Raw genomic sequence first — 121,896 nt, 5'->3', positions numbered from 1 at the left:
ACTCGGCGGAGGTCGGGGCGGGGGGAGAGCCTGGAGACCAAGAAGCACATGTGAGCACCTCTGGGGGCTCCTACGACCATCCTTCTCGCCACATAATGGCACCTCCAGAACAAGGCTCCTGGTTGGCTGATCTGAGACCACAGTCCTTCCACCCTTGGACGCCCTCTTATTAGGGTTACTGCTAGTCCCCAGGAGCTCCCTGGCCCAGGTGAGCGTTGAGCAAGAAGGCAGCGGAGGGTCAAGCGGGCCATCCAGATTGGTGATGTGCATCTGCCAGGGTAGCCCTTGGAAAGGCGGGCTGAGACAGGCCCCCTGGGTGCAGTGCCTAGAGAGGACACACGGGGGCAGCACAGGGCTGTGTTTCGGTGCCTTCTGCTCCCAGGGCAGCCATCCTGGAATCCCAGAAGAGTGTGGGGGGGGGGGGGGGCTTGCCACTCGCGGCCCAACCCCTTCTCCAGACACTTCCTCTGCAAAACACCTTGGGCTCGTAAGCAGCGTGGGGAAAGTGTCAAGTCTTCAAAAGGCGACAAAGAGAAGGGCAGATCTGAAAGGGCCCCTTGAAATCCTCCAGGCCCCCACCCTGCTCAGTAGCTGGGGAAACAGGCTCAGAGAAGTTAAGTCACTGGCTCAGTGTCATCCAGATCCCTAGCTCCCAGGTCTCTCTCTCTAGGCACTCATTGCCTGCCTCTTGGGGACATCACTCCACGGCTGGGGTATCTGAGGGTGGGGGAAGGAACAGCCTGTGTGCCCCCAGGATTTGCTGTCTGGGTGCGAGATGAAAACACACAAATGACTGCAGAGTCACGTAGAAAGTAATCAACACCACACAAGATGGGAGAGAGACTAAGAAGGGGAAGAGGCCTCAAGCAGGTCAGGAGGTGGGAGGCAGGAGGCAAGGTGGAATCCAGGAGGCCAGCATGGAGGAGGAGGTAACACTTGCCCTTGGCCCTGGGGTGGGATAAGAAGCTGGCTCAGTTGAACAGTGGGGAGGGTGGGCCCTCCTGGTGGTGCACTGGCTTGAGCAAAGGCACGGAGGCAGAAAACGTGGAGCAGAGGAGAAGCATGTGCTCTCTTAGGGGAAGAAGGAGATTAGAGGCCAGAGAAGTTCGCCTGCATCCTGAGGTCTTGTGCAGGCTGCCTGGGTTGCTGCCTTTAGAACTGGAGGCTGGCCTGGCCGTGGAATTTTCCTGAATTCCACTATGTTGAAAGTGTAGAAAACGGCAGTTCTGCAGATTATCTCACACGGAGGCGGGAGTAAACAAAAGATCTCCATGGTGACCGTGGCCCCTCATTTGGGACGTCCAGCTGCCCCTCGGAGACGTGGAGGGCAGCTGCCACTCCCCATTCCTCAACCACAGCTCCAACCCACAGCAGCAGCAGCAGCGGCTGGCCACGGGGGGCCACGGCGGGCCACAGGGGGCCCCTGAACAACCTCAGAACTGGCAGGATGGGACCAGCCCAGGATTCCCAGGCTCTGAGAAAGCCTCAGACGGTGAGACGGAAGGGCCCCTGGAGCAGCTGGTCCCACCTGTTCAACCTCCCAAAAAGTCAGGGGCTCCTCCTGAGGGTCAGCACACACGCAGCTCAGCTTCCTCCCATCCAGGTGGACACAGGACACAGAAGGGATGCAGTAAGAGGGCGGCAGAGGCCAGGATCGAGTCCCTGCCCAAGGGCCCCTGCAAGGCTGGGCACCGACGGGGTGCCGGGAGGTGGGGTGGGGTGCTGTCTGGGTCAGCTCTGCTGCTTCCACAAGAAAATGACCTTGAAGAGGCCACCTGGCTCTGACCTCGTCCCCAGTGCGTGTGTCGGCCTCCCAGCCCAGACTGTCCCAAAGGTACCAGCAGCCCCCTGATTTCACCTGAGGCTCTGCCTCCTTAGAAACTCAGAGACTTCAGGGACTCAGAGGTGAGAAGTGCGGGTGAAGACTCGGGCCCTGGAGATCAATAGCCCTGAGATCAAGGACTAACTCTGCTCCTTAGGGGCTGCGGGCCTGGGGCTCGTTGTTTGGCCCCTCTGAGCCTCAGTTCCCCCACCTGTGCAATGACAGAACCAGAAGAAAGATAGGACCTCTCTCCTAGGGTGGTGGTGAGGATCTAAGGCAACACGTGGAGCTGCACTGAGCCCGGGGCCTGGCGCTCAGCCTGTGCTCAGTAAACAGCTGGCACCCGTGTTACTGCTGTCACCACTTACGCCGTAGATACCTCTTATCCGGCCTCCCCACTGACAGATGCCTGCCTCCTCGTCCCCTAGGCACCCTTGCTGATGTTCCGGGCATGCTCAGTGCTCTCGGCCGTTCTGCAAAATGCCCTCCAGTCAATTCTGACTTTATTACAAGTCAGTTATGTTTGTTCCCAAGTCTTTCTTATGCCAGTTGTGCTTGATATTAGAAATATGTGATTTAATAAATATAGAAACCAGCAGTTCTCAAACTGTTAAGAATGAAGACTCCTTTACACTCTCAAAAATTACTGAAGATTCCCAAAGAGCTTTTGTTTAGGTGGTTCACATCTATCAGTATTTACTATATTAGAAATTAAAGCTGGAAGAATTTCAAAGCCCAAGCACGGTCCACCAGGCATCAGAGTGGGCCTCAGCCGCTGGACATGATCACTTGTACATCATGAGGGAATGAGGGGATAAAGGGCGAATGACGTCTTGGTATGGGCTTGCAGAGTCTTAGTTTTGACTGGTGGATCTCCCCAAAGGGCCTCGAGGGTCACCCGCATCCTTGGACCACACTTTGAGAACCACTGATGGAAACAAATGAAATACAGGTACAAAACATGAGCCAATCTCTAGCAACCAGGTCAGAAGCTTCGGAAAGTCCCAGCACACGAGGGGAATAACCACACATACGACGCAAGACTGTTTTCAGAGGCTTCGCGAGGGCCTTCCTGTTCTCAGCCCCCTTTAGAGAACCGAAACCGGAAACCAGCGCTGATGCATCGTGATGCAGTTTCAGCCATAAAGACGACCCCAAACTCCAATCTGCAGACTTACGTTTGGGCAAAAGGCTTTGGCCCTTTTATCAAAAGACAGACAAATTAGTGTACTTTAAATACTTTAAGGAAAAATAAAAGGTTTAAGAAATGTATGCGTGGTTCAGTAGGATTTACAGATGCTCTGAGAAGTCTGACCCAACCCAGCCCGTCCTCCCCAGCGTGGACACCAGCTGCACGCCTCAGCCTGGCCTCTGACCATGTGGCCTTTGGCCTTCCCGCCTCCCGCTTCACGCAGACTGGGCTCCACGAATACGTGGTGAAAGAACCAGTGAAAGAATGACTGAATGAGCAGACGATCAGCCCCCACCCACCCTAATGCCTGGCCCAGCGCCTCGTGCAAAGGAGACGTTCAGAAAACCCCGCTAAAAAAATTAAATTTTGACTCTTTGCAGACTTTCTAGCTGAGTGTGTTCCCTGGTGCCTCTGAGGCCCACAGGAGGGGCTGAGCCCAGGGTCAGACCATCCACTTCTGATGTGACTCTGAAGCCCCCCGCTACAGCCAGCCCGAGGTCCTGTGAGGTCAGCCTGGTCCTGGGAGTGGAAGGCTTAGCCGGCCAGGGCAGGGAGGACGCCTCTGGCAGCAGGACTCTCAGCTGCGAGACCTTTTTGGCAAAACAAAGCCACGTTTATTTCCCTTTGTTTTCCCTAGAAGCCCCAGTCACCACCTAGACCCCTGGATGGGCAGGTCTGCAGAAACCTCTGCCCCAGAAGACCCAGGAACTGCTGCCCCATCCTTAAGGGCATCTGAGATGAAAGCTGACAGGTGAAATGCAGACAGGCTGCTGGGGATGGGAGCCTGATGGGGGAGTGGGGGGGGGTGTACGCTGTAGCACCATGGTTAAAATCATTGACTATGAAGTTAAAAAGTGAAAAATCTGAGTTGACATTCTGCTCTTTCTGGAGATCGGAGCTGTGTGACCTCAGGCAGGTGTGTAGCCTCTCTGATCGTCACTTTATACTTCCGTGTACCATTGCCTCGTTAACTCCCAACACCCACTCATGAGGCCCACAGACCTGCAGATGTGGAAGGGACCCGCAGTGTCCCCAAGGTTATGGGGTGGACACAACCCAGGCCTTGAACCCAGCTCATCTGGGTCAAGGCCCAAGGCTCACCCCTTCCCCACACTGTCTTGGGGGAGCCGAGTTTGATGGGTGCAAGTCAGACTGTCCCTTTTAGGAGAAGACTGGTGAAGAAAGATGGCTCATGACTCCAGGAGAAGATGCTGGAAGCCTCCCCATCTCGATTCCCTACACCCAGCCTTTCTCTGCTCTGTGAGAAGGGACTTGTTCAGGGAGCTGAAGTGCTGGGTCCCCACTACCACCTCAACGTGAGGCCTTGGGAAAGTCGTGAGACTCAGAGAGGCCCAGGCTGCGGACTCACCTACTTCGAGATCTGACCGGGGCCTGATCTCAGAGGGGCTGCTCAGAGCACACAGAGCCGGGGGTGCCCCAGAAAGCCCCAGGAGCCCCAGCGGCCTCCGTGCTCCCTGTGCCACTGTACCCACGGGGTCCTCCACCGTGGGAAGGGAAGACCCCTTCCTACTCTCCTCTGTGCCCCAGACTCGGAGCTGGGCACCCACAGAGCAGGGCGGTCACACGGGATGGACCACCCTACTCCTTGCTTCGCCCCAAGCGTGCGGGTAATGAGCACAGGTGCAGTTTGGGCGGGTCCTGGGCCCCCGGCAGGAAGACTCGGACACTCCCAGGTGGCGGCCGAGGAGAAACTGTTCTTCCTCGGGGGCCTGCTGCAGTCACTGAGATGCCACCACTTTCGCCTCTGTGGCGTCCTCGTCACCTGCAGGCTTTCAGGACAGCAACCTGCAGGCCTAAGAGACCCAGGACTGCCCAGCCTCCGCCCTGCCACTCGGAACCTGAGCAGGGGCAGTTCTGCAAAGGATGGGAACCCCGAGGGGGAGGGACGGGAGGGCTAGGGACAAGGGCCAGGCTGACAGCACGGGGCTTCGGGAGCAGGGACAGGGTCGAGGTCGCGGAGTCAAGGCCAGCTCGGGGGCCATCAGGCACGAGCACGGAAAGTGAGGTTGGAGGTTGCCTTCCAAAGGCATCCCTGGAGCAGGGGGCCACGAGGCCACTGGCCCCCGAGACTCTCTCAGGGGCCCGCAAACATGCTAACCATGTTTGCTGTTTTCACAAGCTGCTCCCTTGGGAGCATAACTCACTCAGAAACAGCTGAACTGGAGAAACTCGAAACTGCCCATGTGGCTTCTGTGGGTCTCCTGAGGGAGAAAGAACCCTATCCGGGCCTGGGGCCACCACTTGGCTCACTCGGGAGAAGCATACAGAACAACAACTTGCCGTTCACCCCGTCCCCCTCACTCCAGTCACAGGGTCCTGCCTGGACAGGAAGATTCGCCACCTCAGAACAGACGTGTCGGGAAGCTCAGCCCTCTGCTAGGCACTCAGACCTGCGTGGGCCCCTCAGGGCACAGCCGAAAGGGACAGACCAGTGGGCACCCACTCCATCCTCTGACTGCCGACCAGCCTACTGGACCCACCCCCCTATTGCTGGCTGAATAACGGCTCCCAAAGGTGTCTGCGTTCTAATTACTGGAACCTATACATGTTACGTTATCTGGCAAAAGGGGCTTTGCAGATGTGACCTTGACGATCCTGCGTTAGCATCCTGTGGACCCAGAGGCATGGCAAGGGTCCTTGCAAGAGGCCAGAGGGGGAGAAGCAGAGAAGGTGACAAGACGAGGGAAACAGTGTCAGAGAGAGTCTCAAGGTGGAGGAAGGGGCCACATGCCAAGGAATGCAGGTGGCCTCTAGCAGCTGGAAAAGGTAAGGAAACGGATTCTCCCCAGAGCCTCCAGGAAGCGCCAGTCCTGCCCACCAACATCCTGACTTGAGCCCCGTGAGACTGAGCTTGGATGTCTGAGCCCCAGATCTGTGAGGTAATGGCCTTGTGGTGTTCGGTTCAAGCCACGCGGTCTGGTGTAACCTGCTGCCGCTAACATAGCTCTGCAGGCAGCCCTGCCAGGAGCAGCTCTGGGAAAGTGAGGTCTTGAGCCTAGAGTCTCAACAGGATCTGCCCACAGGGAGAGGATTCTGGAGCAACAGAAAAATACCCGCCCACACGCAAGGCCTCTCACGGCTGGACGAGGCCCAGCTTCCTCCTGCAGCGCGTGGCCTTTGCTTCAATTCCCAAACTGAGTCATCTGGCGAGAGGTCATTCCGAGGGGAGGTTTACACGAAGACGGAGGTTATCCTCGTCAGGACGTTCCCTGAGAGCTGGTTCCCGAGTCAGGGCGGGAGGTGGTCCCACAGCAGAGAGGGTTTTGGACAGGCCCCGGGGGAGGGAGTCGTGCCATCAGCCCTCCACCCACCCGTCTGTCCCGACCCCTGTCTCCCACCGGCCGCTTCTCCTCCCAGGCACAGCATCTTCCCTGCTGAGTGAAGCCGTCCCTGGTTTTGCCATCAGAGCTGGGGTCCTCCTCATTTCCAGGCCTGGACTCGCCAGCCCCTCTTCCCCCAGCACACAACCATGGGGGGCAGTGCTGGGGAGACACTCGCCCAGGGTGAGTCTTCCCAGAATTCGGGGACCAACCCAGGCTCCCCGCTGCCCCCAGGATGGCCCCGGCTTCCAGAGCCCCGAACTTGAGAGGACCTCATCTCTCAGGCTTGCCCTGGCTGCACTGGGGGCCTTGAGCGTCCAGTGACAGTGCCGTGCACCCAGTGACACCAGGGGTCTCAAACTCGCAGCCCCCAGGGGCCAGGCGGGCCCCGGGAATGAGGGCAGCAGCCTGCTGGGAGCAGCAGGTCCTGCGGTCACCCAACCATCAAATCTAAATGTCTGAGGATGTCGTTAGGCCCGTCTGTGGGTAGGGCTGGATGTCGCCGCCCTGACTCCCGCCCCTGGCTGGCCTCACCAGGGCGTCCGTGGTAACGTCTGATCTCTCCCGCCTGCTCTACTCTCTCGCACCGTCACCACATGCGGCGGGTCCCCTGCGTACCGGGTGCACATCACACGCAGGTGAGACACAGAACTGCTCCCGTGGTTCATTCACGCACAGTGGACGCGGTGGAAAACCTCCCACAAGTGCTCTGACGGCTCATGAGGAAGGGCATGCACCCCGGGTCCCAGTCACAGGGGCCCACATTTAATTATGTTCAATATTAATAAACGTACAGCACAACAGTGGTTCATTAACATACCTTACGCGACTAAGGGAGTACAATTTGATACAACCCGATGCACAGCTTTGGGGACACAAAGGAACTTCCAGACCGGGTCGTGAGAAATCCTCCATTTCACTTTCGTTCGGGATGACAGGCTCGAGGACCACGGCTCGAAAGGGCAGCTGTGCTGTCACCAAGAGTGGGGCCTCGAGTGAGAGAGAACAGAGGAAAGCAAAGGAACAGACAGACAGCCCTTTGGAGAAAGGCCCCTGGAGACACCGGGTCTGCACGGCGCTGATCGGCACCAAGGGATCGTCTATAAAAAGATTTGTATAGTAAACCAAATAATATTGGAAATAAGACTTTCAGTAGTACTTCTGTAAGAAGCAGAATTACGTTACATGTTGTTCACATGCACAGGGGTGCGTAAGAAAAGTCCTTGTAATTACAGTCGGGGCCGAAGAGCAAAAATCTGGGCTGAAAGTGACAAGCGAACTGCAAGAGAAATCAATCCATGAAGGGGTGTGTCCAGAGCGGAGAAAGCTGACCAGCAACAGAACTGAAGGGAGCCCACTCAGAAACGCACACACACACCCACGCACACCGCACCTGCACTGCAAATAAATACACACGCACATGCAAGTGACGTCCCCTACGGCACCTTGTGCTCAGGCCAGGTTTGCCTGCTGGCTGCTGCTCCGAGGGCCACCGGGAGAGAAATGGGGGCCTGTCCCTGAAAGCGGGTGTTCAGGCCCATGGCTCCTTCACAGCAGAAACAGCCCGGCCGTGCCATTCAGAGCCCTCCACACGCCTTCAAGTGGGCTGAGCATCCCATCTCCAACGGCACTAGGGCTGGACAGCTCAGCAAATCCTCACTCCCACGACTGGCGGCTGGGAGTGCGGGCATTTGCATTCTCTGACTGGTGTGCATCCGGGACCTCGACTTGGGGAGCTCTGATTCGCAGAAGCTTCCCTTGACGACCACGTGCAAGGCTTGGTTGGGGTCCCGCCTGGGGCTGTGCGCAAGGACTGTGTTCAATCTTTCCCATCACCTCCAAGTAACAGCAAGACCTTCAGCCCATCCAACAGTAAACCAGGATGCCAAGTGGCCCAGGAAGTTCTGTCAAGTACACAGCTCCCGGCATTCTCGTTCCAAATCCCAGCACAGCATGCCTGGCCCAGGCATAGCTCACGTGCTGTGCTTCCGAATCAGAAAAAAGCATCCTACAGTTCGTTGAGTGAGGAAGGACCTCTGTCCACACACGGCGGAGAATGTGCTAACAAGTTCACTTGGGAGGAAAGGCAGAGCAGCGGGGCCTGTCGCACCTGCAACTAAAACCTCAAACGGCTGCGGTTCTCTGAGGACCTCAGATGCACGGCGACGGCCAAGATGCCCAGATTTTCCATCAGTTCCTTCGAGGTGCTCAGTCTGGCATTAACAGCAAAACTTTCCCTTCCGATTTTAAACTGAAGTTATATTCCAATTAGAAACTGAAAAAAACCTTGAGAAAACATCTAAAGGGCCAGAAAAGAAAACTCCAGCCAGTGAAACGTAGAAAGTGGTTTGTTTTAAATGCGTTCGTTTTCTGTTAAACATAAGTGGAGTCCACAAGGCCAGAAGGGGAGGAGGTCCCAGACACAAATGTGCTACCAAAAATCGACTTTTGTCTTTTTTCTCGTCAACAGTGAAGTTAACAGGGTTGAAATCTGAAGAGACGGAAGGGCTGACGTTGGGGTAAAAGGGAAAAAAAAACGAGAGCCGCCATTCTCCGCCAAAATGAGGTCAGTGATCCAGACAGAGGGTTTCGAAGCTGAATGTATAGTGTACGTCTGGCCAGCCCCGGGGCGGGACCTCCACCCAGAACTGTCAAAGCCCAGACTCCACGCTTGCCTCCCGGCACCCAGCCCAGCGTCCGCCGGCCTCATCCCGGACCCCAGCCACTCTCGGAGCAGAAGGGGACCCTTTCCCAGGTGGAATTTCCAACAGCCTCCATCCGAGGCTCGGTGAAGGGTCCATCGCCGGGCTGTTTAACATCACAAAGGAAATTCTGAACTGGTTTCCATAAACGTGGGCCGGGGAAGGGTTTTCTCCAGGCTCTGAGCGAAAGGGTTCCCCACCAAGAGAGATTTTCAAAGCATGGAAATCATGGTGGCAGCGGGAACCCGGCGTCACGTCTTCTTCCACAGGAAGGCCTCGTCGGCGAGGACCTGCGCCAGCCGGGCGTTAAAAGGCCCGTAGAAGTCCCGCAGGAGCCTCTGTGTGACCGGCCACATGGGCCCCAGGTTCCGGTCCTCGGGACGCCGCGCGTTGGATGCGGGGCTCTTGGTCATCAAGGCCTCTTGTTTCTCACTTAAGGGCCCTGGAACACAAAGGAAAGAGCCTATGAGGCAGGAGGCAAAAGAAACTTTGAGAAAATCCCAGCCGTGCTTCCTGTTGAGACAGGAGTTTCCCGTAAGAATGTGTTTGGAGGTTCAAATTCTTTGGCTGGATCCATTTCTGAGTGGCTGAGGGTGGAAGGTGGAAATTCCAGTGTGAAAGAGCAGAGATTCTGTGGTCCGGTGTGTTACCCCACCCTTGGAAGCAAGGCTGGGGCTCTGGGGCGCAGTTTCATTTCCAACTGCCCGTCAACGGGACCCAGCCTGTCCTTGGGTAACTGGGCGACCTGCCACACACAGTCCCTGCACACAGCCTCTCCTGCTCACCAGCCACTGGAAGTCTGCCCCCACTGCTTCTACTTCAGGCCGATGCAAAGGGCCTCCTGATGGGCCCATATTTCAGCCTGTGTGTCGTGCTGTGAAGTGGCCATGGGGGAAGGGGAGAGACCACCTGTGCCCAGAGACCCCCCACTGGCTGAACCTCCACCTGCAGCAGGCATATCCACGGGGAGAGGCCGGGAACCAGCCAGCTCGTGCTGCCCCCCGAGGCTGCCACTTCCACCCTCAGCCCTCGGGACCGCAAGCCTCTCACTGGCTTAACCCCCGGGACCACTGCTCAGGCCTCTGTGCCCCGGGCCCTCGCGATCAGTCTGAAGTCCTGAGCCCATGCACAGAAAAACTACATCCCAGTGTCCTCGGGTTACGTGACAGGGAAGGAACAGAACTGGCCTTACTGTCCATCTTAGGGATTAAAGACAAGCTCATGAATGTGACAGAGTCTACAGGTGGCCAAATCAAAGAAAAATGGTTCTAGGCCTTACAAGGAAACAGTAATCACACTCCACCACGTTACAAGCTCTCCAAGAAAAGGAAAAAGAAAATCAAATGACAAAAGGGTCCCGAGTCCCAGTGGTGGGCAAACAGATTTCAGGAAAAGTTCAATTAACAAAATTCCCAGGCAAGCTCATGAGACAGGGCCGCAGGGGCTTCTGGGGAGGAATGTGCAGGGTGCCCCAGTCTCTCCAGCGGTCCTGGGTGCCGCCTACGGGGGAGCACCCTGCACCCATGGACACTCCTCCACCAGCCGTCACCGCGGCCAGCGACTTGGCCTGCTGCCACAAAGTGCCCCTTGCGACTCTGGCCGGGGGCAGGCTCCCCTCCCTAGAGGCCCAGGAGCCCAAACCCAGCCACATGGCTGTGCCTCCAGGGGTTCCCAGCAAAGCTGAGACGAGCATCGACCTGCCCATCCCCCCCGACCCCCAGGCCCGGAGGCCTCTGCGAGACGGTCCCAGGACCCCAGACACCCTGTCCATCCTTAAGGCGCAGCTCACACCCTCCCTTCCAGGATCGCTTCAGCGGCTGGGCCCCCAAGTCACGTGTACGGACCCACCGTGAGATCGCTAACCTCCCCCACGTCACTCTACCAGTTACTCGGTTATTCGAGCCTCGGCTTCCTCCTCTCCCTCCAGTGAGGGAGCTCCCAGACGAGAGGCCACCTCTTCCTCCCCAGAGACGGCTCCCCACACCACGCGCGAGGCCCCGTGTGCACGTGGTGTTTGACAAACAGGCACTAACTGGCCTCCCGGCTCAGCCCCGCCCTGCTCGGCTCAGGGGTCTGCGTGGGACGCGGCGAGCGCCTCACAGAGCCGGTGTCCTCGGAGCTCGCGCCCTGCTCCGTGGGCCTCCAGTGCGACATTCATACCGAGGCTGAGAAACTGGAAGACCCTGTGCATGGTGTGCTTGACGTTAGAGGCGTGGTCTTCCAGGCGGAGAATGAGGAACTGTTCTTTATTAAAGACCGTGAGCCAGTCCAGAAGGTACACGGCGTACAGCCCGACCTGCAGCCTCACCTAGGACCGAAGAAGGCAGGCGTTAGTTCAGGGGTAATTCCTCCGACACCGAAGGCGCTTTTCCAAACGTATTACACACGTCATTATAAACCAACAGTGAAGCGTTGTCCCAGCGAACAACTGCCTTCAGAAGTTGGATTTTTTTTTTTTTTTGCGGTATGCGGGCCTCTCACTGCTGTGGCCTCTCCCGTTGCGGAGCACAGGCTCCGGACGCGCAGGCTCAGCGGCCACGGCTCACGGGCCCAGCCGCTCCACGGCATGCGGGATCTTCCCGGACCGGGGCACGAACCCGCGTCCCCCGCATCGGCAGGCGGACTCTCAACCACTGCGCCACCAGGGAAGCCCCAGAGGTTGGATTTTAAACGCCACGTGTTCTTGCTTCTCCATGCTGGGTTTGGTGTCCCCCGCACAAAGGATTCCCACCTTCAGGGTCCCATGCCATCCTCAGGTCAACCCTGCAGGTAGCTCCACACCACTTCATAGTGAGGAGTGGGGAGAATGGAGAGGCCAAGGTCACACCCACCGATGGCGCGAAGGTTCTTTGCACATATCCCGGCTGCCTCAGCTCCTATGCCCAGCGCAGCACCGCCGTGAGAAACAGCGGCAAATGCTCCAGCAACAAGCCCCGAGAGGGAACAGCCAGACGCCTGGCGCCACACGGACGTCCCTGACCTTGAGTGTGTGAGTACACCCCAATATAAGCAGAGCTGTACGAAGCCATCCCTTTCTGCCTACGCGTCGGGGTCCGTCCTCCTCCTGTGCCTTGTCTCGTGCCAAGCTGCAAGCATGCGTGGTGAAGCACGAACCTGACCACAGAGAGGTCTGGCCCTTGTCCTCGGCTCCTGGAAGATGATCTCTAGGCCACCTGGAATGTCCTGCCTGGTAAGGGTATCTTGCTTGCCTCGGGGGGTCTGGCCACTGGACAGTCTAACAGTGTGAGTTATGATGCGGGCTCTGGGCCACGCAGTACCGGCCTGACCTCCAGGAGGGGCTGGACAGTAAAGGTCGGTCAGGCAGGTACTGCGTGAGGGAGCCTCAAGAAGTGCTTGGGACGCCAGAGGCTTGGGTGGGCTTCCCTGGACGGCAACACCCTGCGTGTATCATCGCATGCTTACGAGGCTGAGTTCAGTCTGTGACCCTTCCCTGCTGTAAACCGCAACCTCGAGTGTGACAGCCATCAGCGTGTCTTGTGATTCCTTCTAGTGAATTACTGAACCCGACAGTGGTTTGGGGGACTGCACCCAGCTTGCACATGGTGTCAGAAGGAAGAGCGTCTTGGGGACTGCCCCCTCTAACTTCAAAGTGGGCTCTAAACTCTTGGCAAGCTCCAAAAAGGAACAGGCCCCTCCCTTTCTGCTCTGAGGCCCCCCTTCTCCGGCGCTCCCACCCCTGCCCCTACCCACCACGTCCTCTGGGACCCGGCTCCGTGTCCTGCCTCTGGCTCTGCCTCGCTGTGGTCTTCCCAATTGCTTCTCATTTGCCCCCGTCTCGTCTCTGTTCAGGCCGCATCAGCGCCTGTCTGGCACTGTCACAGCCCCCTGACTGGCGCTCCCACCTCTAGTCTCTGAGCGTGAGCTTCCCACGCCAATGCCTGGCCTCGCCTGGCTCTCCACGTGGGGCAAGTCCCTGGTCTGACTGGACTCCTGGCCCACCCCCTCCCAGCGCCCAGTCTCAGTTCCTGCAGCCGACGCTTTCACATCCTACTTCCTCTCCTTCCCAGCTCGACCTTGAGCTCCTCCAGGGCGGGGACCAGGCTCTTCCATCATCCCAGCCGCAAGTGGCCTGCGCCCAGCCACTCACACTGAACGCGGTGGCAACAATAAGACGGTGAAAAATAGGTACAGACGCTAGTTTCATCTCTCCTAGTCTCACTCCATTTCATTGTTTTTCTAATTGTGTGGGAGGTGGTGGAGGAAGAAAAACAATGAGAGGGGAGAAGCTGTCTCCAAAATCCATCAGCTGCCTACAGCCCTCAGGTTGTCACTACCCTGGACACCAGCTCAGGAAAAGACGTCAAGCTGGGCCAGAGGTAAAGAGAAAGTGAGCGCGTGCCAGCCTCGGAAATAAATACCCGCGTCGCCTCCAACACAGACAGACCGCTGCGAGGACACCTCCTTGTTAAGCCCTCGAGAGCTGTTCGGCTCTTCGTCAGCCTCCCAGGCCGGCCCCTCCCAGGGAGGACCAGCCCGATGAGCTTTATATCTTCCGGGGAACCCGCCTTTGCTGCTCAGAACCTTCTAGAAGGAAAGGAGCTGGGAGTTTGCGGCAGGATGAGGGTGTTTTAAAGTAGCTGCCGAGGTCCCTGCACCTGTCCACGGGTGACAGTATTTCCCTGAAAGCGTGTCTGTGTCTTCGTGGGGAGAGCCCCCTCCACTGGCCCAGGCCTCCAGTAGCTGAGTCTTCTTTGCCAGGAGGGCTGGTCCGGCAGCGGAGGGGCCGTTGGGGGCAGGCAGGGAACAAACCTGGGGGCTCTTCAGGGGAAGAGAGGTGGGGAAGCCTCCCCTGGCCCCCTGAACACTCCATCCTCTGGCTCACTCCGACCCCCAGCCCCCTGACCAGTTAAGGGAAGCGCCGCTCACCTCGAGTGACAGTGTACAGTGTGCGCAGCGTAACTACTAACAGACCTAGGACAGGCCCACTCGACACTTTTTCCGCACCCTTCCCCAGTATCGGCCAGAGAATCAAAATGGAATGAACATAAAAAGGTTATTTAGGGGAAGTGCCCGATACATTTAAAATTTTAAAACACCAGAGCGGAGAGAAGCCTTTGAGGTTACCTGCTTCAGCCGCCTCTTGATGGAAAAAACAACCAAGGCCTAGGGAGTGCGGGGTCCTGCCTGCCCAGGGTCAGCGGAGAAGACCCTCCAGAGCCTAGTCCTGAAGCCAGGTACTTGCGCTTGGGGCCTGTCCCCCCCGTGCTGGGAAACAGCTGAGGAGCCAGTGCAGGGTCTCCCCTGACAGGCACATGCCAAACCTCTCTGGTCCCCATTAGGGATTTGGTTGGAACTCTCTACTCAGCCTCTCCACTAGTTTCACTAACTCCCCATTCATTCATTCTGCAAATAATCTAGTGCATCCTGCACGCCAGGTACCCTGCTAAGCAATGGAGAGACGTTGCTATGTAACAGATGTGGCCCCTGGCCACGTGGCGCTTGTAATCTAGTGGAGACAGAGCTAAAATGGTGAAGAAACAATTATCTATAATCGCCAGTTGTGACACATGCTGTGGGGAAATGAATAGTGTGGAGAGAGAGAGAACAGAAGGTCAGATTGAAGCCAGACCTGAAAGGTGAGGAGTCCTGCAAAAACCAGGAGAAGCATGTGCCGGGGAGGGGAGTGTGGAGGGCTCTGGAACCAGGCTTCTCCAGGCCAAGCACAAAACACACCCACCTGGAGGGCTGTTCAACAGACTGGACTGATGGGCCCACCCCCAAAGTTCCTGATTCTGGGGTCTGAGGCTCAACCTGAGACTTTGCATTTCTGGCAAGTTCCCGGGGGGACTGATTTTCTTGGTCCAGGGAGCACACCTTGCAAAGCCCTGCTCTGAGGCACGAGGACCTAGCAGGAGAGAGCGTGGCTGGAGAGCAGCAGTGGACAGGGAGGCAGGGGAGGTGGCCTGGAGGAGGTGGACAGGTGGGCGGGGCGGGCTCGTGCGCTCAGGGGCCACAGGAAGGCAGGGAAGATCTTAAGCGGGGTAGCGCCCCTCTCCACGTACATATGAAAAAGATGGGCCTCCCCGCACTGTGGTTGAGCTGGGATTCACAGCTGGAGGGAAATTGCTTCTCTCATCCCAGAAATGAAGATTCACCCCGAAGAGGAGGGTTTCCAACCGCTCTTGCCTTCCTGGCTCTTCCCACTATGCAGGAGCTCTCCAGGGACCGAAGGGCCACGGCGATCCGCATGACCTCACGGCCCCGCCATCGCCATCCTGTCACTGATCCTGCCCTGGGGTCTCATTCTGACCAGAGATGCCTCGTCATCCTCAGCAATTCATGGAATTGAATTAAAAAGTGCGTGTCTCCCGCCGGTTCAAACCCTCCTTTTTAGGAGCCAGCTAGGGAAGGTGGAAATGCCGTGAGCCTCATCAAAGGCCATGGGACCTGGGATTAAACCCTGAGCCTGCCCATCACAAGCTACGTGACTCTGGGTGGGAGAGTTAACCTCTGTGAGCCTCTGTGTCCTCATCTGTAAAATGGGCTTGGATTTCAGGGAAACGGAGAGGACTGAACAAGATGATGCCCTGCAAGGTGCCCCTCATCCTCTCTCTAGCAGGAAGGACAGAAGTTAATCACTGGGGACAACTCTAGACCCTGATCAGCCTGGAGACAGCACCAAAGGAGTCCACATGACAGACCTTGCTAAAACTAGCCCTTATTGACCACTGGCTCCCACATACATCTGTCTTCCCACAATTTGCCACCCTAGAAAGTCAAAGTCCTTTTCCTTTGTCTTGTCACTTCTCTACATATTCATGGTTCTCTTGTTAAGACGCTATATAAGCCCGAGTTCTAACCACCCGCCCGAGTTCTAACCACCCATCCGAGTTACTCATCACCGGGGCTCCCGTGGATATGTGCACGTGTGCATACGCATGTGTTAATAAACTTCTGTTTGCTTTTCTCTTGTTTATCTTCCATCAGTCTAATTTACAGGGCCCCGGTCAACGAACCTGAGATGGGTAGAGGAAAAGGATTATCTTCTCTCCCCCTACACGCGAATGAACTACCGCTCTCTAACCCTTACCACAGCCTAGTAAAGCAGTGCTATTACCCCATTTTATGATGAAGCAACTGAGTCTCAGAGAAGCTAAGACAACTGCCCAGAGTCAGCTGCCCGAGTGGGAACTGAACCCACACCACTCTGGCTCCAAAGGCCACTCCTTCTACCCCACACCCCCAGCCAGATTCTGTGTCGATCCTCTGTGTGCATCCTCCCTGCCAAACTATAAATTCCAGCGGGACAGCCTGGAATCCTACCTACGGCCTCTGTGCATCCTGCCAGATAAGATGGCCTAGATAATGAGGAAGAGGGGGTGAACCCTCTTGACTTTGAACCCCACCGCACCTGGGGGTTCCCAAGCCTCCACCTCAAGCAGATCTCACCACATGGCACGCTCAGCAGAGCAAGGCTGTGGACCACGCTCCGGGGCAGGTGACATATTAGCTTCGCTGAAGAAGGCTTACCCACTGCGGCAAACTTGCTGCAAAGGCACTTGGGACAACCCCGGGTGCTGTGCAGCAGAAAACCATCCCTTAGCTAAACCGTGCTGAATTCACCACTAACAGCTTCTTGTGCTTAAAAAAAAAAAAAAAAAAAAAAAAAAAACGGGCAAGAAACTTACAGCTATATTCCTGAAGACAAACAAGAACAAAGAAAAAAGGGATCAATGGAAAATATGTTTCCATTAAGACCCTGTCGGAGACACTGAAAGTCACTGGTGGGTAATTTTTTAAACCAACAAAACAATCCAGCATTGGAGAGAACGCTCTTAAGACAATCAGAGAGTTGGTCTGCCAATCCTAATTGCAGGGTGTGCTCTCCGGAGCCTCACTAAATAGTAATCTTCCTAAATGCGCCCTCATTCTTTCGCAGAGGGAGGAGAGAGCATTGTAACTGGGAGATCGGCGCGGGAGAAAGCAGGGAGCCAGCTGAAAGGTCCATCAGCTTCTACAGTTTTTACAGCCATGAATATTTGTTTTGCATTAGCCACCGCTCAAAGGCACAGGGAGAGGCATTTGCACATTAAAATGCTTCTCTGTTTATCTGCTAAAATCCCGACGCACAATGCCCTCGCATGATAACCGCCGAGCAGCCCCTCCGCGTACGCACAGGCATGGCGTTGTTAAGAGTGTTGTTGTAGACACAGGCGCGCAGTGAATAACCCAGCACGCAAGTTTCAAACAGCTGCAGCGCTTCTGTCACTTTCTCATGGAAGTCATCTGCAGATTTATTCGAACTTGCAAAGTAGAGATAGTCTGAATACAACCTGTGAATAAAACAGATGGGTATCTTTTACCACCGGGAATGTGAAATCTCGACGTCTGAGTGACAATGGAAATCTACAAGCAATTACATGACCTCATTTGGTTCATTAAAACACAACCATTCCTCTCGCCACCCCGCCCCCACGCCCCACCGCCCCGGCAGAGAGCCACTTCCTACCACCCTGGACACCCTCACCCTTCCCAGGGCCACCCGCTCTCCTGGCCCCAGACAAGCCACCCGTAGTCTCTGTGGTTTCTTTTTTTTTTTTTGGTTCTTTCTAGGCACCTCAGGCCGTGACTGTTTTCACAGTAACAGTGAACTTCGAAACACCAGATTACAAAGACCGTACAACAGCAGAGAGAGGCCGTGAAAATTTTATGTCCCCTCCGGTTCCTCTCTCCTCTGCTGGCGGCAGTAATATCGGAACAGCTGTCGCTCTCCCCGTATTACAATTCCGCGTGAAATTCCCAGCCCTTACCACAGACTCTGAACGTTAAAACAAAAATTATGAAACGTATCTTTCTAGGTTGATAGGGACCTATTTTTTAACATAGTGTAAAAATACCCCCATGTACGCATGCAGAGGCCTGTAGGCCTACATGTGTGTCCACACACATGGATCTGTTCACACAAACCCCACCGCACGTATGTAAAAGTCACCCCTTTGTTTCTGTCTTATGCCTTTTTCAATGCACACCCTCTAGGGCCCCCCACTGCTCTGCCCGACACCCTGTACTCACACTCAACCCCCAGCTGCCCAGAAACCAATGTTTTCACACAGGAGCAGACAGCGTCTCTCAGGTTCCTCTGAACATTCTTCCCAACATGGCCTTGAGTTTTAGACTTCCTTGTGGGTCTCTGTATCGCCAAATTTCAACAAGAATCCTGCTAGGTCCGTTTAGCCAACCCCGCCCCCTTACCCCTGCTGTTTCTTCTTAGTAACTTCCCGTCCACCAACCCACATCCTCCTCGGCTATAATTTCCCACTCTTCCTTGCATTTGGCGTTGGCCACAATCTCATTCCCCTACTGCAAGACCCGACCACAGTGGTCACTACACCTATCGCTACAGCCCTGAATAAACTCTGCCTTTTACCATTCTTTAACACGAGTCAGAATAATTTTCTTTCTTTCTTTCTTTTCCGCAAATCTTCTGAAAATATACTTTACTGGACTTTCAACATTACAGACAGATACTTTCTTTTACCATGGGATAATTCTTTTCTTATATCAAATAAACAATAAGTAAAACAAAACAAGTTACAGCACTGTAATGAGCACAGCTTTGTTTTAACATTTTTGGCCCCCGTTTCCCCTGTGGTCTAACTTTTGATGCCCAGGCCCGCTCTCTCTCCCGTACTCCAAGTCATAGCGGGGAGGCGGTGTCTAGCATTAAATTCGTCTGTAAAACAGGAGGACTAATTGTGCTTTCCTCGTGGCGTAGAAACAAGATAATCCATAGAAATCCCAGGGGTGACCCTCGTTATCAGCTGCTTATATATCCTTCCAGAAGTTTTCCGTGCACAACATATATCTGCATATTTTGTATTTTTTTAAAACATAGATGTATCAGGTCATATTGGATGGGATCAGTTAATGTATCTATTATTACAGCACTCCCCTATTTATTTAATTTGGGGGAATTTTGAACATCCGTAAAAGTAGATAAGATAGTACATACACAGCAGCCCAGTATAAACCTTATTCCATTGTCACCCAGTAATTTTTTCTTTCTTTTTTTTCGGAAGGGGGGCCACGCCACGTGGACTGCGGGATGTCAATTCCCTGACCAGAGATTGAACCCGGGCCACAGCAGTGAAAGCACCGAATCCTAACCACTAGACCACCAGGGAACTCCCCAGTCTTTTTTTTGCGGTACGCGGGCCTCTCACCGCTGTGGCCTCTCCCGTTGCGGAGCACAGGCTCCGGACGCGCAGGCTCAGCGGCCATGGCTTACGGGCCCAGCCGCTCCGCGGCATGTGGGATCTTCCCGGACCGGGGCACGAACCCGTGTCCCCTGCATCGGCAGGCGGACTCTCAACCACTGCGCCACCAGGGAAGCCCCCCACCCAGTCATTTTTTACATTAACAGAACTTCTGAGTTCTGTTGTGAGTTTCCTATGCCTTTTTCTCCTCTGTTTCTGCAGGCAGAGAGGGTAAGTCTTTATCTTTTTTTGCTTTTCAAAAGTCACCCCTTTGTTTCTGTCTTATGCCTTTTTCAATGCACACCCTCTAGGGCCCCCCACTGCTCTGCCCGACACCCTGTACTCACACTCAACCCCCAGCTGCCCAGAAACCAGGCTGATTCAGAGCTCCCTGCTCTGTGGTGTCACGTTTCTCTCTTTCTCAGCTCCATACTTTCTATTCTGCCAACTTCTCCAACCTATAGCTTCCCTCTTTCCAGGGAAGGAAATTCAGCAAATCGTATTAGGTACCCACAGGTCTGGGGGTTATAGATGTGCACTGCTGACTGCACCCAGGGCTTCCGTCGTGGCACTCAGCCAACCTCACCCCTGCAGAGACGGCAGTGCCTTTGGTGCACGGGGCGGCTGCAAACACTCCTTCTCCAGCACCCCTCACCTCTCGCTACAGCTGTAGGCGTTTCCAAAGATTTCCTAAAAAGAGCAGAGCTTCTCAGGGACCAGACTGTCTTCCCCTCTGGCGTTTGGCACAGTGCCTTCTACACGGCCCTTTAGAAATCATCCGCTGCCAGTGTCCACAGAGGACACCTCTGAGAAGTCTTGAGATGTTTGGGATCTGCTCACAGATTGCCTAGAATCCGAACACACACTGGAAAGTGTTCGTACATCTCAGCCTGGTCAGCCAAACCTCCAAAATGACTTGCTTCAAGACGAGTCGTTAGAGATGCTCAGGTGAGTAGATCCTCCCCCAGATCCATGTTCACCCAAATACAGGACCCAGATGACACTACATTTGTCCCCCCATTACAAGTGTCCCCCCACATTGGCTGTGCTCTTTTCCCCCTTCAAAAACAGGACCTCCATCAAGACAAACATGGCACCTGTCACTGCAGGGTCGGTCGTAGTATAATCTAAAAGCTGATGGATAAACGCCAAAACCAGATTTGCACGGACCTCAAAGTGCAGCTGAGCTGTACGCAACTGGGCACCTTGTGGCAATGGGTCTGAGGGAGGTCTCTTCTGGCTCACACATTTCCTAGGAGTGCCGTCGATACTACGACTTTGCCCAAGAAAGACGCCTCTGAAACTGTCATCAAAATCTGTGCCTAATTGGAAGTCCAGGTCCAGAGTTCTTACCAAGGACTCCCACACAGCTATCCAAATTCGCTGGCAGAACTGGAATTCTATCACGTAAACTACCACTTAAAAACCCACCCCTCGGCTCAAGCTTTCCGTGCTGAGTTTATTTTGTGGTAATAACATTTCTTGTAGGCGTGTGGCTCATAAATAAAACAAGAGCCTCTCAACCTGGCTGAATTTTAAACACACAGTAACTTCATGAAGAATAGTAACTTCATGAAGAATCTCTCCATACAATTCTTTAGAGATCAAGAAGTAGTTCTAGGGGACAAACTGGGACGTGTTCAATGGTCCAACCAGGCCAGCCCAGGCCCACCAGGGTGAGAATACTGATCGTCGTCTGTTTGGGGTACAGTGAAATGAACTCAGGACCCCACCTTCTGTGAATCAGGTTCATGGCTAGGCCCACCTTCTCGGGAGGGTGAGGGGAGATTTCTCCTGCCCCTCAGTCCCCCAGGGACCCTGGATCTGCCCACAGGGTGGGTGGGGGGCTTCCCAGAGCCCACACACATGCTGGGATACATGTCTGTAACAAGTCCTTCATGCCCTGTTTGAGCAGGGCCCTCTCCCCTCCCCCTCTCCCACTTGGAGTCTACAGATTTCCCAAAAGATAGGCCCAAGTCCTAACCTCCAGTACCTGCAAATGGGATCTTATTTGGAAATAGGGTCTCTGCACACCTAACTATGTTGAAGACCTCCAGATGAGATCATCCTGGATTTACGGTGGGCCCTAAATCCAAGCACTGGTGTCCCTATAAGAAGAGGCTTGGACAGGGACACATGGGGCAAAGGCATGTGAAGACGGAGGCAGAGACTGAAGAGTTATCTACAAGCCAAGGGATGCCAGGATTGCAGAAGCCACAGGAAGCTGGGGACCCATGGAATGGATTCTCCCTCAGAGCTTCCAGGAGGGACTAACCTTGCCAGTACCTTGATTTTGACCTGTGCCCTCCAGAACCATGAGACAATAAGTTTCTGTTGTTTTAAGCCACTACATTTGTGATAATTTGTTACAAGAGCCCCTAAGAAACTAGTCCAGATTCTCAACCCTGATTCCCGAGGAGTCATTTTTGCCAGCCCTCTCTCCCACCCTGAGACCCTAGAAGAGTGACCTGTGTGTACAGGAGGACGATGGCCACGTGGCCAGCTCTTCTGCAGAGAAATATGAAGGAGGAAAAGCAAAACAGGACCCTTACTTTCCCGGAGGGCACTACTGGGTCCTCCCGAAGAATCAGGCTGGTGCTTCATAAGAATGTCTTCAATGAACAATACTATGATTTCCCCACAACTACTCTCTAGAGAAAAAGAGTCAGATAATGACCTTGGATTAGTGCAAGCCACTTGGATGGACTAAAACCATTCAGAAAACGTTGAGAAGGACAGCAAATATATCATGAATAAGTATCCAAATGGACCTCCAAACGCTAGAGTAGGCATGAAACGGAGGAGCACCCGAGGGTCCTCGCCCCCCGTGTCCTCGCCCCCCGTGTCCTCCGCCTGCCTTTTGTCTGTAACCGAAGAATAAGTTTAATCAGAGAAGTGAGAAAATGCAGAAACAAAGGAAAACAGTCCAACAGACTAAGTAATACCAGTTTAGTCATAAAGCAAAGCCAAGGACCTTTAGTTCCTCCTCAAGGGCTACAGATCATATTCTGAGCCACATCCTGCGAGCTGTCTTATAGATACTGAAACCCCCGCCAGGTGGAGGAATGATGACCAGACTGTACATGATGACCAGACTGTAGCCACGACATAAGCTGCCACAATTCCGAGAACTGGCCTCAGGAAAATGGGAACAAACCGACCCTAGAACTGAAGATTAACTGTACTTAAAACAATCAAGATGATGCTGGTCAGACCACCAATGACCAATTTCAAGATGACTGTCAGAGGTGGCTGTGCTGTTTCTGCACGCAGCCCCCTCCCTCCATCTATAGAAGCTCTTGCCCCCTGATTGTCGGGGGAGGGGGAGTTGGCCTTTGGACAGGCGTCCGCCCTCACCCTCACCCTCGCCCTCGCCCTCCCCCACCCCCTGTTGACAGCATCCAAAGTAAAGCAAACTTTCCCTTCCACCAACCTGGCCTCTTCATTGGCTTTCGAGCAGCGAGCAGCCAGACCCCCACTTTCGGTTACAGGCGCACTCACGTAACAAGTGGAAACGTAAAGAAATCAGCCTAAGTGTCCACATTTGAGTCTTTAAAACCAACTGTACAATGATGAAGTAGGGGAAAGAGGCCAACCTGGAAAATGCACAAGGGGTTTAGTTGACATAAGTATATAACGAATCCTCACAGAACTGCAGGGACACTGACGTGACTCCGGATGCATTAATAAAGGTACGGCCTTGAGAATGTGGGAGGGTGTTGCTTCCTCCACCCTGGCAGGTCCCAGCCCCAAAGGACGCTTGCCTTCAGTGCTGGCTGACAGACAGTAAGGGGGAAGGGGCCGTTCCATCTGGAGAAGCAGGACTCAGCAAGAGGGATGCCAGCTTCAACAGCTAAAAGGGTATCTGGAGCTGGGAGAAGACATGTCCCAGACTCCTGAAGGACTGACCCTAGGTAGAAGGGTCAGGAAGAAAGGCTGGTTTGATCCCGTCCAGCATGGCGGGAGCGGCCCCAGCGGCAAAGGTCAAGGCTGGAGGGGCTGAGAGCTCCCTGGCTGGGTGAGGGCCAGCTGACCCGATCCCCGCCCCCAGCCCTGAGTTTTGGTGCTGCCAACCCCCCTCCTGCGGGACCACCTCATCTTCTGACTCTCAAACCCTCCCAAACAGATGGGTGTTATATGTGGCCAGAACTGTTTCCAACAGCAATTCCAAATATAAGTCCAAAGATATTCCAGGTCTCTGTGCTGCGGTTATGTTGAAGGCCACTGGGGTGGCCCTGGGACGGCAGGCCTGCTCATGGGGGTGAGGTGCCTCTTCTGTGCGGGGCAGAGGTCCCGGGACCCCAGCACTGCTGGGAAGGGGAGTGGATGTGGCAGGGGCTCCCTCTACCTGGTGCCTCTGGAAGGGATCGCGTCTCTTCCCAAGGGAACAGAGGAGTGGCCATCAGTGAGCTTGCAGGTCTCAACATGTAAAATCTTGGTGGTTACCCAAGGTCACAGCTGAATGCACCCAACAGTGACAGGGCACTGCTCTGAGCCCAGGTGAGCAGAGATGGGTGACCTGATCATCTGGAAAACAGGGGCAACCACTACTCCGTGGGCCCCTCCTCCAGCCAGGCTCACTCGAGTGCTGTACAGGTTCAGCTCCCAGAATCCTCTTGGTGTCCACCCGCCGCGTGCCTGCTCGTGGCTACTGGGGGCTGCCCTCCCCCCGCCCTGTGCTCGGCACTGCACGTGTATCCTCCTTCCCCGTTCATAACCAGCCTTTGAGATGTGCACAGTCGTTACCAGTCTTACAGAGCTTCCTAAGGTCATGCGGCCCAGGAAGCCTCAGGGCTGGCCCCAAACCCACCCAGGCCTGCCTGACCCCAAAGCCCACTGACCCAGCAGGACCTGGCCCAGCCTCACAGTCTAGGGATGTAGCCAAGTCAGCAGCTGACTTGAGTGGGGCACTAGCCAGCTGATGCTCTGGGGGTTTTGTTTGTTCTTAAGATTTTACTGTTTTAGGTGCAGAGTGATTTGGAAGCAAGTGTCAGTTCTGTTACAGAACTACTCAGTAAGTTACAGGAGACTGAAGAGCAGTCGCACGTGTAATAGAGCAGCAAACATTCAGGACGAACAGGAGTGGCGCTGGCGTGACCAGGAAAAGCAGATGCGTTTACGGAGCACCGCACGGGCATCTAGAAATCACAGCAACAACAAACAGAGGTTCAGGTACCTGTCACAGTTTCCGTCCTCACTTCCTGACCTTTCATCACTTGGATAAGCTACCATTCATTGGTCACTGCAAATAGCTCATTCGATTTTACCCGTCTGACTCTGAGAGGACAAGGTACACGTTGATCGGCCTTCCCTCAAGGCGGGGCCCCTGCAGGTTCCGGCTCGTGCGTTACTTGTTCAGTGAGCCCACCCCCTACGGCGGGTTTCTCCTCCTTTGTGATATTTTTGTTCATACCATGTTTAAATTGAGAGGTAATCCACACACTGTAAAATTCACCCTTTTAAAGTGAACGATGTAGTTGTTTTCAGTAAATGCCCAAACTTGTGCAAACACCAGCATCATCTAACTCCAGAACATTTTCATCACCCCAAAGGGACTGATGGCTTTCACCTGTCAGTCCCCAGAGGGCCTGGGTCAGAAGTCGCTCAGATCCCCCAGCCCAAGAGGCCCCCAGAAGCTCGAGCCTCAGGGTCAGGTCCGCCCAGCCAAGTGCAGGCTGTCGGAGGCCTGGAGCTTCGCCATCTCTCCTGGCTTCCGCTCACCCCTCGGCCGTCTCAGGGAGGCGTGCTTGGAGGAAAGACCCGGGGCAGATGCTGAAGCTGTGGACGGCTGGGGGCGGCCACGGCTGCTGGATGGGCTCACCCCAGGCCATGCTCGCCCCGGCCTCCCTGTGCTCCCGGAGCACCTGCCGGCCAGCCACATACGTGTGAAAGGTCACATTTCATCACCAGCAGCCCCGCAGCGTGGGCTCACTCACATCTTCTAATCCACCCCCTCCCCCGTGAGAGCACAGTGTTCCGCAGCTGTGGAGGGTCACATACACATGGTTACCAAAGTGACAGCCAGAGCAGCCCGACATTACTCTCCATTTGCTGGCGTCCATATCCAAATCACTGATTGATCACTTCCCGACCTCCGATACGGTGTCATCAATAATGATTATATTTATTTTTCCTACAGGAGAAAGTACCCTTTAATGTAGCTGGGAAGGAGGCCCTTTCGTCCACTGAATCACACACCGTGAACATCTCATCACGAGGAACACTGAAGCAGGACTGGCCAGAGCAGCTTATTTGGAGGAAATGTCTCGAGTCACCCAGGCTGTGCCTGCGGGTGACACTGATGAAGTTCATTTTCTGCCAGAGAAGAACATACAGGCTTGGGCCTAAAAAGGTCCAAAGGGATGCAAAGCTTCTGGTTCATGGGGGCTGCCTGGGCCAGGTCTTCTGCTCCCCTTCAGCACGAGAGGGGTTCTGGGTCACCCCCACCACCACCGTTTCTCCCTGAGCATCCAATCACGGGGCCTTGGTGCACATCCACAGAGGGAGGCAATGCCAACATCCTCTCTACCTACGAGCCCGGTATGTCTCACAAAGCACTTTCACTTGATGTGCCCGTGATCCCGACACCAGGTGTCTCTACAGGTGAGGAAAGGCAGGCGCACAGAGGACGGGTGGGGTACCCCTGGGTAAGGCAGCAGCGAAGCCAGACCTAGATCCCCAGGTGGCGGACCTCATTGCAGAGCGATGGCCACCACTCCCCAGGCTGGCCGGGCTGTGACACGGGCCGCGTTCACTCATCAGCCCCGCACTCTGGGTAGCAGACGTCCCTGAGCTCCACCTGGCGGCCCAGAGTCAGCGCTCCGTGCCCGCATCACCTTCCAATCTCTGCAGACCGAGGACAGCGCTCGTCAGCACACAGAGCCTCTCTCTGCAGACCAGCCATGTGGGAACACTCAGGTCTGCCAATGACTTCGTAAACACTTCCCCCAAAATAAACAGCATTCCACACACAGGAATTTTCAGCACGATGGTTTTTCTCCCACCAACAAGAAGATGCGGTCCCTCCCCAGGCGGTCACTCCTGAACGGCTTTCAGAGAACAGGGCGCGTGGCCCCAGCCCGGAGCCAGCCAGCTGCCCCTCCCTGCCCTGGGCAGCTCACAGCGCAGCTCTATCAAAGTGACCTCACATACAAAGGGCCCATACAAAGGTGTGTCACTGACACCCAGACGGGCAGCTTCTGAGAAGCAAAATGCCTGAATTCACCAGGAAGTTAACAAGCAGCTTAGGACGCCCCCCAACAGTCTTCCTCAAGACCGCTGCCTTAGGATTCCTAACCCTCCAAGGTCTTAAAGCGGGAAGAGAGAAGAGAGCAGGACCTGGAGGGGCGGGGGAGTAGAAATTGATCTGTGGCTGTCGTCACGGCCTTTATACTCCAGCGCCCCTACACCCCGCAACTGCATCTCTTGCCCACAGGGGAGCTCTCCTCATCTCCCTTTGAGAGAGTTTACATTAAAAATCAATCTGTCGGTGCTTTTTAATCCTCGTGCAAATCTGTTATAGAGAAAACATCTCACGGCCTTGGAGCGCCAGAGCTCCTCTTCTGCCTGAGAACACGTCTCTGGCACTAAATCGGTGCTTCCAGAGACCTGGAGAAGTTGGGCTGTTTGGAGAAGGTTTTCGGCACCTGTTGAGTCACAAGAGAGATTCTCGTCCGGAGTCAGAGGTCCACAGCACTTCCGAAGCTTCGATCCGGCTCAGCTCCCTCCTACAAGACCTGGTTACTGCCCTGGGTCAGCATCCTGATGCCGCTGATACGGAGATAAGTGAATGAGCAGAGTCCAGGCTTAGGTACCTACACAGACTGGCATCCTTACTGCTCACAGAACTTTGCAGAAGTGGGGAGCCATCCTGGTCCTGGCTGCAGTTCAGTCCCTTCACTGAAAAGCCCTGCCCCACCCGAGGTTCAACCTCCCCAGGTCAGACACAGCCAATGGCTGGTGGGTGGGAGATGCCTCGCGCAAGGGCCATCTCAGCTGCGCAGCTCCCCGTGGGGCTGGCTGACACCTCTGTTGTGACTCCTCCCTCTGTCAGTCCTGCCCTGTCGCCCCTCACAAGGGTTGTCCCGAAAGCACTCATAAACCTCCTGTACACAAAATGCTGTCTCAGAGTCTGCACCCCACTAACTGACCTACAACAGAGGTGGAAAGCTTGGATCCTTGGTCAGACTGACATGGGATTGAATCCCGGTCTGGCCACTTATTAACCAGGTGACGGTGGATAGGTGACTTAACCCCACTGAGCCCACACACCTCACCGGTGACGCATCATGACAGCCCTCTCACCTGCTTGCAAAGTTCAAAGGAGGCGATGCCTGAAAAGGGCTTAGCACAGAGCCAGGGTGGAGTAAGTGCTCAGTTAATGCTAGGTTCCCACCCCTCCACTGGATGAAGACTCCAGGAGGGCAGACAGGAAGGACTTTGCTCTCCAATCCATGCAGTGCATCCAGCACATCAAGGTGCTCAATAAACGTCTCGTGAGTACATGAGTGCTTAGTTTGGTTATTGTCATTATTTGCCACTAATGTGGCCTAACAATAATAGCTAATAATTATATAATATTTACCATCTGCCCAGCACTGTTTAAACATGCTACACGCATTAAGTCATTTAATTCTCACAACTCTAGAGGTAGGACTATTTTCCCCCATTTCACCGATGAGGACATGAGGCACAGAGAGGTTGAGTAACTTGCCCAAGGTCACACAGCCAGTGAGTGGCAGAGCTGGGGTTCAAATACAGACCATCTGGTCCCTGAGGCTGTTTCTCGACCACAATGATCCTGGGTCCTTGTTCACCACCCACACATGCCACCAGCCACTCTGGAGATGGAATGAAATTCATGAAAGGTTCAAGGTTCTAGTCCAAAGGTTCATCCCCACTCATTACTCTCTGTTTGAATGAACAACGGTACATAAATGGATGCATTTCATTTAGAGCTTCATTCCTTCCATTCCTAGTTTACCACCATAAGTAGAATAATTATTTAACCAGCCCAGTGAGTTGTTAAAAGAAATCAGTTTATAAAAGCACAGGAAGAAGAAAACTCCTTAGGTTCCAAGGTTCAAAACATTTGGGTCAAAATCAAGTTCTACTCTTAATGGAGCTGAGCTCTCTTCCCTTCTGACTTACCTTCATTAACCGTGAAAACCAAAGGCTCCTGAGGTGGTCATTTCCATGCACTGTGGTAAGACTACACCCAGAATTAAGACCGAGACAGAGACGGTAAAGTCCGTGACCGATGGCGCAGGACCACTCTCCGAACGCCTTCTGAATGAACTACATTGGAGACAACCACCTCTGCATTAAGAGTCAGCCTCTATCAACCGTCTCACAAATGAAGAGACAGGAGGCCAGTGTGAGCACTGTTGAAAAGAAGTCTTTTCCACTTAAGCACTGAACTAAATGAAGGAAAATCCTGCTTGTAATTGGTGGCTTCTTTTTAATTAACTGGGCCGATTTAGCCTAGTTAATTCAAATTAATTAACTTGAATTTTAAAGTATCGTTATCTCTAACATAGAGAAACTTGCAACAGGAATTCCTGGCTGGCCCTTTTGGCCCTTAAGAAACATCCCATCCGCTTTCCACTATTCTCTCTTCCCCTCCAGAAAAATAAATGGACTTGCTGTTTACAACCTCCTCTGGAAACTTTAAAGTGATTGATTTGATTTTGCTTACAATTCTAACATTTTCAAACCCTCTGCCTTTGATCAGTTATAGAAATAAAGGCTACATGTCAATCTAAAACTAGAAATAAAGGTTTCTCCCCACTCCTCTCCGAGCCTACCTGTAGAAAGAAAGAACAATTTGGTCCAATCCCACTGGCAGCAAGCCACTCAGGGAATCTCGCACTTGCAGAAGTGCAAGGTCATGGAATGGCTGAAGTGGCTAAAGGCACAGGACCCAGTTAGACTAATAGAAACCTGGGTCCCAAGTGTTTGTTTCTTCAAGAGTGACCTAACCACCCAGAATTTATCATCCTTTCTGGTTGGGATGGGAAATAAGCCAGTCATTTCAGGCCATGAGTCACGGAGTTCAAAAAAGAAGAAATTCCTATTGTTACATACTTTTATAAATGTTTAAAAAGCAATAGAACAGCTGCTACTGTCAGTAACCCACACAGAAAATACACACATGCACACACGCTCCCCAACGCATGTGCGGGCCCTGCCACTACACACGGTGCTACACTGGTACTTGCTCTTCTTCCGGCTCTAAGGGTGTGCTTTCCTGGAGGAACAGAGAGCGGCATGGGCAAAGGAGGTGTGCAAGGTAACTTCCTTTTTAAAAAAAAATATTTATTTACTTATTTATTTATTTGGCTGCGCCGGGTCTCAGTTGCGGCACGCGGGATCTTTTAGTTGCGGCATGCGGGATCTTTTAGTTGCAGCACGTGGGATCTATTTCCCTGACCAGGGATCGAACCCAGGCCCCCTGCATTGGGATCGTGCAGTCTTAGCCACTGGACCGCCAAGGAAGTCCCGGGAGGCAACTTCTAAGATGCCTCTAAGCCTCTAAGATGCTTCTAAGAGGCTCCCCAAGAGCCTCACTTCTTGGTATTCACTCCCTGTAATCTCCTCCCCTTGACTATGGCCTGGACTTCGTGACTTGCTTCTCATCAAGAGAACGTGGCAAGGGTGATGGGCTGTCACTCTGGTGCTCAGATTACCAAAGATGAAGGCTTCCAACTTGGTAGCAGCTCTCTCCTTTGATGACTCTGATGGAGCAAGCAACCTCTGATGTTGTTGAGGCCCAGTGGCAAGGTACTGAGGGAAGCCTCTAGCCGACGGCCAGTAAAGAACGGTGGCCCTCCTTCCAACAGCTCTTGAGGAACTGAATTCTGCTAACAACCACACAAGCTTGAAAGCAGATCCTTACCCAGTCAAGCCTTCGGATGAGGCCCTGCCCTGGTGACACACTGACTGCAACCTTGGGAGAGACCCTGAAGTAGAGGATCCAGGAAAGCTGTGTCAGGTGCCGACGCACAGAAGATAGTGTGAGATAGTAAGTGTGTTGTTTTAAGCAGCCAAGTTTCTGGGTGATTTGTTACGCAGCAGTAGATGACAAATACAGTAGGCAACCCCACGACTGGGTCAGCTTCCTGATGAGGCTGTCACCATGGCAACCTGCCCTTCTCCTTGGTACCATCACACGCATCATGAGAGTCAATGTCTCGCTTTCCTGACAAAGTACAGCTCCTGGAGGACAGGCACCTACACATGTCTGCTCAGCACCGAGCATGGTGCCCAGCATGTGACTGGGAATCGGAACATTTTAACTGATGAGCTCTTTCTGTTAAGTGAGCACCAGGAAGTTAAGAACCTTCAGTTTCTGGTATAAATAGAGTATCTGTTCCTCAAAAAAAAAAAAAGGAAACAAGAGGACACCATCTTGGGCCCAAGAGCCTTCTAAAAGGGGGATTTTGGGCTGGAGTCTGAGAGGAGAGTCAGGCAGGTCCAGCTCCCCACTCAGTGCCTGAACCCAGGCAGCATGACGACCCTACCTATTAAAGGCTCGCCTTTATGGTGCGTGTGTCCTCAGAGTTGGACTCAGGACTGTGGAGAGAAAGGGACACACTCAGGGAAGCTGGCCCCGCTCTCCAAGAGAACATGCGGTCCTTCCCTTCGTGCTCTCCATTCTCCCTACTCAGAACCCTCCTTCCCCTTGACCACCTTGCTACTCTGTTCACTTGGCAAACTCTTACTCAGCCCTCAAAACCCCGCCTGGCCTCAGCTCCTCCAGAATGGCCTTTCTGGACCCCCGACTAGGAGCTCCTTCCCTCTTTGGTGCCACACTTCGCCCTCCCTCCCCACCCAGGCTGAACCGCAGACGGTAACGACCATGGCCACGCCTGTGAGCACCCCATCCCCAAGGCTCCCACCTCTGTGCCCAGGGAGTGACAGAGGCTGAAGTTTCACCCTCTTGGCCCTCTGGAGTCAAGGCAGTGTGACCTCCCACAGAAGGAGGAACAGGGAGATGTGACAGGAAGACACTGGACGAGCAGCGAGCACCCCCGAGAGAGAATGTTCCGGCCTCGTGAACTGCAGCAGGGGCGGCCCGGGGGCGGGGGCGGGGGCGTGGCAGAGCAGCGTGAAAACACCTCCGTGGGCAGCGTGGGGTCACTTCATCACCAGGCCTTTCAAGGCTGACGGTTATGTAATCTTGTCCACACAAGAATATGACTGGTTTGTGTCAAGTGTTCTCAAGCCGTGGGGGACCAGCCCACGCTCTGAGCAGAAGGGTCAGATTCCTGCCTCCCGAGGTATGGGAACTAGCAGGCAGGACGTGGCAAGCTACTCCGAGGTCAGGGCTGCCTCCTCAGCAGAGCGGACGGATTCCCGAGGCTGAAGGAGGTGCAGCATGGAGACAGGCCCCATGGTGCGACACAGGAGGGCTGCAGGGGTGGAGACGGAGCAAGGGCCATCCAGCTCTCTGACCAGATGACTGTGGTGCGCGGGGGCCATTCGGAGATGCCACGATGGGGACAAGGAGGTAAATCAACAATTCGAAGTGAAAGAAGCAAGATGTGAGACTGCACATTCACACAGCTGCACACCACACGCACGCACACACACACACTACACTTATCTACAAAGATACGTACTTTGGAAGAAACTAAGCAAAATAAAAATAATGACTATCTGGATGGGAGATTATAGGTGTTTTTAAAATTGTCATCATCGGCAAGGCTACGGGGCCAGGAATGTATGCCATCCAAGGAAGGAACTGGGGGGTGTTAGTGTCCTAGGGCTGCTGTAACACTACCACAGACTTGTGGCTTATTACAGCAGGAATTTCTTCTCTCACAGTTCTGAAAGCCGGAAGTCTGAAATCCAGGTGTCAGCAGGGCCGGTTCGCTCTGGGGCTTCTGAGGAGAATCTGTTCTGGGCCTGTGTCCCACTGCTGGGGCTGCCGGCCTCCCCGGGCAGGCTCGGCTTCTGGCAGAATCACTCCAGCCTCTGCCTGCATCCTCACATGTGTCCTCCCTGTGTCTGCAGGTCTCGGTGTCCAAATGGCCTCTTCTCATAAGGACACCAGCTCTTGGATTAGGGCCCACCCTCATCCAGTGTGACCTCATCTTAACCTGAGTCCGTCGGCAAAGACCCTATTTCCAAACAAGGTCACATTCACATACATCTTTGTGGGCAAGGGTGTCATTAATTAATGAAACCCATAACAAGAGGCATTTAGCTCAAAGGAAAATAAGACACAGGGCTGTGGCCGCCGTCTTCAATGTCTGGCAGGCTCTTCCGTTTAGAAGGATTAGACGTGGCCTGCGTAGGGAAGAAATGGGTCCGACGTGTCGATGCTCCCAAAAGACAGACTTGGGCTCAAAACAGGAAGGATGCTCTCTCAGAGCTGTCTGAGCAGGACTGGCCATTCTGGGTGGGGAACTCCTGGACCACACTGGAGCCTCTTATCTCTGGTGTAGGGGTACTGGCCGGGGTGGGGGCGGGGGGCAGGGGTGGACTAAATGGTTTTAAAGTCCTGGCAGCCCTAAGACTCTGCCATCCGCACAGGCGTCGTCAGTGACCTCAGCATCACCCAGTGCCAGCCTGGCCACCCTCAGACAACCCTCGGTTCAATACCACGCTAGCCTGGCCTCATCTGCACCGGGCACCTCCTGCCCTCTGCAACAAAGCAGCTCTGTCTGTCGTTTTCTGCCTTTTGGTGTCTCAAGGAAAGGTGGCGCTTGCACGTTCAGAGCCAACAGGATAAAGGCATCAATCAAGTCGGGAGACAAGGAATTCTAGGAGTTAAACCCTGCGGAGAGCTTCGATATCCCCAATTCTAAGGGCATTTTTCATGGCCGGACATCACCCAAGGGGCATGTCCCGAGGTCAGACCGGCCGAGGCCGCAGGCCCACAGACCAGGGTCAAAATGGCTAAGGAAAAAATCCTCAGTTTATTTAGATGCAGTGAACATTGCCCCAAGAATAATGTTTACATAAGCAACAGCAGTAACATTGCAAGTTAAGCTTGTTTATTTAAAAAAAAAAAAAGCAGCAGCAGCAAAATCTTGTTTCTGATGAGAAAGAAGACTGTTCTTCAGAACTGCCTTTTCTTTTCCCAGAACGAAAAATCTACACTGCTCACCTCTCCACAGGGTCCCTCAGCATGACGATCAGTTTCGCGTCTGGCTGAAAGGCGTGGATGAAGTCCTGGGTCAGAAAGGGGGGCTCGCCATCCGTGCTGTTGTCGTAGAAGAACGTCCAGGCGTTGTTATCCCACATGGTGGAGGCGCTGGCCTCCCCTGGAAACGGAAAACGAGTGAGCAGTGCTGAGTTACGGGCTCCCACAGAGCGGCCTGAATTAGGGGCCAAACCTGGCTGTGATACCTTCTTAAATAGGTGTTAGCGGGTGAGCTGGTCTGCCACGCTGGCAGACGGGACTCCGGGAAAAGGAGGCTGATGACCACCCTCTGCTGCCGTGTCACCCCCTCCCCTCTGTGACCTCCATCTGGAGATCGAGGTGATCCACGCAACACTGAGCACCCCTCTTCCTCCCAGCTCCTCTCTCCAGGATGTGCCAAAAAACCTCTACTAGCATCTGGCCTCCCAATTTCACGATGTTTAACTTGCTAACGGTGCATAGCCCTGTGGCATTTTAAGGGCCCGCTGAGACTGTACTAGATGGTTCCCTTCAGAAAGTGTCAGGGATGAAGGAGAAGTTCGGGGATCCGAACTTCTGGGTTAATCATTTTGCTCCTTGAAATTGCTGTGGCGGCCTTTTTCACTGATCATTTACTTTGCTCCCTCTCAATGACAGTTACTGCTTCCGGCATTGTTTTTATCCTCATTTCTCATTAGGAAACTGCACGCAATCTGCATCAATCTTCCCTTGAAATCACAAGGGTCGGTCCCAGTGCACACTCTAAGACCAAACGAGAGGAAGGCTTTGCGGGAAGGCTCATGCGACCTCGGTCCTGCGTGCCCATCCACCCCGTCACCCTGCACACAGGTGGCATTCACTCAGTGCTGACTGCGTGAGCAGGAAGCTGGTTCTAGCCCCTGTTTGATCACAGTCTGTGTGAATGAAGCATGATAACGTTAAACACACATTCTAGGACAGGGGAAAGGACAAGACACAGACATTTCAACATTTCTATCTCAGATAACTGAACCAATTCCCTGACTTTTTTTTTTCAGGACCATCTTCAGAGACTTAGAAAGAAAAACAAATCAATCAATTAATTATACCCTCGATTTCCCAACACTTTACATGGGATTATATGATACATCTCCAAGTCACTTATTCGGTGAAAATCTGAGCCAAAAGACTGAGTCTCTTTGATCAGTGATGAGCACATCACAGTCATGCAGAGTGTTAGCAGGGCCCAATTTATTCTGTTGGATGTGCAATCATGTCCAGGTGAGCATTACTATTCTGATCTTTATTTCTATTTTTTTTAAGAGATAATACCATAGAATACAGAAAAAACAAGTCAATCAGAAGTCCTTTGAAAATTCTACTCACAATGAATAAGGGAATATTAGGACAAGGGAAGTATCTAAAACTTAGTTGGCACAAATTTTGTCAGTCCCATAAATGAACTGGTTCTATGCTTGTCCATCCACCCATCCATCTATCCATCCTTCCTTCATTCATCCTTCATCCATCCAGGCAGAAAGCTCTGATTTGGTGTCTAATATGTGCCCGGCACTATGCTTGGCACTGGGGATAGATGCAGGAAACAAGACAGACCCTTCCCTCTCGAACCTCATAATCTAGGGGAAGATCAATAATTCAATAAACAATCAGAGCCCCACGTGAGCACTTTGACAGGGCAGAGCCGGGTGGCCATGAGAGCAGAGGCAGGGGCCTTTCTCTGCACTGGGGAAAGGTTCTCTGGCCTTTCCCCAGCCCAAAGAACCCAGCCACTTGAGTCCTTCATGACTCCAGCCATTAGCCCAGACCATTGAGAAAAGGCCCTCTCTGACCCATCAGCCAAGATGAAAAAAGACCAGTATGCTTCTACCAAGGATCTAACGAAAGAACTGAAGCAGAGTTCAATCACATTTCAGGGCTGGGAAGAGCCCAGAACTGATCTGGCCCAACAAGCCCATTTTACAGATGAGCAGACTGAGTTCACGAACACAAAGACCGACGTGTCACATGGCACAGAGCTGGCTGGTGGCGCGATCAGAGCTGGATGCCAGCTTTCCATCTACCGTAAAATTCAATAAACTCTGCTTCAAGTGAACATCAGAGCTGTAGATATATTCCTTAGTTTTCATTTCTAAATCCAGAAGTAAATAAAATTAGGAAACCAAACTGAAGCCTTCCTTTTTCATTCATTATCTTAGGCTCTATTTCTGGACCCTAGGATGCATATTTTTAGCTCTTTCCTAAGAACATGAGATTTTCCCAGAGGCATATGGTATGGGAGTCACAGTCAAATATTAATTAAGATTTGTAATTTGAGGTGTTAGAACTCAAGGCTGCAAGAAAATAGCTAGTAGCCAGTTCACACTGGGTGAGAGGGTGTGATCTCATCTGGCTCCTAGGACCTGATTCCTTTGAGTTAAAAATAAATAAATAAATTGGGGCTTAGGCATGTAAGCCTGTCCCCCTGGATATGGGAGTCAAGTAAAGACCCATCTTTCAAATGGTTGATTCCAATTCCTTTTAGTCACTAATAGAGTCACCGAATTTAGAGAATCAAAACATAACAGATTTAGGAGAATAAAAAAATAGATCACTGCCTCAGGTAATCAATTTAAGCAAAATATGTGATCAATTTCTCCCTTTCAGAGGTGTAAGTGGATAAATGTCTTCTCCTAAGCTGAATCCAATAGAGAGAGTGAATAGATATGTTTTTTATAAAACACTCTTGTGAATTTTTTTAAATGACTATTAATCAAACCACCTCATTTTGAATGTCTAAAGGCATCAGCTTGACAAGGCCTAAGCTTTTTCAACAGCAGTTAGTCACCCACGATGCAACAGGGTGGCGTCTGTTTCAGGAGAGGCCACCTCTGTCTTTGCAGGGTCCCAGCGGCCAGGGAGTACAAAAGCCCCAAGAATTAAACTGATGACTAACTGGTTCATTTTACATTCATGATCCCCCAACCAAACGTACTCAGGTGGGTGTATCATGAAAAGCAATCAAGCATGCAAGCTTAATTCAAGTAAACGCAAAGAAATGGCAACTTTTCCAAAAAGCCAGTTCCGGTGTGCTTGAGTCTCCACAGAACTAGAGTCTACTAAACATTTCTGCTTTATTGAAGTTGCACGAGCACTATGAACCTTTTACACGGGGGTGAGAGTGATGGCTAGCGGGGAAGTGCATGCACGGCAGCTGCCAGCAGCCATCCTGCAAATGCTCGCAGGTGCAGTGAAGCCCGGCCTGGCCCAGGGCAGAAGCAGGGGGGCCTTGGCGGGAGTTACACGGACGCCATACCGATAATGATTCTATTCATCTTGCTCTGTTCCTTTGCAGAGCTGGCCTGCAGTCCTTGATGAATCTGGTGTGCAGCCAGGTCAAAGAGGTCCAGATAATCTTCCACGGGATAGCGGTCCCGCAGACCATCTCTCAGGCGGACGATTCCTACAAGAACCAGGAAGCAGGAGTTAGGACAAAGCTGCCACGGCTGGGCTGATGGCTTCTGGGGAGTGACCACAGGGGATGGAAAGGTCCAAGGGCCCAGCTGCAGCAGCCAAGGCTCAGCCCAAGGAGCTGCAAGAGAGGGAGGGGCGTCTGTGAATGGGCCATGATCCTTTAACTCACGTGCACTTCGAGGGGTGGAATGCACCACCATTAAGCTGCACGGTAGCCACTGAAAGGCTGGCAGGCCTGTTCAAGAACTAGAATAGAGTCTACTCGGAGGGACAGAGAGTTTGGGGCCGGTTAACACGTGCACCAGGTGAGGCCCCCCCAGGGGCGGGGCAGCAGCGGTGTCAGGATACACACATTGGATCAAAAGAAAAGGCAGCCCATCGGAGGGGCGGCATCCTTTGAAGCTCAGATGAGCCTTCTACACCAGGGCCGAACAGCATCTTCCTGAGGTTCTATTCCATCAAGCAGTCTGTCCACCTGTCCAAACAATAAGGGGAATCGACGGTCCCCGGACGGACACCTGGGTTATTCTGGCATCAGCCACATGCAGCCTAAATTCTGCCCTTGCCTCTCAAGTGGGTACATTTCACTTGAAAATGTACTGACAACACACTGCCCTAAACCCCAGCCACCAAGGTTAATGGAAAGTGGAGAGAGAGCATCCGGGGCAAAACAGCAAGAGGTTCAAAGTGACACTGGAGCCCAGACTCCAGAGGCCCACATGCCCCCGTGCCTCTCTCTCCTCTGCCAGTGGGAACCTGGTTTTCACGGGGGAAAATGGTGAGCTGCGTAGGGGAGGCCGCTCTTCAGACGAGTAGAGAAACCCTGGCTCCCACAGCTGCCGCCGCCAAGCACAAAAGACACATGTACGCTTGCTTCTGTTCACTCCAGGAGGAACAGCAAAGGGATTAAGTCAAACGTTTGTCGGGAAACACATTGAGACCAAACGCAGAGTTGGTCTCAACTTAGGCTGTACTACGGAAAACGTTCAAAATTCCCTTCCAAGCAACCTAGGTCCTTTGCACAGAAACCACCCTCGACGGCTTCCCGAACTTTGGCGTTTGTCATCCCTTACCTCCAGTGACCAAACGTCTCCTGGCATAAGGGAAAAGGTTAAGGAGAGGAAACAGTGACCCAAGAGCGATGGGTGGCTCGAGCAGAAGGCAGCCTGCATGCCAACCCCGCGGGAAAGGGGTGGGGTGCTGTGAGCAGGGTCTCCCAGAATTATCTCCCTGGGGCTTTCATTCTGACCCTGCGAAGCCGAAGGGTCAGGTCAGAGAAAAGAAGCCCGAAGCAGCTTAATGACAGGCTCAGGGCCCTGGGATGAACCGGCAGGAAGCGGAAGCCCCGCTCATGCAGCCGTCTTTCTCTCTCCTGCCACCTCCGGGGGTGGGTGTGTGGGTGCCGGGCTCCAGCAGGAACAGCACGGAGTTGGGAGCTGGATGCGCAGCCCCCGACAGACGTTCACGCGGCCAGCACTCACCACTCCCGGGTGCTGCGTGTGCCCTTCCGAACAAGAAGAGCTGCTGATCCTGACCCCTCGCCCTCGCCCTCCCCACCGCCGGGGCTGCATACATGCTCACCGGGTGGTCGGGAGCTGGGTGCTCGGTCCTGCTGGATGTCTGCGTGGGGATCCCTAAACCAGAGAATTGTCAGATCTCTGCATCTTGGCATGTTTTCTCCTCTCCCCGCCCTGCATCCCTCCTGGGGCCTCGCACAGCCCTGCTCGGGTCAGTCTCAGGGCTCCCACGCCAACCCTGACCATGACCCCGAACCTGACGGTGACCCCTGATCCCGCCACCGACGTGCGTGTAAGGAGCGACTGGATGAAGGAGGCAGATGCACCGGGCTTGGTGAGAGACCTCCACGTGCACCGTCACCACGGGGACCGGGGACCGCGCTGGCACGCACCGAAGCGCTTCCGGGTCCACCAGTGCGGCTCCTTGATGGCGGAGAACTTCACTTCCGGGTGCAGCCGCAGGCGGTCGTAGAGGTCGGTGGTACCGCACTTGGGCTGCCCGATGATGTAGAAGTGCGGCAGGCAGCGGAGGCGGAAGTGCTTGCCGTGCGCGTGGGACAGGTGGCCCCAGAAGGCCTTGCGCAGGGCGTCGAAGGTGGAGCGGAAGCGCTTGGAGTAGAGCACGTAGGAGTTGGTCAGATAGGGGTCGGTGGTGTTCCTCCCCGTGAACTCCTCGTACCAACAGGGGCTCTTACTGTTGGGGAGGAATTTGTGCGGGATGACTGAAAACATCTGCGGTCAAAAAGACAAAAAGGGGGAGAGACGCACCGAGGGGAAAACATTAGCACAAGCACATTCTGTCCACAGTATGATCCTGTCCTGAGACTTATTCCAGCGTTCACATTGGAACTATTATTGGCTGACGACTAAATACTAAAACAAAGCAAAACTTGGTAAACAGCCAATGACCATGCATTTCCTTAACCCCAAATAAAAATAAAATTTGGAGAGAATGAAAATAAAAGTTCAATCAAACTCCATTCTACCATGATTTACCTTGCACACACACACACGCACACACACACACACGGCAATCTAACTAAACTAAAGAGTTGGAACTTTTGACTATGTAGCTGGATATTTAAATGGCCGTTAGAGGCAAACACTGTGATTAGGACAGACTAGAAACAAGATGACGGTAATCTACAAAAGCAACTTTAACTGCCAGGGCCACATTTCAAGCAAAAAGTCCCGGGAAGGAATTATTAGGAGGGGCGTCCTTCAACATTGCTTGCTGCGCCATTCAGTACAGAATTCCCTTCTCTGGGCTAACTGCGTGGACACGGACCTCCCAGTGAGCTCTCATCCATAAGGCTGTCAAATTACCATTGCTACACTTGAGAAATTTTTGGTCATTTTCTTCCCAAAGGTGGTGACAGGAAAGGAAGCAGCAATTTTTTAAAAATCAGTCCACAGAAATGAGCACCAGGCTACTCACGTGCAATTCCTGCTTCTTGAGATCTTCCACGTCTGGGAGCTGTCTGGTTGTGAACTCAATCCTGGCTGTGATGCTGCTGATAATTAATTTAATGCTTGGATCGTCCTTCACGTACGAAATATTATTTACAGAGGGTTGGTGATGATGCTCTTTTGTGTCACTCGGATTTTCACCATCCATCAAGCTGGGATTGCTGGGGAGGGCTCCGTAATGGAAAGGTGATGAGATCAGAAGCTCTTGGTGGACCCCAGAAAGGATGTAAGAAGCCATCACCAACGTCATTATTATCAATCCAAAAACGAGGCTGCATCGCTTCCCCTTCTTGAAGCGCAGAAACCCACTCCAGCTCTCATTCCCTTCAGCCCTCACTTCGAGAACGGCAAGCAAGTTCATCTGCTTACCGTCCACTCGAAACACAATTTTGTTTTCTCCTTTGCACATGGGGCACTCCTGGCGACTGTGATGGGGGCCTCCTCGGCAGCTGACCTGCTGTGTGTGTGCTTCGTCGGGCAACAGCTGGATGCAGCAATTAATGCAATGCCTCATCGTAATGCCCTTGGGCTGCTGGCCCGCCGAGCCATGGGCGAGTCCCCAGGGAGTCCGGATGCCTGCAAGTCGTGCTGGAAAACTTCAAGGACGTCTCGTGATCACATACAATGGTTGAAAGGCACAAGCAACAGAAACAAATATAAAAATGATCAGGCGCTAAAACACCAGAGAATGAGGATGCGTGTTCTTTGGTTCGACTCCGAAAGACAACACGAATGATCTCCAATTGTCATGGTCTGTAAGAGCCACTGCAATCCTGGAAAAAGCCACAAGGTCGGGAGCAATTCTTCCTGTCCTTCAGGTTTTTCCCATGGCACCAAATGAAGTGGAGGAGTTCTCACTGGAGAACATGGGAACACCCCAGGGATTAGAAGATCTCATGGCCTCAATGAAGGATGGATTGGCGCACCACCCACACAGAGTCCATGAAGATTTCTTCTTTTACAGCCTGTGTTCCTTTGAAATGTTTCCTCTTCAAAACCTTTAAGATGTCAGATTGCCTAAACAACAGAGAAAAGAGGTTGTATTACATTATGTGATGATAGCAATAACCCTGGGACCATCTTCCAAGGAGAGACGTTCACGCTTCTTTTCCACTTCTCAATTTTGGCCAAGCTGACTGGGTCACAAGCAAGTTAATCATATAGGATATATGAAAATCATATAGGATAAAGGGAGAGGTTTCGGGTCTTTGGTGCTTGGCTTTGGAGTTCAGTCTCTGCCTCCAAATGTGGCCCCAACACCAGCGCCACCAGCACCATATTAAACACCTCCTACTTTGCACAACCCACATATTCTGTTATGCCTTTGCCTTGACACATCTAAGTGACTGGATCCCCCTGTCCTAGGACTTGCAGTCATTCTCAGATTCATGCACAGTCAGACTATGAATTTGAGGGATGAATTGAAATATCAGTGCTGTTAAGTCAACAAAAAATCCAAGAAGGAGGATGTTTAGGGTGGGAGCAGGCAGAGAAAATGGTTTTTACTCTCCCAGTAGCACCAATAGTCTCTTAACCTAGAGCTAACATTTATTACTAGCTTAGGACGCAAAAGTTAATGAAAATTTAGAAACACTGAAATGATTCTCTCCTTCAGTAGAATGTATCATATTAAAAATTTTTTTTTGACTTTAAGTAATTAAGCAATTAAATCCAACGTGCAGTATTCCCCTGAGCAACACAACACTTTAGACCCTAAAACAATTTTTCACTTTCGTCATCCTGGGGAAAACATGACTCTTCAAAATCCATTAACAGAAAATCCTGCGGTTATAAAATGTATTGTTGCCCAAATGACACTTCTTTGTGGATGTTGTAAAAAGAGCAAAAAAGGAGACCTACTTAGTTTGCAGCAGTGGTATAACAATGCTAACCAGGTAGCTGTGTGACCTTGAGCCAGCCATATAAACTCTCTGAGCTCTGGTTTCCTCACCAGTCAAATTAGGATAAAAAGTACCTCCCTTTCAAGTGTGTAACAAGTAGTATATCAGCTAACGCATGTGAAGACTTTGCATAATGCCCACACATATTGAGCATCCCATGAAAGGGAGATAATAATAGCATCATCGATGACTATTACTCTTATTTTTTAATTGTCAGTGAATGCCAAGAACATCTGAAGTGAATCAAGGATGGGTAATCCCATCCCGTTATTTTTCCTTAGCACCTCAGAATCACCCAGGGGTGGCAGACTCACCTCCAATTCTGCATACACACACCCCTCCAACAATCCTAGAGAAGGTGGTATTAACTATCCCTGCGTTAAGCCCCCCTCCCGTTGGCTGAAAGGCTGAACAATCAGAACTCACCAGCAGAAATATTCCCTCCCCTTGGACCGAAAGGCCCATGTCTTGTCAAAACACAATGACCAAGAAATAGCCAAGCAGTTTCCTAAAACATCTTCCACAAAATGTCCTGCATGTTGTCCATAGGTCAGTGCTTAAATTACCTGGAGAAAAGGTGAGATGGACCAAACTACACAGACTTCTTTAGAGTAGGATTTTTCACAGGAGAAGAATATAATACACAACGTTTCCAAAACATAATTGGCCAAAGAACTCTCACTACTGTCTCAAGGAAGCAGTTTGAGGAATGCTAGCGAGCAAAGGCTGAGATACGGGTCAGAGCAGTTCTGAGAAGTGCAGAGGAGCAGGGGCTGTGGGAGGGTTCGGCTGGAACCAGGCCAGTGCCTCGGGCCGCCACCCACTCATCCCAGAGAGCAGTGGGAGGATGTGCCGGGAACCTCAAGGCTCAAACCTCTGCCCCCAACTTGTTCAACCACCCCTGACCCATCACTGGGTACAAACAATTCTCCCCAACAGGAGAAACAAGAGGGCAAGCTCCCCTACTTGGGAACCCACTCACTAGGCCAAGAAAACATTTTTCACACGCCAAAAACAAGGCCACGTGGGGTTAAAATAAGGCTCCAACCAGCATCGCAGCGGGGAGCTGGTCGCACCCTTCTGTCTGTCTCTCTGGCTACAGGAGGCCTAATTCAATTTTTTTCCAAACATGGTCTTTGAAGCTCCAAGACAAGAATGTACAAAATCTGGACCCAACAGGATGGGCAAAACATTCCTCAACAAGAACAAAGGTTTCCTTTGACAAGCAAAATAAACAAATAGACCTGAGTAGGCAGAGACGCGGACAGTCTCAACCGAGAGGCCTGGGACGTGGTGAGCCAGAGGATTTGTCCCCTGGGCAGGCTGCACCCTCCAGCCAGACCTCCCACTCCACGTCTCACTTTTTTTTTTTTTAACATCTTTATTGGAGTATAATTGCTTTACAATGGTGTGTTAGTTTCTGCTTTATAACAAAGTGAATCAGTTATACATATACATATGTTTCCATATCTCTTCCCTCTTGCGTCTCCCTCCCTCCCACCCTCCCTATCCCACCCCTCCAGGCGGTCACAAAGCACCGAGCTGATCTCCCTGTGCTATGCGGCTGCTTCCCACTAGCTATCTACCTTACGTTTGGTAGTGTATATATGTCCATGCCTCTCTCTCGCTTTGTCACAGCTCACCCTTCCCCCTCCCCATATCCTCAAGTCCATTCTCTAGTAGGTCTGTGTCTTTATTCCTTTCTTACGCCTAGGTTCTTCATGCCACGTCTCACTTTTTAAATGTAAAACGGGGAGCAGAGAACTGGGGAGACAATTCCAGATGCCTTAAGGGCCTCAAAGAAACACTCTCCTATAATTCATTCATTCCTCCCTTCTGTGATTCACCAGATCCCTTCTGAAGGTAGATTGTGCACTGGGCACTGCCCGAGATGCAAGTCCAGGTGTGGAGGCCTGAAACCAGCATGCGATGGGGGCTGTGATGTCATAAAAAATACGTATTCGGTCTTTGTCCCCTGTTCCTGGCGCAGAGCTTCTAAAACGCTTGGAACTTCCTGAGTGATAGGGGTGACAGGGACAACACCTTTTGTTATTCATAACAAGCCCCTTTCAACCACACCTCAGTTTATGCTTGTGAGGTGACTATTGCTGGGGCCCCCAGAGAGCTTCAGGATGGGGCTGGTAGCCAGAAAGACCAAACCTTGATTAGAAGCTTGGAACTTTCAGCCCTGCCTCTCCAGCCTCCAGGAAAGGGAGAAGGGCTAGAGATTGAGTTAATCACCAATGGCCAAAGATTTAATCACTCATGCCTACACAATGGAACCTCCATAAAACCCCCTAAAAGACAGGATTCCGAGAGTTTTCTAGTTGGTGAGCTCATGGCAGTGCTGGGCGGGTGGTGCAGCCAGAGGGGGCGTGGAAGGTCCAAGACCCTCCCCGCAGACTGCCCCGTGCGTCTCCTCCATCTGGCTGTTCTTGTATTATCTCCTTTGTAATAGTCAGTAAGGCACTCTCCTGAGTTCTGTGCATTATTTTGGCAAATTATGGAACCTGAGGAGGGGGCTGTGGGAACCTCTGAATTTGCAGCCAATTAGGACAGAAGTGTAGGTAGCCTGGGGACCCAAGACTTGTGAGTGTGGCCTGAAGTGGGGGCAGTCTCAGAGGACTGAGCCCTTGACCCGTGAAGTCTGTGCTAATTCCAGGGAGTTACTGTAAGAATTCAACTGAATTGTGGGACACGCAGCTGGTGTCTTAAGAGTTGGAGATTTTGCTGGTGTGGGAAAAAAACCCGGGGTTTTTCCTCTCTTGGAGGAAAAAACTGTAAACCTATCTTACACTTACAAATTCCATCAAAACATATGGCCAGCGTATAGTATGTCAAATACTTGACTGAAAACAACAGCCAAGGCTTCCCCGGTGGCGCTGTGGTTGAGAATCCGTCTGGCAATGCAGGAGATGCGGGTTCGAGCTCTGGTCTGGGAAGATCCCACATGCCGCAGAGCAACTAAGCCCGTGCACCACAACTACTGAGCCTGTGCTCTTAGAGCCCGTGAGCCACAACTACTGAAGCCCGCACGCCTAGAGACCGTGCTCCGCAACAAGAGAAGCCACTGCAATGAGAAGCCCGCGCTCCGCAGCAAGGACCCGACACAGTCAAGAATAAAAAATAAATAAATAAATTTATTAAATAAATAAGTAAATATAAAAACAACAGCCCATATAACCAGGTGAATACATTGCTGTGAGCCTTTGTAAGTGCAGGACCTGGAGCTTGGAGGCTTCCAGGCCACCCTTGTCAGCCTCGACAGCAATGGTGCCGGAGTGACCATGACAGGGAGGGCTTTTCTCCACCAGGAGTTAGGGGCTGCAGGGCAACAGACAATAAAAAGTCACAAATGAATAACACCATCTCAGATGCTAATAAAGGGTAGGAAGAAAATATAAAGGGAGAAAACAAGGAAACCCTTGAACAGGAGCTCTCAATGCCGCACCAGGGCCGGATAATTCTTTGTTGTCAGGGGCTGTTCTGTACACTGTAGGATGTGTAGCGGCATCCCTGGCCTCCATCCCCTGGGAGAGCTGATGCCTTAGAGGAAGGGGAGATAGAGTAGAGAGGATGGCCAGGGAAGACCTAACTCAGGAGGGGACCTCGGAATGATGAGAAGGAAGCCAGCTACGTGGAGATCAGGGAAGTAAAGACCCCATGAAGAAGAGAAGCTGGAGATCAAAGCCCATGGGGACCGCCAGGAGAGCAGACCGCTGGGCTATGCGGCAGGTGCGGGCGGGGGAAACGGATGGGAGAAAAGGCAGGGGCAAGACTCTGGAAGGCTGGGTCAGGGCTAGGATTTGTCCAAACACAAAGAGTATTTGTATTTGCCCAAATACATAGATGCACACTATGTATGGTTTCAAAAAGATCTTTAAAATAAATATAACTATGAACATAACTCGGTGAAGAAAAATCAAATTCACGTGACTGGACTGAAGGGAAAATGGATTGCTGCTTTCTTCCTGGATTGGCCTTTTCCATATGCCACCAATCATCCCAAGAACAGTCATTCCGAAACCTAACACCCAGGTTATTCTTTCTTAAGAAATAAGCAATGGATATCACTGCACTTCACCTGTCTGGAATGTCCACGTTTTGGTGCCAGTGGACTCAGATGAGAGAGGACCCTTGGCGCTCCCATTCAGGTATTAAACCAGAGTTCTCAGGTATACATTTCAGTGAGATTGCTCCCCAGCCTGGGCTCAGCACTGTGCCCTGTGCATGCAGGCTGTAATTGTGGGAACCTAGTACCACCGTAAGAGATCACATAACTGGTCCCAAAATAGAAAGCGTTCAATTACCCAGCCCTGGCTAGGATGGCCCCTATTAACCTAGGCACCCCGAGCATCATTAGCAAGCCGTTTATAACAAAGCTGTAATCGAGAGACCCAGATATACCACTTCAGATTAAGTAATTGAATGCCCCCTCAGTGTAAGATCGATAAAGGGCATCCAATTTCACCCCAGGAAAAACTTATTAAATTATTGTAGCTCGAAGCTGATATGGCAGAAGAAAGATGTACAAAACTTCCAAAGAAATCTGGATGAATTTAAATAAATAGCTTCATTTAGGTGGAACATTTACATCTGCCCTCTGGGAGTAGAGAGGAAAAAAATAGCTAATTACATTATTTTAGTTTAATGTTTTAAAGGAAAAAAATTGATGGGTCTTAATTAACCTTTACTAAAACACAAAGCCTTTTTCTCATCAGTATGTCTAACTGCTGACACTTCTCTTTGGGCTATGCATATGGAAATAAGTTTTTTTCAAGGAATATTAATCAACAAGTGACAAAAGGAACATCTTTCACATTTAGAGTTTGTCACTGGGACTGAGACGAAAGCTAACAAGACTGGAGGGTTCTGGACAAACAACAGATGATCAGCTTCAATCTCATACCTGGATTTTATGCCTTTGACCACATCACAGTCAGTGAACAGAATAAGGCTACATTCCTCAATTAACACTCATTGGCCGACAGCACAGTGGGAAGAATACAGCCAGCAGTCACGTGGGCCAGGATGCTAAAGTTGTGTCCACCTAGTGACTGCAGACAAGTCCCTTAAGTGATCTGGGCCTCTGTACTCTCAAAAGTCCTTGACGATAGTAACAGATCACATACAGCGCTGGAGCCTGGGTGCTCACGCAGGGTTACCCGGCTTTGACCTTGAGCAAGTCTACTAAACCTCTCTCCTCCCGTTTCCTTGGATGGAAACTGGGAATAACCTTAGGGTCTATATCATAGCACTGCTGTGAGCATTACATGAAACAATTCACGTCAAGTGCACAGAAGTGTCTGGCTCACAGTAAGTGCTAAATAAATGTTAGTTATTATTATATATACGTAGTCCTGGCCCACAATAAGTATTGGATAAGTAGCAGTTTATTACTATTCACGGCAGATTGCATTTTGGTTCCAGTTTCTTATCTCTCCCTATATTTACCACCTTCACCACATAAATGACATTGCAGCTCCTCCGATCAAAGGAGTGGAATACATTTCTCCAGCCTTTGGCTTGGGTTTGGAAACTGCTTTGGCCAACAGAATGAGGCAGCAGTGATAGGCCAGTCCCAAGCCCAGGCCTTAGAGGGGTCGAGTGTGTCCGCCTACCCTCTGCACCTTCACCCTCGCTGTGGGAAGAACGCGGCAGCTTGGCCAGGAGGATGAGAGACCCATGGACCGGAGCCGCCTGGCTGAGCCCAACCTGGAACAGCCAATACCCTACTGACCCCCAGCCAATCTCTACAGACATATGAGAAATAATAAACGGTTTCTGTTTTAAGTCACCGAGTCTTGTTTTGTTATGTGAGAAATGTTAACCGAAGTAAGATCCCAGGAAGAGGGCTGGGGTTGGCGGTGTGAACACAGCCTGAAGGGGGCTAGTGCACCACGGCTGGCCGGGAGGGAGTCCGGGGAAAAGTCTGGACCTGCCTAAGAGGCAAGAGACCACTGTTTCGGGGCGCGTGAGGAGAGGGGATTCAGAGCACCGCCTAAACGAGCTCCAGAGACGGGCACGAGCTGCGGCTATCAGCGTGGACCCCAGAGACGGGCAGGAGACGCTAAGGCTGCTGCTGCCGCCACCCAGAAGCCTGTGTGCGAGCACAGGTCACTCTCCACACCCCCCTTCCGGGGAGCCTGTGCAGCCCGCCACTGCCAGGGTCCCGGGACCCAGGGACAACTTCCCCGGGAGAACTCACGGCGCGCCTCAGGCTGGTGCAGGCCCTCCCCGCACTCCGTACCCCTCCCTCCCCCTGGCCTGAGTGAGCCAGAGCCCCCTAATCAGCTGCTCCTTTAACCCTGTCTGGTCTGGGCGGGGAACAGACGCCTTCAGGCGACCTACACGCAGAGGCGAAGTCAAATCCAAAGCTGAACCCCAGGAGTTGTGTGAACAAAGAAGAGAAAGGGAAATCTCTCCCAGCAGCCTCAGGAGCAGCAATTAAATCTCCACAATCAACTTGATGCACCTGCATCTGTGGAATACATGAATAGACAACGAGTCATCCCAAACTTGAGGCGGTGGACTTTGGGAGCAACTGTAGACTTGGGGTTTACTTTCTGCACCTAATTTGTTTCTGGTTTTATGTCTATCTTAGTTTAGTATTTAGAGTTTATTATTATTGGTAGATTCGTTTATTGATTTGGTTGCTCTCTTCCTATATCTATATATAGATATAGATTTTTTCTTCCTTTTCTCTTTTTGTGAGTGTGTATGTGTTTGCTTCTTTGTGTGATTTTGTCTGTATAGCTTTGCTATAACCATTTGTCCGAGGGTTCTGTCTGTCCTTTTTTTGTTTTTTTGTTTTGAATATAGTTTTTAGCACTTGTTATCATTGGTGGATTTGTTTTTTGGTTTGGTTGCTGTCTTCTTTCTTTCTTTTTCTATTTCTTTTCAATTTTTTAACAATTTTTTAAATTTTTAATTTTAATAACTTTATTTTCTCTTCCTTCCTTCCCTTCTTTCTTTTTTTTCTCCCTTTTCTTCTGAGCCATGTGGCTGACAGGGTCTTGGTGCCCCAGCCAGGTGTCAGGCCTCTGCCTCTGACGTGGGAGAGCCGAGTTCAGGATATTGGTCGACCAGAGACCTCCCGGCTCCACATAACATCAAACGGCGAAACCTCTCCCAGAGATCTACATCTCAACACTAAGACCCAGCTCCACTCAATGACCAGCGAGCTACAGTGCTGGACACCCCATGTCAAATAACTAGCAAGACAGGAACACAACCCCACCCATTAGCAGAGAGGCTGCCTAAATTCATAATGAGGTCACAGACACCCCAAAACACACCACCGAATGTGGTCCTACCCACCAAAAAGACAAGATACAGCCTCATCCACCAGAACACAGGCACCAGTCCCCTCCACCAGGAAGCCTACATAACCTACTGAACCAACCTTACTCACTGTGGGCAGACACCGAAAACAATGGGAACTACGAACCTGCAGCCTGCAAAAAGGAGACTCCAAACTTAGTAAGTTAATCAAAATGAGAAGACAGAGAAACACACAGCAGATGAAGGAGCAAGGTAAAAACCCACCAGACCTAACAAATGAAGAGGAAATAGGCAGTCTACCTGAAAAAGAATTCAGAGTAATGATAGTAAAGATGATCCAAAATCTTGGAAATAGAATAGAGAAAATACAAGAAACGTTTAACAAGGACCTAGAAGAACTAAAGAGCAAACGAACAATGATGAACAACACAATAAATGAAATTAAAAATCCTCTAGGAGGAATCAATAGCAGAATAGCTGAGGCAGAAGAACAGATAAGTGACCTGGAAGATAAAATAATGGAAGTAACTACCACAGAGCAGAATAAAGAAAAAAGAATGAAAAGAATTGAGGACAGTCTCAGAGACCACTGGGACAACGTTAAACACACCAACATTAGAATTATACGGGTCCCAGAAGAAGAAGGGGGGAAAAAAAGGGACTGAGAAAATATTTGAAGAGCTTATAGTTGAAAATTTCCCTAATCCCTAATATGGGAAAGGAAATAGTCAATAAAGTCCAGGAAGTGCAGAGTCCCATACAGGATAAATCCAAGGAGAAACATGCCAAGACACATATTAATCAAACTATCAAAAATTAAATACAAAGAAAAAATATTAAAAGCAGCAAGGGAACAACAACAAATAACACACAAGGGAATCCCCATAAGGTTAACAGCTGATCTTTCAACAGAAACTCTGCAAGCCAGAAGGGAGTGTCAGGACACATTTAAAGTGATGAAAGGGAAAAACCTATAACTAACATTACTCTACCCAGCAAGGATCTCATGCAGATTCAATGGAGAAATTAAAACCTTTACAGACAAGCAAAAGCTAAGAGAATTCAGCACCACCAAACCAGGTTTACAACAAATGCTAAAGGAACTTCTCTAGGCAGGAAACACAAGAGAAGGAAAAGACCTACAATAACAAACACAAAACAATTCATAAAATGGTAATAGGAAATACATATCGATAACTACCTTAAATGTAAATGGATCAAATGCTCCAACAAAAAGATATACACTGGCTGAATGGATACAAAAATAAGACCCATATATATGCTGTCTACAAGAGACCCACTTCAGACCTAGGGACACATACAGACTGAAAGCAAGATATTCCATGCAAATGGAAATCAAAAGAAAGCTGGAGTAGCAATTCTCATATCAGACAAAATAGACTTTAAAATAAAGACTATTACAACAGACAAAGAAGGACACTACATAATGATCAAGGGATCAATCCAAGAAGATATAACAATTGTAAATATTTATGCACCCAACATAGGAGCACCTCAATACATAAGGCAAATGCTAACAGCCATAAAAGGGAAATCGACAGTAACATAATCATAGTAGGAGACTTTAACACCCCACTTTCACCAATGCACAGATCATCCAAAATGAAAATAAATAAGGAAACACAAGCTTTAAATGATACATTAAACAAGATGGACTTAATTGATATTTATAGGACATTCCATCCAAAAACAACAGAATACACTTTCTTCTCAACTGCTCATGCAACATTCTCCAGGATAGACCTTGGATAGATAGATAGATCTTGGGTCACAAATCAAGCCTTGGTAAATTTAAGAAAATTGAAATCATACCAAGTATCTTTTCCAACCACAATGCTATGAGACTACATATCAATTACAAGAAAAATGTAGAAAATACAAACACATGGAGGCTAAACAATATGCTACTAAATAACTGAGAGACCACTGAAGAAATCAAAGAGGAAATCAAAAAATACCTAAAAACAAATGACAATGAAAACATGACAACCCAAAACCTATGGAATGCAGCAAAAGCAGTTCTAAGAGGGAAGTTTATAGCAATAAAATCCTACCTCAGAAACAAGAAAGATCACAAATAAACAACCTAAACTTACACCTAAAGCAATTAGAGAAAGAAGAACAAAAAAACCCAAAGTTAGCAGAAGGAAGAAATCATAAAGATCAGATCAGAAATAAATGAAAAGGAAATGAAGGAAACAATAGCAATGATCAATAAAACTAAAAGCTGGTTCTTTGAGAACATAAACAAAATTGATAAACCATTAGCCAGACTCATCAAGAAAAAAAGGGAGAAGACTCAAATCAACAGAACTAGAAAGGAAACAGGAGAAGTAACAGCTGACACTGAAGAAATACAAAGGATCATGAGAGATTACTACAAGCAACTATATGCCAATAAAATGGACAACCTGGAAGAAATGGACACATTCTTAGAAAAGCACAACCTTTCAAGACTGGACCAGGAAGAAATAGAAAATATAAACAGACCAATCACAAGCACTGAAATTGAAACTGTGATTAAAAATCTTCCAACAAACAAAAGCCCAGGACCAGATGGCTTCACAGGTGAATTCTATCAAACATTTAGAGAAGAGCTAAACCTATCCTTCTCAAACTCTTCCAAAATATAGCAGAGGGAAAAATACTCCCAAACTCATTCTATGAGGCCACCATCACCCTGATACCAAAACCAGACAAAGATGTCACAAAGAAAGAAAACTATAGGCCAAGATCACTGATGAACATAGATGCAAAAATCCTCAACAAAATACTAGTAAACAGAATCCAACAGCACATTAAAAGGATCATACACCATGATCAAGTGGGCTTTATCCCAGGAATGCAAGGATCCTTCAATATATGCAAATCAATCAATGTGATACACCATATTAACACACTGAAGGAGAAAAACCATATAAACATCTCAATAGATGCAGAGAAAGCTTTCAACAAAATTCAACACCCATTTATGATAAAAAAAAACTCTCCAGAAAGTAGACAGAGAGGGAACTTACCTCAACATAATAAAGGCCATATATGACAAACGCACAGCCAACATCGTTCTCAATGGTGAAAAACTGAAACCATTTCCTCTAAGATCAGGAACAAGACAAGGTTGTCCACTCTCACCACTCTTATTCAACATAGTTTGGGAAGTTTTAGGCACAGAAATCAGAGAAGAAAAAGAAATAAAAGGAATCCAAATTGGAAAAGAAGAAGTAAAGCTGTCACTGTTTGCAGATGACATGATACCATACATAGAGAATCCTAAAGATGCTACCAGAAAACTACTAGAGCTAATCAATGAATTTGGTAAAGTAGCAGGATACAAAATTAATGCACAGAAATCTCTTGCATTCCTATATACAACAACAAAAAATCTGAAAGAGAAATTAAGGAAACACTCTCATTTACCACTGCAACAAAAAGAATAAAATACCTAGGAATAAACCTACCTAAGGAGACAAAAGACCTATATGCAGAAAACTATAAGACACTGATGAAAGAAATTAAAGTTGATACAAATAGATGGAGAAATATACCATGTTCCTGGATTTGAAGAATCAATATTGTGAAAATGACTATACTACCCAAAGCAATCTACAGATTCAGTGCAATCCCTATCAAACTACCAATGGCATTTTTTCACAGAACTAGAACAAAAAATTTCACAGTTTGTATGGAAACACAAAAGACCTCGAATAGCCAAAGCAATCTTGAGAAAGAAAAACGGAGCCGGAGGAATCAGGCTCCTGGACTTCAGACTATACTACAAAGCTACAGTAATCAAGACAGTATGGTACTGAGACAAAAACAGAAATATAGATCAATGGAACAGGATAGAAAGCCCAGAGATAAGCCCACGCACGTATGGTCACCTCATCTTTGATAAAGGAGGCGAGAATATACAATGGAGAAAAGACAGCCTCTTCAATAAGTTGTGCTGGGAAAACCAGACAGTTACATGTAAAAGAATGAAATTAGAACACTCCCTAACACGATACACAAAAATAAACTCAAACTGGATTAAAGACCTAAATGTAAGGCCAGACACTATAAAACTCTTAGAGGAGAACATAGGCAGAACACTCTATGACATAAATCATAGCAAGATCCTTTTTGACCCTCCTCCTAGAGAAATGGAAATAAAAATGAAAATAAACAAATGGGACCTAATGAAACTTAAAAGCTTTTGCAAAGCAAAGGAAAACATAAACAAGACAAAAAGACAACCCTCAGAATCGGAGAAAATATTTGCAAATGAAGCAACTGACAAAGGATTAATCTCTAAAATATATAAGCAGCTCATGCAGCTCAATATCAAAAAAACAAACAACCCAATCCAAAAAGGGGCAGAAGACCTAAATAGACATTTCTCCAAAGAAGATATACAGGTTGCCAACAAACACATGAAAGGATGCTCAGCATCACTAATCGTTAGAGAAATGCAAATCAAAACTACAAAGAGGTATCACCTCACACCAGTCAGAATGGCCATCATCAAAAAATCTACAAACAACAAATGCTGGAGAGGGTGTGGAGAAAAGGGAACCCTCTTGCACTGTTGGTGGGAATGTAAATTGATACAGCCACTATGGAGAACAGTATGGAGGTTCCTTAAAAAACTAAAAATAGAACTGAACTACCATATGACCCAGCAATCCCACTACTGGGTATATACCCTGAGAAAACCATAATTCAAAAAGAGTCATGTACCACAACGTTCATTGCAGCTCTATTTACAATAGCCAGGACATGGAAGCAACCTAAGTGTCCATCGACAGATGAATGGGTAAAGAAGATGTGGCACGTATATACAATGGAATATTACTCAGCCATAAAAAGAAATGAAATTGAGTTATTTGTAGTGAGGTGGATGGACCTAGAGACTGTCATACAGAGTGAAGTTAAGTCAGAAAGAGAAAAACAAATACCATGTGCTAACACATATATATGGAATCTAAAAAAAAAAGGTTCTGATGAACCTAGGGGCAGGACAGGAATAAAGACACAGACGTAGAGAATGGACTTGAGAACATGGGGAGGGGGAGGGTAAGCTGGGAGACAAAGTGAGAGAGTGGCATGGACATATATACACTACCAAATGTAAAATAGATAGCTAGTGGGAAGCAGCCACATAGCACAGGGAGATCAGCTCTGTGCTTTTTGACCACCTAGAGGGGTGGGATAGGGAGGGAGGGAGGGAGACGCAAGAGGGAGGGGCTACGGGGATATATGCATATGTATAGCTGATTCACTTTGTTATACAGCAGAAACTAACACACCATTGTAAAGCAATTATACTCTAATTAAGATGTTAAAAAAACCTTATTTAAAAAAAAAGAAAAGAAAAAAATGTAGGGAGATTTGGTTAATCTTTAAGATGTTACTGGTTAATATAGGACTCATAGTGGGTGGTTATTTTCTGTTCCTATTAAGGGAAGAACAAGTGTAAATAAGCTTTATTATCAACCAAAATGATTAAATTTAAAAGAATCGCTTAACTCAAAAAAAAAAAAGTTAACTGATACACTCTTCTACAGGTTACAAACAATAGATGTTACTAAATTAAGCTGGTATAATTATACATTTAAGAGTTCCAAAAAGTGTCTTTATCTGAGTAAAGTGAGCAATTCAGGTCAAAGCAATTCATCCAAAGACCCAGTGAATCAACTGAACCAATGCTGTGGCCTTGAAGGATGCTTTGGCTAACACCAGAAGCAGATATGCCAAAATAATGCTGGAGACCCAGATGGCAGCTGTTCCCAAATCAAGACAAAACCACCCAAATGTCACACATCAGGTTATTTTCTGGCAAAATGTGTATTTACAAGAACCACAGCTGTTATGTTTTAGTTATCAGATGACTGACCACATTTTCCCCAGTCCCCGATGAAGAACCTTCCTCCCTGCCTATTTTTAGAGTCACTATAATTTCCTCCTTGCTCCTCTCCTTGAGCAAGCCCTTCCTGCATCCTGTGCTCATGCTTTCCTTGCCAGATTTCATCTTTCCTGATGACTAAGACACCTTCTGCCTGCTTTGTCTAAAACAGGGATTCTCAAACTGTGACCTGCAGGATCTTCCTGGCTCACTCAAAATGTGTGTCATACAAAACACAGGCAGTTTTTTAAAGTTCTTTTAAAAACATACTTGACATTAAGTTCATCATCAACATTTTATTTGTGAGTCATGACCACTTCACATGTTTTACAGTCTAGAAGACACATTCTAAACGATTATTTCATTACATAAAATATATCTTTAAGAAACAGGCATTTTCTCTGAGACCAATTCTCCACAAATCTGCAGCCAGCTCCTCCTCTGCATCTGGCCTAGGGAACCAAGTGATTTGCAACTTGGTAGAAAGTTGGGATGTAGCAAAAACGTTCTCTGGGCAGTCATAACAAAGCCTTATAGGAGTCAGACTGCCCAAGGTCTCAGGCAGACTTGCATTTCAATCCGACTCAAGTCTGTGCCAGCTTTATGATCTCAGGTAACTAACTTCACCATTCCGTGACTTTACTTCCTCATCTGTAAAATGGGAATAAAACTATCTCCTCCCAGCATGGATGTGAAGAGGAAATGAGATAATATACAGAAAAATGCTTAACCCGGCATCTAGCACACACCAAGCCACAATAAATGATACGTATTCTTTGTATTATTATAGGAGAGGCCCTCAGACCTTCACTCCAGGCTACCTGCTTTCAGTGTATATACAGTTCTAGCATAGATGTCTCATTTTCCTGTCTGCAGCTAATCTGAAGTAATGAGTGAAAAGAGGCAGGTGGCAGCTACAGGCAGGCACACAGATGCAGGAATAACAGCGAAGTTTTATAGTAGAAACAAGATGTTAAAAAGCAGAGTTGACTGGGATCATGCAGGTGCCTCAATAACCAGGGTGGGGAGCCCTGGAGAGCCTGGGACAGCTGTGGGTGTACCCTGGGAAAAGCTTACCCCCCTCACAGTGATCATCTGTCCCCAACAAGGCAGCGTGCCACGGGGTGTGGCCCCTGAACTGAGATTCCCAAGCGTGGTCCCCGTCCAGACCTGACATTCACCTGGCTGGTAACCCTGGACAAGTCACTGCATCTCTGAACCTGTACCTTGTACGTAAAATATGGAGTCGGGACTACCTCTTTCAGCCCTAACACTCCTGAGTGGATGATTTGCAATTAACTGCTCCCTAATAAAAACCCAGTATCGTCATCTATGATGTCTTCCGGCTGCTAAGAAGCCAACAATTTTGCAGCCAGCACTGAAAAGCGGGTGCAGTACTTGCCTTACGCTAGGCAAAAAAGCTGGACAATTAACCCCCAAACACACAGTGCAGTCTCCTTATTAGTAGCCCACACCGGTGAGCACACGTTTATCAAGCACCCACGGTGTGCCGGGCACTGTGTTTGTTGAAGCTACAAATATGAAAAATGCACAACCCAGGTCCTCTGTTAACATCCCATCTAACTGCAGAACAAGGGCTCCAAAGGCTCCAGAAGAAAGCCCACACTCAGAATCATAGATCCCTTCCAAGGGCAGCCCCAAAGCCCACCAGCCCCTGAGCATCTGCAGAGCTGGGAAACCAGCGCTGGTTCAAAATGTACCCTAACAATGGAGCCGCCTCATTGACCCACGGGATATCCGACAGCTGAAGGCGGGAGGGCAAATGGGATCCTTTTACTATCCCCTGGGATGGCTCACTCTCCCATAGGGTAACCTGCTCCAGCACCCTCGTGCAACCACCAGATGTATGGATGACACCCAGACAGTGCCCCAGTCTCTCTAAAATGCACAGAACGACCAGCGGCAGGGTGAACAAGAGGCTGCCACTATGTTCACTTTGCACGAGATCTCAATGGGCACGAGATTCTAAAGGTCTTTGTGACACAACCGACAACTTTCTTTTTCTGAAAGCAAACGGGAGGAGAAACTATTTCTAACCACTCATTTTATTATTTCCAGTAGTAACTGTAATGTAATTGGTGCTGGATTTAGGTACTTGATTTTCCACTCAAGCCTGTACACCTACGGCGGTGGTTTTCCATTAGAGTAGAACCTACTTGAGACAAGCTTACCAGGTTGCTGTGAAACCCACCCACCTACATGGCTCTCGGCAAGAAAGCAAGGACAGTCCTATAATGTAAAGCACGTCAAGGAAGCAATGTGCAGTCTGTTTGAAGACATTTGAAATTAGAAATGAAATATCACTCTCTGTGCAGACGAGGATGTATACTTCGAAACACGGGCCCAGTTTAGGGTTTTAAGTGACTCCAGGGACGGTGAAAAGAGAAGGTGACAAATGTTGATCCAGCCCCTGCCACGCACTGAAGCACCACGCAAGGTCCTTTCTTGATGGCAACCCTCTGAGGTCAGCACTGCGACCCCCAAGTTAAATGCAGGAAACTGAGGCACCACAGGGTTAAAAACGTCCCCGGAACCCCATGGCCAGCCAGTGGCAGAACCAAACTCCAACCACAGGTCTGTTTGGCTGCAAAGCCTACGATCCTTCCCCATACCACACCATTATGTAAGATGGCAGCTCCGGGGGAAACCTGCTCAGAACTCGAGGCTCAAAGAGCAGCAAGGTCAGCTTTCACCCAGCCCACCGGCCACCCTGTCTCCCAGGCAAGGAGGTGTGGCTGGAGCTGGGGACTGTCCGATTGGACTGTCAGCTCTACAAGGACAGGGTCAGTGATGCTCAGCCTGAAATCAAATCAGTGTAGGTACTAGATTTCCTTGTACATCAACCATGCCTGGCACGGGGGCGGGTGCTCCCTGAATAGTTCTTAAATTAATGAGCGAAGGAGCAAACTCTTGGCAGAAATCCAGGACGGGGCTCTTGCCACTTAGTGACAACAATAAAAGTGACATGAGCTACATTTATTGAAGGCCTTCTGGTGTCCAGACACCAGGCTGGGATTTATATGCAGAATCCTGTCTATACTTCATGATAATCTAAAGGAAAGCCCAATTAGTACTCCCATTTTACGGATGAATTTAATTCTATACACCTCCTCCCCGCCGCCCCCATGACTCAGAGTATAGGACAGAGAGCGGGCCTGGGGATCAAAAGGCCTGGGTGGACCACCTGCCACACCTACTAACCAGCCATGTGACCATAAGCAAACCCCAGCACCGCTTAGACCCTCATCCTCGTTTTCTCAAAGTACGACAGAGTCCAGTGATCTCAGGAACACAGGTATCTGATAAATTCTCTTATTATTCTTTTTGCACACTTTCAAGGATTCAAACATCTGCAACAAAAAACCTTAACTACTGCGGGGGGGGGGGGGGGGGAAGTCACACATTTTCAGACTAGTGTGTCCTTTTGGCTCTTGTGTAACTAGACCACAAAGATGAGGGGTAGATTCTAGCTGCCTTCCAACAATTCTTCCTTAACAAACAGGAAAATGAATGAAAAGGAGAAGTGGTTCTAAGTATAATGCAGAGACTAAGTATTAGGGCCAAAAGGAGCAAGGGGCTCTGCCCCCCCTCACTTGGGTGCCCAGAACCCTCTCACCTGCTTTGATGTGACGTCAGGAAGAGTGAGGAGGCTGCCAAACATCGGAAGATGACCAATCCAAATGTCCTTCAGGACGGGCGGAGGAGACAGGTCTTGCCCAGACACGGAGCTCACTGTTCAAAACCAACTGCGAATAATGATTTCGCAGCTGTACGAGGGACCTACAATGAATACATTAGAGGCGGCACAATGAATGGGGAGCAGCTGCACACTCCCCACCAGATGGCCTTGCTGATCTGAATAGTTTTAAACATTGTTTTATTTCCAAAGATAAGCAAAATAAGAATCTGGTTAACCCTTGAACAAGGAGAACCGCCTGAAAACACTTCTTTGGAATTTATGTCTTTTGGATGGAAAAAGTGAGCCATCTGACTGAACTGCAGTGTCCCCTGGAGGGTTATAGAACAAGGTGAGGGTAACATGGGATTTCTCCAGGACATCCACTGTCTACCCACAGACAGGTCTAGCTCTCACGAGGTGTGGCAAGAGGCAAGGACAGCAACTCCAGCACCGACACCAGCTTGGGTGTGTAGACCCCAGGGCTGTGGGGAGGTGTGTGCCAGGCCCCCAGGGCTGTGCAGGGGTACTCCAGGAAGCTACAAGACAGTTTGAAGCTTCCACCTTTAAAATATTTAAGCATTTGAAACATTGTTTTTAAATTGTTATGCTCAGATACAGAACTAAGATACAGAACTAAGTGACACAAAATCTACAATGTTGCAGCTTACTTAGGTGTATGCAAGCTGCTTGCCGGCAGCCTAGGGCACTCCAGTGAGAATTCATTATCTTCTGCCTTCAGGGTCTCCTGGAGGTGAGTTTGAGAAGCACTGATACAGGGCCGGGGCGGGGAGAACTAACAAGAACTGAACACTTGTTCCACGGCAGGCACTATGCTGCCTCTCATCTACCCCGACTTTGAGGCGATGCTAAAAGTAGATGCAATTGCTCCATTTTGCAGGTAAGAAAACTGAGGCTCTGGGCAGCAAAGTGGCTTGTCCTAAATCACACAGCAAGTAAGTGGCAGATCTGGATTCAGACACAAGCTGAGGGACTTCCCTGGTGGCACAGTGGTTAAGAATCCGCCAGCCAATGCAGGGGACATGGGTTCGAGCCCTGGTCCAGGAAGATCCCACATGCCGTGGAGCAACTAAGCCTGTGCGCCACAACTACTGAGTCTGCGTGCCTAGAGCCCGTGCTCTGCAACGAGAAGCTACCACAATGAGAAGCCCGTGCACTGCAAGAGTAGCCCCCCTTGCCACAACTAGAGAAAGCCCACGCGCAGCAACAAAGACCCAACACAACCAAAAATAAATAAATAAATAAATAAATTTAGAAAAATAACACAACCTGAAGCCCAAACTGCCCCTCCCCGCAGGGAGGGTGGGACCCACATGCACATTACAGTTTCCAATCACTCTGCTTCCAACTTTACTTACATAGTGTATTACTTTTATAACCACGAAGATGAGAAAGATGAAACAATGATAATAAATACTGACAAACAGGAATGGCAAATAGAAAACGGGCTGGTCAGTGCTTTGTGACCACCTAGAGGGGTGGGATAGGGACGGTGGGAGGGAGACGCAAGAGGAAGGGGATATGGGGATATATGTATATGTATAGCTGATTCAGTTTGTTATATAGCAGAAACTAACACAACAATGCAAAGCAATTATAGTCCAATAAAGATGTTAAAAAAAAAAAGAAAGCTAAAGAAAAGAAAATGGGCTGCGCCAAGCTCCCCAGGACATGAGTTCCCATCTCTGAACCTCAGTTTCCTCATCTGTTGAAAATGGGTGCACTCTTGCCTCTCTCTGCAGATCAGGTGGCACAAGGGGTGACAATGAGGCTGCAGGGCTATACGAGGCAAGGTGTCATGGCACGGAAGGGGTCTATGCAAACTGCCAAATGGCAAGTTACATCCAAGCCCCACTTTATCCCCTCACTTCTCAAGTTATCTCTGCATTAATATCCCCCCCACCGGATATACTATAATGCTTGACTGTTGTAAAAAAAAATCCAGTTCCCATTGAACTAAGAATGACATGCCTGGGAGTGAGTCCAGGAGGGACATCTCCCTTGCCCTCTCTGCCACAGCCATGAAAATCCTGGAGCCGACCACAGAATTCCCCAGAGTGGGCATCCATGTCTATAAACATGCACATTCCAAAAGAGTACCAAGGGACAACACGCAAAAAGGACAGTGGGACCCTAGACAACAATTTCTCATGACTGACTGTTTGCTGAGGCCAAATGAGCCTCTAAATTTTTGACACAGGATCCTGCTTCACACGGCTACACAGGGTGGGAATGGGCACGTTGCCCCCATGGAAAGAGAAGCGTGGTGGTAGGGACCAAAGATGAAAGTCCATACCCCAGAAGTATGTGAACACACACACACACACACACACACACACACACACACACACACACCCCTGCCCATCTGGTTGCTGTGTGCCCTTGTGCAGACCACATTACACTTCTGTGCCTCAGTTTGCTCATCTGTCTAATGGAGACAATGTGGTGCTACCTACCGCCAGGGAGCTGTGCGGATCAAACGGGATGGCCCGTGCAAAATGCCTCTACAGTGCTGCCAACACCAACCCCCAACTCTAAACTCCATAAACAGCAACCAACCACCACCACCTCCCCCATTTCTCTTCCTTCTGTCCCTCCCATCTCTGCAGACAGGATCTCAGCCCCGCAGTACGGACTCTCACCCGGGGTACAAAGACCCAGCCAAGGCTGGATGCAAAATAGGAAGAAGGAAAGTTGCAAAGGCTGTGTGTCAGCAACGTCTGATCGAGACTGACTGAAATAGGCCCTGTTCTGCAGTGACACGGCGACAAACACGCTGGTCCCACCAGGACACCCAGAGCCAAGAACTAGATTTGGGATGCAAGGAAAGACCCAGAGAAAAAAATAATTTAAAAAATGGTTGTTTTAGCCAATATTTTATAACTATAAATGGAACATAACCTTTTAAAAAAAGTAAATGGCAACCAAAATATATGCAGTCGTACCAGTTAAAATAATTGCAAAATAAAACTCCTTAGTATTCAATAAATAAATCATTTAAAATGGTAGTTTCAAACTCTCCTTCTAATAACTTCCTTGACACTTAGAAAAGAGACCCAGTTTCTGATAACCCCACTCAAATCTGAAATCCAGATTCCCAACCTCTGTAAAATAAATAGATCAAGTAAGTATTTATTTACAGACATATCACCCAAGACGCTAAACACAGATCAGTCTGTCCAAAAGGAGTTCTTTTCTCTTCTCCATTAAGTAGAGGTGTTCAAAGTGTTTGGTGGGGTATGATTTCTTTCAAAAAACATCTCTCCAAGTTTTGATACTTGAAGCTGGAGAGGTGGACATTCAATAAACATTATAACAAAGGCATGCTCTCCAAGAATAACCATGTTTCCCTGGAGTCCGCTAAGATGCTGCTTCAACAGAGCCCTCCACAGCTGCCCTGCTGATGGAGAGGACTAGCCTCCTTCTGCAACGAGGTAAAGCAGAGTGGGGACAGGAGAGCAAGCAATACTCGGTATAAAAGCAGACACCTGGGCTGCACGAGCTGCCCTGCGAACTCAGTGCTACGTAAACAAGTAACCTCTTGGAATTAACCCCGGAAGAGTGGAATCTTTTCCAGAAAGATCTGGAAAGCGTTCAGGCCTCATTCCGAAGGTTGGGACTTGTTTGCAGAGAGCAGACTTCTTCCTGGGCTAAAAAAGTCTCAAATTTTTAAAAACGGCCAAAAAAAAAATCCCCGTAGCTGATTATCTGTCAAGAACTGCTCTGGTTGGTTCAGATAAATATTTGGCCAAAGCACATAGATGTTCAGACCTAGAGTCAGCTCAGAGTCGATAAGAACTTCTCCCGACACAATCCGAGTGCCCACGTGACGACATGCCCATCCTTCCCGGGCCCAGCAGAGGCCATGGAGCCGCCAAACGAGCACTGGACATGGTGTCCACGGGGACAGATGGCGAGCAGAGCAGAAACACGCCTGACTCGATGGCTCTTACACCACAAGGTCCTAAAACAGCTGCCCGACTAGGTGACCTTGGGCCGGCTGCCTCACCTGCAGGCCACCTAAACTCCGAGCCCCAGTCAGCTGCCTCGCTGTGAATGGGGACATTCACCACCCAAGGAAAGAAGTGGGACTGGGCCCCGCACGGGTGCTCCCTCTGCTCCTCCGGCTATTGTTATCCCACCGCCTCTGTTTCTGTCTGTCTCCATCTGCATCCCCCAGCCTCCCTGGATGGCCACCATCACCACCAACACTGGTCTGCTTGACCTATGAACTCCCGCTCCCCGTTCCGATGTCAGTCAAGCTCCCCCCTCCCCAGTCCCCAGACCAAGTCAGCCCCTGCCCTCAACCGCCAAACCCCTTCTACTTCTCATCTTCTTGTGTGCTTACTGGGCTGATATCTGCCTTGACCACTGGGCTATAAGCTCCATGAAGGCAAGAGTGTCTCTTCTGTTGACTTTAATAAATATTTCCTAAAAAAGGAAATTAGAAAGGCAGGCAGGAAACAGGTAACACTTACACAAATATAGCACAGTCATAAACAGAGAATTCCCAATGATGGGAAGGGGGGGCGGTCATGTTCAAAATAGGACTTTAAATTCTGCAGGTTTTTGAAGTCTGCCTCTCTAGAATTAGTCCCTATGGCACTGAAAACCCATTTCCTGGTATCTCTCGAGCCTGCAGCTGGCACTGGTTTCCATGGTGGGACTGTCTGGTGGGCTGGCCCCGGGCTCTGACACCCACAGAGCTGCCTCCACCCGCCCCGGGTTCTGCTAGAGCAGAAGCAAGGGCCTCCAAGGGCCCGGAACGGGATCTCACTCCCCCAAACCACAAGTGTACCTCCCTGCCTTTCTAAATTAGCTTTCATCCACAAGAAAACATCAAAATGCTATGTCTTAGCAAATTACATGATTCTTATCTGTGGCAGGATGTTTTGTGTTTTTTCCTTTTTTTTTTTTTTTCCACTTTGTTTTGTTTTTACTCATTTTCAGTTCTTACAACCCCTTCGGGCAAATTTCTGAACGCGCTCAGTCTACCCAGCTTCTCAGCACATGCCACGAAACCCCAGGACTGAGCTCAGAACAAAAGGAAAAAAAAAAAAAAATTCCCTCCTCCTTTTGGATCATTTTCATTCCTTTCCTGTAAAGGAAATCTGGAAATGTTTCAAAAACATCAAGTACTCAGAATCGACTAAAAATCCAAATTACCTTTCTCCCTTCTTTTTTCCTTCTCTTTTTCTTTTTTTTTTTTTTGTCTCCTCAGGTACTTTCCCCCATCTATATTTAAAAGAGATAAAAATACCAATTACTATGTAATTAAATGAGTTCTTCATTAACTTGAAGGATTTGCTGGTTTTTATGGGTGGGAGAAACCAGATTTTTAGGTTAAAATAATTATTCATGGCATTACAGAGTTCCAGGGCTGGAAAAGTTTAAGTGTCAACCAGTTCTGTTCCAGCAGGTTAGGACGGATGCTTCCGGAGCCTCTTTAGTGAACCCTCAATAGGTCTGTCACTGCTTCTGCCTCTGTTTCCAGCCCTCACCCACTCTTCCTCCTATGAAATTGGCTGCAAGAAACAAGTTTACGTTCTCACAAAGCAATCTGGGCTGACTTTTTTTTTCTGAATGTTCTTACCCTGGGATTATTTTCACTTTCTGATGACAAAACAGTTTATAACATTGCTGGACCGTCTTTGGTTAACTCAGTCCTTCTGAGGTTTTCACACCCTTTTTTGCAGTTGTAAAACCTTGAGCAGAAATGAATGATTATGAACAGACTCCAAAGATGCTTTTCCCTATGCATGGCCAGTAGCATTCACTTTACAATGGAAAGGAGATGGAGGCATTTCAACTTGGGGAGGAGGGGGCACCCCTACCTGGACTGCCAATCACCTCCCTCCCAGAGGGGTGGGTCGACACAGTGGCAGCCCCTTCTCAGGGCTGCCGCTCCCGGGTCCCCTTCTGGTCCCCTCACAGCTTTCTGGGACCAGGCAGGGCCTTTTGGTGACAGCAGGATTGTGTGAGCACGTACCAGGGGTTCAACCTCCTCTTGCCCCATTCATCCCCACTCTCACTCAGATCTGACCCAAAAGGTGGCTTGTAGCCAGAGCAGAGGAGCTGTCTGCACATCCCAGAGTAACTGGCTGGGCTTCTCAAAGCATCAGTGGGTATGCAGACCCCACTCCCTAGTGATGTGACAACAGCACCCCACACGTCACGTTCTGCACTTATTCCGGGGATACGATCATGTGTCAGGACTCTTGCAAGCAGCATTCTTGAAGTCTCTTTAAAATTCTCTTTGGGGATCTCAAAGAAGAAATTAGGGAAAAAAATGTCAAAGGTAGCGTGAAGCTCTTAGATATTTATCTTCTTTGGATATTTCTGGCCGGTAATTTACATTCACATCATTCAGTGAAACCACTGGCATCTTCAGACTTGTCCTGACCCATCTGTTCAGTCATCAGTGCTGGGCCTTGAGGAGGGATGAAAGAAAGGGCAGAGTTCCCTCCTGCCCTCTTAAGACCTGCAATCCAGTTAGGCATAGAAGCCACCAGAACAGAACCTCAGAACCAAAGCCAGGCCCCTGAGAGATCATCTTTTTAAAAGTCTTCATTTCCCAGGTAAGGAAAGGTCAGGGAACCTGCCCCAAATCAAGCTGACTTTTAACAAACAGGGCATTTGCAGGAGATTATATGTTGGGCAATTAAACTTATAACTGGAAGCCTAATTCATCAACTACTTTGGGCAAACAAAGCTAGAAATATAAGGTAATATCGTTTCCCCAAGTAGAGCTGGGTTTTCAAATTTCATAAAAGGTTGTGTCCAAACATGTAAAATGAAAATGACGTATGGAGGCAATTATCCAGTTACTTAACGTCAAAACTCCCAGAACCTTTGCCTCAATTAGTGAAATAACTGAGGCCAAAAAATGAGCATATGGCTAATTCCAGGAATAGCTGCCTCCAGATCTCACCTTCCCTGGGGGTCAGAGGCAGAGCCCAGGCAGTGGTGGAGGCTAGTTGCCACTCGTGAGCAGTTCCTGGGGAGCAGGCTGGTGGCTACGAGCACGGGGGGCATCCAGGTGGCCAGGGTCCTCATCCCGGCTCCACGGCCTGACCCCAAGCACACTCCAGTTCCCCATCTGATAAAACAGGATGATGATGATAATGTCTAGCCTAACAGAACTGTGGGAAGGGCTGCGATGATGCATGGAAAGCGCTGAGCAGGAAGCCTGGTACCCCGTAGGTGCTCACTATTATTCCTATTACCACCTGCTTTGAGGGTCTGTGTTTAGTGAACATGTCGGTATGTCTTTGGTCTGGTCTGTGTCACACAGTTGCATGTTTCATGCTGGCCTCTTCTAGAATGCCAGCTCGCTGAAAGGTATCAGAAACGAGTTACTTTGTTGTCTGTTGCAACAACTGATCCTTCATATTCTAATCTAGAAAAAGAAGATCAAAGCACATACATTTTAATGTCTGCTAAGCCCGTTGAAAAAGAATTGCTTCGCTTTTACTAAAAATTCTGCTTTCATATCACCTGCCTTGATAGCCTTACTCTTAAATACAAAAAAAAATAAAATCAGAAAGAGAAAACAGTTATTCTTTTAAAAAGACCTTATCTTGTGAATAACTGCAAAGCATTCGCAAGAAACATAAATTCCATTTAATAAGAAACATAAATTCAATTCCATTCTAATAAGAAACATAAATTCAAACAATAAAAACAGGATCGTTTTTATTTTAAATGTTAGGTCTGATGGTATTTGGGGCCCCAAGCCCACAAGGATGGCAGAGCAAGGAGATAACGCAAGCTAGGAAGAAAGTGTCTGAACAGGTCTGAACACGTCCCTCTCTGGGCCGAGCCGCGGGCAGATGTGAGTAGACACGACCAGTCAGGGTGGGGACTCTGCCTCTCAGCGGTGAGAAGATGTCCCTTGTCCCTGCATCCAGCTCAGCATCGTGCCCCACAGGCCCCTCCCATGGAGGCAGTGAGTTTGAAATTCGGGCTCCCCGGGGCAAAGGTGCAAACTCCCCAAACCAACACTTCACTTGCTTCCCCACATCCCATAGTACTCCTACATACATGGAGAACTGGGTTCAACCGAATCCTGCAAGTTCAGCTCTAGCACAGATCAAGGCCACACAAACCATAAATACAGCCAAGAAATGCAACAGTCTTGTGAAGTTCAAGTTCATCCCTGCAGTCTTCAGACACCATCTGTGGTGCAGAGGGTGTGACCTTGCAGGAGTCACGAGGGCTGGTCCTCGGGAGTTGGGCGGGGGAGTCTCTGGCAAGCTGAAGGGTGCCCCACCTCACACTGTGATGGAAGCAGAAACGCAAACAAGCAGGGTGCAGGACCTGCGGCCGGGGTGGGGGGGGCGCTGAGAGGGCGGGGGAGCCGGGTATTTCCCCAGAGACCAATAGGACCGCATGACTCATGAGTTTACGGCTTCAGGTTGTAGAAATTTGAGTCACTGCCTTTGAACACGTGAGGCAGAGCAGAGGACCAATACACTAAGACCAGCGTCCTGGCACGAGCTCCCACCAAGGGACACCTGAGCACAGAGGCCAGCCTGAGGCCCTCCCCAGCCCACCAGCTCATCCCTGCCTAACCAGACCCCATCCTCCCCGCTGAGGGGCACAGATTTCTCTCTCTCGGTCTTGACTTTGACATTTCCTGTTTCCCTAGGGTCTGATCAACCAGGATTTATGCATGAGGTCGCATTAAGTGTGGGCTATAACGATTATGAAGAAGTCACCCCAAGATGGGCGTTCCCCGCATCTAAGCTCCGGCTGTACCCCCGTCAGCCGTTGGACTCTGGCCACGTGGCCCCACCTGTTTCCAGGGACCACATGAAAATACTGGTGTCACCAGGGTGCTGTCAGAGCAAATGGCAGACCACGGTGGAGGGAGGGCTTGCTAGAAAGGAGAGGTCTGTGCAGACAGGGAGAGTTCTCTTTTCTCTGCATAAAAGTTACGGTGTCAACCAATAAACAGTTTTTAAAGGAGAAGAAGACCCTGCACTTGGAGTTTTAGACTAAACACAAGGTAGATCCGAAGTTCCTAACCACCTCCACATCCCGCGCCCATCCACTGAGGCACACTCCAATCCCCTGACCCCTAAAGACCATATTTTTTTTTTCTTTTTTTGTTGCGGTACGCGGGCCTCTCACTGCTGTAGGCTCTCCCGTTGCAGAGCACAGGCTCCGGACGCGCAGGCCCAGCGGCCATGGCTCACGGGCCCAGCCGCTCCGCGGCATGTGGGATCCTCCCGGACCGGGGCACGAACCCGTGTCCCCTGCACCGGCAGGCGGACTCTCAACCACTGAGCCACCAGGGAAGCCCCCCCTAAAGACCATATTTGACCCTCAGATGAAGACAGTACGGTCCAAGTTAACCCAGTCAACAAAGTTCATTCAACCCCTACTATGTGCCGGGCCCCAGTGCAGAGCCAGGGACACGGCAGTGAACTGAACAAGGCCATGCCCAGCGGAGCCTGCAGGCCAGTGGTAGAAGCATCTGGAATCCCACGAAGAAGACAAATGTCAGATGGGCTGAGTGCCAGGGGTGAATACGAGCTGCTGACAGAATAATGTGCTCACCTCCGCATCACCACCCACCACACTTCCACGGGACTCCCTCCGGGAACTCCCACTGTCCCCCAGAAATGGGGGTGGGGCGAGGAGGGAGGCAGAAATGAAATCGGATTCACTTTCTGGACCACATTTCTGTAGCTTAGAGTTTGGAGGGGCTCTCCATCCCGCTGGAGTAGAGATTTAGGTTAAATTTAATTTAAAAGTCAAGGCAAACTTCTCAGCTTGGCTGGTGGCTGGTCGTGGCCCATCCACGCGTGACGGCATTGCAGGTGGGCTCATTCACGTGCTAAGACTTCCTTCCTAGTCAGGAGCACCAGAGCAGATGCTCACTTCTAAAGGCACCACCAGAGAGAAGTGGCAGGAAGGACAGAGCCCCCGGACAGCTCCCCCTCTTGCTGGACAAGGCACCCTTGAGGCCAGGGGTGTCATCAACCTGAAACTCCACACCCAGATGAGCGAAACAGTGGGGGGACAGGAGGGGCGTCGCTCATCGCCTCCTGTTCCCTGGTCCTCTGGCTCAGGAGGGAAGGGGAGAATGCCCAGAGCAGCGGTGCCGAAGAAAGAGAACATGAGCCTCACACCCGAGTGTAAAGGTTCCATATGAAGTTCATTTCCATATATTTTATTCAACCCAATATATCCAAAATAGTATCATTTCAACATGTATACAGTATAACAGTTATTAATGATGTAGTTTACATTATTTTTTAACATCTTTATTGGAGTATAATTGCTTTACGATGGTGTGTTAGTTTCTGCTGTGTAATAAAGTGAATCAGCTATACATATACCTATATCCCCGTATCTCCTCCCTCTTGCGTCTCCCTCCCACCCTCCCTATCCCACCTCTCTAGGTGGACACAAAGCACCGAGCTGATCTCCCTGTGCTATGCAGCTTACATTATTCTTTTTCATGCTAAGTCTTCAAAATGCAGTGTGTACTTTCTTTTTTTATTTATCTATCTGTTTATTTATTTATTTATTTTTGGCTGTGTTGGGTCTTCGTTGCTGCACACGGGCTTTCTCTAGTTGCAGCGAGCAAGGGTTACTCTTCGTCGCGGTGTGCAGGCTTCTCATTGTGGTGGCTTCAGTAGTTGTGGCATGCCGGCTCAGTAGTTGGGGCTTGTGGGCTCTAGAGCACAGGCTCGGTAGTTGTGGCGCACGGGCTTAGTTGCTCCGCGCGGCATGTGGGAACTTCCCGGACCAGGGCTTGAACCCGTGTCCCCTGCATTGACAGGTGGATTCTTAACCACTGTGCCACCAGGGAAGTCCTGTACTTTCTCCTTATAGCACATCTCAACTTGGATGTTAAATTTTCATTGGAAGTACTTGATCTGTATACAGATTTTATAAAATTTACAGTTGAAAATGGAGAGGTACATGCCCAAGATGCTCCAAACATTCTTAAAAGTCTTCCAATAACTGAACTGCGTCTATGTTTTTAAATTTAAATTAACTAAAAGTAAATGCAATTCAAAATTTCGGTTCCTCGGTGGAATCGAAACTAGTCACATTTCAAGTGCCCACTGGCCACACGTGGCTCATGTTACCAGCCCAGGCAGCACGGATACAGAGTATCTCCACTGTCCCAGAAATTTCTACTGCTCAGGACAGGGAGCTTCTCGAGGCTGAGGTCTGTTTCTTACTTCCTTCATTCCTCTCCTTACCTGGCCTCCCAACAAAAGGCACTGGGAAATTGCTGTTTCCCAAAATTGATGTAAGACTCCTAGGGTACTAGATAAAACACAGCTTCTGCAAGAAGGAGGAGACATGGGGATACATGTATATGTACAGCTGGTTCACTTTGTTATAAAGCAGAAACTAACACACCATTGTAAAGCAATTATACTCCAATAAAGATGTTTTTAAAAAAAACCAAAACAACACAGCTTCCACCCCTGCCCCAGATCTTCAGAATCTACTGCAGGCAGGGGGAGGTAGGTGGGCAATCACCCCAGGTGACTTTTTTTTTTTTTTTTTTTTTTTTGCGGTACGCGGGCTTCTCACTGTTGTGGCCTCTCCCATTGTGGAGCACAGGCTCCGGACGCGCAGGCTCAGCGGCCATGGCTCAAGGGCCCAGCCGCTCCGCGGCATGTGGGATCTTCGCTGATCGGGGCACGAACCCGTGTCCCCTGCATCGGCAGGCGGACTCTCAACCACTGCGCCACCAGGGAAGCCCCCCAGGTGACTTTTAAGCCTCAAGCCAATGGCCACAGATTTTCCTTCTTTCCAATACTCCCTTATCCAGCCACGGCCATGGTGTGAGTCGGGAATCTGATGGAGCCAGGGCAGCCCATGCACCTTGGAACTCAGCCAGGGCTGGCCCTGCACTCAGGGACAGAGTCTTTTCTCCTTGAGTTTCCTGTGCGTATCAGGGACACCAACATGCCTATGCCCATAGCTCTTGTCAACACACAGGGACGCTCAGGAAATGTCAGCTGCCTCTTCTCACTGCTCTGGAGCCCCAGTCAGCCTGGACATCAGCCTTGGGGGGAAGGAAAAGCTCTTTCCCCACCTTGAACGTGGGGGGTGGGAAAATCTGGCCGGTCAGGCTACACAAAAGAAGGGAGTGTGCAGAACCAGTTGGTTCTGGGACTGGATTGATTTGCAAATAAAATCTTTCTGAGTGGTGGTAGCCCCTTCCCCCTTCCCCTGCTCCAGGAGGGAGGAACCCCAGGCCAGCCACTTTCATCTCAAAGATCAGCCTGGAGGCTCTGCTTCAATGCAAGCAGACACCCCAAAGGGCAGTGACTAAATGCTAGATTCAGGGCTCTTCCCAGACACCAACAAATCCCCATTCCCACGTTCAGGCACAAAGACTGGCTCCAAGTGAAACATGACCATGGGGTGCAGAACCCCAGTAGGGATGGACATCTCTCAGGGGCATGGTAGGGATTCTCTGCTCAGTTCCCAGTTTATCCATTCAATGCAAACCTGAGGAATAATCAGCAGTTATCCCCCGGGGTTTTTCGGAGCGGGGAGCAGGGGGGAAACAGGAGGCAGTCTCACGGCATGTTTTTTCCAGGCTCTTATTTCATCTTTCAGGAGACTCACATACTGCTGGTGGGAATCGTATCTGATACACCAGCTTGGAAAACTAGCCACATCTACTGACGCTGAGCACATTGATTCCCAAAGACCAGCAATTCTGCTCCTAGGTATGTGCCCAACAGAAACGATCCCAACGCTGATCAAAGGCAGGTACTAGAATTAGGGTGCTCAGAGCCCCCGCTGTAAGGCCAGACTAAAGCCACACGCAATACCAGGAAAGAATCTCACAAACGTAGTACTGAGTGCAAGAAACTGGACACAGAAGAGAACATTCCACATTGTTCCGTTTATATAAAGTACAAAGAACAGGCGAAACCAGCAGAGGCCGTGGGGATCAGGAAGGTGATCTCCCCTGACTGGGGGCTTCTGGGGTGCTGTTGACACACTTGACCAAGGTGCCGGTTGCACAGGTGGGTTCTGTTTATGCAAATGCACCGAGCTGTAAGCATTTGGTAGGTGCTCTCTAATTAGGTCTGTTACACACCATGGGGGGAAAACGTTCATAAAGAAAAGAGAGTTAGAATGGGCGGTGGTAGGTTTCTGCCCCAATAAGAAGCCAAGAAAGAAGCAAAGGGCACGCAGGCAAGTTGACACGGGCGTGAAGGCGCCCACATGCGTGCAATCCAGCTCTCTGGCCTTGCAAAGGGCAACGTCCTCCCATCAGATTGACCCCCTTCTCCTTTCAGAGGCACCAAACCAAAGTCACCTCCGCTCATAGCCACTCAGGGCTGATTTTATGACCCAGCTCACAGTCCAGAGGATAATGACCTCCAGTTCCCAGGTTCGAAGGGTTTCCAGGGTCTTAAAGGGCTCCATCCAGGGTGGACTTGGCAAGGAGGCCGACAAACCCCGGTCCTTCCGGGCCACGTCACGCGGCCAGCTCAGCTCGGCAGCCACCTGCAGGCCGGGCACACCCCGGCAGGCGTGAGGTCTAAAGTGCGGGCTTAAAAGGGCAGTCTCTCATGTATTCTTTTTGCCACTTTCCATAGAGGACTTTCTGGGGCAGAAGCTGCTAGATCAACAGCAAACCCAAGCTTTCCTGCTGGGCCCCCAGGGAAGGGAACTCGCTCTTTGAGCCTGGGGAGGGTTGGAATCAATCTAGTGCCCAGGAACCAGAAGCCCACCACATTCTCAACTTTTTTTTTTTTAGCTGCACTGCGCGGCTGTGGGATCTTAGTTCCCTGACCAGGGATCAAACCCATGCCCCGTGCAGTGGAAGCATGGAGCCCTAACACTGGACAGCCAGGGAAGTCCCCACATTCTGAACCTTGAAGAGGAAGAACCCCAGGTCCTGGCACCTCCCTGGGATGCATGTGCCTCGAGCTCACCACGACCACCCCTGTCACTCACCCAACATCACAGACTCTGCCCCTCCAGGAGGCCTTCTAGAACCTTCCCTCCCTCCCCTCTGGGCTCAGAGCTTCCTTGGTTCCCCACTCTCCTCCAAGTTTCCTCCATCATTCTCTGGAACTCTCTGACGCCTCCCTGGTCACGCTGGCTCAATGCACCAACAGGCACGCTCACATATCACCCCTGCCCCCCCTCGTCTCCCCCTGGCACCCATCACAGTTGAAATTAAATAATCATTTGACTCAGTTTTTGTACCTCGTCCACCCAATAGAACCCAAGCTCCATGAGGGCAGGGACCGGGCACGTCTTAGCCACCACCGGCTCCCAGCAGCCGATGTTTATTTCCTTGTCTGTGTCCATCTGTGGGTTAAGGCTCAGAGTGGGGACACCAAGGCATTCCCAACACTTGGCTGTCCATCCCTCTTATTTCTCCCTCTCCTTGACATCTCCTGTAGAAAGAGTGGTGTGCAGCCGTGGGGCAAGCCCTAGAATCAAATCTCAGCCCAGCCACTGCCAGCTGGTTGACGCTGGGCAAGTTACCAAACCTCTCTGAGCTCTATCTACCCCTCAGGGCTGGAGAGGAGACTGACTTGGGTTAATCACTGACCACAGTGTCTCAAACATGATAGTACTATTTTCTTGTATCTTTACAGTTTCCTTCCATTTGAGGACACTGTCCAAGAAGGCCAACTCGCAGGCCAGAACAGGGATCCAGCACCTGATTCATTCATTCATTAACAGGTTCCACTCAGTGCAGCCGGTCTAGGCACGGGACACAGTGGGTGGACACTACAGACAAGATCCCAGCCGCTTCGGTGTTTGTGAGGTTTTGCAGAGGGGAGAGGTTGTTCGCACATTCATCTTTTCATGTTTCTCTCTCTCTCTCTCTTTTGGTTTATGCAACAAGATTTTTTCCCCAACAGCTTAATTTAAACCCAACATATTATTTAAGTTATCTAAGACTCCCGCACCAGGTAATAAAAATATTATAGGTTTTTTTCCTATTATTTTTCTTTTCAAAATAAAAACAATGATTTCAGATGTCTTCACAGGGAAAATGAATAAAACCAGCTTTCGTCTGCACACCAAGGTACTATAACTTGTCATTTCCTGAGTAAGTTAAGTGCTGGCTGAGTGTAGCCTTGAAAGGGAGGACCTGATTCCGGACACCCAGGTACCACAGACAGTCTTGGGCTCAGCAAGGGCAGCTGTGGCCTCCAGAACCACCCGATTCCTGACCAGTAATCTCTCCCCAGCCAGGAGATGTATAAAAGACGGTTTCTTTCTTTCTTCAAGCATCACAGCCCCATTCAGACCCATCAGCTTGAGACAATGAAAGGAGAGCACAGCATCCCGGCTCCCTTTGATCTCACACCCCCGGAGACCTCTGTACAAACTGAGAACAAAAGGCGGGGAATCCAGTGGCAGTCCCCAGTAACTCCCCCCGAGACGTGCCTCTGAAGAGCTTTCCTTAGGAATTCTGAGCAGAGCAACCCCCAAGCTCCTCCCCCAATAAAAAATAACTTTAATCCTCATTCAAGATCACCGGTTCCAATTTAAAACCTGCAAGTCCCGGCTCTCCTCTGCTGGAACCTCCCGTCTCTTTGGCAGGCAGCCCTGGATGCCACTTTCCGCTTCTCCACCGGCTTCTAAGTGGAAAGAGGCACCCGCTGAGCCTGTGCAAGTCCCAGCTCCACACGCGGGAGAGAACAAAGACTTAACACAAAGAAGAACTGGGCCTTCCAAGCCCTGCAGCCACTTGCTCCAGAGGAGGGATGCTTCAGGCGCTGGAGTCTGTTTCCTCGCCAAGATGCGCTGTCCGCCCCCTCCCACCCCCGACTTTGCACACTGGCTCTCTCTCCAGGGTTGGGAAAGGTCGAGGGTGACCTACAGTGGTCCTGAGATCCTGGACCTCTCCAGAGGCCTTCCACTCAGCTGGGAGGGCAGAGCCCAAGCAGTGGACACCAGAGATGAAAGCCAAGATAGGATGGAGCTGGCCCTCTAGGGACCAAGGCACAGGGTTACAGAGACACACGTTAACCATTGCGAGGTGCTGGATTTTGTCAGCCTTTAATATTCTGCAGTGAAAAATCACTGGCTTTAGACACACACATACACACACGCACACACACAAAATCTAGAAGGGTTTTGTACTCTTCTCCAAGCTGAGCTGTCAGACAGTAGGATTTTTGGTCCTTGTACCTGTCCATTCTGAAGAGTCCAAAGGTGGATTTTTCCAGATTCCTGATGCATGGAACCTGAGAAAGCCACATAAAATCCCACCAGCAGACCAGGACAACCCCTCCACGAACCGATTCAGCTCAGCAAGTCTCTCCTAAGCACGTACAGGGGTCAAGAACCCTGCCAGAGCCCACAGAGCACACCTAGGTGACGTGGCCACAGCCCTGTCCTCCTGATGCTTACAATCTACTGTTCACACAAGTTGCTACAGGTCAAGGTGGTCTAGGATGATCATGATACAAGATGCCCAGGGACAGCTCCAAGGGCTGCAACCCATGCAGTAACACAGGGCCCGGTGCCCACAAGGGCCCCACACTTCGTTTAATGCTCTTCTGTCCCCATTTTGAAGTTCTTAATAATTTTTTCCTAAGGGGCTTACATTTTCATGTGGTACTAAGGCCTGCAAATTATACAGCCAGTTCTGGAGATACCGAAAGAGTAATACAGTCAGGATTAAACGGAGAGAGAAATCACATCCAGAGAGCTTCTCTTATTCCTGGTACATGTAACAGCTAAAGTACAAATGAATACTTGGAAATGGCATTACACCCTCGGTTTACTCCCATCATTGGTTTAAGTAGAGACCTTTCCAGGGTCACTGCAGAATCAGAATCTTCCATACTATACCAAGAGGAAAGTTAGCAAAATCAGTTTACATGAGCCTGTTTATCATAACTCTGGTCTATAACAGCATCTTTTCTAATGCAGCTCGGCCTGACGATTTTAAAACTATGGGGACCTTTAATTTATCAAGCTAATGTGATTACAAAGCCATCCCAGAGTCTAGCCATCTCAGAGGCACTCAAGTGGAGGCCCCGCCTGTGAAATTTATGACCTGAAGCTTACGCTCTTCCAGTCCCTTTAAATGGGAAAATCTTTACCTTAGTTGAGGGATGAACTCATTCCACAATCTGAAAAAAAAAAAAATTAAGCCCTCCTACAAGTGCTCCGCTCTGTTAGTTTTTACAACTCGTCTGCAGACAACGAGGTTTAAATACCATTTACCAACAAGCTTCATTTTAACCTTCCTTTGCGGAGGATGCAAAATCAATTACGTATCTGCTGATAACGTCCTCGCATCACGTTCTGGTGGCATCTCACGATTAATGCAGTCCATGAGGCTGGCCGTAAGCAGCTTCACACAACACCTTCTGGTTATTACAAGCATCACTCTGACCCAGAGCTGAATGTAGGGGGTTCAGACACAGCACAATGCATGGGGATTTTGCGTCTTTAAGAAATCAGTTTGTAGATGGTTTAATTAAAATACACCAGAGCATAATTCAATTGGAATTGAGGTTCCCATCAAACCAAACTAGGCAGCAGAAATCTTTCCAACCTTAAAAGTCCCTACAAGGGACAGGGTAGAAATTTCACTCAGCTCTTTGGAGTGTTTCTTCCTCTACTGATATAACTGTTTTCACCAGTAAAACCAACTGCACTCAAAGACAGAAGGGACATGACATCTTCTCAGCCAAGCCCCTCGTGTTGCAGGTGAGGAAAGAGGCTCAGAGAAGTCAAGTAAGCAGCCCCAGGACACAGAGCTGTCAGTGAGAACTGGGACCAGAGATGCAGTGGCCTGAAAAAATGAGGGCAGGGCTTCCCTGGTGGCGCAGTGGTTGAGAGTCCGCCTGCCGATGCAGGGGACGCGGGTTCGTGCCCCGGTCCGGGAAGATCCCACGTGCCACGGAGCGGCTGGGCCCATGAGCCATGGCCGCTGAGCCTGCGCGTCTGCAGCCTGTGCTCCGCAACGGGAGAGGCCGCAACAGTGAGAGGCCCACGTACCACAAAAAAAATAAAGAAAGAAAAAGAAAATAACTTCTGCTCTCAAACCCTAAGTGAGAGGACAAGGAGGATGGCGGTTTTCTTTGCTTCTCACCAGCCCTGCTTTTTGAAACTGCAGCAGCCGTGGGCCAGCCGGCAGGGAACAAGGGTTCTTCACCCAGAGATGAGACAGTGAGAAAGCGAAGCTGTAAAGGAAAATTCGGGGGATGTAGAACCGAGAACAACGGGCATCAACCCAAGGGTGCTATGAACCAAGTCCTCTGACCAGCTCTCCCAAGCCCACCTGATCCCATCCCACCAACTGATCCCCTCCTCCCAGGAGGGGATTGGCTGTTCCCTCTGCCTGGCATGCTCGTCCCGAGCTGCAGACGGTGGTGCCTTCTTGTCATTCAAGAATCAGCTTAGATGCCACCTTTTCGGAAGGCCTTCTCCGATCACCCAGACAGTCACTTCCCATCCCATAGCACTTATTATTGTCTGCTCTCTGATATTCGTGAACTCATCCATGAGAATATACACTCTGTGAGTGCAGGGACCCTGTCCGTCTAATTACTGCTGGATTCCCAGCTCCTAGGACAGCACTGGGCACACGGTAGGTCCTCAATCACTGGAGGGTGGCTCTTAAAGGGGGTGCAGGGCTTCCCTGGTGGCGCAGTGGTTGGGAGTGCACCTGCCGATGCAGGGGACGCGGGTTCGTGCCCCGGTCCGGGAAGATCCCACGTGCCGCGGAGCGGCTGGGTCCATGAGCCATGGCCGCTGAGCCTGCGCGTCCGGAGCCTGTGCTCCGCAACGGGAGAGGCCACAACAGAGGTCCGCATACCGTAAAAAAAAAAAAAAAAGGGGGCTGCAGAGCCTGAGTCAGAAGAGTTGAAGATGAAGGGTCAGGCTCTCAAATGGTCTTCGTTAACGAAGTTGAAGGATCAGGGGCAAGTCATTTCACCCCCCAGGTCTCGGTTTCTCCAGCTGTAAAAGGGGGGTAAGCAGGACAGGAAAACAACCCAGACGACCGGTAAGACCCTTGCCATTTCCGCACTGTGGGTCGAGGTTTTCAATCAATCAATGTATTCTTGCCTTTCCTCCTTTCATCCATTTGTCCATCCATCCAATCATTCTTTCCCATGGGCTGGGTCCTGGAGATATAACCTTGAGTGAGACACACCTCCTATCCTAAAGGGACAAATACCTTCTAGTGGCAGAGAGGGAAAGGAGGTAATTCCTGCACTGACCAGCTAAGGGCCAAGGAGACTCCTGGGTCTCTGGCTGGGCCATTCATGCAGAGAAGGAAACCAGAGCTAAAATCCCACAGATGCTGCAGTGATGGAACATGTACATCCATCACATCCAGGGAATCTGATCAAGGAACCCAAAGAGAGTCACAGTTGAGGACAGATTGAGGACAGAAGAGGATCACTCCTGAGATTTCTGCAGAGTACCTGTCCCCCATCTTTGCCATGGAAGGACTGGAAATCCTCCTCAGGGGAACAATTACAATCACTGCTACATTCCATCTTATTAACTAAAGAGCTTAACACACACACCCACGTACGAACATGAGCACATGTGAGCACACGTGAGCACACACGCACACAGAGATGCCCTGGGCCAACCCCTGAAGAACTCATGGAGGACTGCAGTATATGCATATTTCTTTCAAAACGCCCCACAGGAGTTCTGATGTGGCACCTGGATTTAGAGTCAACGAGCCTCCTGCAAAGTTTCCTTCTGATCACAGTTGTAGAGGTCAATGATAACAGCGTGAAATGTATCCAGGAGGATCTTAGCAGGTGAACTTTCCTAAGCATCGAGAACATTGCAGTCACAAAACAAAAGCTAGGCGCTTCCCTGGTGGCGCAGTGGTTGAGAATCTGCCTGCTAATGCAGGGGACACGGGTTCGAGCCCTGGTCTGGGAAGATCCCACATGCCGCGGAGCAACTGGGCCCGTGAGCCACAAGTACTGAGTCTGCGCGTCTGGAGCCTGTGCTCCCCAACAAGAGAGGCCGCGATAGTGAGAGGCCCGCGCACGGCGATGAAGAGTGGCCCCCGCTTGCCACAACTAGAGAAAGCCCTCGCACAGAAACGAAGACCCAACACAGCAAAAATAAAATAAATAAATAATAAACTCCTACCCCCAACAGCTTCTTTAGGAAAAAAAAAGCTAGTCTGGGTGGGGCGGGGTGTGATGAATTGGGTAATTGGGATTGACATGTATACACTGATGTGTATAAAATTGATGACTAATAAGGACCTGCTGTATCAAAAAATAAATAATATAAAATTCCAAAAAAAAAAGAGAGACAACCAAAAGCTAGAGCTAGCTGAATGATAAGGTTCAGACAACAGACTGTTGATTGTTGGGGGGTAGGGAAGGCTGAGGGGAGGGGAAATGAGTGAAGGTGGTCAAAAGGTACAAACTTCCAGTTATAAGATAAATAAGTTCTGGGGAATCTAATTTACAGCATGGTGACTATAGTTAACAATACTGTATTGTTTGTTTTGTTTGTTTGTTTTTTTGCGGTACGTGGGCCTCTCACTGTTGTGGCCTCTCCCGTTGCGGAGCACAGGCTCCGGACGCACAGGCTCAGCCGCCACGGCTCACGGGCCCAGCCGCTCCGCGGCATGTGGGATCTTCCCGGACCGGGGCACAAACCCACGTCCCCTGAATCGTCAGGCGGACTCTCAACCACTGCGCCACCAGGGAAGCCCTGTATTGTGTTTTTGAAAGTTGCTGAGAGTAAATCTTAAAAGTTCTCATCACAAGAAAAAAAAATTGCAACTACGTGAGGTGATGGATGTCAGCTAAACCTACTGTGGTGATCATTTTGCAATATAAACATGTATCAAATCATTATGTTGTACACTTTAATACAATGTTATATGTCAATTATATCTCAATAAAACTAGAAAAAAAAAGGAAAAAACTAAAGCTAGTCTGGGGATTCAGCTCAACACCCCGGGACACACCCCCAGCCCTTGCAACACACCCACCCGGGAAAGCTGCCTGCAGGTCCCGCACATTTCCTTCCTTGCTGTGGCCCAGCCTAACTCTTTCAAAAACAACTTCATAATGTACCCTGGAGTCACAACCACAGCCCCTTGTTTATGGGCTTGGCCAGATCAGATAAAATTTCATTCTCTGAATTGGTTCCTAATTTAATTACTCTCCGGATAAGCGCTGGCCTCCCGTAGCTGCAGGGGAGGGACTCAGAAGGCACTGGCGCCAGGAGCCACGAGCTGCAGTTCTCGTTTGGCAGCTGGTGGAGGATGAGTTGTTCTGGGGCCTTTGCAGATCAAAGGGGATTAGAATAGTGGGCTTGGGCCAGGCGGTCACCGTCTGTCCACCCAACCGGCCTGTGTTTATTGTCCCCAGCCAATCAAGAGGGTGACCTGCGGTTTTACTAAGCGCTCAGGGAAAACGTTCAGGGTAACTGGACTGACTCTGAAAACCCAGATCCAGTCCTGACTCTGTGTGGCCTCTCTGGGCTTCGGTTTCCCCATCTACAAAATGGGGCTGGACTATGTTTCCCTGAAGCCCTTTCCAAGCTCTAAACAATTCAGGTGGGGATCAGTACCTCATCTGAGAATCAAGCCTTCTCTAGGGCCAGGGAAAAAGCATATAAAAAAGTAAATGAGGGCTTCCCTGGTGGTGCAGTGGTTGGGAGTCCACCTGCCGATGCAGGGGGACGCGGGTTCGTGCCCCGGTCCGGGAGGATCCCGCATGCCGCAGAGCGGCTGGGCCCGTGAGCCATGGCCACTGAGCCTGTGTGTCCGGAACCTGTGCTCCGCAACGGGAGAGGCCACAGCAGTGAGAGGCCCGTGTACCACAAAAAAAAAAAAAAAAAAAGTAAATGAATCTTATTATTAAAAGCAAGTAAAAATACCTCATAAATTTTAATTCTAGAAATGGAAACATGTCCACACAAAAACTCATAAATGAATGTTTACAGCAGCACTATTCATAAGGGCCAACAGGTGGAGAACACCCAAACGTCTATCAACAGATGAATGGATAAATAAAATGTGGTCTATTCATACAATGGAATATTATTTGGCCATAAAAAGGAATGAAGTACTGATATAAGCTACCATATGGATGAACCATAAAACATTATGTTAAGTGAAAGAAATGAGACCCACACAAAAAACATATTATATGATTTCATTCACCTGAAGTCCAGAATAGAGAAATCAGTAGAGATAGAAAATAGATTCCTGGTTGCTTAAGGCTGGAGGGTGGGGGGTGAATGGAGAGAGAGAGGGCTGATAGCTAATAGGTACATGGTTTCTTTTTGATACAATGAAGTGTTCTAAAATTACATGTGGTTCTGGTTGCACATGTCTGTGAACATACTAAAAACTACAGAATTGTATACTTTAAGTGGGTGAATTTTATGTTATGTGAACTACATCTCGTTAAAGCTGTTTTATAAAAAGGACAGGGTGAATGGGCAAAAAAGTCTGTTGCATGATTTGGGAGATTGGGATTGACATATATACACTAATATGTATAAAATAGATAACTAATAAGAATCTGCTGTATAAAAAAATAAAAATAAAATTCACATTAAAAATACCAGATGAGAACTTCGTAAAATAAATATATATACACATAAATACATGCACGCGCACACACACACACACACACACGTCTCCCTAAACAATCCTGTACCTTCATAACTGATCCAAAGGTACATAAACCCACACACACACAGAAAAAAAGAAACTGCTGACTTAAATGTGGGCAGACCTGCATTTTCCTATTGATTTGTTTCAGTTTTAACAGCCAAAAGCAAATTTATTTTCTACCATCTAAATGGCAACTGAGGTTTCATCTACTTTCCAATACATCACTTTTATTCTCTGAGCCAGATTGTGAACAATGCAAAAGGTCCATGGATTCTCAGCTGTCGACCCACGGGCAAAAGATTTTTTTTTTCCTGGAAACTATTTCCAATAAAGAGGCCACATTTGTTAAGCTCACTCTTCCGTTTTGTACATCTTTCCATATCTAATTTCTCACAGAAACTGCTACAGAGCAGGTATGAACAGCTTTTCAAAGCTAGGGCAGCACAGATATCAGGCTGATCCCACTTGCATTAATCGGAGCCTTCTTTCATCCTCTCGTTTACTGCCGCTGATAACTTTCTTAGCCAAGTTCAGTATGTCCTAAAAGCAGCTGTTTCCTCTGACTTTCAAAACAGTGCGCTTGGATTATTGGCCTGAAGTGGGGTTGGATGGGGCCTTCCTGGAACTATTATCTTTATAGAGAATTGTGACAGAATAAGGGACGGTCCCATCAGTGAAGGTCAGGCTACAGATGACCAAAGAGAAGGCAATCGTGAGCTTCCCACGGTTCAAGAACACCCAGCTACACAGGAAGATGGTCCTCCCGAAGGACTCACCATTTCTAAGCCCAGATGGTGTTTCTTTCAGACAAGAAATACTGATGGGTCAAAGTAAGAGACAAAGAGGGGAAGTTTAGTGCTTAATGCTGGATGGTACACAGGCAGCGTGGGCCTACAACTCAGCTCTCCACGCCCCTCCCCTCAGACCACCACCCTGCTTCACTTCCTCCCCTGGATGGGGTTCAGCATCCTGGGACCCCAAGCAGAAAGATGCTTGAAACTCCTATAGCCAGGACACCATCCCCTTTGCAAGACAGAGAAGGAGTCCTGCTACCTCAAAACTGAGTCCCAGTCCTAAGGCAACAGTGTCCAGTGGGAGAGGAGGTGTTGGTCCCACCAGAGAGAAGGGCCCTGGGCTGGCTGGGATGCCAGACAAAGGAGGTCCTGGTAGCAGCCAAACAGAGGCCAGAGTTGGGGTCCCCGGCCCTGCCAAGACCCCCCCTGGGTCCCCACTCATTTGTCCTTCACCCTGTGATGATAGGGAGGATTCCAGGCGGGGGATGAGCCTGGATTCAGGGCTGGCTTATGGACTAGGTTGGCCCTCTCCAACAGACCAGACATCCCCCCACTCTGTATTTGTTGAGACTCTGGAGAGAGGCTTTCCATCGAGGGCTGCCAACAGAGAGTTTGGAGAATAAACCCACCCAACACACACACACACACACACACACACACACACACTCTCTCTCTCTCTCTCTCTCTCTCTCTCTCTCTCTCTCTCTCTCTCTCTCTCTCTGCCAGGAGCAGAGGCCCTGGCCCAGCCCGACTGCAGCCCCCAATCTCTCATTCCAAAGAAGAGGGCGGAGACCAAATAAGCGGTGATATCCTGCCTCCAGCAAATGTCTGACAAATCTGCACTTTTCTTCATGGAAAATTAAAAAGCTAAACTGCCCCAAGAATCTGATGGAGGATGACAGCCTCCAGGGGCCCTCAGAGTTCATCCTTGAACCAGAAACGAGATGGCGGAAAGAACACCAATCCCCGCATTCTTCTCACATCTTCCTACGGCAACAGCAATTCTGAAATCAGGCGTCTGGTTACATGACCCAGAGATGAGCCAGCTGCGGCCAACTCCCACCTGGATGTCTAGGAGACTGAGGACGGAGAAGCCGGCCGGTCCCACGGGACCTGGGCCAAAACTTCGCCCTGCCCTGGGGTGGTTGCAACTTAACAGCGTGATCATAAGTGTCTGTCGGGAAACCCAACTACTTGGCCCAATTCCCTGGGGCAACTCCGCTTTCTTGTAATCCTGGAGATCCCTTCTGTGCACAAAGCAAATACGGTTCTGTGTGTACATTTGGAAGACTTTACATAAACAGGTTCTTGAATCAGAGGCAGTAATCCTCTGTAGACCAATAGTCTGATTTTTGGTTTGGAAATTATGGTCCCTATAAATACATGCCGGGACATACTTTATATTTTTAATGCAAATATTTACATTCCAAACAAAGGAGCATGGAACTTAAAGACAAGCTATTTATACTGGCCATAAGAAACACTAACGGCCTCAACATTTCTTTCCTGAGTAAATGGCTCCTGACTTCTATTCCTGAAATACCAACCAAAATTCCATAACGTTTATCCCCAAGACTCTCAAGACACAAAAAACTGGGCTCACTACCTTTTAATAGCCCAAAACTCTAGTGTCAGGAAATCCAAGGTTATTACATTAGGCTCTTGACTCCTGCAGAAATTTAGCGACAAGCATTAACTCTCCTGCACCATATGCTGCCGAATTGGGGATACTTTTCTGTCTTCTGGATGCACACCCAGAGGCCCACGTGAAATCCATCACAGCCCTTCCTCCAGGACTAGCTGGCTTTTGAGCATTCATTCAACTCTCGCGACTGAGTGGGCCCCCAGACAGCCTCATCAACCTTGAGAGGTTTGCTGGACATGGGTGAGTGGACCACACACCCAGGAAAACTAGAAAGAACGTGGTATAAAGTAGGTTGAGTTCAATAGCGTAGAATTGCAGACACTCAGAGGAGGACGGTAACACCTGGATGGGAGGATATGGAGAGATGGTAAGAATTACTGGCAAAGCTTCCCGAAGGTGGTGATGGGACGGGGGGCCGGGGGCTGATGAAGGTTCAGGCCATGCAAAGAGGAGGCTGGATCCACAGTTCCCCCCTGGGATGAACCGGGAGGGAGAACCAAGAGGAGGCAGAAAAGGCTCTCCCACTCAGGCTACCAGGCTGTCAGCCAGCCAGTGGCTCCGGGGGCACCCCCGCCCCTTGTAAATTACATGTGTGTCACAAAGGCTAATCATTATCTCAATCTGGCTAATCACTGCCATGCTCTACAGATAACAAGGCCTGGTTAACAGGCTCACTTCCTAATCTCAGTGTCCCCCTCAATATCCTTATCAACTGCATATCTAATGCTGCCCTTATCAATTTATGCCTAATAGGTACCACGTGCCAGCCCCAAACCCCTGCCCCCCGCCCCCGTGGGTCAGGCCCGGGGCTAAGTACTTATTATTTGCTGTGTGTGGAGGTGGGGTGGGGGATGGGGGGGTATCGTCTTGCCCACTCCTGATGTTTCTTCCTCGTGGAGACAGCGCCACCTGTGTACCACCACCTGTGTCTACACCTGGTGGTGTCCATCCACCCCCATCCCAGGAGTGTGCAAGGAGGACCTAGACACAGGTAGCCTGGCCTTGCCTCTTCCCACACAGAGTAGGCACTGCCCCCTGCTGGCTACCCTGTGGAGGAAGGGGGCCGGCCCAGGGAGAGGCTGCCGCTTTCCCACTGGACCTGTGACTCAGGGGAGGTCAGCCGGCCTAACTGCCCACTTCTCACTTGAGGATTGCGATGCCCACGTGCCCACCGGTTCAATCACATTCTACTATGTCTACTTCAGCCGGGAACAAACATTGCATTTTTACCTCCACCTATCTTTCTCCTCCCCTCTCTCTCTGTAAGTTCAGAACTTGGCCAGGAAAGAGGGGCTCAGTTTGGGGAGCTCCCTTGAACCCTAACTTGTACTACTGGTACTCAAACTACACTACAAGGACAAGGAAGAGATTATTAACCCCACTTTACAGGTGAGGAAACCGAGGCACAAGGAGATTAAACCACTTGCCCAGGGTCATGATCAAACGCAGGTCAACGGGGTGCCCAGGCTCACCCCACCACCTCCAAGGGCCTATACAGGATTCAACACCCAGGCTAAAAGAACATCTCCATGATGGGCACCAAACATTTGGTTGATTGGAAAATGAAGGTGCTGGCCGAGCTTACTTCATCCAGCCCGAGTCAGTTAACGTGTGTCACGAAGGGCAGACAGAGCTGCCCAGACCCCTTTCAACAAGGGGTGAGAAAATAACACACCTTCACAGACCTCTCAGACTCTGAAATGCACCTTCTAACATCACAGCAAATGTGCCACGGGCCCCGGCCCTGGGGGCAGCTCCCTACAAGGGCACAGCAGAGCGGGACAGAACTTCCCCCCAAGATCCAGGGCTGCCCCGAGAGGGACAGAATTGCCAACTCTCATGTCCTTTCCCCCTCAGAGGCCACTCCACTATGTTTTTGACCACAGGGAGCAAAAAAGGCCAGCAAACACATACTCCATTTCAAGAGAAGACGTGAAACCACCAGGTTCCCGCATATCACTAGAAAAAACAATTGCGCCTGCCTTGTAATCTAATTATTTGCCCATGCTGGGGTATTTTCCAGGCACCTGGGTAACTAGGCTGCCTGTTTCAATATTTTTATCACAAACACGATTCTGGAAAGTGTCCAGGTTTCCATTATAATGATACTCTCTGCTTTTGAGGATCCACCAGCCTCACTTTCTTCAGAGACCTGAAAGGCCTGGACCAGGACAAACTCTAGAAATGTAGCATAGGTGTCAGGGAGAGCCTGCCCCGGCAAAAAGGCCCCCCCACACCTACTCAGGACTCTCTGACGCTTACAGTGGTGCTCAAGATGTAACATTCAAAAGCCAGCCACCCCAGCACATTTCCTGGTCTGCCCTGGGCTTAAGCGCATCTCATGGGAGCACAGTCAAACTGACCTACAGCCTGTCCACAGCGTTCCGCTGGAAGCATCCCAGAGGGCAACTGTGGATCCAGGCCCCTCTTTGCACAGATGAAGAAATAGCCCAGAGAGGTGAAGCAACCAGCCTGACTAGAATCCAATGTGTCCTGGGGCTCCCGGCCTTACGGGGTGTAAGAGAAGTCCTCTGAGGTAGAATATGCCAGAATTCCACCCCCAACACACACCAAGAAATATACACATCTACATAAAAGACTGTACGTGCAATTTCAGAGGGATCAGAGACGTCCCCCGTCCCTGGTTATGAGCTCTAGAGCTAAAGAATACCACAAAAGCCGATGTTTCTTAAGCACTTACTGTATGCCAGGCACCGCTCCAAGTGCCCGGCAGGTATTGTCATGTAGAGGACCCCAGCTCTCAGGCCGGGGTGAAGTCGCCCCAGACCACTCCAATGTCAGAGTCGCTAATGCAGACTCCTGCCGCACTCTGGGCAGCACTGTGGAACTCCGACTTGCAAGTTCTGCCTCGCCTACTGCTCTGAGCGCTGCCTCTCAGCTCCCACGCACCTGGCCCTGGGCCTGCACCTGGAAGAAGGCATCAATGCTGCATGTAGCTGCTGCTGATGAAAGAGGCTGCTCGCGTTTCCTGTACATCCTTTTCGAAATCAGCAGAGACTGAGAACCTGCTTTCTCCTGCCACCTCCCCGCCCCTTACCACTTGCTGATTCACGCCCGCCTTCCCCTTCTAGAGCCAGGATTGTTTTTCTCCCCCTCCAGCCCCATTTCCCTCCTTCCTCCACTGCCATTCCGTGCTCCTAGCTCCTGCACATCCGGATGACTGAAAGCTTCTTCCCTGTGATCTCCAAGAGCCTCCCTGCCCTCTGATTGAGACACAGGGGGACACCTGTCTGACCTGGCTGGCACAGGGCCAGCTGGGAACCAGTAGGGGCCCAGCAAATGACAGCTGTTATGACCAAATGTCTTCCTCCCCAACCCCCGTACGTAAAAATATCTATATATTCTGTATTGGCCCAAATCCACAAAAAACCTTTACTTTTCTTCCTAGATATGGAGACGGGATACTCAGTAGACAACTCCCACCTCTATGCTTCATTTCATGCTGTGAAGACACGGGTCTACACATAAATCATCTCGTCCCAGTGCTTCCTTTTAAAAGATGAGCGTCTCAGGAAGGAAATCAGACCCCAGCACTTGAGAACAATAACGAAAGACCCTGTGCAAGTCCAAACAGTCTCCCAGGACGTCGTTAGCTAAGTGAGAAGACGGGCTCTGGATTCACAGCAAAGCAACACAGTTCCGGCGGAACTCAGTCGACATCACCTGAGCATCCTGACTTTCATGTGGATGTACCGTTCTCACCAGTGGCTGCAAGTGTCGCTTCTAAATCACGTGCTGTAAAGAGATGCCCAGTGACAGAGTGCTCACACGGTGACACTGCCAGGCCAGCTACGTTTCAAACTAGTTTCTGTTTTTAGAATTTAAGGAAACTCCTCTCTCATACAAATGCATCCCAAATGACACCTGGCAATCCAGGGCCTGCTGAGACCTGGGGACCAGGACAGGGTCTGGATACAGGGACAGGAAGCAAGAGCTCCCCACCACAGCGAAGGTCCATTCATCTAGGAGTTTCCAAGAGGCTCCAGTCCAGCAGGGTGGGATGACAGAGCCAGCCCAGGAGCTGGAGAATCAGAGACCTGGTTTGACTTTCCACTTCTGGGCTGTGTGACCTCAGACCCACTACTCCGAGCCTCAATTTCCACATCAGTAAAAGGAGACTCTCCTCCTATACAACCCACCTCTCACTTTCCTTGCCTTACTGTCCTGCCCACCTTTGAACGCAGCTCGCTGTTCATTTGTCCATCAGGTACAGGCATTTTTGCCTGCTCCCTTCCTCCGAGGGCTGGGTCTCTATCTTATCATGGTGTACTATTTGATAATGAAATTATATAAAAAGTTTTAGGCAGGGTGTCTCTTTCCACATGACAAGAATTCAGCGCTTTGCAAGGCAGAAATAGAGACACAGATGTAGAGAACAAATGTATGCACACCAAGGGGGGAAGCAGGGTGGTGGTGGGATGAACTGGGAGATTGCAATTGACGTATATACACTAATATGTATAAAATAGATAACTAATAAGAACCTGCTGTATAAGTAAATAAATAAATGAAATTAAAAACAAAAGAATTCATCAAATAGCTATTGAATGGACGCATGACACACGGCACATGAAGCAGCCGGGCACATGGCCACAGGCACATCGGGCTCCCGTCAATTCTCAATCCCTCGGCCTCGGGGAGATGCGATCCCCATGCCCCGTCAGGTGTCACAGGTCTCTGACAGTGGGATGCCCTCCCCAGTACACAGACACAGGGCCAGACGTCAAGCTTCAGACCTCCTGGCAGAGTACTCACCCCACCCCCTACTTGTAGCACTGGAGCCCACACTTAAATGTCCAGGCTCAAGAATTCTCTTGAGAAGTAACAAGACCTGTCAAGTCGATTTTTCCCCCCCAACTGGCTGGAGCTGAGCCAAAGCTGCCCTCCTTAGGTAGGGCATGTGCTCACCTGCCCAGGGCAGCCCCAGAGCGTCTCCCCTCTCCCCATCCCCCGGAGCTCGCCTGGACGCGGATGCTATCCATGCCATCGGCAGATGCCAGGCGGATGCTAGCCGGGTCACCTCCAGCCAGGCCCTAGGTGGCCTTGGACAACCACAGTCTAATCACAACCCAGCCCTAACCTAAAGCTTCTGCTAGTGCAGGTTCCAAGAGCCTGGGGCTCCCATGGCCCAGCTGGTTGACTTGGAGTTTCTTTTCTGCTCCTTCTCCAGACACCAAGTAAGCAGAGTCCACTTCCCAGCCTCTCCCAAACTTTCCTGTAAACATAGCCTCTTCCAGATGCAGGGATTAATCTTCTCTCCTTCAGGCCAGCAGAAAATCAAATTCCTCACCTCTTCTGGCCAGGGGCAGCAGCAACAGAGGAGAAGAAAGGTGCAGACACAGAGGCCTCACGGCAGCCACAGTGACGGTGCTGGGATGCCTGGCCATCTAACCATCAAAGAAAAGCAAGGCTCACGTGGGATCCACTATGGACAAACCCGCCTCTCCACCCCCCACACACAATATCCTGGATGAATTAACCCTGCTCACTGCAGTCATACAATACCCAGAGAGAAAAAAACACAAAAACATCATTGAATTTCCTTCAGAGGGCCCTAGAAATGGTTCTCCCGGGAAGCTGGACCTGGGAGGGAAGAAGAGCCCTGCAGCTCCACTTCTGGCTCAACTACGCACCTATGCACTGAGAGAGACCACGGCAAGCTGCTTCACCTGGCTGGCTCAGTTTCCCCATGCAGCAGGAGGCAAGGAAAACATTTTCCTGCCAATCTTTCAGGAGTATTAGAGACAAAAACGTATTTGATTTAAAACTACCTCATAAAAAGGCATTTTTATGCCCATGCTATTTTAAACAAAATCATATATGATTTGCACCTCAAGACGGCCTGATTCAACGTACAGTTGGTAAAATTAATAAGTGCCACGTTCTGGAAGGGAGGGTTCCTGATTTTGCACCATTTGGGAAGGGGGCGGGAGCAGGAAAGCTGGGCATAGAAAATGGTGTGCGAGGTTCTAGAGGAACTTGGGGCAAATCTCCAGGCCTCAGTTTCCACCTGGACGCCTCAGCGGGTGCACGTGCCCCCGGGCTGCTTTCTGCTCCAACACCGGCTGGCTGGCTGCCCTCTCAGGAACCGCAGTTGAGGAAAGAGGAGCTGGGGCCCTGCGAAGCCCTCGGCTCAGCCTCACAGAACAGCGCGCCACATCCCTTCCCGGGGCGTCCTGCGGCTTCCTGGACATACAACTTCATTCCCCAGAACTCCGTGCCATCAACTCACCCAACGTGAATGCAGCGAAGGGCCTCGGGGAACCGGAAACTGGGGGCCGGAGGAGCGAGTCTCAGCCCCAGGCTTTGCCGCCTCCTTCTCGAACCTCCCTGCTCGAGGCGCGGACGTCCAGCTGCCTACAGCCGGCACCCAAGCCCCAGCCTTCAGTCCACACCCGCCGCTCCAGCCCCGCGGGCCGACCCCGGGCGCTGGGCGGACGGGCAACGTGGGCACCAGGACCGCGACGGGGCGGTCGAGCAGCCGCGCCCAGGACCCTGGCGGCTCCAGATCCTAAACACACAAGCACACACAAGCGCGCGCGGCGGCCAATCCGTTCGCCCGGAGGAGTCGGAAGGCGCTTCCACAGCTCTTCATTCATTCCCCCAAAGGCGAGGTTCCCTTCTCCCGGGCGCCTCCATCCCAAGATCCTAGGGGGCTCCAAGGGGGCCAACTGCGCCACGAGCCGCCCGCCATCCGCCCACGGCCGCCAAGTCCTCTCCACCCGCACACACAACCCAACAGACTCGGGCTCCATCACGATCGGCAGCGTCGCCCCCGCGCAGGGGCCGTTGCCACCCCGGCTCCCCACAGCTTCGTCACCCCGCAGCTCCACCGCCCGGCCGCCCCGCCGCGCCACTCGGCTCAGACCTGCAGCGCTCGGCTCGCCGCGCCCAGGCCGGCCGGGGACGCCGCCGCCGCCGCCACCGCAGCCGGGAAGCGCCGGCTACTCCGGAGTCACGCCGCCTCCTGAGCTGGGAGGGGGCAGGGGGCGGGGAGGAAGGAAGAGGGAGCGGGGAGCAAAAGTTCAGGACGCCCCGGGCCTCGCCGCGCCCCCGTCTCCTCCCAGGCCCGCCCCCGCGGTCCCCCTCCCGGAACCCGGTCCCACAGGCTTCGGCGCCCGGGACACCCCCAACACACACCAAGCCTCCCCTCCCAGTGTGGCCGCAGGACTGGAGCCGGGGCGAGGAGGCGGTTCTGAACCCGAGTCCAGGAAAGAGTGGCAGATGCACACCTACCTGCCTCGGGCCGCGCCTGGAAACTTCCCAGAAGTGCGCCGGGAAGCGGAGCGCAAGGCTGGGGAATCCCCACCCCCACCCCCATCCCCACCCAAAGCGCGCTCTTAAGGAGAAAGCACCGATCTGTCGGTCCGTCGGTCCTCCGCCTGCAGCGCGCCGCCCCGATTCCGACTCCTGGGGTCGTTCTCCTGGACAGCCACCCCGTGCGTGCCCCGTGGCGTGCGCCTCCCGCCGGCCTCCGGCTGTCCGCGGCGCCACCACCCCGCCGCCGAGTACCCCGTCCCCGAGCTCCGACCGCATTTTCCCGAGCCGGGGAGGGGGGCGTGCGACCCTTCCCGCGGGGTCCCCAGCGCGCGGGGCGCCCAGAGCACGGCCAGAACCGGCGGCGAGGGGACGCCCTCGGCTGGGGGCCGCGGTTGCCTCGGGGAGACTGGGCCGAGGGTCGCGGGGCCCAAACCTGCCTCGGCTCCGCGCGCTCGCAAGTTCATTGTCTGCCTGGGCCGTCGTCGCCGCCGCTGCTGCCGCCGCGCCGGGAGCGCCGCGGGGAGTGAGGCTGCGCGCAGCCTCCGCCAGGCCGGACTCCCTACGCCCAGCCCGGGCCGCCCCCGGCGCTGCCCGGCCAGAACGCGGAGGGGCGCCGGAGCCCGGAGCCAGACACCACCCGCCGCTCGTCGCCGCCCCCTCCGCCGCGCCTGGCACCCAACTTGTACCTGAGAAGCCCGAGTCCAGCCCGGGAGCCTCTTCGGCTCCGGCTCCGCGGGAGCGCGCCCAGCCCCGCGCCTCGAGCCCCTCATCCAGGGCGCGTCAACCTGACTCCCCGAGCGCAGGGAGGAAAAGTTTGGGAGTGACGTGCGGATGGCGAATGAAACATCCGAAAAGAACCCTCCCCCCGCCCCATGTCGCGCTGACACACATCAGCTCGAGTCTGGAATGTGAGAAAAAGGCGTGTGCGCGGAGCGGTGGGTTTGGTTCCCGCCCCCTCTCCTTCCAAGTAAACACGGCTTGTGCGATGCGGTGATTCCAAATAGAAAGCAAACCGAAACCCCTAAAGTCTGCCAATGACACCCTGCCAGAGACATTTTTAACGAACTTGGCGGTCTGGAGCCAGCCCATACGTTGATATTCAAGGCCACGGCGCTGGTGGGTTCCGCGCCCTCTGTTGTATTTTTGCATCCCGAGAAGGCTCTCCCGGGCTCTTCGGCCCAGCCTGTTTGCTTCCACGGTGAGGGAAGGCTCAGCGGGACCCCGAGCCCGGCCGGCCGCAGTGGCCCAGGGGGTGGCAGCTCCAGGAAACCACCTGGGCTGCCCGAGGTCAAGGAAGTGGCACCAGTGGTCGACTCCGGGCTCTTGAATGGAGATACCGTCAGTTAAAGAAAAGACACTTTGAATTCTGGAAGACTCGACTCAAGCCCAGCCTCTCAGGAAACAGGTCCAAGGGACAGAAAAAAAAAAATCCTTGTTCTCAGTCGCATAGCCTTTTGCCTGCCCGTGTCCCCATGGCTACAGTCCAGCATCTTGTCCTCAAAGCAACAAAGCAACCAAGAGTGGAGCTAAAATGCTCTGTAAGTGTCAAGCGCTGGCCCACCGCTGAGGGATGCGTCCGGAGGGTGCCTTTTCCCCCTTTCCTCTCTTTCTGGAAATACGTGACTTTGATCGCTTGAGGCTTCATTTCACCGCCCCCCCCCCGAAACTATAACCCACCCTGAGGTCATAAACTTCGGCTCGGCATCCACGGCAGCTAATGCAGAGGTCACAATCAGAGGATTATAACTGCAGATGGAAAGCTGGGATGAGAGGGGAATTCTTCAGAACGGTATCTTGTTTTCCTGCAAATAATGCCTCTTACATAAAATCTACGAAGAAAGATTAATGCAGCAAAGAGACCAGCCTTAGAATCTCAGACTAGATTGCTTTTTCCATATAGACTCCACTTGGTGGTTTTTGTTCATTATTATTTTTTTAAACAAAAAGCTTTTTCTGAAAAGTACAATGAGCTGCTTTTTGCAGGGTTCACAATTCCCAATAGATGATGAGGCCGTTTTTCAAGGTCTTACCCACGTTGTGGCTTTGGGGCTTATTTATTAGTTCCCAAGAAAAGCCAGCCTTTCAGTAAGGTTTATATACTCAAGTAATTGCCTCGGGGGACACAGTGAAGGGTGCTGTTAAAGAAGGTTGGTTGTGCATGCTTCTGCAAGGGAGGCCCTGGGCCAGGCAGCTGTCAGACCAGAGTGTGCAATGGGTTTAAACAAACACAGGGAAGGTTCTGTGGAAACACAGAGGAGGAAATCCCCTCCTGTAAGCGAGTGTGGAACCTTATTCCACAGCCACACATACCTCGTCTTTCCTCTCCTCCCTCCAAGTAAACACACCACTCCGTTGTGGAGACAGCGCAGGGCCCACCCAGATCTCACTTTCAGATTCAGGTGTCAGAAATCTCAGTTGACTCAGAGCAAACTGTTTTTAAGTAAAATCATGGTGCCGCTTTGATATAATTCCACCAGGGACTTTCTAAAGGTATTTATATACGTGCCTGAGATTAACTGGATGACAATTTTTCCCCTCAACATTAATTGCAAAAAAATCACCCAAGAATTGCCCTTGAGTCTTTTATTCTGGAGAGTTGAGAGAATACCCAAAGACCAGACGTGTGAGTGACTGGGTGGGTGAGTAGATGGATGGGTAACCGTGAGAGAGGCTGGTGCCAACATGATATTGGCAACTAATGGGTAAAAAAAATACAAGTAATTTAAGAAAACGAATATCCCCTCACCATATGCACACGTAGGCCTCCATAATTCTGGAATTAAATTGTCTGGCTTCAACCCCTACTGCTGACACAAACGAGCTGAGTGACCTTGGGCAAGTCATTTCTTTCTTTGCCTCAGTCTGGAGCCTATAAGACCCCTACAAGCAGTAAATTGAATTATTGACCCCATGGGGGTATTACACTTCTACATCTTTGTCACAGCCTCATAGCACATGGAATGTGCTTCCCCATCCCTTGACTTTGGACTTGATCATATGACTTGCTTTAGACAATGAGATTTTGAAGGATGTGACTGAATCAGAGGCTTGACATGTGTTGCAGGGCTGGGCTTGCTCTCCTGTGCTTTGGATCCATAATGAGAAGAACGCATCCTGAGAAGCTGCTGCCTCTTCCAGCAAGGCTCCAGAATAAACACACGTGGAGCAGACCTGAACTCAACTTGCAGCCTGGAGCCAAGTGACCCAGCCTGGATTCAGAACTGCCTCCGCTGACGTACAAACACATGAACAAGGGGAAAATGCTTGTTGCAAGCTATTGAATGTTGGAAATTTTGTTACATAGCATTATTGTGGAAGTGGCTGACTGATACATTCCCTCAGTGGGCTGGTGTGAAGACTAATGATACAGTGTTTGAAAAACATTAAGCATAATTCTTAGGACCTAGTAAGAGCTCAGAAATATTCGTTATTATTTGTAATCAATATTACTGAAAGTGGTCTTGCATATAATAGTCACATAAGAACTGTTATTGAACTGGTTAATTGAATTAATGGATAAGTATTACTTGAGTAAAGATTCTATGAGAATGCAAGCATATCAGGAAATTGGAAGACCAGGGACCTGCCATGATCCCCAAGCTACGTTCATTCATTCAGCAGACACTCCCTGAACCTCTGCTCTGTGCCACACACTGGAGTGAATGTTGGAGCCACTAAGAAGATTAAGTCTCCAAACCCTGCTAAGGATGGAGAGCTACAGATCCCCACCATGTGACAAACACTGCTAAGTACTTCCCCGTGCTACATCATTTGACCTTCACAACAGCCTTGGGAGCCAATATTATTTAATCCCCATTTTTCAGATGAGGAGACTGAGGCTCAGGAAAAAAAACAACATAGGAAAAGACCAAAGCCCACTCCTATACCTTTAGTGTGCACTCGTGCCAGTGAATTCAAGTTCATGGTGGGCACACCCATCAGGTAAGCGCAGTGAGAATAAAGAAGTAAACACAACTGTGTCGATCTCCAGGCGTCTTATGTGCAATTTGCTTAAGAAATACTGAAGCTTGGGGGACCCAAGTTCTGCTTCTGCCATCAGCTGTCTGGAAGCCCTTGAGCCCCTCTCTGACCCTCAGTTTCCCCACCTGGAGGGGAGAAGGACCTTGAAAGCTGCGGCTTTGGCATCTTCTAAAGCTGTTGATTCAGGAGGCATTGCTGTTGGAAGTTCATTTTAAAGGGATTAGGGATGGGAATCACAGTGCCAGGAACTGGCCCAGTAATTTGAAAGTGGGGACAACAGACCACTTAAGGGTAAGGGAGATAAGGTCGGGCCATGGGCACTGCTCGTTACAAGCCCCAACTCAACAGCCGCAACCTTGCCTTTGGTCATTCCACCATGTGAGCACTGAGACCAGAGCATTTGGGGTCTTCCAAGAAACTTCTGTCAGAATGGAATGCCCCCTCTTAGATGTCAGAGGACTTAGTTTTCAGCTAACGCCTTACTTTTCAGTTAACACTTTAGCAGAGACTGGGATGAAGTTCAATTCACATTCAGCTTATTCCCCAACTCGAGGTTGTTTCCAAGGGGACAGCATTGAGGGGAGGGGACTGCCAGAGTCAGAGTTCCTGTGCTGGGAAGGGCTGCACCTGAGGGCCATGGGGCCCCTGGGGATCAGTGCACAGGCTCTCCAATTTGTTTCGTTGGACCTGGCTTCAGATCTCTGCCACCAGCAACGACCTGCTTCCAGCCCTGTGACTTTGACGAATTTAGACTGCTCAGTAACCTGCAGTGCATTTCAATTTCATAAATTTAAAAATACTGTGGTTAGACAGATCCCTTCTGCAGTAATGCGTCCATTAAGTGCACTTGAAGCCAATTTTGGTATGCTAATGCACCACAAATCAACGTGAAATTTAGGTTCTTGTGAAAATTTCCTACACTCGATCCAAAACCTCAACCAGATTTAGGATAATAACAAATTCCTTAAAGCTGCAGACTTCAACTCTGTATTGAAACTTCAGTGAAGAGAGCAACGGAGCCAGTTTTAAACAAACGTCGGAATGGGTGTGTTTACATGAGCGCTGCCTATTCTAACGGGGTGCCCCCCGGGGGTCAGTTCACTTACTCTAAAGATGCTGCCACAGCTGGAAGGTTTTAGAGCTCTATTCTGAGTTCCCTCCAGGGAAATCTGTAAGCCCTTTGAGGACAAGAACAGGGTCAGGTAAGTCTCTGTATTCCCAGCCCCTAGCTCAGAGCCTGGCACAACGGACACATCCAGTGAATGACCCAGTTGGAACTTCCTGGCTTGATTAGCGACTTGTCCACCAAATTATTTTCTAAAATCAAATGCCTTCCCCACCAGTGAAGACTGGGGATCCGAAACGCACAGGCAGAAACCTCTGAAGGAAAATCAGATGAAGACGCTAAGTGGTTTTAGTGATGACAGCATCATCACCTCTTCATCCTCCACGAGTGAGCATATGGCCAGTAATTGGTGATAAAAAGAACCTACAGGTGATGAAAGAGACATAACGTCATTGTTATCACCACCTAAGACTGTTGCTACCAACTGTTCGTGGGCATCGCCTATCAACTGGCTGTTTTTAGCTGCATAATAGACATTTCGCCAATAAGATAAAGTTTACAGCTGGTAGCATTTTCACTTACTCGCTTCTGTCATGAAATCTCCAGCCCACCCAACAGCAAGAGTGAGCTGTTGACTTAGTAAATTTAGAGCAGCGTTGCCTGCCGCAGCTGTGAAATACCTGAGCCTTCTAAACTCGTTTCATTGTCCTGGTTGAGCATTTAATGTTGTCACATGTTACAAAGCCCTGCTTGGGAGGAGGAGGGGAATGACACACCCACACGCAGAGGCTCCAAGCAGCTGTTGGTGATTTGCACCCCTTTCCTGCCCAGCTTTGCTGCTCGGTTCAACCCAGACCTGCTTCACCCCTCACAACCCCTGGCTCTCTGAATGTCCCCACCACACGCCTGCCCAGGTGCCTGAGGCAGAGGCCCCAGGGTCATCCTTAGCTCTTGACTCTGTTACCCCCAGCTCTCATTAGCCACCGTCATCTTCTCAACCCGGCCGATCTCAGAAGCCTGGGATGTTTTTAAAATGCAGATTCCTGGACCTCAGTACCAGAGATTCCATCTCAGTGGGTCTGGAGTGAGGCCCCAGGATCTGAAACTCTGGGGGTGGTATCTGGGGATCTGTATGTTTAGCAACCCTCCCCCACTCCGTACCCACTGAAGTCTGAGAACCACTAGTTTGGACACATCTCGCCTCTCCCTTGGGTCTGTTGCAGTAGCCTTTAGCTACACTCTCTGCTTCCTTTCCTGACCTCCACTAACTGGTTCTTTCTACACGCGTAGCCAGCATCTTTCCGACACACAAATCTGAGCATGTCAGCCCCCATAATAAAACACCTGTAATACCTCCACTGCACCCAAAGGTGAGTCCAGTCCACATTGCCAGGCAGGGTCCAAGGCCCCGCAGCTGTGCCTCTGTCACCCTTCCCAGTTCTCACACACCCATCAGCACCTTTCCCACTGCTTCCCAAAGTGGCTCAGGGACAATAGATATGGTCGTTCTGAGATGAGTTCTGGGACAATGGCATCATGAAACATTCCCAGGGACTTTCTGCTCTTGGATGGAGGGTTAACTAGAGAAAAGTTGCTTCCTTAGAAGTTTCTTTGATGACATTAAAACCCAGTGTGAGTGTGGCCCCTTCTCCTCCCCAGGCCTTACATCCCTGCCCATGACATGGGGGTGGAACTGGATTATCTCTTGGGACCAAGTTCTCTCCAAAGTGTCATTAGAATCTTGATTACCCATCATGAGAAGTGACAGAAGGTGATCTGTTCACTGTCTGCATCAGTCTTCTATAGCTGTGTAACAAATTACCCCAAACCCAGTGTCTTAAAACAACACCTACTGACTACATCACTGTTCTGTGGGTCAGATGTCTGGTGGGTTCTCTGCTTCAGATCTCACCAGAATAAAATCAAGGGGACAGCAAGCCTGGGTTCCTATCTGCAGGTCCTGTGGAGAAAGTGCTTCCAAGCCCATTCAGGTTGTTAGCAGGATTCATTTCTTTGTGGTTACTGAGACCCTCGCTTCCTTGCTCGGTGTTGGCTTGGGTTTGGTCTCTACTCTCAGAGGTCACCCTCATTTCTCCTCACGTGGCCTCCTCCATCTGTGAAACAGCAACAGCATTTCAAGTCCTTCTTGCTCTTGGGACCCCTTTGCCTTCTCTTCTGCCTCTTCAGGGCTTCTGTGATTACATTGAGCCCACCAAGGAGAATCCAAGATATTCATAATGCAGGATAATCTCCTTATCTTAAGGTCGACTGATTAGTAACCTTAACTACAACCGCAAGGTCCCTTTTGCCATGTAACCTACACGTTCATAGGCATAACACTGGGAGCAAAGGTGATGGGGGTCATTTAAAATTCAGCCTACCACACATCAGTGTCAGGAAATCCAAAAGTCTAGAGGCTCTTGCCCGCATCACTTCTGCAGGGAACGTTTCCCGAGTGGGTCCAGGGACACCACTCATGAGCTCCCAGAACAGCAGCCTTGCCCTCTAGAGGCTCACAATCTAAAAGGACACAGACAGGGAGAACCAAGTGTCAAGCCTGTGCCAGCGCTGGGGCAGGGGCCCGGGGGTGGGGGTGGGGCAGCTTTCTCATGCACTCAATAAGAAGCTGGCCCGCATAAGCGTCCCCAACCCCCAGTCATCCAGGGAGCTCTCAGATTTTGCTTCATCTGGAGCAGTGATTCACTTGCCACGTTCTTTCAATACGCTCACATAGAAGCAATTTACATACTGAAATATATACAGATGAAGCTGTAAGGTGGCTGGGAGTTGCTTCAGTAATGGGGTGTGGGAAGAGTGTGGGGCACAGAGAAATGGCAGGGGCCACGGGCTGATGACGGTTGGAGCTGGAAGGTGGGGTGTTGGGCACCCAGCTCTATTTCTGGTCTGTGTTCGGAAAGCCCCACAGTAAAAAGAGTTTAAAAAATATACTTATAAAAGATGAGTTATTTCCTTATGAATGGAAAGACCACTATCATTCACCATAAAAATTTGTCAAAAATTAAATATAATTAAAAACACACACACACACACACACACACACACACACACACACACACACACAAAGTGGTTAAATTCCAGCCAGGTACTGAGAGGTATTTTCTCCCTGTTAATACTTGCTGTTAGGAAAATTAGCAAGTGTCAGAGTTTAAGGACTGGGACGCAGTGAGCTTTCTCACTGGGATAGTTTTTAAGAGGACTTAACAATTTTCTTTAAATCCTTCTGATATAACTTTCCCAGTAAGCGTCTCCATTATGTTTAATGCCTGGTCCATGTATCCCCCAAAGTCCCCTGTGGTCTGGACAAGCTCTTGAGGCCCCTCTGGACCCTGTGGTGTCCCAGACTGTGACTGTGTGTGTGCAGAGAGGGCGTGTGGACGGGGAGGGGTCAGAGGGCGGAGAGGAACAGCCCAGGCCACCAGGGAGAGTCCCCTTAGGTGAAGAAAGCTTGGGCTCCGAGTTTGCCCTCCTCTGACCTTGGCACCTGAACCTCTTCTCCAAATCTCACTCCCCTCCCCACTCAAGACTCAAGACCCAAAGCATTTCTCATACCCCAACCCCAACCGCAAGCTGACCCTAGGAAAGAGCCTGGGGGCCTCCACACCTTAAATGAATGTCTAATGAAGGCCATTCTCCCATCCCCAGGTCTCAGAGGAGACTGCAGTTAGCTTTTTTATCTAAGTCTCAGGCATCCTGAACATTTGAGGAGGTTGAGATGGGAGGTTCTCAGCCAAGGCATGACTTGAAGGCCTAACCCATGGGCCGCATCAGTGGAACTAAGAGGCTGGATCACGGCAAGTCCCTCCATGCAGAATTGAGCTGTGGGCCCTTCTGCTCAACCGTGAGGTAGGCCTGATGACTTCCTGGCACTTTGCAGTGACCTGGTCTCCAACCCACCCCAGTTTCCCAAGGACACGGGCAGAGCAAGGAGATGTGCCAACTGCCTGGCTATCCCGTGGCCACAGGGGAGGGAAGGGGAGAGAGTAGGACCAGTCCCTCCCCGGGAATACAGGGTGCTCTCCCGGCCTCACGGCTGGACACAGACAGGGGAAGAGGATGTTTCTTGCACACCTGTCTGTTGCCAGGCACTCTGCTGGGGGCCGTGCACATTCCTTCCAGCCGAGACACTGTTGAGGGGACGAGAGGTGGGCAATGGGGGAGGGTGGGGTCTGGGGCACTGTGGAGCATACACCCCCATCAAAGGAGACAGCTGGGTCTCAGCTCCTGCTAGACAGGTCATGGGAGCCAGAAATCTGAGTTTTATTGTGAAATAGCACAATTTTAAAGGTAATCTTGGATTGGCAACTAAATCAGAGAAAAAAATTATATGGCAAGTGGGAACCAACCCATTCAGATTGCAGGAGAGATGTCCACAGGCTACCACTTCCGTAGCTCTGTACCAATGGCTCCTGACACTTCAGCAAGCTGTTTCTGTGAAGGTCTGGGAGGGCCTAAGAGGTTATCATCCCATTTTACAGGTCAGAAAACTGAGGCTCAGATAGTTGCCCAAAGGCACACAGCTTTGCAAATAGCAGAGCAGGAGATGGGGTGGGGCCCATTGCCCCTTGAATCAGTGCTCTGTTCGGAGTACCCCCCCCCCCAAACTCAGAAATGGACCAGATGTCACCTGAGAGTCCCATCCAGAAGGTTAGCTCTGAAAAGGCTGGAGCACTCAGTCAGGGGTCTCCTCCAGGAACCTCAGGGGCCACCAGTCACCTCACTCCCGGTTTGCATAAGTACACACCAGTGGCACACGCCAATGACTGAAAGCATTCTCAGATGACAATGCTACGATTACAGTCTTCAGAGCAGTTTTTCATTTCTCGTGTATTCCCTTTCTTTGCCTGGCCAAGCCAGCCTGTATCATGGTAGCTGTGATGTATCTGGCCTCTGGTTGGCCCGCAGGAGGGAGAATTCTGGGAGGAAGGAGTCAAGCAGTGAGAAGGGTCTGGACCCAGAGACCCGTGTGCGCTGCAGCATATGCAGACCTGCTGTCCCTCTTTCCTGAGCCGTGAGGACCCACTGTCTTTGAGCCCAGGTGAGGGAGGAACTATTTTTCCACAGGTGCCCACTGGGGGCTGCGTCGGAGATAAGCCGCCTTCTCCATCCACTGATCTCCCCGCAAGGCTGGGTCTCTGGAGTCCTGGGTGTCCTGTCATGGGGCTCCCCTGAAACCAGCCTCATGCCGGGCTTCCCTCCTGCTTCACAGGGGCCCAGGACCCCCGAAGTCCACCCCGTCGATGCTCACCTCAAAAGGAGCCGAGGGGTGCCTCTCCCCCTTCAGGAACCAGGATGCAGACATTTGTACAATGCATCTTGTCATCCAGACCAAGTCATCCCTCCTCAGGCCGTGATCAGGGCCTGCAGCGGCTGGTCTGTCGGGGTCGGTGTAAAAACAATCATTTCTTCTTTCAATTCAGCCGGAGAGCTAAGCTGATATTTCAGGAGTCAAGGAGTCAAATATTCATAGAAACGACTGCATGATTCTTATTTGGAATATTAATTATGTGACGGGAACAACAGAACCAGTTTTTGTCTTTTTTTTTCTGTTAAGCCCCAGTGAAGGAGCCGTCCCCAGACTGCTAAAAGCCTGACACAGATAAACAAGGTCCCACAAGCAGCTGCCTGACCTCAGTCGGGACTTGCCCCTGGTAGAGGCCACGGTAACAGCACCAAAAAAAAAAAAAAAAAAAAATCATACCTGGAGTACCTCCAGGGCTTTACAATTTACAGACACTTTTGCATTCGCCCAGTCCTTTGGGCCCCTGTGCCTAACTCTTAAAGATCTCTATGTGACATATTAATGCACCATTTTATAAAGAAGCAGTAGCTCAGAAAGAGAAAGGGTCTTGCCCAAGGACTCAGCTGAGAAGTCCTAACTGTAAAGGCAGGATTCAATCCAAGGCCAATGCTTTCCCTACTACACCCTCTTCGCTCAGCAGAAAAATCTCAGCCTCATCGTGGCCCTGAGGAAAGTACATTATTCCATCCATTTTGTACATAAGGAAACGGTAACTGAGAGAGCTTCACCTTGGGCCCTTTCCCAAACCCCCTGTAACATTCACCCACCCATCCTTTCACCCTAAGGAGGCTCCTGGCACCCTAGGACCCTGACCCATTTTTCCCGGGATAAGGGACCCACAAGGGTGATGGCATTCAAGGGTGTTTTTTAGTTCTGTTTCTCTCCAGCTCAGTATTTAAAAAATATCAACCCACCAGAACCACAGAACACAAGGCTTTCTGCACCTTGGCTAATTTCCTGCTGATTCAACCAGGCTGGGAAAGAGGCAATAGTGGTAACTTCTCTGGCCATGTGTGAAAAATATTTATTGTTGAATAGTCGTCTGTTTAATAAAAGGTGGTCAGGCCTCTCTCCAGGGCAGAGAAGCTCCCACAAGTGTGGCTGTCCTTCCCGAGCCTGTCACTTCGTGCGGGAGGATTCAGGCGGAGCTGCTTTCTCTCTCGTTCCAGCAGGGTTTTCCTCTTCTCTCTGCAGAGGCCGGGTGCAGCCACAATTTACAGAAACCAGAGCAGAAGTTCCAGTTCCTATTTTCACCCCAATATGCTTTTCCTCAGTGAACCTGGCAAATAAATGACCTGACCCCTCTGCACCTCCGTTTACCCATCTGTGAAATGGCTAGAATAAAATGCAGGTATTGATTGATTTGTAAAGAGCCTACCTCTGATTCATCTTCAGATAACCTCCATGTTCAGGGCCAGGGGTCTCCTCCCTGGAGGCTGAACGTGGCTCTATGTTGACTTGAAAAGAGCCTTTGAAATGCCAGAGAAAACGGCAAAGGACATCAGAGCACACGAAAGCCACCTCTCCTATTCAGTAATGCTCGAGGCTTTTAATGATGCTTATGTGAGTAGCTCCTGTCTGCGGAGGACCGGGTGAGAGAGCCAGTTTCAGAAGGGAGCCCTCTACAGTATATTGGATTCCAAATCCCAAAGACCAAAGACGGGGGGTTAATCATGTGTCAATTACCTCAACAGTTGCAAAGACTGATATCGATGTGATGTGTCCCGGCCATCCTCTGTGTTAAAGGTGTACTTCCATATGCCATAATTAGCATCGCGATTTTTGTCCCCCAACCCCTCCCGACCCGCCCCGGGATCGGATGTGTTCAGCCTGGGAATTGATCACCAGCTTCAGAACTTCAGCAGCTGAGATGACGCGTGGTGCTTTTTAGCACCCCCCCCCCACCTTGGTTCTTCCAGGACTGGCTGGTTTCCCTGTCTCCTCCAAGCACGCCCAGCAGGGGTCTGTGGGTGGAGGGCTGTGACAGGCGGTGCTTGGTGTGGGGCCCGGGAGATGGGCAGGACGGCTGTGCTCTGTGCAGTGATCGCTCTTCAGCCCAGGCCTCTCTCCCAAGCTCTGTATGTCCCGTGGCCGGGACAGAGGCACCAGACTTCGTCTTCTGGTGCCCAGCTGCCCCAGCCTCCCTGATCTGGTCTCAGGGAATGGCAGTCCCCCAGGCGAGGAGGCTGGGAATTGCCCTTCATCCCTTCTTCCCCACTTCCCACGGGTCTCTGGATTCTGCTTGTTGATGGCTCAAGGCGCTGTCTCCTCCTCCCGCCTCACTGCCATGGGCCCGCCTTAGGCCTCCACTCCCCTTGCCTAGATCCCTGCCTCCCAGTGGGTCTCCTTGCCTCCACCCCGCCCCAAGCCCCCACCTTCCTTGCTCTCCTAACCGCAGGAGCCCTGATCTACTCTCAGTTTCGAGCACTGTTCTTCTTGTCCCTGGACCCTCCCTCCACCTGAGGTGCTCTCCCCGCCCACACCCTCTGCATGGCTTCCCCCATTTCCCAGCCCTCCCAGCAGTTCGATGGGATCACACGAGCTCTGGTCAGGGGACTGCCAGTAGGATGACGCGTGTCATTTCCAGTTGAAGCACAGAAAAGCAGGTGGGAACTCTCCCTGTGCTGTCTGGGGAGGGGGTGGACCCTGCAGGCCAAAGCAGCCTCCATCGCTGAGTCACCATAGGTGGACACCTGATGTCCAGTCTCTCAACATACATAGCCTGTGTGTGAACAAGAAACAAATCGTATGTGTCAGCCCCCTGAGAGGTAAGTGTTGCAGTGACGGTAGCAGAGGCCTCGCCCACCCAGATTCATGGCCTGGGGAACTCCCTTCCCTCTTCCACACACTCAAGAGCCACCCCCTCTAGAAGCCAGTGAAACTCAGATCCGCAGCCTATGCTTCTACAGCGTCCTGTGATTTACCCAAAGGGAGGAACTTTGCCATCACCATCACTGTGGTCCCTGTCACCATCACCATCATCATCACCATCATCATCATCGTTCATCATTTCTTGATGACTGTCTAAATGCTGTACGCACACACCACATCTCATCTAATCCTCATGATCAAGTATATACTATTTCTTCTTCCCATTTTGCAGACCAGGAAACTGAGGCTCAGAGAGGTTACGTGGCTTGTTTAGTTGCCCAGGTGCCAAGGGACGGTCTGTCCGAGCCCGCAGCTGGACCCCTTCGTTATCCGCTTCTCTACGCCCTGCACTCAGCACAGATTCCAGCACACAGTGGGTGCTCGCTGAAGTTCATCGAATGAATTCACGAATGATGCTTGCTTTCTGGCCTTCCTTTTATGTAGTAGACCTCAGGGGAGAGGTGGGGCTGCCCCCTGGTGCTGGGACAAGTGGGAAGTTATGCCCAGAAAGATCCCCACCACGCCCTCTCCCTCCAGGGCAGCTCACACCAAACATTTTCTCTCAACTCAGTTTGCAGAAGACTTTCGTGTGTGATGGAGTCTGGTTTTTTGTTTTGTCCTGTTTTGGTTTTGAAAGGACACTGTGAAAGGATGGGATGGACACAGTCCTCATCACTTGCTTCTACTCTGACACTGGGATTCAGAGGCCTTGGCCCCTCCAGTCCTAGAATAGCCCCCTGGCCACCACCCCCAAATTTGCACAGCCCTCCCCGCATGTAAAGCACTTTTCAAGCATCTTACGTCATTTGATTCTGAGATACAGACTTATTATCCCCATTCCCTAGATGGGAACACTGAGACCCAGAGATGTTGGGCAATTACCCCTACCCAGCCAGCTCCTGAGAAGCCCACCTGCAGTTTGAGCTCAGGTCCCTCTGGCATCAGAGGCCACAGGATCTCCCAGCCCCATGTTGCCTCTGCTCTGGGGGCAGAGGAGGATTGCTGGGCTGGGCCCTGAGGCCAGCCGTCATGACCACTGGGAGGAGGGGAGAGAGAGGGGCTTGCAGGCAGCCACGGTAGCCTGGCTCTGGTGTCACACTTAGCACAAGGGAGCTATTAGACTGGTTGTCTTCCTTCCTGGGCAAAAAGAAAATCGAACCCAAGGTAACAAGTGAGAAGACTGTTGGAAAGACCCCAGGGAGGCCAGTTCCTGGAGGCGGCTTGGAGGCTGGGAGAAGAGCTGCCAGGGGAACAGACAGTTTGGAGTTTGTGCTTTAATGGCCGGCTGTGTGATGCCAGGCTCTGGGAGAAGAGAGAGGCTCAGTGCTGCCCAGCGGGCAGGGACGTCTTACGACGACTGTGCTCAGCTGCCCAGGCGCTTGGCCTCCAGGAATCAGCTGAAAGTCCTCGTTTGTCTCTTTCCACCAGCCTGGCCTGATATGAGACCCACTGAGACAGCCAATTGGATTTTAATTCACTCCCCATGATTGGCTCGTGGTCTGTCTGGGGGATGAGAAAATCCACAACCAAAGGCCATCGAAAGAGACAGAAGAAGAAAGGGTCCTTCTTTTTTCTTGGGACAATGGGATGCCCAGAGCAGCTGTGACTGTCTCGCTTCCAGCGCGAGGACAAATCCATCATGCAGGATTGGGTAGAGCTGATGGGATCGGGGGAAATGAGCTCAGAGCCCTGACATCCCATCCAGAGCGTGCCCCGCTCTGGACTTCTGGGTTATGAGATGGCAAATGTCCTTACAGTTGAAACCAGTTTGAATTGGGGCCTCTTGTTCCTTACAGCAAAATCATCGTAAATGGAGACACCAGGAGTCCGGGTCTTATCCTGGAGGCCATGGAGAACAGGTGGAAAATCTGGTGGTGGATGGATGGGTGGGGGACTGATGTGTTAACACGGGGGTCCCCAACCCCCGGGCCACGGACGGGTACCAGTGCGCGGCCTGTTAGGAACTGGGCCGCACAGCAGGAGGTGAGCGGCGGGTGAGCGAGCGAAGCTTCATCTGTATTTACAGCCGCTCCCCATGGCTCTCCATCGCTGGCATTACCGCCTGAACCATCAACCTGCCCCACCCCGTGCGTGGAAAAATTGTCTTCCACGAAACCCGTCCCTGGTGCCAAAAAGGTCGGGGACCGCTGTGTTAACAGACAGTTAACAAAAAGCGAGAGGCTGCCCTAAGGGATACAGGATCTTGCAAAGGAGGCTTCGGGAGTTAGGAGCAGGAAGGACTGGCATCTGGAAGGAGCGAGAAGCCACCAGTCCACGCCACACCCACCCCGGGAAAGAACCTTTACCAGGCATGGGAAGTTCACCCATCCTGCCACTGGGAATGTGCCACAGCCTAGAAGGTCCCCAGACATCCAACGTGATAGGGTACCCACCAGAGGCACAATGCCCGTCACCTCTCCGCCCACAGAGACGGCGCTGTGCCGGCCGTGTCAACACGCGGTCACTGGAGAACATCTTTAATTGAAAACACGACCACGTAATCACAGCCATCACCTCCTAATTCCCTTTACCATTAAACAATGGGAGAACCTCAGCTCAGAAGCCCGGGAAGCGCCAGTGTGGGGGTCTTCAGAGAAGAGAATGGATCAGATTAGGACATTTGATCTTGTGTGTGTGCTACTCAGTTGAGTCACTCAGCCTGAGACTGTCGCCTGCTGCGTCCTAAATGTTCAGTAAATGCTTGGTGAATTGACCACAGGATGCTCAGGGCATTCACCAGGTGTTTGTGTGGAGTTAACCCCAAATCTCTTGGCAGCCTCTGCTGGGGAGTCACGTGGAATCACTCACCCCTGGGTTTACATCACGGCTCTGCCGTTTCTTGGCTGGGTGACCGCGAGGCCATCACTTGACTTCTCTGCACCTCGGTTTCCCCAAACACTTTTTTGCAAGTGTTAGATCCTCTTCAGGTAGAGGGGAGGAATTGAAGGCGGAGGATTAAAGTGGGGTGGAGGGAGGGGGGATGTGAGGGGAAGAACAAAGCTGGAGGAGGGGACTCGCTGGCTTATAATTAGAAATGAACATTTTTCTATTCTCAGCCTCCTAAAATTGTATTCTCTTCCATAGATTCACTGTTACACCTTGGAGTTCAGCTTAAATAGATTGCTTTGAAAATGTGTTCCCTGTTGGCCCGGCTGAGCTGCAGCCCTCCGGAAGCCACACCACCACAACCTGGAACAGGCAGTGCTCCAATGGACCCCCAAGGCTTCAGCACGCTCGTGCTCAGCCGGCCATAGAGAGAGCCTGCCGTTTACCTCGGACTTCAAACCTTTAAGGCTCGTAGGTCCCTACCTCCTTTCTGAAAAGGGTTCGTGGGTTCATTTTTCCATCAGCTTTCAAATCTGCCACAGCATCTCCAGGACCGCAGCCTGTGCAGCCAGCATTATAGATTACAGATGAACCCAAGGTGTGGGACTTTCACACACTTGTGCATGGGAAAGCCTGGGAGTGCAGAAATTACATTGGTTCCAGTGGAAACAGAATCTTCCTATCCAAGAAGTCCACGCAAAAGATGCCTTTGTTCTAGAACATTGTCTACATTTCTCCCTCTGACCTGATTGCCCTATAGCTTCCCTTACCCTGTTGTATGTGAATGGTGCTCTGAGATCACCGTCCCTACTAACGTCTGAATAATCTTCCCATTCCATTGATTGCCATCATTGGTGACTCCCCCTCCACCATAATTCCTGCAGACTTAAGAACAGAACATGATGTGAACATAGAAAATGAGGGGGCAGAGGGATAGAGAGAGCAGAATCCAACAATAAACCTTTGTTCCACCCCTCCCCCCCACCACACACAGCCTCCATCCTGGGGAGGGCCTGGCCAGAGCTGGACAAGATGTCGGGGACCTCACCAAGCAGGCAGGACACCGACCCTTGTGACGGCAGGGAAACTGAGAGAGAGGCCAGCCCTGGGACTGGGCCTGCACCTCAGAGGGGAGGGAAGATGCCACCAACCCCTCCGGAGGTACTCCTGGGAGGATGCCAGGTCTGTGGGCTCTGGGGGGCTTCTAGGACGTACCATCTACTGGATGGTTAAGAGTCTCATATCCCATCTCAGGCCCTGGAAAGTCTGGTCGGAAGGCTCAGGACAAAGCAGTGACTCGTGTTCCTAATAACATGAACGTCACTCACAGCGCCACTGGGTAGGGTTTTCTAGGACTCACTACCTGCACCCTGGAAGGTGACATGGAGATGGATGGTCAGAAAAAGCCATGTAGATTTCAGTGTCTTTTTAAAGACTGTAAGTAAAGAATGCAGGCAGGGGCTTCTGATGAAGATGGAAGAAGAACGTTCCCCTCTGGTTTTGAAAGTACCAGAGAGGAATAGCTTCCTGAAGCTCGAAGAATGCTCTGCTGGGTCATACTGATCATCTTTGGGGCCAGAAATTGTTCTGCAGTTGTTCCTGATTGAAAGGTTTTCTATTAATTCCTACTGGCAGGCAGAATAAGAAATATCGAGTACCTAATTGCCTTTGAAATAATTACACCCCCAAATGTAATATCTTAACCAACGCATCATGCAATCGATGTTTTGCTGAACTAGAGAGGTTTGGGAGTCAATGGAAGGTCAGCCCTGGATGGGGGGAGGGGAGCGCTAAGGCACTGGGTGATGGGGTTAATGCAGGTCACCTGCAGCTTGAGTCCTGGCTTCCTTCTGCAAAGCTGGTGGCTCCCACCAGGGCATTAGAGACACAGAAGCAGGGGCCCTTTGCTGGAAGCAGCTGTGGGGTAAAGGAGAAAGCATTAAACTAGGAGTCAGAGACATGAGCTGGACCAGCCACCATCCTGACCCAGCAACCTGGGGGAAGCTAGTCAACCCCTATGTTTCTGTCTCCTCTTCTGCAAAATGAGATTGACCAAGACCAACCTCAGGGCAGGCTGTGAAAATCCCTTGCGATAACTCACCAATGTAGGTGGAAACTTGTTGTCATCTACAATTCATCCATCCATTTATTTTAAAAATATTTATCTAGCCCCTGCTCTAGACCAGCACTGTTCTAGGTAGTAAGGTGACAGCCATGAATAAAGTAGACCAAATCCCTGCCTTCAGGAAGATTAGCTCTAGGGAGGTGGCTAAGATTCGGTAGCATATGCTAGTGACACGTGTAAGGAGAAAAAACCAATCAGGGAGGGAAGAAGTAACGGGTTGGGCAGAGAGAAATTGGCAACAGCGAGTATAGACGATATTCTCCAGGAGCATAGCTGTGAAAGGAAGGAGCAGAATGGAGTGGCAGATGAAGGGGAAGTGGGGTACAAGGGAGAAGCACAGCATGGTACGATGTTGATGAGGGTGAACCCATAGAGAAAGGAAGCCTTGATGTGGGAGGAGGGGAAATTGCTAGAGCAGTGTCTTTAGAGCAAAAGAGATAAGATGGGATCTGGTGCCTGATGGCCGGACACAGACGTGGTCCATCCACATTGCAAGGAGAGAAGACAAAGATTGTGAAGGCAAAGAAGCAGGTGGGTGGGGAGCTTGTGGACAGTCTCCTAGGTTGCTCTCATTTTTTCTTTGAAGCAAGTGCATGGCCATCAACAGAGAGATGTGATGGGGCTGCAATCTGCCCCTCAGTCCGTGCGCTGAGCACTTCCAGGGTTTCCTAAGGATGGAGAGGGCTTGCTTCTCAGACAGCGATCCTGACTCCCTTCCCAGTACACCTAGGGATGTAAAAGATGCCACGTGTTTTGCAACTTCTCAACCGAGTCGCAGGGGTGAGGACACCTTCCTGCCAACACTATTTCCTCCATCCCAGGTTGCAGACTGGAGCACAGCGCAGCATAGCTGCGCCCTTCTTTCTTCTGGCGGGAACCCTGCTCGCACTGCTAATTCGATCACCTTTAGCACATCACTTTCAGAGCATTGGTGTGGAATATTTTAAGTGACTGTTCTAATTGCCCCTAGCTCAGCACCCTGAATACTAAAAAAAAAAAAAAAAAAAAAAAAAAAGCCCTAATGGTCATACGTTCCACAGAGAATAGAAAATGAGATAGCACTTTTTAATAACCACTCCATGTTATCCTAAAGACACCTTGCATTTGAAATTTCCCTTCAGCCTGAAGACTAGGCAGTGGAGGCTCCGGAAGGGGTTTGGGCCGGGCCTGGAGGGAGGCCTGTGGCTTCTGAGAGTCCAGCTCAGGCTTGTCTTCAGATAACAGACTTGGCTCCCACCCACGCTTGATAAAATCAACACCCTTTTGTAAAGATTCTTCAGGGCTGAGAGCTGGAGGACCGCAGAGGAAGATCCATTTTCCACTATGTTCAGCAGTGGCAGCTTCAGAAGCAGCCCCCGGGACGGACGTCAGCCCAGAGCACCGGCTGGAGAGGCCCAGGCTCGGGAAGGAGACCTCGCCCTCCCCTGTCTCAGACCCCAGGCCCAGCCGAGAAAGAGGCTGCGGGGGACACACCTCTTCCCGTAACTAGCACTGCTAGTGAGGCGAGGGTCCTTCAGCAGCGGGCCTGTGCCAGCATCTGTGAGCACGGCCCAGGGCAAGGGCATGGAAGTCCTTTGGGACACACCTGGCAGGACAGGATGCGGCCAGGTGCTGACCAAGGTCTGAGCGAACACGGCCACCCAAACGCAGCCAGCCTCGATACCAGCAAGTGTCCCCCGACGTCTCCCTACCCTTCGCCCCTATCTTGGCCCCTCGGCAGCTTTCAGCACCAGTGGTCACCCTCCTCCTGGAAGTCTCCTGTCTCCCTCTCTGCCTGGTTCTGCGCCAACAGCTCGGGCCCGTCCCTGTCTTACGGCTCCTCCCCAACGTGCTTTTTAAAAGATTTCTCCTGCAGCCCCTTCTCTGCTCTCCGTGCGATTCCAGCCACCCCCCTGATCCTCGTTTATTCAGTCAACAAATATTTGGGCACCCAGTGTGTGCCAGGCTGCCAGAGGCGACCAGACACCAGCATGACATTTTCATGGGGGAGGCCGAGAGTGAGAAAGAAAACATGTGGATCAGGAAAGCTCCGGCCTCCAAAGTCTAAACTCTTTCCCCAGTTCTCCCCACATGGAGGATCCGGGACAGAAAGTCAGGATCCCAGGGCTCCAGCCTCGCTCAGCTCTGAGAGCCTGAGCGAGACATGTAGCCTCTGTGGGCCTCAGTTTCCCCATCTGTAGGACGGCAAAGTTAGACTATGATCTAGTCTCTAGATCAGCCCTGTCCAGCAGAATTTTCTGTGATGACAGGCACATCCTATCTAGCTCTGCTGTCCTATCCCGCTGTCACTAGTCACGTGGGAGTATGGAACACCGAGGAACTGAAATTTTAATTTTATGTAACTTTCATCCATTTGAATCAGCACGTGTGGCTAGCGGCTGCTGTAAGGAACAGCACAACCCTCGCTGCCCTTGACCTTCATCGATAATTTTATGAAAGCTTTAGCCAATATCTCAATAAAGTTACCTACAAATTCTCTGAGTTGTTGGACAAAATAAACAGGACCATCAGAGGTGAAAATAATTCTGACTTTCAAATACCTTGTTTCTCCTTCCCGAGGCAAAGCCCCCGCCCCCAGGTGAGACCCGGAGGAGAACCCTCGCCCTCATCTAGGCCCATGCTTCTCCGCACCGGCTGTGCGTTCGGATCCGCTGGCGGAAATTTTTTAAAAGCGCAAATAACCGGGTCCCGCCTCAAACAAATTACGTCAGAATCTCTGGGCCTGGGGCTGGGCGTTGGTCAAATCTCCCTGGTGGGGAATTCCGTGGCAATCCAGTGGTTAGGACTCCACGCTTTCACTGCCAAGGGCGCGGGTTCAATCCCTGGTCAGGGGTGATGTGTGGCCACTGTCTCGTCCCACAGCCCCGCTGAATGGATGGGAACACTGAGGTAGAGAGGAGAGAGCACGCTGTCCAGGTCACACTGCGAGTTCATCTCAGAGCCTGAGCTGGACCCCAGCTCCCCAAGCTGCCCGGGCCAGGCAGGTCTTGATGCAGGGCTGGCGGCACCAGACACGGGGACCAGCATGCAGGACCCACAAAGAGGGCCGACCTCCCGAAATCTCCCAGTGGCTGAGCCGTGGCTCCAGGTGGGATCCTGTCCTCCCGTGTCCTCTTAATTTCCCATCAGTGGGGTGAGTCCACCAGAGCACACTGACACTCTATAGCCACCTGCCTTCCCCACTGGAGTACATCATTACGACTGGGCCCACGAAGTTGAGAAAGATGACTCTCCCGCTGTCACGTTGTAAAATAAGCGATTTTCTGCTCCTAAGGAAACAGATTCACATCTAAGTTCATTCCAGACACAGAGGGACCCTGCGTCACACTGGTCCCCTCCAGCTTTGCCCGAAGGGAGGGAGGAAGGCGAGGCTGGGGTGGGAGGTGGGGAAGAGGGGAAGCAGCGTATGCCAGAGCAAGGTGCCCTTCAAGCCACAGGATGGTCCCCAGTGCAGCGCTGGGTCTGCTCAGCCTGCCGGACCCCCGGGCAGGGCCCGCTCCCTCCGAGCCACTTGGGCGGGATGAGGACTTTTAGCCAACTTGGGCGCCCAGGTTCCCTTCTGGAGCAGAGAACCAGCCACCTCTCCACCTGACTCAGGGCTGCCTCGGCCTGGGAGACTTGTCCCCTCCCTGAACCCTTTGGCACAGCTGCTGGCACAGCAGTGGGCTTGCGCCCAGCTCCCGGTCTGTGCGTGTTTCTTTTGCTAGTTTTGTTTATTTCCTGGCCTGGCCTGGTGACCCAGCCACCGCAGACCTGGGCTCAAATCTTGGCTTCCCCACTTAATAGCTGTGTCACATCCTATCTGAGCTTCGACTTCCTCATCTATAAAATGGAACCTGCCTGCCGGGTGCAGGAGAGGAAAGGGCTAGGTAGGCACAGTCCTAGGCACACGGGAGAGCTCCACAAGTGTTGGTGGCGTTCCCTGCTCCCCCCGCCCCCTCGCCACCTGCCAATCGTCAGCTTCCCCAGGACGTGGGTCCAGGTCTTATTTTTCTTTGTTTTTCCCCGAGCATTGCTCAGTGGCTGGTGAAGGGCTGGGGGCGTGGGCATTCTGCAAACACATGTTCAGTGCATTATAAACACCCAGAAGGCGAGAACATAGGATGGCCTCCCCTCCTAGCTTCTCCCCGAGGAATCAGAATTTACAACCGTGGTCCCCTCACTGATAAAGCTGACGAACAGAGCATCTTGCAGCCATTTCCTCGGTTACACACACACACACACACACACACACACACACACACACACACACACACACACGGCATCAAGCACATCCTCTTCAAACAATAGGAGGAAATGAGGCGGGACTGGAACGCTGCCGGAATAGTGCGGAATCATTCAGCAGCCTTGCGTTTAAGATGCTGCTGGTGTGAAGAGGCGGCAGCCCTGGAGCGGGCTGGCTTGACAGCGAAGAAAAACAGGATATGGGGTGTGTGTGTGTGTGTGTGTGTGTGTGTGTGTGTGTGTGTGTGTGTGTGTGTGTGTGTGTGTCTGTGGGCCACATGTGGGATGATCTCCATCCGTGGATGCAGATGGAACAAAGGCCATGGCAGCCTGGGGTGCTTTCTGACCCCCAGGAGTTCTCCAGGCAGCAGGGGCACCCCCAAGGACGGGAAGACAGAGTCCAGCTGAGATAGAAGATGTTAGGAATTCTGTAGAAGACACCGGATGTCCAGGACTTAAGAATATTCTCTCGGGAAAGCTGGTTTCCATTTCTCTCACAGAGGAGCCTGGCATTTTGATATGGTCTCTGATAGGAAAAAAGATACAAGGTTTGGGAACTGTTGATTAGTAGAGAAAATCCTGGAATCGTGAATCCTAATCCTTGCCCTGCTATTGCCTTGGTTAAGAGCAAAACCTGCACAGAGAGCTTGGAAAGGGAGTTTATTTTAAGGGTCTGCAGAATTCAGGAATTCAAAGTCTCTGTGTCTCTCTCTGTGTCTGTCTGCATCTCTCTATCTCTTCCTCTCTAACTCTATCTGTCTCTGTCTGTCTTCCCTGGACCCCATGGTCTCCCTCCTCTCCAGGCCTCTCTTTTCTCTCTTTTTCCATCTGCCACAGTACGTGTGATCTTGCAGTTTTAATGGCCACGACACACTGACTAGCCTCTGAGTTGCCTGGTCTAGTCCTTCAGTTAGTAAATATCTACAAGGTGCCTACCGTTTGCCAGGTGCTGTGAAGTGCCAGGACGCAGGACGAGCAGGGCACATTGACCCTCATGAGCTGCCATTGTCAACCCATTCTTCTAGGGAAATAATTTGATTGGTCAGTGGCCTTGGGTCACTGTCATCCCTGTCCAATCAGCTACAGCAAGAAGTCACATGACACCAAAACGACTCAGCTCCTATAGACTATATTTCCCAGGCTGCCCTGCCGTGGGTGTGCCCGTGTGTCCCCATTACTGCCTTCCCATCAGAGGGATGTGAGTAGAGGGATGTGCACCCTCCCAAGCCTGGCCTTCAAAGGTTTCCATGCTCCATGTGTCCCCCACGCTCTTTCCTCTTCCAGCCCACTGGAATGGAGACGACCCCCAATTAGACCACAGATGTGGTTGAAGATGATATTGAAGGTGACCGAGGCACAGGATAGAAGGAGTCAGGATGGAGTCATCACTGGGAAGATTGCTGCTGGGGTATTTGCATAGATTGTTACAGGACCAGGAACAAACTGTACTTGTGTTGAACCCGTGAACTTTGGGGGTTGTTTGTTATAGGAGTAGCATAATCTAACACAATGGCTTCTCAACTTTGTCTTGAGACTAAAATCACACATGGAGCTTATTTGACATCCAGGTGCTTGAACTCTACCTGTATGTGCTGGTTCCGTAGATCAGGTGTGTGACCTGGGTGCGCACATTGTGAAAAACCATCCGAGGTGATTCTTATACAAGCTCTGCTTACAATCCACTAGCATCTAGGCAGAATTTACAGATTTTTATGGAAAATGAGACCCGGAAAGGTCATAGAGCTAGTCAGACTTTGGTCTCCTAATGCCTAATTGGGTCTGTGACAGGTCTCCCCACATCCACAAATTCCTTGTAGCGTTCGTAAACCTCCGACGCCACTGTTGGGACATTAGCAGAGATGTCTCTTTGTTGATCGGGATTGAATGCAACTGAGTTGTGTAAATATATTTTGAGAAAACTGTTACTTTATTTGGGGTCAAAACAGTCTGTTTATTTGCTTACGTCTTTTCCACTCCCGATGCCCTAGCCCACCTTTGAGACAGCCAAGCTCCCCTTCTCTGTAGAGCAGTGCCTGGGTGTTTACCTGCCTGGTTGGCACCTGTTTTTCACTTATTTGGTGCTCAGGAACCACACACACACAGACCACACACAATATACCCCCACACACACCACATACACGCCACACAGGTACACACAAACCACATACACACACCACACACACCACACCACACCCAAACCACATACACATCACATCACACACACCACACATACATCACACACACACACACATATATATACACATACCACATACACGCAGACCACACCACACACACACACATTCTCGCACTCGTCCAGCCTGGTTGGAGAATGTGCATCAACTAAATCAAATATCCTAGGTCAGTGAGACTCACCCTCAGATGTGAGGTTTTAAAATTTCAATCACTTTGGTCAAAAACCTCGACTAAAATTTTTATGGGCTTCTTGGATTCTGACATCAGCAGGTGGCTACGGTTTTCTTGGCGATTTAAGATCATCACATGAGCGTGAGTCCATACAGAGAGGCCTGCTTCATCTATTGTGCCTCTGCAGGGGTCTTTTCTCTGGTCCTCCGGCTGCCGTCCAACGGCCCCGCTCGGGCTGGCAGATGCACTTCTGCTCCAACCTGGGCCTCCCTGGAAGCCCAGGGGCAGAGGGAAGAGCCTCAGAGGGAAGAGCCTGGCTCCTCAGAGCCTCCCTCCCTCCCATCTGCATGCCCAGCTCAGACCTCAGGTTTGTTCTAGACCCGCGTTTGCTCAAAGTCTGATTTCCGGGTTGGTGGAGTATTAAAACACTTACGTGCAGTCCATTAGCTCACCCTGGTGATAGGCTAACTAGTCTTGGTTATACACTAACTTGACCTTGGAGTATACTAACTAGTCCTACTAACACTAACTTAACCTGGTTATACATTAACTAGACCTGATTGTACACTAACTTCCCTGGTTGAAAACTAACTAGTCCTAGTTGAACTCTAACTTGCCCTGGTTGACATGCCCCTTTGTGCATTGTTTCTCTCATGTCCGTCTCCCAAATCAACCCTTAGCTGTGGGATCTAGCAGACCTCAACCACCTGAGAGTTGGCCCTTCCCGCCTCCACACTAGCTCAGCACCCAGTGGGTCCTGCCACCTAGTAGGTGTCTCCTAACACTCATGAGCACAGCTGCAGGTCCAGCCCAGGGCAAATACTGCCAGACTCTGTGTTCACATTTCTGAAAATACAATCCTGGCTGCAAGCCAGTGAATGCTGAAGGAGCCACCGCCACCTCTGGGAACATTATCCTAGTGAGGGGATTTGGATTCATTAGATTTCAGCATTTACTAAGGGAAAAAGACTTACCTTCAAGGGCTCTGAAGAAAATTCCATTCCATATTTTAAAGTCACAGCCTAGATTTTTAATTTCCTAATGGATTTATAACAGAAGAAAAATTACCTCTTAATATGGTATTCTTTCCAGATGCCAAATCTATTCCCATTTTGAGTTTGGTTGTATGGCCTCTTAGCTACCGAGCCCTGGTCTTCCTTTGGCCTCTGAGCTGCGTGCTTTCACAGGAAGCTTCTTCCCCAGAGTGAGCTAATCAGGCAGTGCATGTGCCCTAGACCTCCTGCCAAGGTCCCTGAGGGTGCCTCTCCATCACTCACACACACAGCCAGCAAGTGCCCTGGGTGGCAGTAGATGCCAGCCATCAGGGGTTTAGATCCTCTGGAAAGAGACTGAGACCTCCTTGTTCCCCCTCTGGTGGAGGATAAAGAACCAGAGGGAGGCCCATAGGCAGCCTTGGAGGGTGAATTGGATGCAAAGCCCAGAACAGACTTCAAAGCTCTTCTCCACCACTTTTCATCACCCAATGTTTGCTGGGCATCGTGGCCTGGTGTTACTGGGCACAGGGTCTAACCCTGCCTCCCGGCCTCAGGCCCCTTGTGGTGGTGGACAGGGAAGGAGCCGTGGAGAGAGGGTGTTTACCCAGTGCCTTCTCTGCGGCCAGCACTGTGCCAAGTGCTTTCAGATGCCATTGATTCTCGTAAGAATGGAATTTGTTCAGCTGTACCCCCAGAGTCACACAACTGGAGAGAAGTTTCCCCCAAAGAAAGGGGTATAGCATTCTGAGCAGACCCAAACATAAACACACACTGTATCTTCCTCTCTAAAATATATTGTGTACAATTCAGAGAGGTGCAGAGGTCACCATATGGCTTGTGTATTAGTCCGCTCAGGCTACCATAACAAAATACCACGCCCCAGGGAGCTTAAACATCTGCTGACAGGGTTGGTTTCTGGTGAGAACTCTTCCTAACTGCAGATGGTCACCATCTCTCTGTGTCCTCACATAGCAGAGAGGGAGCCATCTCTCTGGTGTCCCTTCTTATAAGGGCACTAATCCCATTGTAGGGGCCCCACCCTCATGAAGTCATCTGACCCTAATTACCTCCCAAAGGCTCTATCTCCAAATATCACCACAGGGAATAAGGCTTCAGCACAGGAACTGGGAGGGACACAAACATTCAGTCCATGATAGCTGGCAAGTGGCGGAACCCAGACCACGCTCTACATTCCCCACTGTGATAGCTCAGTACTCCTGGGAAAGACCAAAGTTGGCCCCCTTCTCAGAGAATCCCCTAACCCTCACTCTTGCCCCTACCCAGGCAAGCACAAAACCCCTCTGCTGCTGCTTTCCACAGGTCCTATTTCTTAGAAATTTTCATTTTGCTCCCATTCTAAAGGATTTGAGCCTTCCCATGCCGGAGCTGGTCACCTGGCCGTCAAGCCCTTGGACCTGGGACCCCAACAAAGGTGAACTGCAAGCACCCCAGCGACCACCCACCTGGAGGCTGAGAGCACTCTTGCCCTACTGTTCTGCCAGGTGGCCCCTGTTGATTGCCAGAGAGCACACACACTGCCCTGTCACCAGCCTACCAGCCTTCCCTGGGGCCCTCACAGTGAAGCCTGAGGCACCCTGGCCCCAGGGACTCTGTCCTCAGCCAGGCTATCAGAGCTTTCTCTCAGGTAAGTGACCAAGCTGGTAGTGAGCAAGTGAGTCAGGGCCAGGCTGCCTCAGCTTCCCCTGAGCCTCACCCCAGGAGACCTATACAGCAGCACAGCTGCCTGCAGAGATAAACATTAAGCCTTTGAATGATGTATCCAATCTGCAGACCACAGAGGGCACCCCCCTACCCTACCCCGCTGCCCCAGCCCTGGAATGATGGCTGTAGCCACCGTTCTGTCCCCTCACCTGGCAGGGCTCTGGGGTCTGTGGATTTAGCAGCAACTTTGGCCAGAAGTAGTTTGGGGCACTCCGGGGCTCCCTGACACCTGCATGCCAGGCTGGACACGGGTTCCCTCCAAGGGCCGGGAGGAAAGGCACTGCAGGGCCAGCCTCAGCACCACGGCCAGGAGGTGGGAGCAGTAGGCAAGGCCTGGGGTCCTGGCTGCCCTGAAAGGTCTGGCTGGGAGGGAGCAGCAGGTCTTCAGCTCCCAGGTTTGTGAAGGCACCCCACTTTTCCCAAGCAGCCCCTTGGGGCATCCCCTGTGTTTCACCACATCTCACACACCCCCTCCCACCGCTGTGTGACCTTGGATCAGTCACATCCCCTTCCGTGCATCCTCATCGGTAAACTGAGGGCATGGATTAGACCCTCTCCAAGGGTTTTCCAGCACAAACCTTCCAAACATCCAACCCGTGGGGCCCAGCATGTGTGAGAACACAGGCACTTCCTCCTCTGCTTCCACACATTAATATTTTGCATAGATTTCCCAACAATTATTTTCCCTTTTAACCCTCGGCACTTGAGCGATTTTTCTCTTCACTCCCAAGTCACTCCCGAGGGGAGGCACAGCCGGAATGGCCTCCTGGAGATGAGCCACATTCCATTCCCTCTCCCAGCGGGTCGTGGTCCAACCCCACCACTCCCAGCAGAGCCGACTCCCGCCAACACGGCCCATGTATAACTGATGAGCCCCGTTCTCTCCCCGTGGAGCCCTGAGACGCCCACCGCCATAATGCAGGATGTTAAAAGCTTCCTGGGAAGCCTTGCTCTGGTTTCCAAGAGGGGTAATTAATGTAATAAGGGGGTTTCCAATTGTGATTCTTGCTGCAACTTTGATTTCCCCTGCAAATCCTCTTGAGGTGTTTCCAGAAGCACCCCGGCCTTTAGTATCTGTTTCCTCGAAGGACTTCCGTCCACTCACATCTGTTCCTTTCATCATTAAAAAAAGAGGCTGGTGCCGCTGGGATCCAGGCCTTTGGGCCAGGGCACGAGGAGTTAAGGGGACAGCCGTCACCGAGGAGCAGACTGCACTCGAGGGCCCCGCCTTCGTTCTCTCGGGCGCCAGGCCACCATTTCTCAGCCTCTACTCTCTGCTTTTAAACAGTCTTTCTTGCTCTCCAAAGGAGGACCTGTTTGTAACTAGATTTCCTGATTCCAAGGGTTCTAGAGGGGCAGCGGGGCTGACCCTCACTGTCCGGGAGCTTGGCCTGGAACACAGACCTTAACCCAGTGCCGGCAGCATCCTGGGCCTCCCAGCAGCCTTGAGAAGCAGGTCGTCAGCCCCGCTGCAGTTTACAGGTGTGCCCTCTGAACCCAGAGAGCTTAGGGACCCTGCCTGGTGTCCCAGGCATGCGCAGGAATGGCAGGACCTGGGCTCAAGCTCTCCTGATGCTGTCCCCTTCCCCTGCCCCAAAGCCACCAAGCTCCGTGAGCAGACCCACGCCGTGCTGAGCACCTCCTTTCCCCGCAGGACACTTGAGAGAGGTGGCCACTCTCTCCTTACTTCCGGGGCGGAAGCTGGGGGCTCTGGAGGGCTTCCTCCCTGGAAGTAGAAGGATGGAGAAAAGGAGGGCCTGACAGCTTCACGCACACATGCCTGCGCACGCATGCACACACACAATAGGCCTGGGTTTGAGATGCGCAGGGACCTCAGAATCCTAGACTAGCCTGCTGGGGTCGGAGAGACATTTAAGGGACTTTGGAAAACAACTCTGCTGTGAGGCAGGCCGGGCCGGGGCGGGGCTGGCCACGGGCAGTGGGGAAGACCTAAGGGTTGCCAAGACATTGATCAGGCTCCAGCCAAGGAGGTGGCAACTCAGCGAAGGGTCCAGGATAGGGCTAAAACCAGGAGCGCTAAGCAGGGAAACTGAGGCAGCCATCCCGGAATGCAGAGCATACTGTTACCTTAGGGTGGGGAAAGGCTGTGTGACTCTGCGTGCAGTTTCCCAGGGCCCGTGGCCAGCACATCCTGAGCCAGGCCAGTTATGTTCTCCCAGCTGCTGCCCCGCTGTCTGGGGGCCCCAGGGGACCAGCGTCAGGAGGGCAGGGGACCAGCAGGGAGAAAGCACCTCTCCATCTTCGCCTTCCCCTCTTTGGCTTCCCAGTTTCCCTTTCACGCCTCTTCACGGCTCTCCCAGCTTCCCTGTGCTCCCTGGGTTTCAGATCACAAGCAGAAATTCTCTGTGCCGTTTAGTCCCTGGAGGGCTGAAATGAACCCTTAAAATAGGAAATAAGGAGAAGAGATGGGAGCCTGGAAGTCATGAGCAAAGGAAGGAGAAGATAAGGATGGAAGCATAGTAGCTCAAAAAATTAAATAAGGAAAAACTCTTTTGAAATAACACCATTGGTAGCATTTTACTCAGCATCTTGGGACTTCCCTGCAGACCCTCGGGAAGAAGACATTCCTTTCTTTTTTTCTGCTGTTACTTTGCCAAATCTCTCCGGAGTCACCGATATTTCTAGTTAGCCTTGACCTCAAACTTGGAAGCTCCTAGATATTAAACATTAACATGAGCACATGCATTTGTCTTAAAGCAAGAGCAAGCCAAAATCGAGAATTTGGAATTCAGCTGCCGTGTGATCATTTTTCCTGCCCCATGTGGTTCAAGGGGTTGACGTTTCCATTCATTCACTGCACAAATGTTGATGGCACACCCACTACGTCCCTGGCTTGGTCTTGAAGGTAATGGCACCATTTAAACTTGCTGGAATATTTTAACATATTTTTAACATTAGTAAACTTCCCAAACCACCAGTCAGGCTAATCCCACCATTTGTCATCTCAGAAGAAAGAGCAAAAGCATTGTTCCAATAAGAATTACCTGGACGGGGCTCCCCTGGTGGCGCAGTGGTTAAGAAGCTGCCTGCCAATGCAGGGACACGGGTTCAAGCCCTGGACCGGGAAGATCCCACATGCCGCGGAGCAACTAAGCCCGTGCACCACAACTACTGAAGCTCGTACTCCGCAACAAGACAAGCCACTGCAATCCTGCGCACAGCAACGAAGAGTAGCCCCCACTCGCCACAACTAGAGAGAACCAGCACTCAGCAACGAAGACCCAACACAGCCAAAAATAGATAAATAAAATAAATAAATTTATTAAAAAGAATTGCCTGGACGGAGCCAGGCTGGGAAGAAAGAGGATGGGGCAGTGGTACCTGCAGTTATCTGGGCAGGGGCAGGGGTGGTGGGAGGACAAAGTGGCGACCCACCCCCACCCCCCCAGCCAGCAGCCCAGC

The 121,896-nt window shown here is 50.8% G+C and overlaps 1 protein-coding gene across 3 annotated transcripts; it reads right to left on the bottom strand.

Annotated features, from left to right (window-relative positions):
* Nucleotides 1–6,830: 6,830 nt before the first annotated feature.
* Nucleotides 6,831–91,762, bottom strand: CHST15 (carbohydrate sulfotransferase 15). Of its 3 annotated transcripts, XM_060033883.1 has the most exons (9): nucleotides 91,666–91,734; nucleotides 58,570–58,733; nucleotides 39,811–40,859; nucleotides 38,765–39,104; nucleotides 36,698–36,844; nucleotides 33,391–33,547; nucleotides 17,195–17,351; nucleotides 11,218–11,365; nucleotides 6,831–9,499 (listed from the first exon to the last, which is right to left on the bottom strand). In XM_060033883.1, the coding sequence occupies exons 3-9, from the start codon at nucleotides 40,354–40,356 to the stop codon at nucleotides 9,309–9,311; spliced, it is 1,686 nt and encodes a 561-aa protein (XP_059889866.1). In that variant the 5' UTR covers nucleotides 40,357–40,859; nucleotides 58,570–58,733; nucleotides 91,666–91,734; the 3' UTR covers nucleotides 6,831–9,308. The 3 variants fall into 3 exon arrangements, with proteins under 3 accessions (XP_059889866.1, XP_059889867.1, XP_059889868.1); XM_060033884.1 differs by lacking the exon at nucleotides 58,570–58,733 and having other exon boundaries at nucleotides 91,666–91,762; XM_060033885.1 differs by lacking the exons at nucleotides 58,570–58,733; nucleotides 91,666–91,734 and adding an exon at nucleotides 90,588–90,647.
* Nucleotides 91,763–121,896: the final 30,134 nt, after the last annotated feature.

This window comes from Delphinus delphis, chromosome 16 (assembly GCF_949987515.2).
Source record: "Delphinus delphis chromosome 16, mDelDel1.2, whole genome shotgun sequence".
In the NCBI taxonomy this organism is placed as follows: domain Eukaryota; kingdom Metazoa; phylum Chordata; class Mammalia; order Artiodactyla; family Delphinidae; genus Delphinus; species Delphinus delphis.
This window is presented reverse-complemented; position numbering and strand designations above follow the sequence as displayed.

Coding starts and splice junctions, on each gene's coding strand:
- CHST15 (XM_060033884.1), bottom strand. CDS start 40,356: ATGAGGCATTGCATTAATTGCTGCATCCAGCTGTTGCCCGACGAAGCA. Junction 33,548..36,697: donor GATGAATAGAATCATTATCG/GTATGGCGTCCG, acceptor TTCCGTTTCCAG/GGGAGGCCAGCGCCTCCACC. Junction 9,500..11,217: donor CTTCCAGTTTCTCAGCCTCG/GTATGAATGTCG, acceptor TTTGTGTTCCAG/GGCCCTTAAGTGAGAAACAA.